The following is a 144179-nucleotide window of genomic DNA, read 5'->3' on the forward strand; positions in this document are numbered from 1 at the left end:
TAAATCAGACATAGCTCTTCATTTCCTTCCAGGGGCTGAAGCATACAAGTGCAATTCCCTAAGTTTCTCAAAATAAAGACTTGCATTTATATAGCCCCTTTCATGGCCAACAGGCATTTAGCCAATTAAGGGCAACATGGTGGCACAGCGGTTAGCACTGCTGCCTCACAGCACCAGGATGCCGGCCTTTGTTGACTGTGTGGAGTTTCCACATTCTCTCCGTGTCTGTTTGGGTTTCCTCCGCTGCTCTGGTTTCCTCGTACAGTCGAAAACTGTGCAGGTTAGGTGGATTGGCCATGCTAAATTACCCCTCAGTGTCCAAAGGTTAGTTGGTGTTCTGGAGATGCAACGGGGCGTGGGCCTAGGTAGGATGCTCTTTTGGAGGATCAGTGCAGACTCGACGGGCCAAATGGCATCCTTCTGTTCTGTAAGGATTTTATGACAAGTGACTTTGCTCTGTGGTCAACGTTGTAATTTAGGAGACACAGTGGCCTTCTAATGGTTTCAATGTCCACAATTCACATGTATCTAGAATTTAATTGCAAATAAGTCAAATTCACATGTTCAGATATTTAAAAAATAACATTTTCACACACCTCTGTTCGTAGAAACATCATTTACTGGCACATCCTGTCACGAGAGATTTCAAGCAGAGCTCCTCGGGTAGAAATCAATCAGTTCCATTCTCAGATGCTTGCTCAGTTGAGGGGACATCAACATTGAATGTTGACAAAGAAACACCTACATTTATGTAGCGCCTATCCTGACCAATGAGCATCTCAAAGTGCTTTAAATTCAATGAGGTTATTTGTAAAGCAATGTAGTATCGACGACAGTACACAGAAAGGTGACACAAACAGCACGTGATTATGATCAAGTCATTAGTCCTGCTGCTCCTCAAAATGGTGCAGTGGTGCCTTTCATGCCCACTCGAGAGGATAGGTGAACCTCAGTTTAATATCTCATCCGAAAGAAATGCTTTGTGAGGGCGGCACAGTGGTTAGTACTGCCGCCTCACAGCTACAGGGTCCAGGGTTCAAATCCGGCCTCGGGTGACTATCTGTGTGGAGTTTGAACTTTCTCCCTGTGTCAGCTTGGGTTTCCTCCAGGTGCTCCCGTTTCCTCCCACAGTCCAAAGATGTGCAGGTTAGGTGGACTGGCCATGCTAAATTGTCCCTTAGTGTCCAAAAGGTTAGGTGGGGGTTACTGGGTTATGGGGGTCGGTTGGAGGTGTAGGCTTAAGTGGGGTGCTTGTTCCAAGGGCCGGTGCAGACTCGATGGGCCGAATGACCTCCAGTATTCATGGCAACACAATCAAAACACAAGAAGCAGAGGTGACTGTTAAACAATACAGCCACTCACCAATAAAGCATCTCCAAGGTCTTGTGTGACCTACGTTGCTCAACAAGGCTTACTTCTGCCACAGAAGTAGAAAATACTGGACAACCTCAGCAGGTCTGACAGCATCTGTGGCGAGAGAATGGAGCTCCGTTCTTTCTCCACAGATGCTGACAGACCTGCTGTGATTGTCCAGTATTTTCTGTTTTTGTTTCAGATCCTAGCATCCGCAATCATTTTGTCTTAGTTCTGCCACATTGTTTCACGAGAACTGCATCGCACAACCGAGCGCCGTTTCAGGTAGCATCTGACAATATACCGGAACCAGGAAACGATGGATAAATTAGGAGAGGGAATTTGCTGCTGGGCCTTACCAGGGCAGATGGCATTTCCCAAGTGGCAACTCAGTGAAGTTAATTGGCTGGAGTCTTCAAGGCAGGGCCACGCCGCTCTGTATAATCAAAACTGACTGTGTCAGGACGGCAGGAAGGATGTGTGATGTACCAGATCTCAGCTCGCCGCTGACACCAGTCATGATGCACATGTAGAGTCTACATCTGGGTGCATGTCACGTCCTGGAAGAATAAAAATTCAAGTGATTCAAAACGCAATTATGCTTCAGAGCAAACTAAAAATGCAGTGAGAGGAATACAAGTGTCCAAATTCTACATGCTGGATAGGTTTATACAGTTCTCACTATCCTGAAGGAAGAAAACATCGGAGACGCTATCCTTTGTATTTTTGACACTTACTTGCCCTACATACTAAGTTAGCCACATCTACAATACTGAGAGAAACTGGTATCTCTAAAGTTCCAAAGTGCTCACTCATTAATTCCCTGATGAACATTAACAATTTGCGCCACAACTCTGTGTTAATAATAAATAAATATTTTGCTGACTAGAAGACTGGTTTAATTTAAAGCGAGTGAACTAATTTCACACTTGAACACTTATTGCCACATTGTCACGTCTGATATAAAAGGCCTGCTTTGCCTCAAATAATTTTGCAAGAGCTGAGCATCTTATTTCATTTAATCTTTCTCAAATTCCATTTTTTTTCACACCAAGAAGGATTTACGTTTCTTACCTGTTCATTTCATTTATCTTTCTGCTCACTTCTCCCTACATTGAGGTCGATTCCACCAGATACCCCTCCTCTGCTACCTCCTACAAGTGGTCATTCTTCATGGCTGAGCCCCGGGCATTGTGCAGAAAGGCTTTATAACCTGGGAGTAGCACAAAGGGGTTAATTGTTCCCTCCTGTTTGAGACTGGGACAGAATCAATGGGCATTTCACCGCATAATGATTATGTAGGCACATTACTTAATCTTGGCAAAGCTCCCAATGTTATCTCAATGGAGACCACTGAATTCAGCACAGATTAAGGATCAGGACCATCCCTCCTTAGTTGTGTTGGATAAGTTACACACTGGGAGCTCAAATGGTCCGATTATCTGACCAGATAATCAGATTAGATAATTTTGATCAGATCAATGGCCGGGTCACAGACCATTTGTACCATCAAGCCAATTCCTTGTATGAGGCCATGAAATTGTATTTTCCTATGCATGGCATCTTGAGGGACATGGAATAAAGGAAGACTTTTCAAAAGGAGAAAGCTCCAGATTTATTTTTATGATCAGCTACGTGCAATTCAAAATCACCTCAGACAAATTGTGCCTTGGTAGTATAGGGTTTGAGACATTCTGCTGAAGCTTGCACTCATCGGCACAATCGCAGCAATACCAATGTCAGGGGAAACATCAACTTTATACTGCATGATTGGTTGGCAACTGGGGCTTTGACTGGTAGCGGTGTTGCCATGCATAATGCACCAATTGATAAATTTAGAGTACCCAATTAATTTTTTCCAATTAAGGGTCAATTTATCGAGGCCAATCCACCTACCCTGCACATCTTTGGGTTGTGGGGGCGAAACCCACGCAAACACGGGGAGAATGTGCAAACTCCACACGGACAATGACCCAGAGCCGGGATTGAACCTGGGACCCCGGCGCCACCATGCTGCCCTGGTGACTGATAGTTAACTGCCAAATATTGCTTGAAATTTAAACCAGGCTGCTTGATTTTTTTATTGGTCAAGGCATGAGGAATGAAATAGTGAATGGCTCTCAATTATTCTGTTTAGCTGAACTAGGCACAATGTGTGTACATGTTCTTTATGTCTGCAAAGACCTGGGCACTGTGTATTAATACATGCAGCTTCCAGTACAGACAAATATGCCACACTGTGAACTTGACTGACAATCTTGACTTTGGTTTCGCACACCAAGAATTATTTAGCAAATATCCAAACCCGGAATTAGACCTAACATTGGCCACTTTGTTTTGTATTTTGCAAGCATGGGAAAATGGGTATGGTCTGTACTTTGCCCGCTGCAAACAGCGGAAGGGACATGCTGTTTGAAACAACCTACCAGTCTTTGGGATGTACTGGCTGACATACCTCGCACACCACTGGCACTGAAATTCATATACCAAATGACTCATTTGTGTGATAGGCAGAACGTCTTTCTGACTTGATAGCAGCATCCTGTTCATAGCAAGTAGCACAATTGTTGCTACTGCATGTAAATGTAAAGCCGCCATAGTCCCAGATGACCATAGGTTGCTTTCCTCTTTGAGGGGGAGAGCTGACTGGCGTTGATTTAACCTGAGGATCACCACACCTCAGGTGAGGGGCAAGGTAGAGAAGGTGGGCTTTCGTGAATAACCTCAGCCGGTACGGGAATTGAACTCACACTGTTGGCCTCTCTCTGCATTACGAGCCAGCTGTCCAGTTGACTGAGCTAAACCAGTCCCCAAAAGTGGTACCCAGACAGGGACTATTGCATAGCAGCATGAAACAGCTGGCTTCACCTGTTGCTCAAATTGTTTGCCATCAAGCCAAAAGATGCCTATCACACAAATGAGTAATTTGGTATATGCATTTTAGTGCCTGTGTGAAGCGAGACATAGGTTCTAAAGACTGGCAGATCATATGAAACAGCATGCCCCAGTCACTGATCACAATGGGCAAGGTGCTGACTACACCCAAACAGCCCGTACTTGCAAAACACATAATGCAGTGACCAATATTAGATGTGATTCAATGGTTGAGCACTGTTGGCTAAATAATCCTCAGTGTGTGAAGGATTACGCTGACAACCGAGTTAGGACTGTCATTTGGGCTTGCAGCATGACGTATTTGTGAGTACTGGAAGGCACATATATTAATACATGGGGCCCTGATCTTTGCAAAAAGCAAGAGGATATACACACATTGCACCTGTTTTAGCTAAACAAAACAAATGACAGCCATTAGTTGGTTCATTCCTCAGGACAATGCCTTGGCCAAACAGTCAACCTGCCTGGTTGAAATTTCAAACAATACTCGGCAGTTAACTGTCAGTCACCATCAACTTGTGCATTCTCTATGGCAGAGCCTACTTGCCAACCAATCTCCACCCTCTTCGCATACAGCACCAGGTTGTTGCTTCCCCTGAACAATCCATTTTTGTCACATCAATTATTCACTTTCTCTGTTATTTGCCTACATTATAGCAGCGACTATACTTAAAATAACTGCATTGCTGTGAAGTGCTTTGCAAGTATAATGTGTGAAAATGTGAACTTGTTTACTTTGGCAGGAAGAATAGAAAATCAGTAAATGATTTAAATGGGGAGAGATTGCAGAACTCAGTGGCACAGAGTGATCAAGTGACCTGGTACATGACTCACATTCAGTTAGTAAGCAGTTGCAGCAAGTGATTAGGAGGCAAATGGAATGTTGGTGTTTATTGCAAAAGGGAATGGAATTAAAAGTAGCAAAGTTTTACTGCAGCTTTACAGGGCCTTGGTAAGACAACATCTGGAGCATTGTGTACTGTTTTGATGTTCTTATTTTAAAAAAATATAGGCTGGAATTCTCCAGTCATTGGGATTCTCTGTTCCCGCTGGCAGCGCAACTCCGCCGGCGAGATTCCCGGTGGCATGGGGTGGCTTCAATGGGAAATCCCATTGATAAACGACGGGAGTAGAGAATCTCGCCGCCATGTGAATGGCGCATCACCGAGAAACACGTGGCTGGGGGAACAGAGAATCCCATCCATTATTGCTTCAGGAGCCATTCAGAGAAGATTAACTAGCTTATTCCTTGGATGAAGGGATTGAGCAGTTTGGGCCGATACTAATTGACATTTAGAAGAATGTGAGGTGGTCTTATTGAAACATATAAGATCCTGACGGGGTCTGACAGGGTGGATACCCAGAGGATGTTTCGACTTTCAGAATAAGGGGCAAAATTCTCCCGAAACGGCGCGATGTCCGCCGACTGGCGCCCAAAACGGTGCCAATCAGACGGGCATCGCGCCGCCCCAAAGGTGCGGAATGCTTCGCATCTTTGGGGGCCGAGCCCCAACATTGAGGGGCTAGGCCGACGCCGGAGGAATTTCCGCCCCGCCAGCTGGCGGAAACTGCCTTTGTTGCCCTGCCAGCTGGCGCGGAAATGACATGTTGGGGCGGCGCATGCGCGGGAGCGTCAGCGGCCGCTGACAGTTTCCCGCGCATGCGCAGTGGAGGGAGTCTCTTCTGCCTCCGCCATGGTGGACACCGTGGCGGAGGCGGAAGGGAAAGAGTGCCCCCACGGCACAGGCCCGCCCGCGATCGGTGGGCCCCAATCGCGGGCCAGGCCACCGTGGGGCACCCCCCCCTGGGCCAGATCGCCCCGCGCCCCCCCCCCCAGGACCCCGGAGCCCGCCCACGCCGCCTTGTTCCGCCGTTCAAAAGGTGGTTTAATCCACGCCGGCGGGACAGCCAATTTATCGGCGGGACTTCGGCCCATCCGGGGCGGAGAATCGAGCGGGGGGGGGCCCGCCAACCGGCGCGGCCCGATTCCCGCCCCCGCCAAATATCCGATGCCGGAGACTTCGGCAACCGGCGGGGGCGGGATTCACGGCGGCCAACGGCCATTCTCCGACCCACTGGGGGGTCGGAGAATGACGCCCAAGGTATCTACCTTTTAAGGCAGAGATGAGGAGAAACGTTTCTCAGAAAGGGTCACTGAACATAGAACATACAGTGCAGAAGGAGGCCATTCGGCCCATCGCGTCTGCACCGACCCACTTAAGCCCTCACTTACACCCTATCCCCGTAACCCAATAAGCCCTCCAAACCTTTTTGGCCACTAAGGGCAATTTATCATGGCCAATCCACCTAACCTGCACGTCTTTGGACTGTGGGAGGAAACCGGAGCACTCGGAGGAAACCAACGCAGACACGGGGAGAATGTGGAACACTCTTCCCTAGAAAGCAGTGGAGGTTGGGTCCTTATTCAAGGCAGAGTTAGATAGATGTGTGATAGGCAAGGGAGTCAAGGTTCACGTGGGGCAGACAAGAAAGTGGAGTGAGACTACAACCAGATGAGTCATGATCTTGTTGAACAATGCAGCAGGCATGAAGGGCAAAATGGCTCCCTCCTGCTCCTATGTTCCTATATCCTGAGAATACTATATAAACCCAACATTGTTCTCAATCTACATTGTTTAATTCAGATTATTGGATCCATCTCCATTTGCTCATGCATAAAGGATTGTTTTAATCTAAAGTTAGAACATGCACAGCCCAGCTTAGAATTCTTTGTCAATGTCATGACAACCTTAATGAACAACCGGGCAAGCAAAACTGCCTGATTGTGTGAAAAATTCTCGACTGTATTTTGCAGTTTCAAAATAGAGTTTCAGTGCATTATTTGCCAAATTAATACAACAAATGCATGTTTTACCAAAGACCTCGCATTGTTACACATTGGAATGCATTATCTATACTAAGTGGGATGGAGCTGCTTAAAAGTCTTGCAAGCTTCGCTCTGTGACTGTGCTTTATAACAATGAATTAGCGATGACCTTGGAGTAGATTGTTAAAGCATTTGGAGTTTGCACTTGTTTCCTGATAATAAAGCTGAAGCTGTGGCCAACCTTACATGCATTTTCCATAGTTCAGCAGATAGCGAGAATACGCTAACTATTTTCAATTCCCCAGCAGCCTCGTGACAATTCCCACTTGGCCATCAAGTGCTGCTGTAAGGGATATTGCCTGCATGAAACAATTTATATTTCTGTCTCTGTTGTCATTACTTTGGGGACATTTATGTCCGCAAGGTTCCCTTGGGGTACAGTGGCCGAGTCAGCACGTGCTATTAATGGGGGCATGTCCTGACTTTTATGAGTTGGCAACTGGCCTGAGCCTCTCTCGCTATCCTTGAAGCTCATTGTGTGCCCTTCAGGTACATGTGCTTACCTAGTTTAGCTTCTGTTTCATGAACATTTTCCCAGTGTTGAAGAAGTGCTCAAGTCACCAGAAGTGCCTGGTTCAGCACCGTTTGTAGACAAAGGAATTGACTTCAAGAGTTGTTCTCAATATCTGGAGGGGCTAATAAAACATGGTGCCGGGTTCTTCCAGGCATTGTGCAGCTAAGTCGTACAAAGCACAAGGTGCTGGGTTCGTGTCCTGGCCTATATTGAGCTAGTTGGGTTTGGAAATTGTGATGTTGAAATTGGCTGGGTTTTTTGGTCACCTGTCATAATTGGCCGGATTCTCCGTTCCTGAGACTAAGTGTTGACTCCGTGGCAGGATTAGTGGACTTCTGCGACAGCAAAACAGGTGCCGCACCTGGACAAATTCACCGACCGTCAAGGGGCTAGCACCGGCACCACATGGAACCGATTCTAATGAAAAACGTGCCTGATTCGCTGGATTTGGGATTGGCACTCAGGAGCCTGACAAGCTGCAGCCACATTTACGCACTTCACTCCTAACACACACCTCCCAACCAACAGATGGCAGCAAGAAACGCAGCACCAAGACTAACGGATGCCAAATTCAAAACTGATGTGTTGGGTGTTCTGGATCACAAACAGGTCACCAACACTGGAAGTGGTGCAACTCTATTTTAATGTAAGGTTAACTATATTAACATACTTGTACTGTGGGTAAATGCAATACCAGCTTTAACTGTTGACCTTTGCCTTGTCCTAACCAGGTGATGCACTCAGCACATGGTGAATGTCTGTGTGGCAGGCTGTGAGCTCTGTGCCCCGAGCTGGCTGCTACTAGATGAGCGGGAACTCTCCTGTCCCCTGTCTTTATAGTGCGTGTGCTCTCACTGTTGATTGGCTGCGGTGTTGTGTATGCTGATTGGTCCCACTGCATGTCCATCAGTGTGTGTGTGTGTGTGTGCCTGCACGATAATACACTGGTGTATATTATGACAAAAACCTTGCTCAATGCTGTGAGGAGAGGGGGGATGGGGGTGACCCTGTACCCAGAGATGGGAAGGAGGCTGCCAGCAGCCGCCATTCACCGGGCCTGGATGCAGGTGGCAGATTGTCAGCGCCGTGGGCACCTCTGCGAGGACCGTCCAGCAGTGCAGATAAAACTGCTGGACCTCCTCAGAGTGGCCAGGGTAAGTAGGCAGCACTGTGCCTCTAGCACCAACCCCCCTCCCACATTCCCGTAAAGCCCACTCCCCACACAGAGGGTGGCTGAAACACCTACCGTGCACCACATGCCGGCACCCACATCGACCGCCATGGTCGGATGCCTTGGCCACTGAAGCCACCCAATATATTTCAATTTGTAAAACTGTGAGGAAAGGATACCTCACTCCAGAAGTGTATCCACTCACAAATACGGTTATGGTGTATTGAAACAAACTTTATTACCACCACAGTATTAAACTATCTTAACGTCATAAAATAAATAGCTTACAGTGAAACAATTCTTAACAGAAAACCCTATTTTTTACAAACTGTATCTGCTTTACCTCCAAATAAACAAAGCACATTGCAGGTCAAAAGGCACTTACGAATAAAGTTAGCAAACAAAGAATACTTGCTGTATAGATAAAAGCAAATTACTGCGGATGCTGGAATCTGAAACCAAAAGGGAAAATGCTGGAAAATCTCAGCAGGTCTGGCAGCATCTGTAAGGAGAGAAAGGGTCTCATGTTTTGAGTCCAAATGACCTTTTGTCAATGCTAAAAGAAATGGTATGGGGGAGATATTTATACAGTAGGGTGAGGGAATGAAAGATGAGTCATAGCCACACATAGCCGCCGGACCTGCAGCCCCTCAATGTCGTGGAGCAGCGGGCACTGGATCTGGACAATGGACCCAGAGAGAGAGGGCAGTTGCCGAGGCAGAGGTTGGCATCAGGCACCCAAGGGGCCCTCCTTTCCTATGCGCCGGCTCCTGTAGCCCTGCGCCATTTGGTGTCGGGGCTGGCGCGGGGAAGAAGGCCACTGCGCATGTGCTAGTTGGCGCCAGCCCAACTGTGCATGCGCGGACCCCGTGGTGCCAGGTTCAGGCCGGGATCAGCAACTGGAGCGCCGTCCTAGCCCCCTGTGGGCCACAGAATGGGGCCCGGAACGGGCACCGACACCGGAGTAAAACACTCCCGATTTTACTCCGGCATCGGCACTTAGCCGCCCGCTCGGAGAATTCCGTCCAACATATCTCCTCTCTCTCCCTCAGCAGCCATGGCACCTGTTTCCCAATTTTTAAAACCACAAGTGACTCTTGTTGTTGGCAATTCCTCCTGGCAGAGGTGGAGCATTGCAGAGGCCCTGGAGAATACCGGGTCAGACTCGTTGTGATTGCCAACAGCGTTTACTGTACGTGTGGAATAGAATGCAATGATGCCACTGTTGAGGCACCGGAGCACAGAATTCCGTCGGGTGCCTGCTATCGCCCCCGTTTCTCTGGCCAACTGCGCTTCGTGATTCCGGCTTAGTTGAATGGAGAACCCCGCCAGACCAGTTTTCTGGCACGGCGTATCCCTGCTAGTAGCGGGACCCCTCTTTCTGGCTAGCGGGCAAAGGAGTTTCCCAATGTGGCCACCCCATTGCCATCGGGAAATCTGGGGGCATGAGTGCGCTGCCGGCAAAGGGGAGGATCCCACCGACGGAGAATCCCGCTCAATTTGTCTAATCATCCAGTCCCCTGACATCATAACAAAAACTTAGTTGCCACTCCTTTTAAAAGCAAGCATGCTCTGAAATAACGATGATCTCACTGTTACACCATCTTAATGGCACCTTCTGTAGCTGGGCTTTTAAAACCACTACTACACCAGATACTTGGAATACATTGGGTGGAATTCTCTGAAAATGGGGCTATGCCCCCATGCCCACGGGGAAACGCATGCTAATCACTCTGGACTTTTTTCTCAAAATTTCAGAGTGATTTTCCGTTTTGAAGGGAGGTAGCAGGGCGCTGGAGTACTCCACGCAGTTCCAGCTGCCGATACGGGGCCCTGTACTTCCGACCGTGGTTCCGCGCATGCGAGCGGCAGCCACCTTGGGTGGTGGCCCCACGCAACATTGGGGACGGACACAGCCGGCCTCCCCCCACAATATAGGCCCCCCCCCCCCAGATCGTGCCCGCCCGCCAATCGGTGGCCCCCGATCGCGCGCCGGGCCGTACTGGAGGGCCTCCCTAGCGACGGATCCCCCCACCAGGGCGCCCGTGGACTGTGTCCGCAGCCGCCACTCCGAGTGCCCGCTGCGTGTAAATATGAGTGAACCATGCCGGCGAGATCTAGGCCCGTTGCTGGCGGAGGATCGCCGCAGGGAACTCTTTCAATGGCCCCCAACGGGCGCCATGTCGACCGCACGTGACTGCCGCCGATTCTCCGGACCCCGGAGAATCACAGGAAGGTGTCGGACCAGGGGCGGGATTCTCCGACCCCCCGCCGGGTCGGAGAATCGCCGGGGGCTGGCGTGAATCCCGCCCCCGCCGGATGCCGAATTCTCCGGCACTGGATATTCGGCGGGGGCGGGAATGGCGCCGTGCCGGTTGGCGCCTCCCCCCCCCCCGGCGATTCTCCGGCCCGGATGGGCTGAAGTCCCGCTGCTGGAATGCCTGTCCCGCCGGCGTGGATTAAACCACCTCTCTTACCGGCGGGACAAGGCAGCGCAGGAGGGCTCCGGGGTCCTGGGGGGTGCGTGGGGCGATCTGACCCCGGGGGGTGCTCCCACGGTGGCCTGGCCCACGGTGGGGGCCCACCGATCCGCGGGCAAGCCTGTGCCGTGGGGGCACTTTTTTCCTTCCGCCTTCGCCATGGTGGAGACCATGGCGGAGGTGGAAGAGGCCCCCTCCACTGCGCATGCACGGGGATGCTGTGAGCAGCCTCTGACGCCCCGCGCTTACGCCGCCCGGCAATATAATTTCCGCGCCAGCTGGCGTGGCACCAAAGGCCTTTCCCGCCAGCTGGCGGGGCGGAAATCAGTCCGGCGCGGGCCTAGCCCCTCAAGGTTAGGGCTCGGCCGCTCAAGATGCGGAGCATTCCGCACCTTTGGGGTGGCGCGATGCCGGACTGATTCGCGCCGTTTCTGGCGCCGGTCGGCGGACATCGTGCCGATTGCAGAGAATTCCGCCCCTTATCGCGGGTCTGATGCCCCATTCTCCGCCACCACGTTGAGCACGATTGCGGCGCGGAGGCTGGGGGAATCCCGCCCATCATATACAGATGAAATTCCTACGTGCATCACACAATATCTTTTAATTGACAAAACTGGAGAAAAAGAAGAAAACCTGGTGCAATTATTTCATTTTCTTTAGCAAGAGATTCAGCTATGTGTGTCATGTTGTGATAAGAGCCTTGGCCACCAGAATATTTTGGATTGTTTCCTGAATTTTAATTTGAGTGATGAAGGTAGTTAAGTGAGCTTGAAGTTTCCATTAATGTGATATGAAACAGGAAAGTGATTGTGTTGTTCTGAAGTATTTCTGAAGCAGAAATTTATGAGAATAAAGGAGTGAGCCACATGGCTCCTCGAGTCTATTCGGGCTTTTAACATGATCATGACTGATCTTCAACTTCAGCTCCACTTTCCCGCCCCCTCCCAATATTCCCTGATTTCCCACGAGACTGAAAATCTGTCTTCCGCAGCCTTAAATGTATTCAATGATGCAGATTCCACAATCTTCTCGGGGAGAGAATGCCAAAGGTGCACAAGCTGCTGAGTGAAAACAAATCTCGCCTCAGTCTTAAACGATCGTCCCTTATCCTGAGTTTGTGCCCCCACCGCCATCCCCCACCCCCACCTCCATGTTCTACTTTCCGCTGCCTTCGAAAACAACCTGTCAGCATTTCCCCCTGTCAAACCTCGACAGAATTATATCAGTGCAGTAACACAGAAACCACTTTTTTCAACTTGAGGAGCCTCTGTCAAGGTTGGAGACATCAGCAAGGTTGAATAATACAAGAGAGAGCACGAGGCAAATTTATTAGTTTATTGATGATGGAGGGCTGAATTTTACAAGCCCTCGGACGGTGAGAGCGGCGGTCAGGAAGAGGGTAATAAAATAGTGGGGGTGGGTGGGGCATGGGGCTGAGACGGGATAGCTTTCCAATTCTGTCCCACTGCCGGGGACATTTCCTTGTGTGAACGTGGTGGCATCCAGCAGAGCCCTGTCAACCGGATGGGTTGGCAGGGGGGCCACATGTTCCTGTGTTGTACTGGCTGATTGCGGTGATGCCTGGGGCACAGTTGGTCACATGGTGATCACCTCTTTAAATCACTTCAGATCATGAGATTCAACCCATTAGTGGGTTAATTGATTCTGACATCCCTGAGTTCCAACATGCTGTTTAAGCACTGCATGGTTGAACATATAACTGACAACCTTCATGATAAAGTGATAAACAGATTTAGATTGAGTTGATTCTACCTTGTTACTTTGTTATGGAGGTTGGCTGACTTGTTCACAAAATACATTACCACCCACGTTTAAAGTATATTCTTGGACAGCTTTTAGTTCCAATGAAAAATGCTATCAGTGTAAGTATCAGCTTGGCATACTTGGCTGCACCCTCGCCTCTAAGTTAAATGGTTACCCGCTTGAACACATCCCCTTGGCTGACGAGGCAGGCATTACTGATTAAAGGAATGCTAAATTAATGCAAGTTATTACCAACTAGCCAGTGGAGGGACTGTGAGTCTTCTGTAAAGCTGAGTGGGAAAAGAAAATGGAATTGAGAGCAATGGTTCATTTGCAAGTCCTCACCACAGAGGAGTTCAGACAGAACAATAGTGAATGTGGCATAAACAGATGAAGGCTGAAGGAGAGGCAGGTATATTTAGAGATTCAGACCTGTGTGTTCTTCACTTGCAGTCATTGATTCATCGATGCAAGGCTTGTTGATCAGAAGACTAGGTGTGAGATAGAGAAGGAGAAATAGCTCACCAGTTGAATAAGGTCAGTACTGTAAGAGTCCTTCCTGTTTATTTCCTTTATTCCCATTTTCTTTTCTTTTATTATTTTTGGGCCAAGTGGCCTCCTTCTGCACTGTAGGAATTCCATGATTCTATATTATATAAGGTCAGTATATAGTATATAAACGATGGTATATAACGCCAGTATATTAGGAATGTGCCTTTAAGCAGAGGACATGAATTGAAAAAGCCTGCTTGTCAGGACAGTGTGTTCCTGGGTTTTGTATTTTGGAGAGAAGAAACAGACTCGTCGGCGCTGAGTAAGCAGCAGCTTTGGAGGGAGTCATTTCCATTGGTTGGCTGACAAGCTGCGGGTTGGCCAGAGGCAGTATTCTGCCTGACAACAGTCAATGGTTGGTACCAGTGTGATGCTTTCTAAAAGAGTTTGCAGAAGTGTTTAAACCTTGGAAGTGAACGGGACAGCCCCTCTCTCTCTCTCCCTCGCAGTTTAAGAAAATAACTATTTTATTGTTCTAAAACCAGTGAATGCCTACCGCAACTTTGCTGTAAACTTGAAATAAACCTGAATCTGCAGAGAAAATAGATAACCTTGCAGGAGAAAAAGCATCTCAAGGCTAAAAGGAAGAAGTACCGGAATGAAAGTTTGAACTCTAGAACGGCGTTAACTAGAAGCCATCCAGGTGGAAGCATCAAAGATCCTTTATCAAAGAACAAAGAACAAAGAACAAAGAAATGTACAGCACAGGAACAGGCCCTTCGGCCCTCCAAGCCCGTGCCGACCATACTGCCCGACTAAACTACAATCTTCTACACTTCCTGGGTCCGTATCCTTCTATTCCCATCCTATTCATATATTTGTCAAGATGCCCCTTAAATGTCCCTATCGTCCCTGCCTCCACTACCTCCTCCGGTAGTGAGTTCCAGGCACCCACTACCCTCTGCGTAAAAAACTTGCCTCGTACATCTACTCTAAACTTTGCCCCTCTCACCTTAAACCTATGCCCCCTAGTAATTGACCCCTCTACCCTGGGGAAAAGCCTCTGACTATCCACTCTGTCTATGCCCCTCATAATTTTGTATACCTCTATCAGGTCGCCCCTCAACCTCCTTCGTTTTATTTTTGTTAATATTTCTGTACCTCAAAGTCACTCTTTCCCCCTGTGTTGTTTTCTTGTGTGTGTGTAGAGAAGGGCATAGTTAGAAAGCGTGGGTGGGGGGGGGGGGGGGGGGGGGGTTGTTGGGGAAGGCATGTCAGATACTTAGTTACATTTTCTGCCAGTTTCATTATGTAATAAAAGATTATTTGTGTTACATTTACAAACCCGGTGACTACAGTTTACTGGGCTCAGCCAAGGACCTGAGGTATTTAAAATAAAACATCTAATTTCACCTGTGTTGCGACTTCCGGTCCATTAGTGTTGGAATTGATATACTATACTATATATGTCCAACAGGTTTGTTTCGATGTCACTAACGTTCGGAGCGCTGCTCCTTTCTCAGGTGAATGAGCAAGGAGCAGCGCTCCGAAAGCTAGTGACATCGAAACAAACCTGTTGGACTTTAACCTGGTGTTGTAAGACTTCTTACTGTGCTCACCCAGTCCAACGCCGGCATCTCCACATCATACTATATAAGGTCAGGGCATAGCATATGTACTATAATATAGGGTGACAAAGTGGCACAGTGGTTAGCATTGCCGTCTCTCAGTGGCAGGAACCCAGGTACAATTGCAAGTGACTCTCTGTGTGGAATTTGCAGGTATTTCCCGTGACTCCCCATGTCTGCATGTGTTTTCTCTGGGTGCTCCACTTTCTTCTCACAGTGCAAAGCTGCTTAAGTAAATTGGCCACGCTAAAATTTCCCTTCAGTGTCAAAAAATGTGCAGGTTAGGTGGGGTTACAGGGATAAGGTTGGGCAGTGGGAATAGGTAGGGTGCTCTTTCAGAAGGCCGGTGCAGAGTCGATGGGCCAAATGGCCTCCTTTTGCACTGTAGGAATTCCATGATTCTATATTATCTATAGTATATAAACTATGGTATATAACGCCAGTATATAGTATATAAGGAGAAATAGCTAACTAGCTGAATAAGGTCAGAATATACCTTGTCAGGAAAACAGGAGTGAATATAAATACTGACCATGGAGAATAAAAGCAGGCGAGTGTTCAGAACACCAGGGAGAAGAAAAGAATGAATCAGGGATTTGTGACAAATAGGATTTGTTGTGTTATGTACTCTGGAATAACACAGGCTGCAACTGGATGCAGCTTTAACCAAAAGATACTCCAGACCTTGAAGTTAGTTCAATCTGATTTATTGAACCAGTAGCACAGTTAGCACAGTTCTCTATCAGTTCGACTCTCTGCTAACCTAAGTGTGGTTACTCTGTCTGACTGAACCAGACTAGCTCTTAGCCACGTGCTGGAGGTGTGATACTGTAAATACACCCTGACTCACTCTGTAGATGTTCATCAGTGGAAAGAGGCGGAGTGTGAGTGCCTCGTGCCTTTTATAGTGAGATACCACTCCTGAGTGTCCTGCCTGCTCATTGGTCATGTCCTGTTCTCTGTGTTCATTAGCTGCCTGTCTGTGCCTGTCTGTATATCATTATCTGCATGTCTGCATATCATGACAGGTTTTAGGTTTGCACCAAAGTGGTGAAAATGGACAGAAATAGACGATGGCACAACATTTAGCACTACCGCCTCATAGTGGCAGGGACTCGGGTTCAATTCCGGCCTTGGGTAATTGTGTGAAGTTTGCCCTTTCTCACCATGCTTCCACCGGATGCTCCGGTTTCCCTCTCACAGTTCAAGGATGTGCAGGGTTAGGTGGAGTGGCCATGATAAATTGTCCCTCAAAGTCCAAGGATCTGTATTTGCTACGGTCCTGGGGATAGGGCGGGGGTGTGGGCCTAGGTGGGTGCTCTTTCAAAGGGCCGGTGCAGACTCGATGGGCTGAATGTCCTCCTTCTGCACTGCAGGAATTCAATGGAAAAATAAGGATGAAATGAGGAGTAACAGAATCAAAATAAAGGCGAGGAGAAAAATGGTGAATACAAGAGGGCTGGATTCTCTGTTTGGGAGACTAAGTCCCCACGCCTGCAGGAAAACTGCCACAAAACAGCCACTGATTCCACATTTTGCTGGGGGCTAGCAGGGAGGCAGCCTACCTCTCAAATCTCCAGCTGCCACTACGGCCCTAAACATTTCCGGGTCCGTGGCCGCGCACTTCATGGCGGACTCAGCCCGCGGACCACGACCGCAATAGTGCCCCCTTCGGCCACTCGTGCGCACTGGACCACCCGCCCACAGTGCCCCCAGCCCCGAATGAAGCCCCCCTGCCCGCGGATTGACCCCCCCGACTGTGGCGGTGCCGGACTGAGTTTGTAGCCGCCACGCAAGGTTCCTGGAACGGTGTGAGCACACGTAACCCACGCCTTCGGGAACTCGCGCAGTCGGGGACGGTGCATCACGGGGCTGGCCTCAGGCAATGGCCTGAGGCCGTGGATACTTGGCGCGGCGTATCCTAGAGTACGCCTCTTTTCAGGGGGCGGAGAATACGAAGACCGGCACCACCACGATATTGCCGTCAAAATGGATACTCTGCCCAGTCGCCAAACGCGAATTCGCCGTCGAGGACCGGAGAAGCCAGCCCAGGGTATTTGGTTGTGATGTCCAGTTTAACTTCCAACAATTCATTGATCTGAGAATCTATCCGAAGCATTCTTGAATAAAATAATCCCACCATGGAACAAGTTTCCAAAGGGGATAGTCACAGCCCCTTCACTTGAAATCTTCAAGACCCATCTTCAGATTATTTCCACTGAAAATTTTTTATCATCAGGACTACCAACAGGCCATATTTGGTTTAGCTCGCTCTGCCCATAGAAATGTTGGTGGACTAAAGATATTAGAGAGTAAAAGAAAGAGATGCAAAAAGCAGGTAAATAATTTAGACATGCTCCTGACACCAAGACAGCTCTGAGTAGCAGTTAGGAAAGAACGATTACCACCAGATGGAGGGCAAGTTGTGGCTCTTTTAAAGTAGATTTGGAAGGGAGAGCAATTAACCTTCAACTGTGGAGGAGCAGGATGTGGCGGAGGAAGAAGAAAAACATGAAACAGGTCAGTAAATAAAGGCTTTTGCAGTGAAAACATCCAAAATACAAAACGTAAGAATTAACACATGAAATGAAAATTAACACAAGCAATTCACACCAGACCTGAAAGCTAGAAACTTGCAGAGTTAAAGTCCTGAAATTGGAAAGCAGAAAGAGTGGAAGGCAATGGTCATTGGGATCTAGAACTATTGGCGCGATTCAGCGGAGTTGAAACAAAATCCGCTCTCATACGAATTTGACGGGGTGCTTCTAGATGGCTGCAGTGTTGAGAAACACCCGACTACTCAAGCTGCACTTTGCCATTTGTTTGAGCTTTAGGGAATTCCTCTCTGCCGAGGCCGCACTTAGAGTGATTTCTTGCTGGCGAGCTGATCTCGTCAGTGGGAACGTCTTTCCACAGATCGCGGGGCCATTTTGATTGGCAACCCAGATCTATACACCTATCCAGGCCCCTCCCCGCTTTATCAAACCCCACCTCGCCTACCTTCTCTACGCCCCTGGAACCTCCCTCCTCCCTCCTGCCACCCCCCTCCAAATGGCAATGCTCCCTGGGCCCAATCCCTGGCAGTGCCAACCTGGTCCCTGAGCGCCTTGGTACTGCTAGCCTGGCACCCTAGCAGTGCCCCTGGAACTCTGTCCGTGCAACATGGTGACACTGCCAGGGTGCCAGGCTTGCAGTGCAAAGCTTCCTGGGTGGCAGTGGGAGTGCCAGAATACCACCCTGCCCTAACCTTGACCACCAAGGGGTCCCTAAAGGCCTGGGAACCCCCCCACCCCAAGATGTTGTTACTCCCGGCCCACGTTTATGTGGACTAGTAAGAAACGGTGCCTTGGCGAGGCCTGCCAGGCATGGTTGTTTTTCAGATCTGCATCTCGCCCAGCAAGGGCAAGATTTAGATTGCATCGGGGGTAGCGATTCGGGTGACACGTGTACGGCCCGGCACGGAGTTGATTTGAGGCACTCATGCAAACCCTCGGACTCACCCCAGAAGGGCATTCATTCTGCAAATATGTGGATTGTTCTGGAACCCATAAGATAGAGATTTGTAAGCACCCAGAATAATTTGGAATCCAAACTTTTGAAACAATATTTCAAAGCAAGTGGAGAAAGAGATATTATTAAAAGATGTGATTAGTACCAAGGGAGAAATCACCCGGGTCAACAATTGGGAAGGTGCCTCCCTCCCTCTCTCTCCTTTCTCCCTCAAGATATTCCGCAAACCCTACCATAGGCCACAGCTTTTGGTCACTTGCCCTGATATTTCCTCATTTACAACAGTTCAAAACTTGCCTAATAACATACCTGTAGTGCCCTCAGATGTTTTACTCCATGGTGCTATATAAATGAAAATTGTTGTTGCTCTACCAGGAATCCTTGTAACGTAGATGGGTCGAGGCGACAAAAGTTAAGTTCGATCATTATGAGTGGCAATTGCTTGACTGCAGAATAAGCAAGAACAAGCAATTAAGCTAAATCATTCGCCTCGACCCATCTACGTTACAAGGATTCCTGGGAGAGCAACAACTATTTTCATTTATATAGCACCTTTAATGGAGTAAAACATCTGAGGGCACTAAATCATTCTGCATCGGCAAATCGTATTTGAATACAATGGAGCACGCCATCTTGTTCAATGAGTTGCCGACTGACAGGTTACTGAACCCCTCTGATGGAGTGTGGATTGTGAAGTAAACATGCAACTTTTAGAATCTGGGAGTGTGGGAATGTCTCCCAGCAATACAAATTGGACTTCGTTGACCAGAAATATCCGATCCACAAAATGAGGAATGAACTCTGAATTGTTTCCTGAAATTCGAGGACGAACTTTCCTTTCCTGCCTGCGGTTGGCTTCAAGGTGAGTGGCACCGGAACATTTGGGGAGAAGACAAAAATCGGATTCCCATAGGTGGGAAAGGTGATTTGAATTTCCCCCTCACCACTTTCATGGTGCGCTGATGGCCAATCCGGTTTACCACTGATCTATGACGGGAGCGCCATTTGCCAGGATTACCATGTCGTGAATGCCCATTGTTACTCACCGGAATCACGTAGACCCTCCCATCATGTCAATGGGAAATTAGAATCACGTTTGGATATAAGTGTTGCGCAGCTGGGGGGCCCTCATATTTCGCTCATGACTTTGAGGTGAGTGCAAAGTTCAAAGCCTACGTGAAACAGCACCACTCTGGATTCTCACCAATGTCATTGAGATACTACACCAGTGAGAGGCGCAGGGTTGCACTGCTCACTTCACTCCTCCATTCTATGGGAGAGTGTCTTCTCTAGTTTTCAGGCAGGGCCGCAGACGAGACAGCCAAGCATTTGGCGGCACAGCAGCACAGCGCCAGAGGCCCAGGTTCAACTCTGGCCTTGGGTCACTGTTTGTGTGCAGTTTGTATATTCTCCCCGTGTCTGCGTGTGTTTCCTCCTGGTGTTCCGGTTTCCTCCCACTGTCCAAAGATGTGCGAGTTAAGTGGATTGGCCATGATAAATTGCCCCCTAGTGTCCAGGGATGTGCATTTAAGGTTATGGGGTTACGGGGATGGGGGAATGGGCATGGGTAAAGTGCTGATTCGAAGGGTTGGTGCAGACTCAATGGGCCGAATGGCCTCCTTCTGCACTGTAAGGATTCTACAATTCTATGATTGCGACACAGGGGAGTGGGGAAAGAAGACAGAGACATGCGGAATAATGGACAATGGTGTGGTTGGGTGTGGGAGGGGTGGGCAGAGTGTGGGATGGGAGGAAGCTGGAGACATGGAGTAAAATAGTCTTGAGGGAGTGGATGAGGAGATGATGGTAGGCAGAGGGGAGACCCAGTGTTAGGAAGCTGCAGCCCGACATGAAAGACTGGAATGCAGACCACAGAACGTTGGTGGGATGGGAACCAAACTGTATGAATGGGCGGGCCTGGCGCATAGACTCCACAATATGAGATGGGTTAAGTTCATGAGGCGCATGAGGATGGGTTGCAAGGAGACGTGTGGAGGTGGGGGGAGGGGAATGGTTTGCACAGCTACCTGGCAAGGGCAGAGATTTTGTGTTGTCCACGGTAAAGCAGGAATGGGTGAACTCATGGAAAGACGGTCATAGCACTGGTCTGGGGCCAAGCTGATAGGTTGAAGGCAGTCCTGGGACTGAGTGTACCTCATAGTCAAGGTGACAGGTTGAAGCATTTCTGGGGGCTTTGCGCAGCATATTCTACAGGATTGTATGCACATCATAATCCTATTCCATTGAAGGGAAAGGGCCATTGGGATAAGGCAGAGCTTGGAATGCAGTGCATGGTCTTACTGCCATTGGCCATGGTCTTGTCTGGTTTGGTACTGGGCTCCAGATCGGATGATAAAGGTTAGGGGAAGCATCTGCAGCCTTTAAACGGGGAACACATAATACAAAGGGGGTATTGCAAACTCTCCTGGGGGAGAGGGCCTCCTGTTTGTGTGATCATGCACACAACCACAAGATGGGAGGGGTGAGGTCCACATTGGGCATTGGGTCATTACCAATTATGGGTTCAGGTGGGAGGGCTGGAATGTCGACCACAATGACCCTGGGATCCAGGATTACTGGGGAGAGGCTGGAGGGTAGCGGGAAGGAGCTCCACCTGCACACCGCCGGGTTGCAGGAAGTTCGGCGGGACCTGAATAGTCACAGTAGGTGGATCAAAACTGGTCTCAAAATAAAAAATAATGTCATTTTTCAAGCTCGAGGTTGTTGCACAGTTCGAAATCCAAACTGGAAAAAGAACCTGGGCATTAGAGGTGTGAGTCAGTGTGGGGGAAACATAGGGCTGGGCCCAGGAGACCCTTCAGGAGGTACCCTCAAATTGTCCGGAGTTTCAACAATGAACTATGCTCAGATCTCATAGAAAAGAGGAAGATTTCTTTGAGAAGGTTTCATTAGGAGCCAGTGCTTTTTGCTGTTCTTTGACAAGTTACTGCAGGGGTCTTTGACTTCATATTACAGCCAGTCCATTTGAGCTGTAACAGAGGTATGTGAGAATGGAAATAAAGGAAGCACAGCTGCTGCATAATATGCCAGATCATCAGTGAAAATCTCTAATGTGCTTTATCCAATTGGCATGGATCACAGGTCAAAGGCATCCTATCAATGCTGAAGTGCACGTTAAGGCTGATCGGCACAACAGATCAAACATTGCAAGCGTGCCTTTGGTAAGGTTTCACTTCTCATCAATGTGTCCAAATCTCTCCCACGTTCGGTGGCATTGGGATTTAAAGTATCAGGGTTGACATCATGGTCACCTCAATATGTGAGTTGTGCCTTCAGCTGCGAGGCTGCATCATCAAAAAGCCAGTAGTGCAGGCACAAGCTCTGGGGCTTGACACTGGCCTTCTGTCTGCAAGTGGGAGGTTTACTATATTTTCCCAGTACCCATTAATCTCTTGCGTCGATCAGTCCGAAGGGAGAAGGAGGATTAAAGAGTTGAGGCTGCACTCTGTGCTGCCTTTTTGATGGCATTGATTCAATTGAGGAGGAGGAGAAGGGCCTGGCCTAGCCTACTGTTGATAAGAGGCCTGACCACAGGTCCGTGGGCCAGGAGAGCCCTAGCAAGTCTCAGAGGATAAGAGGGTTAGACCCATTCCACAGAGGTGACTCACACAGCTAAGGATCGGCCGAAGAAGACTTTCCTGTCTGGAGATGAGTGACAGACACTGCCGCGCACATCTGTGCTTGTCAAGAGTGGATCACATCTGCTCCATTCCATGGGAGGATCTAACACCCCAAGGGCTGGGAGGACATCCCCTGCCACTGCCCCTGATGCTCAATTTGTTTGCCTGCAGATCATTCGATGGATCCACAGTCCTCAACGCATAACTGTATCAAGGAGGTGTCAGGTGCCCTCAACTGCAATGTTCCTCATTCTGTGAAGTTGACACTCGATTAAAGTAGCCAGGCTGCTAGATTTCTGGAGTTTACGCTATCTCAGGCTACCCTAGAGTACAGGGTGCATTCGATTGCACATATGTGGCTTTGAGAGCTCATTGGCCCCAGCCTCTGATCTTCATCAACAGGAAATGGTTCCACTCCCTAAACATTGGTGTGTGATTATCAAAAACACATCATGCATGTTTGTGTAATGATATGTATATTGACTGGGATGTAAAGAGTTAACAAGTTAATGATAATGCTTCTCACCACTAGAGGGAACCACAGAACCATCATATAAATATCATGTGACTAGGGGGTTCTGGGATTAGAAAATGATGAGATGATTAGGAGTTAAGAGTAGGGAGAGAGCTGGAAGAGTGTCGGGCATAGAGAGCAGTTGTATACTTGAGAGTTCTGTAAGTTAGAGATAACATAGTTTTATACAATAATCTTCTACTTTAGAAATGTGAATGAATCTTAGTTTGTAGTGTAATATATTCATGGTTTTGTTCATTAACAAAGCTTTGTGTTCTTTATTCAATACTACTCATCCGAGCCATCCAGATAAAGCAGAATAGAGAATACAACACCGGGTATGCTGGGAGTTCCCATGACTGAGTCACTCGCAGGTGCTTTACATATTCAAAGGGCCTCAGAGAATACATAGGTGGCTGCTTGGGGAGAAGGACAACCTGCTTAAAGAATGGCTCATGTTCTCATGCATTGAACTCTGAGTCACGTGAAGGAGAGATACAAAGCGACGCTAAAAACCACACAATCTATCACCAAGCTGGCCATTGGCATTCTAAAGGTGCACTTGCGATGTTTGGATTGCTCAGGTGGGTCTCTGAAGTACTCTCCACAGAGGGTTTCACGCAACGTCATGGTCTGTTGCACCCTTCTCAACGTAGCTCTTCAAAAAGGGGGATTCATTGCCAGAGGGAGACTTGAAGGAGGTTAAGAACTCCTCGGACGACAAGACGCAGGAAAATCAGGGACCTGAGGAGGGAGATGATGGTTTGCTTCCATGTAGGCCGAGTGGTCACGTGATAATGTGATGACCCTGGCAATCAAGACGTCATGTGACGGAGCATGGGAGTTCTCCCCGGAGTGTGGACAGAATACAAGCATGGAGTAGCTGCTCAGATAGTTAATGAAGTATTGTTTGTTACAAATCATTAGTTGCCAGTCTTTCAGAACCCAGAACTTCTACAGATGCCATCTGAAGAAGCATGACATTGAAAACATGTCTGTGCTGCACTATTAGCCACACAAATTCCAGGATGATTAAGGGGCAGGCAATGGGACACAGCCGCATTACTTCTGTCCCTTAGTGTGACGTCAGTGCATAGAAAGACCTTTCCAATCAGTTTCAGTGAGAGCATGTTTAGTAGTCAGACTTGTACCTTCATCCCTCATGATTCACTCAGCCCTCATTCTTTGGAAAGCTCGGCTGCAAACCCTGCATGTTTGTGATCTGCAAAGTGACCATTACCCCAAGATACGATGTAGTCGCCATCACCTTTAGACAAACATTTTGCGGACATTTAGGTACAAGCATGGTTGGAGAGACCATCATGGCTGCATGTTTTGTGCTTTGACAGTACCAATGAAGACAACCTTCTCACGAGGAGAGACATTAACAGCTACTCCTCCAAGGCTAGTAAGGAATCCTAATGAAGTCTTGTGAAGACTGTAGTTATTAATTCATTTTTCAGACACTTTCAGTAAAACGTTTGACACATCTCGCTGCCATAACACAAGCATACAGAAAATATCTTGAGTCAGCTACACATCACATGAGTGAGAGGCTCACAAAGGCACCAAGCACTGCGTGGGAATATGGCTCACCCTCATAATAAGAGGGCACTGGAGTAAATCATGAGACATGAAGATGAAGGTTCATTCTCGAGGTGGGCTTCCTGGCACAGAGGACTCCATTGATGAGGGCCTCCAAGGAGCAATTCCTTATCTTTGGGGAAGACTTCTTATTTGATGCAGCCATCTGGAGACACCTTCTTCACAAAGCTGGGCTGAAGTATGTTCAGGTTGTGTTTAGATATGGCAGTCGGGCCTATGACCTCACAAAGTGATGGCGTGGCACGCAAATCGGTTCCCGACCCAACCCCCCCCTCATGTAACTTGGAGAGATACTCATCTGTTCATAATTAATTAGCTTCCAAGCATAACATTGGATGCAATTTGATGTCATGCCACCCAGCGGGAAACACGCCGCGGAACCCGCCAGCCACAGCACTTAGTTACAAAAGTGGAAAATTCCTCCCAAAACACCACGATTTCAAACTCAAAGTCAAAACATTCTTCATCCCCTCTTATCATCATTTCTATTTTCATGAGTCCATGAAAACTGAGAGTACTTGTTCACACTTTGCAAATGATGACATGGAAGTGTTCTGCAGTTTGCAATCCAGCCCGGTGTTTGGTTAGGTAGGAATCAGACTCGAGTTATGTTGCACTCTGCAAGCAAATCCAGTGTTAAATAAAAGATTGGTCTAGTTTCCTACTTCAGCACCTTGCTTCAGAAGCAATAAACATAGAAACGTAGAAAAATAGGAGCAGGAGGAGGCCACTCGGTCCTTCGAGCCTACTCCTCCATTCATTATGATTATGGCTGATCATCCAACTCAATAGACTAATCCTGCTTTCCCCCCATATCCTTTTATCCCCTTTGCTCCAAGTGCTATATCTAACTGTTTCTTGAAAACATAGTCGGGATTCTCCGCATGTACAGTAAACCCCGTATCATTAGTGGGCCTGACTGGGTATTCTCTGGGACCTCCGCGATTCTCCGCCTCCACGAGTGGATGTTCCCAGTGGCGAGGCTCACTTGTGCTTTTAAAAATCACTGTGGTGCTGAGGGAGTGGGAGGGGGTACTGAAAGTGTCCAACATCGCCATAGTTTGCTGACAGTTGTGCCATTGGCCGGGGGACTTCTGCCAGGGGGTTAGCCAGGACATGGGCTGTGGGATCGGGGTGATCAGGCGCGGGCCACCATTATCACAGTCTGAAAAGCAGCCATGCAGCTGCGCACGCTACTGACTGCCCAATGTGAACCTAGGGCCATGTCTTGTATGGGTGTCAGCCCAGGCCACCCCCTTAGGTGCCCTCTGGTCCCAGCCGACCCATCAGCAGAATGGGCGTGCTCCAGCCCAACCAGTGCCCAGCTTGTTGGCTGGGATGGTGTGTGTGGGGAGCAATAGTCAGCCTCGTGAGTGTTAATCATGGATCCGCTGAAACCTGCACCGTTTCTCATTGGAATTAATTGTATTCCACGCGGCGCCGGTGCTAGCCCCTCAACGGTTGCTGAATCGGTCCAGGTACCAGTTTTGCTGTCGTGGCAGTCCATGACTCCTGCTCTGGCATTAACACTCAGAAATGGAGAATCCAGCCCACAATGTTTTGGCCTGAACTACTTCCAATGGTAATGAAGTCCACAGGCTCACCACTCTCTGGGTGGAGAAATTTCTCCTCATTCTGTCCTAAATGGTCTACCTCGTATACTCAAACTGTGACCCCTGGTTCTGGACACCCCCTCCATCAGGAGCATCCTTCTTGCATCTGCCCTGTTTAGTCCTGTTAGAATTTTATAGGTTTCTACGAGGTCCCCCCTCATACTTCTGAACTCCAGCAAATACAATCGGTAAGCTCACACTGGTTCCCGCTCACCACGACAGTTGGAAATATTTCCATTAAATCGCCCTCTAAGTGTCATTTGTGGCGGGCTTTGCAGAGAGCTTCTCCGCAGCTCTGATGGTGAGCTCCCCATCGCTATCAAACCACACTTAGTCACCTTTTGTGGAACCTGGGGAGTTTCTTCCCAGTCAAGTCCAGAATTAGAATTATTTTCATCACTGGAGAGCTGACCTCGCTAAACAGGCCGGCTCCTCAGAGATTGGACTGCCATTTTGAAATAGTGTCTCGCTCTCTGTGAGCTTGAGCATCCCGCACACACACCATCCATGAGCATTGTAACCCCCCACACACATGGACACAACGCCCCCCCTGAAGGAGGGGTTCAGCGATGATACCTCTTAAAACTGAATCGTTAGCATGCCACTAGAGTAGTCTTACATAAGTTATTTTATTGAAGATTGAGATGAATTATAGGACTGAGTAATCATTATTAACCATTAAACATGTATTTTTAGGACATAGCAGTAATCAGTAATCAAATGGGATTTAGGATAGCTAACTTGACCAAAAGGACATGACTTCTGACATCTTGTGTTTGTGAAACAATCCAGGGTGCTGGTTCTGTTGTTCTGTTTCTCACAACCAGTCAGCGCAAGCTGCTGTCAGGATGGGGATCAATCAGGCGCTGCTTGCGATTCTATTGGATAAGTTTAAAAGTAGCAGCTTCAGGGATTGGATCGCGTCCAATTGGGGTGGGCTATTGATTTTTGAACGTTGTATAAGCACTGTGTTCGTGTCTTTGTTCGGCAGAACAGGTCTTGGCTGATATCCAGTCTGTTCTCCGTGTGCACGTAACAAGCTTGATTAAATAGCCATCTTTGTCCAGGTTGTCGTGTTTGTTCCTCTCGGTACTGAGCTGAGCCACAGGGAATAACCCCACATGGTAGCTGACTCAAAACACAGGTCTTGAAACCGCTCCTACATCACCCCCCACCCTGACAAATGATGACACTTCATTATGGGGTCGTTGAGGTCAACCACTTTTCAGGCCTTCCAACGTCCATTTACCCCCCTTCCAGGACCCCAACCGTTCACCCCCCCCCAACCTTCCAGGTGTCCCTTCATACCCGCACTGCACACCCACACCCTTCAGATCCCCCCTCCACCCTCTTTTCTTGGGTATGACCCCCCGCAGGTCCTGACCCTTGGCAGTGTCATCTTGGCACCCTGGCACTGCCAACCTGGTACCCTGACAGTGCTCACTCTGGCTTTGCAGTGTCACCCGGACACCTTGGCAGTGCCAAGGTGATGGAGCCAAGGTGCCAGCCTGGCAGTACCATGGTGCCCGTTATCAAGGTGGAGGGCCAGTGCGCCATGCTTCCCTGTTCCTGATCACCCAGCTGCCTCCGATGGACAGGGAGACCCCCCCGGGTGCCATTCCACCTGATCTATGTTTGTGTGGACCGGTCTTGAATCACGCCCGGCTGGGATCTCCCTGGGAAGGCCGATAGATGCCGGGAGCCCGATAGATCCCAGGTCAGCATGTCTAAGCGTGTTTTAAACCCACTTAGAGGTGCGAGGCCTGTTCCCGCCCATTATGGGCAGGATCCTGATTACGATCCCTCACGCGATCTGGGTAAATCAGGCGAGGTGCACTGGCTGTCGGGGAGCCCAAAGGCAGCGTCTCCCAGCATCTACCAGCCTTGCCACTCTCCCGTTCGAGTGCAACATGGCCAGTAGATTGTGCCCTCTGTATCAGTGTCTGCACAGGCTCGTAAACCTGCTTCCAATTCTCCGTAATTTAATGAAGCGCATCAAACAATGACTGCCGACATTGTTCTGCTGTTAAATTGCCACAACGGACTAATTGAGGGTTTACAGAAATTCCATGAGAGGATTACTCTGCCACTAACCTGGCACCATCTCAGTTTAATGTCTCATTATGGGATTACACTAACCTAGCATTTTAAGCAATATATTAAGTGCTTGCATAGCCCTGTTGTAATGGCTTGGCAAGAACATAATTGTTCAGCCCTCCTTAATTCAGAGTGCCAACATGAACTGGGGAGCTCTAGAAGCAGGTACTTAACTCAAATATTTGGATATTCTTCAGCTTGCAGTTCGATAATTCAATTCGCAAGGCTTCTTAACTCACCAAGTTGTGTGGCATTATAGCAACCTATTAAAGGCATTCCTGTGCTGATCATGAAGCAAATACTTTAATACTTAACACTTTTTAAAATCAAATTCTGTTCTCAAACTGATAGAAAGTTGTCTGCTTCTTTCAATCTCTGTCTTAGAGGTTTTGCAGAATATACAGGATACAGCAAATCGGAATATATTGTGAAAGGTCACTGGTCAGGAAAAGATCATTGGATATCTGGGGCGTCATTCTCCGACCCCCCAGCGGGTCGGAGAATGGCCGTTGGCCGCCGTGAATCCCGCCCTCGCCGAAGTCTCCGGTACCGGAGATTGGGCGGGGGCGGGAATCGGGCCGCGCCGGTTGGCGGGAACCCCCGCTCAATTCTCCGGCCCGGATGGGCCGAAGTCCCGCCCAGAAATTGCCTGTCCCGCCGGCGTAAATTAAAGTTGGTATTTACCAGCGGGACCAGGTGGCGTGGGTGGGCTCCGGGGTCCTGGGGGGGGCGCGGGGCAACCTGACCCCGGGGGGTGCCCCCACGGTGGCCTGGCCCGCGATCAGGGCCCACCGATCCGCGGGCGTCCCTGTGCCGTGGGGGCACTCTTTCCCTTCCGCCTTCGCCACGGTCTCCACCATGGCGGAGACGGAAGTGACTCTCCCCACTGCGCATGCACGGGAAACTGTCAGCGGCCGCGCCAGCTGGCGGGGCAACAAACGCCATTTCCGCCTTCTGGCGGGGAGGAAATCCCTCCGGCGTCGGCCTAGCCCCTCAATGTTGGGGCTCGGCCGCCAAAGATGCGGAGCATTCCGCACCTTTGGGGCGGCACGATGCCCGTCTGATTGACGCCGTTTTGGGCGCCAGTCGGCGGACATCGCGCCGTTGGGGGAGAATTTCGCCCCTGATATCATAACTGAAACATCGAAGCAGAGAAACATGGTGATGTACTGTCAATTACCACGAGACGAGAATGGTGAAACAATCGAGGCTTTATTGCACAAGATGTTGTGCCTCCTGCAGCTGGAACCAGAATGGGAGCAGCGCAGGAGAGCAGACACTTTTATACACCGCCTGCTGGGAGGAGCCAGCAGGCTGGGATTTACTGTGGCACCTGTAATACAGAGGCAGTACCGTAATACACGGAGTGTGTTACCAGTGGTGTTTACCACATTCAACCCCTGTTTAAAAAAAGTTGGGCGGGGGGGTGAAGAAAACATTACAGATTGAGTCTGTCGGGTGTTCTGACCCTCCGCTGCGATTGCCTCAGTCCTGGTGGTGATGTGGGCGCCGACCTGATCACCTGCGACTCCGGGAGCGTGTTGACCTCTCCTTCGTCACCCCTTAGTGGGTCCAGTGGGAGGACGGATTCTGCTGGGGTGGGGGCTGCGGTGAGGTTCGCTGGTGGGAGGGTGGGTGGCGCAGGGGTAAACGAGGCAACCGGGAGGGCGGTGTGGTATCAGGTCGGGGGTTGTGGGTGGGGACCCAGCGGGCGCCAGGTCCCGGAGGGAGACTGTGTCCTGTCGCCCGTCGGGGTGTGCCACGTAGGCGTACTGTGGGTTTGCATGGAGGAGGTGGACTTTCTCGACCAAGGGGTCCGATTTATGGCTCCGCACATGCTTCCGGAGGAGGACGGGCCCAGGAACTGTCAGCCATGTTCGGAGCGAGACCCCGGAGGTGGACTTCCTCGGGAAGGCAAACACACATTCGTGAGGGGTCTCATTAGTAGCGTTGCACAGGAGTGACCGGGTGAAGTGGCGCGCGTCGGGGAGGACCTCCTGCCAGCGGGAGGACGGGAGATTTCTAGACTGAAGGGGCATCCCGTTATCCCTCTCCATCTGCCCCTTTCCCCGGGGGGGTGTAGCTGGTCGTCCTGCTCGAGGCGATGCCCTTGCTGTGCAGGAACTGACGCAGCTGATCAATCATGAAGGAGGATCCCCGATCGCTGTGGATGTAGGTGGGGAAACCGAACAGGGTGAAGATGCTGTGCAGGGCCTTGATGACCGTGGCACAAGTCATGTCGGGGCATGGGATGGCGAAAGGGAACCAAGTGTACTCATCAATTGCGTTGAGGAAGTACATGTTGTAGTCAGTGGAGGGGAGGGGCCTTTTGAAGTCAATGCTGAGGCGCTCAAAGGGGTGGGAGGCCTTCACCAGGTGCACATGCGGTCGGGTCGGGCCCTAGGACTCCATTTTCCACTACGTAGCCAAGGATGGCTAAGCAGTTGGTGCGGAACACGCATTTCTCCTTATTGTAGGTGAGGTTAAGGAGTTTGGCGGTATGGAGGAATTTTCGGAGGTTTGCGTCATGGTCCTGCTGGTCGTGGCCGCAGATGGTGACATTATCTAGGTACGGGAAGGTGGCCCGCAGCCCGTACTGGTCAACCATTCGGTCCATCTCTTGCTGGAAGACCGAGATCCCATTGGTGACGCCGAAGAGAACTCTAAGGAAATGATAGAGGCGGCCATCTGCTTTGAACGCAGTGTATTGGCAGTCCTCCAGGTGGATGGGGAGCTGGTGGTAGGCGTACTTCAAGTCTACTGTGGAGAAGACTCGATACTGCGCAATCTGATTGACCATGTCAGATATGCGTGGGAAGGGGTACGCGTCGAGCTGCGTGTACCAGTTGATGATCTGACTGTAGTCAATAACCATCCTGTGCTTCTCCCCAGTCTTCACTACCACCACTTGAGCTCTCCAGGGGCTGTTGCTGGCCTCACTGATCCCCTCCTGCAGAAGCCGTTGGACCTCCGACTTGATGAAGGTCCTGTCCTGGGCACTGTACCACCTGCTCCTAGTGGCGACGGGCTTACAGTCCGGAGTGAGGGTTGCAAAAAGTGACGGTGGATCGGCCTGATGGGTCGTGAGGCCGCAGACGGTGAGGGGGGCAGGGGTCCGTCGAATTTCAAAGTAAGGCTTTGGAGGTGGCATTGAAAATCAAGACCTAGTAACAGGGCCGCGCAGAGATGGGGGAGGACGTAGAGCCTGAAGTTGCTGTACTCTACGCCCTGAATGGACCAGGTCGTGACACAGTACCCCCGGATTTGCACGGAATGGGATCAGGAGGAAAGGGAGATTTTCTGGGTGTACCGGGAGGGAGCAGCGCCTTACTGTAGCAGGGTGGATGAAACTCTCTGTGCTCCTGGAGTCAAAGAGGCAGGTCGTCTCTTGCCCGTTGATCTTTACCATCGTTGTAGCGGTCACGAGGTTGCGGGGCAGAAACTGATCAAGGATGATGGAGGCGAGCTGCGGAAGATGTTAGGAGGTCCGGGCTGATTAGTAGGGGTGGAGGTATCTGAGGGTAGCAAACGGCCAGATGAGCAGGGGTCCTGAGGCGCGGTCCAAAATGGCGCCGAAGATGGCGGCGCCCACGGGGTGCACATGGTGGGCGGCATCAAAGATGGCGGCACCCATGGGCAGCATGTGTCCTGTGGTGGAGAAGATTGCGGCACCCCTGGATCGCACGTGAGGGGTGTAGCAATGCTGGGCCTGGAAACAGTGGCGACTGACCGGGCCTGGCAAACGGAAATGTTCTTCCCGCACCCGTTGCAGTTTGCGCTCCGCGCCGGGCAGCGCTGCCTGGGATGCTTGCTCTGGCCACAAAAATAACACTTGGGCCCTCCGGAGTTGGCTGGCTGCCACGCGGCACAGGCTTGCGGTGTACTCAAGTCGGCAGCTGGTGGGGCCCACGATGCCCACGAGGGTGCCGCGCGGTCGGGAGTGTAGGCTTCCAGATTACGGGAGGCCACGTCTAGGGAATTAGCAAGCTGCACAGTCCCTGCAAGATCGAGCGTACCCCCTTCCAATAGACGCTGGCAAACATACGTAGACTTAATGCCCGTGACATAAGCGTCTCTGATTAGTAGTTCGGTGTGTTGGACTGCTGAAACTGCATGGTGGTCATAGTTCCTACCGAAAATCTGTTGAGCCCACAAGAAATCGTCCAGAGTCTCCCCCGGGAGTTGCCGTCTCGTGGCCAGTAGGTGCCTCGTATACACTTGATTCACTGGCTTAGTGTAGTGTCCCTTTAGTAGCGTCATCAATTGGGTTTACAATTGGGGGAAGGGTAAATACGATGTTGTCAGACAAGAATTGAAGTGCATAAGTTGGGAACATAGGCTGGCAGGGAAGGACACAAGTGAAATGTTGAACTTGTTCAAGGAACAGGTGCTACGTGTCCTTGATATGTATGTCCCTGTCAGGCAGGGAAGAGATGGTCGAGTGAGGGAACCATGGTTGACAAGAGAGGTTGAATGTCTTGTTAAGAGGAAAAAGGTGACTTATGTAAGGCTGAGGAAACAAGGTTCAGACAGGGCATTGGAGGGATACAAGATAGCCAGGAGGGAACTGAAGAAAGGGATTAGGAGAGCTAAGAGAGGGCATGAACAATCTTTGGCGGGTAGGATCAAGGAAAACCCCAAGGCCTTTTACGCATATGTGAGAAATATGAGAATGACTAGAGTGAGGGTAGGTCCGATCAAGGACAGTAGCGGGAGATTGTGTATTGAGTCTGAAGAGATAGGAGAGGTCTTGAACGAGTACTTTTCTTCTGTATTTACAAATGAGAGGGGCGATATTGTTGGAGAGGACAGTGTGAAACAGATTGGTAAGCTCGAGGAAATACTTGTTAGGAAGGAAGATGTGTTGGGCATTTTGAAAAACTTGAGGATAGACAAGTCCCCCGGGCCTGACGGGATATATCCAAGGATTCTATGGGAAGCAAGAGATGAAATTGCAGAGCCGTTGGCAATGATCTTTTCGTCCTCACTGTCAACGGGGTGGTACCAGGGGATTGGAGAGTGGCGAATGTCGTGCCCCTGTTCAAAAAAGGGAATAGGCATAACCCTGGGAATTACAGGCCAGTTAGTCTTACTTCGGTGGTAGGCAAAGTAATGGAAAGGGTACTGAAGGATAGGATTTCTGAGCATCTGGAAAGACACTGCTTGATTAGGGATAGTCAGCACGGATTTGTGAGGGGTAGGTCTTGCCTTACAAATCTTATTGAATTCTTTGAGGAGGTGACCAAGCATGTGGATGAAGGTAAAGCAGTGGATGTAGTGTACATGGATTTTAGTAAGGCATTTGATAAAGTTCCCCATGGTAGGCTTATGCAGAAAGTAAGGAGGCATGGGATAGTGGGAAATTTGGCCAGTTGGATAACGAACTGGCTAACCGATAGAAGTCAGAGAGTGGTGGTGGATGGCAAATATTCAGCCTGGATCCCAGTTACCAGTGGCGTACCGCAGGGATCAGTTCTGGGTCCTCTGCTGTTTGTGATTTTCATTAATGACTTGGATGAGGGAGTTGAAGGGTGGGTCAGTAAATTTGCAGACGATACGAAGATTGGTGGAGTTGTGGATAGTAAGGAGGGCTGTTGTCGGCTGCAAAGAGAAATAGATAGGATGCAGAGCTGGGCTGAGAAGTGGCAGATGGAGTTTAACCCTGAAAAGTGTGAGGTTGTCCATTTTGGAAGGACAAATATGAATGCGGAATACAGGATTAACGGTAGAGTTCTTGGCAATGTGGAAGAGCAGAGAGATCTTGGGGTCTATGTTCATACATCTTTGAAAGTTGCCACTCAAGTGGATAGAGCTGTGAAGAAGGCCTATGGTGAGCTCGTGTTCATTAACAGAGGGATTGAATTTAAGAGCCGTGAGGTGATGATGCAGCTGTACAAAACTTTGGTAAGGCCACATTTGGAGTACTGTGTACAGTTCTGGTCGCCTCATTTTAGGAAGGATGTGGAAGCTTTGGAAAAGGTGCAAAGAAGATTTACCAGGATGTTGCCTGGAATGGAGAGTAGGTCTTACGAGGAAAGGTTGAGGGTGCTAGGCCTTTTCTCATTAGAACGGAGAAGGATGAGGGGTGACTTGATAGAGGTTTATAAGATGATCAGGGGAATAGATAGAGTAGACAGTCAGAGAGTTTTTCCCCGGGTGGAACAAACCATTACAAGGGGACATAAATTTAAGGTGAAAGGTGGAAGATATAGGAGGGATATCAGAGGTCGGTTCTTTACCCAGAGAGTAGTGGGGGCATGGAATGCACTGCCTGTGGAAGTAGTTGAGTCGGAAACATTAGGGACCTTCAAGCAGCTATTGGATAGGTACATGGATTATGGTAAAATGATATAGTGTAGATTTATTTGTTCTCAAGGGCAGCACGGTAGCATTGTGGATAGCACAATTGCTTCACAGCTCCAGGGTCCCAGGGTCGATTCCGGCTTGGGTCACTGTCTGTGCGGAGTCTGCACGTCCTCCCCGTGTCTGCGTGGGTTTCCTCCGGGTGCTCCGGTTTCCTCCCACAGTCCAAAGATGTGCGGGTTAGGTGAATTGGCCAATGATAAATTGCCCTTAATGTCCAAATTGCCATTGGTGTTGGGTGGAGGTGTTGAGTTTGGGTAGGGTGCTCTTTCCAAGAGCCGGTGCAGACTCAAAGGGCCGAATGGCCTCCTTCTGCACTGTAAATTCAATGATAATCTATGATTAATCTAGGACAAAGGTTCGGCACAACATCGTGGGCCGAAGGGCCTGTTCTGTGCTGTATTTCCTATGTTCTATGTTCTATCACTTCTGTGTAGGTGGGCGCATCCCAGATGAGGGGAAAAACTTGAGGGCTCACCCGTGAGTAGAGGATGTGGAGCTTCTGTGGGTCTGAGAGTTCTTCAGTGGCTGCTCTGAGGTAGCCTTGAAAGCAGACTAGCCAGTGCTCGAAGGTGGACGTGGTGTTGGCCGCGTAAGGGCTCAACTCCAGGCGATCACGTTTGATTAAGATTTTCATCTTTTAAAATCTTGTGCAATAAATTGATGTGCCGTCAATTACCACGAGACGAGAATGGTGAAACAATCAAGGCTTTATTGCACAAGATGTTGTGCCTCCTGCAGCTGGAACCAGAATGGGAGCAGCGCAGGAGAGCATACACTTTTATACGTCGCCGGCTGGGAGGAGCCAGCAGGCTGGGATTTACTGTGGTACCTGTAATACAGTGGCAGTACCATAATACATGCAATGTGTTACCAGTGGTGTTTACCACACATGAAAAATATGAGCAGGAGGAGGTCTTTCAGCCCTTGGGATCTGCTCTGCCATTCAATATGGCTGATACTCTATTTCAATGCCACACTCCCTCTCTCTTCCCGTAACCCTTGATGCCTTCAGTACCTGGAAATCTATCTATTTTCTTCTGAAATATATAGTCAGTGACTTGTGTGGTAGTCTCATAAATTTAAGAAATGCAAGGATTAATTAAATGTCTTAGAACAGCCATTAGAGGGAGCTAGAGTTACAAGTATATAAGACATTAATGCTAAGCATTGTGGGAGGAGAGAAGTGAAGGAGTTAGCTGGAGACAGACTGAAGGAAAGATAGTGTGAGTAAGAGCAGATCATAGTTTATAATAGTACCAAGATTTGTTGTAGCTGAGTGTAGATTACATGTTAATAATCAACTGTGTATTATTTAGGAATAAGTGTCGAATCCAAATTCGTAGTGTTAATAAATTTGTAGCTTTGTTCAATTTAAAGCTATTTTGTGGTCTTTGTGAACACTACCCCAACCATCCTGAGTTTAGCAACACATGGTACCAGAAGTTTATTTCTACAAGTAAGAAGCAGTTAGATTAGACAAGTTGACATAAAGAAGATTGAAGAAAACAATCAAGATGTGAAACGGATCTGAAAATCACAGAAGACCAATCGTAAGGTGGAGTCTCAAGAAGCCTGATTACTTCAAGTCAAACGGTAAACTATGTCAAAACTGGACATTCTTTAACCAACAGTCCATGTGGGAAAATGCTTCCGATCAGAGAAAAATAGCACTCATATTAAATTTGGCTGGAACATAAGCGTTAGATCTTGATAATTCCTTCGAATTTACTGCTCATGAGGATAAAACTAAAGATAACATAATGCTACAGAAGTTCGATGTACACTTCAAGAAGCAGGTGAATGAGACCTATGAACGCTACATGTTCAGAAAAAGGCTGCAGTTAAGAGAGGAGTCGGTAGATTCTTTCATAACAGCTTTAAAATTAAGAGCGCAGTGCTGTAACTTTTCCTCTGCTTCTGATTCAATGCTGCGTGATCAAGTTGTATTTTGGATAAATGACATAGATGGACTAGACATTCTGTATATTGGCCTGGAATCAACAGAAATGTTGATCAATATGTACAGGAATGCACAATCTGCCAAATGCAGCGGCCTGTGCAGTGCAGAGAAAGTACGGAAGAAACTGAACTCATTACCAATCCATGGATAAAAGTGGGTATGGATTTATTCTACTTCAAATGTTGTGACTATCTAGTGGTCATAGATTATTATTCCAACTATCCCGAGGTGATGACGCTGAATGATTTGACAGCCAGATCTGTCATAAGTGCAGCAAAATCCATTTTTGCACACCATGGGATACCTTTAAACGTTGTCTCTGACAATGGTACTTGTTTCTCAAGCTGGGAGTGGACGTAGTTTGCAGAGAAGTACAACTTCAATCACATCACATCAAGCCCTTGCTACCCTCAATCAAATGGGGCAGCACGGTCGCACAAGTGGCTAGCACAGTTATTTCACAGCTCAAGGGTCGCAGGTTCGATTCCCGGCTTGGGTCACTGTCTGTGTGGAGTCTGCACGTTCTCCCCGTGTCTGCGTCTGTTTCCTCCGGGTGCTCCGGTTTCCTCCCACAGTCCAAAGACGAGCAGGTTAGGTGGGTTGGCCATGATAAATTGCCCAGAGTGACCAAAAAGTTAAGGAGTGGTTATTGGGTTACGGGGATAGGGTGGAAGTGAGGGCTTAAGTGGGTCGGTGCAGACTCGATGGGCCGAATGGCCTCCTTCTGCACTGTATGTTCTATGTTCTATGTAAATGTCAAAGCAGAGAAGGGTGTAGAAATAATCAAAAAATTGTTCCATAAAGCAATCGATGACAATAAAAATCTATCATTGGCGTTGTTGACGTACAGAGCAGCACCACTGTCATCTGGATTATGATCTGCTCAGATGCTCAGGAGAAGAATTCGCACCACATTACCTGAGATAACTATTCCAGATAGGGATCATCAAGAGATACACTACCATTTTAGATCAAGAACACAGAAGCAAAAAGAAGACTATGACAATCAAACAAAACCTCTACCTAAATTAAAAGAAGGAGACTTTGTGCGTATTCAAAATCCTGATGGTGGATGGCAACACATAGCTAAAGTTCTAAGATCAGCCGCACCAAGAACGTACTTAGTTCAGACTGAACAAGGTTCTATGTTCAGACGAAACAGAAGAGAACTGTTGCGCATCAAACATCATGTTAAACCTCAATTTCAAAGTGTTATCGATCAAGATAACATCTTCAAGGACATTGACTTTCCCAATTCTTACTTAACACCAACACAGCAAAAGATATGGGAGATCAATTGCAAACTTTGAAGACACTGTTGAGAAGATCAACAAGAAAGAGGAGATCACCACACAGTTTAAGTTTGTAATGACTGTAATAATTATTCATTAATCATCAACAAAGTGATGTAACAGTTATTTGCAAATGAATGTACAAAGTGACAAATTTAGGATTAATACTAGCATTGGAAAGGGTGCAGAGGAAATTTACCAGGATGTTGCCTGGTATGGAGGGAAGATCTTATGAGGAAAGGCTGAGGGACTTGAGGCTGTTTTCGTTAGAAAGAAGAAGATTAAGAGGTGACTTAATTGAGGCATACAAGATGATCAGAGGATTAGATAGGGTGGACAGTGAGAGCCTTTTTCCTTGGATGGTGATGTCTAGCATGAGGGAACATCGCTTTACATTGAGGGGAGATAGATATAGGACAGATGTCAGAGGTAGGTTCTTTACTCAGAGAGTAGTAAGGGCGTGGAATGCCCTGCCTGCAACAGTAGTGGACTCGCCAACATTAAGGGCATTTAAATGGTCATTGGATAAACATATGGGTGATAAGGGAATAGTGTAGATGGGCTTTTGAGTGGTTTCACAGGTCGGCGCAACATTGAGGGCTGAAGGGCCTGTACTGCGCTGTAATGTTCTATAGCTAATGTAATGTTCAAAGAAAAATATCACAAAGTTTCTAACAATGTCCAGAATTTGAAATGTTTCAGTGAGGTCCCCTAACGCTGCGTAAATATTCTAGCAGGCGAGTTTCATTCTATTTTGAAGCATGTATTTAAAAAAAGATTTTTTACACATTACAATGCAGGTACACCGATAATGGCAGCACCAATATAAATGTGCATTTTCTTGGTATTTGTGTCTCCTTCAGCATGCTCCCATGATTGAGGCATTTGCATAAATGAGGCTTTGCCTCTTCACGGGACCTTCATTCAAGACGATCCCATTGGACGGTGGAACTGGCTCAGGGAGGGACAACATGGCATACTCCTTTTTTAAAAAATTTAGAGTCCCCAATACTTTTTTTTCCAATTAAGGAGCAATGTAGTGTGGCCAATCCACCTACCCTGCATATCTTTGGGTTGTGGGGTGAGACCCACACAGACAGTGGGAGAATGCGCAAACTCCGCACCGACAGTGACCCGGGGCTGGGATTGAACTCGGGTCCTTGGCACCGTGAGGCAGCAGCGCTAACCACTGCGCCACCTCTACTTGGCATATTCCTGATCTGAGGGAATGCAACTCTAATTATCCTTTTCAGCTCATCAGTTCAATTTCAGAGTTCAGAGAGGCTCGCCACAAAGCTCCCAATGATCACAGCCTGCCTTGCCTCTGTACTTTGAAGCTGTACTTTATCTATAACTGCTCTCATATAACTTCTGACCAGAAGGCTAAGGATTCAGTCACTGGCAGTACATTATATAATTGTACACCATGGGCGCAATTTATGTGAAACTACTGGAGTGGGCATGATGACAGTGAGGGGGTGGGGAGGTGGTGTAGTACACACATTGGATTCTCAGCATTAGAGGAACCCAATTAAGTTGGGGGTGGGAAGAGCCTGATGCAGAAATCCCAGTTGTCGTGTTAAGCACATTGAGATAACATGGGCTGCAACTGGATGCAGCTTTAACTGAAAGATACTCCAGACCTTGAAGTTAGTTCAATCTGATGTATTGAACCTGTCACACAGTTAGCACAGTTCTCTGTGAGTTCGACTCTCTGCTAACCTAAGTGTGATTACTCTGTCTGACTGAACCGGACTAGCTCTTAGCCACGTGCTGGAGGTGTTATGTGATATATACACCCTGACTCACTCTGTAGTTATCCGCAGTGGAAAGAGGCAGAGTGTGAGCGCCTTGTGCGTTTTATGGTGGGAAACCACCCCCAAGTGTTCTGCCTGCTGATTGGTTATGTCCTGTTCTCTGTGTTCATTAGCTGCTTGTCTGTATCTCATTATGTGCATGTCTGCATATCATGACACCAGTCACTGAGAGCGAGATGTCAATTTGACTCACTAATTGGTGATTGGCACCAATTTCACAATGATATGCACAGCTATTTACATGTTCACAATTTTTTACAGTCTGTCACAAGTTCAGTCTTTCTGGCTTGTGCCTTATCTTTGGAGACCTTCTCAGTGGCTGCTGAACTTGCAAAGGTTCTTCATGTTCTTTAGTATTTATTGCCTGAGTTTGATGTTCTTCGTCTATTGATGTATCATCCTCTTGTTGTGTTTGTTCCGTATGCTCTTCGGGGATTTTGGGATGGTTGCATGCTTCTAGTGGTTGCATCACCAACGGTTGCTGTACTTTGAGCAACACTCTTTTATTCCTTCTCAAGACAGCACCTTCATCCATAATAATGAGATACGAGTTTGGACCTGCTTGTCTCTGTACCTTTGCCTGTTTGGACCGTCCATTTTCTTTGGAGTCTTCTACTCTCACCGTATCCTCTGGCTGCAGAGGTTGAAGTCTTTTGACAGACCTATCAGAGAACCCTTTCTGCCTCCCTTCTGAAAGGTCACTTGTCTTGTTAATGAATGGTTCATGGGCTCTTGAGGAAAACGAGGTAGAGTCATTCGAAGTTCCCTGTTCATCAGAATTTAAGCAGGTGAGAGGCCATTGACCAATGGTGCCGAATGATAGCTGAGGAGCACAAGATATGTATCATCATGACAGTCCAATGCTTTCTTTAGGATCTGCTTGACGATATGAACTCCCTTTTCAGCCTTGCCATTCAACTGAGGGTAATGCGGACTGGAAGTAACATGTTAGAAATCATACTGCCACGCAAATTCTTCCATTCATAGCAGTCGAAACAAGGACCATTATCACTCGTGACCATCTTCGGAATGCCATGTCACGTAAAAATTTCTCTGACATTCTTAATAACACATCTTGCTGTAGAATTCAACAACTGCTATCTCTGGGTAGTTAGAGAAATAGTCTATGACCAGAAGGTACTCCTTTCCATTTAAATGGAAAAGATCCATGCTGACCTTCCACCATGGAGTTGTGACTGTCTTGCCCATCTGCATTGGTTCCTTGCTCCGTCTGCGCTGAAATCTTTGGCATGTTTGACAGTTATCCACCATCAGCTCAATGTCCCGGTTGATCCCAGGCCAATAGACTGCCTCCCTGGCTCTCCTCTTGCACTTTTCCATCCCCAAGTGCCTTCATGCAGCTTCATGAGGATTATTGACCGTAGCATCTGTGCATCACAATCCGTTGATTCCGCAGCAAAAATCCCATTCATGTCACTTAATTCAGCTTAATATTGTAGAAACTTGAACAAGATCACTTGGGCCATCCTTCATAAGAACAAAGAACAAGAACAAAGAACAAAGAAAATTACAGCACAGGACCAGGCCCTTCGGCCCTCCCAGCCTGCGCCGATCCAGATCCTTTACCGATTTTCCAAGGATCTACTTCCCTCTGTTCCCCGCCCATTCATATATCTGTCTAGATGTATCTTGAATGATGCTATCGTGCCCGCTTCTACCACCTCCGCTGGCAAAGCGTTCCAGGCACCCATCACCCTCTGCGTAAAAAACTTTCCACGCACATCTCCCTTAAACTTTCCCCCTCTCACCTTGAAATCATAACCCCTTGTACTTGACACCCCCACTCTTGGAACGAGCTTGTTGCTATCCACCCAGTCCATACCTCTCATAATTCTGTAGACCTCAATCAGGTCCCCCCTCAACCTCTGTCTTTCCAACGAAAACAATCCTAATCTACTCAACCTTTCTTCATAGCTAGCACCCTCCTAACCAGGCACCATCCTGGTGAACTTCCTCTGCACCCTCTCTAAAGCACCTATATAACTGTAACACGACCTGCCGACTCTTGTACTCAATACCCCGTCCGATGAAGGCAAGCATGCTGTATGCCTTCTTGACCACTCTATCGACCTGCTTTGCCACCTTCAGGGTACAATGGACCTGAACTCCCAGATCTTTCTGTACATCAATTTTCCCCAGGACTCTTCCATTGACCGTATAGTCCGCTTTTGAATTAGATCTTCCAAAATGCATCACCTCGCATTTGCCTGGATTGAACTCCATCTGCCATTTCTCTGCCCAACTCTCCAATCTATCGATATTTTGCTGTATTCTCTGACAGTCCTCCTCGTTATCTGCAACTCCACCAATCTTAGTATCATCTGCAAACTTGCTAATCAGACCACCTACACCTTCGTCCAGATCATTTATGTATATCACAAACAACAGTGGTCCGGACACGGATCCCTGTGGAACACCACTAGTCACCTTTCTCCATTTTGAAACACTCCCTTCCACCACTACTCTCTGTCTCCTGTTGCCCAGCCAGTTCTTTATCCATCTAGCTAGTACACCCTGAACCCCATACAACTTCACTTTTTCCATCAACCTGCCATGGGAATCTTTATCAAACGCCTTACTGAAGTCCATGTATATGACATCTACAGTCCTTCCCTCATCAATTAAAGTTGTCACTTCCTCAAAGAATTCTATTAGGTTTGTAAGACATGACCTTCCCTGCACAAAACCATGCTGCCTTTCAATGATAAGTCTATTTTCTTCCAAATGTGAACAGATCCTATCCCTCAGTATCTTCTCCAACAATTTGCCTACCACTGATGTCAAGCTCACAGGTCTATAATTCCCTGGATTATCCCTGCTACCCTTCTTAAACAAAGGGACAACATTAGCAATTCTCCAGTCCTCCAGGACCTCACCCATGCTCAAGGATGCTGCAAAGTTATCTGTTAAGGCCCCAACTATTTTGTCCCTCGCTTCCCTCAGTAACCTGGGATAGATCCCATCTGGACCTGGGGACTTGTCCACCTTAATGCCTTTTAGAATACCCAAAACTTCCCCCTTCCTTATGTCGACTTGACCTAGAGTATTTAAACATCCATCCCTAGCCTCAACATCCGTCATGTCCCTCTCCTTGGTGAATACCGATGCAAAGTACTCATTAAGAATCTCACCCATTTCCTCTGACTCCACGCATAAATTCCCTCTTTTGTCTTTGAGTGGGCCGATCCTGTCTCTAGTTACCCTCTTGCTCCTTACATACGAATAAAAGGCTTTGGGATTTTCCTTAACCCTGTTAGCCAAAGATATTTCATGACCCCTTTTTGCCCTCTTTATTGTGCGTTTGAGATTTGTCCTACTTTCCCGATATTCCTCCAAACCTTCATCAGTTTTAAGTCGCCTAGATCTTATGTATGCTTCCTTTTTCATCTTCGCTAGTCTCACAATTCCACCCGTCATCCATGGTTCCCTAATCTTGCCATTTCTATCCCTCATTTTCACAGGGACATGTCTGTCCTGCACTCTAATCAACCTTTCCTTAAAAGACTCCCACATTTCAAATGTGGATTTACCCTTAAACAGCTGTTCCCAACCCACATTCCCTAGCTCCTGCCGAATTTTGTTATACTTGGCCTTTCCCCAATTTAGCACTCTTCCTTTAGGACCACTCTCGTCTTGGTCCATGAGTATTCTAAAACTTACGGAATTGTGATCGCTATTCCCAAAGTAATCACCGACTGAAACTTCAACCACCTGGCCAGGATCATTCCCCAATACCAGGTCCAGTCTGGCCCCTTCCCGAGTTGGACTATTTACATACTGCTCTAAAAAACTCTCCTGGATGCGCCTTACAAATTCTGCTCCATCTACGCCTCCAACAGTACATGAGTCCCATTCAATGTTGGGGAAGTTAAAATCTCCCATCTTGACCTCATTTTCTGCAAGATAGTGTCCTTGGCAGTTTTTTCTTTAATTATTTTTGACTTTGTTGTCAGAGACTGGCAGAGACTCTGTCACAATGTTTACGTGGACCTGTACGTCCTCATCCAGCTGGGGTGGTTCCTCATTGCCGATAGCTCTGGAAAGTGTGTCAGCCACAATAAGATGTTTACCTGGAGTATACACCAACTCAAAGTCGTACCGCTGCAACTTTATGATCATTCGCTGCAGTCTCGGCAACATTGCATTCAGATTTTTTTTTATGATGCCGGCCAGTGGCCTGTGGTCATACACATAATTATGGAACTCCGTTAGCCCATCTTTCTCGATTTGTGCGTATCTTCGTTCAGTGTCAGACATCGCCCTTGGTGCAATCGCCACTCGCAACCAGTCTCCTTCCAGATCCTGCTGGAGTCGGACCAACCCCAAACCATCTTGTGATGCATCAGTTGAGATTTTTATATTTTTGGCTGGGTCAATAAACTTGAGAACTGACGCCATGGTGAGCGAAACCTGTAATGCCTGCCAATCTTGTTCATGGTTGCTGGACCACTGGAGTATTACATCCTTCTTCATGGACTCCTTCTGATTTGCTGTTTTGGCTGTCCAGTTGGGAACGAACTTGCCCCAAAAATGTATCATGTCTCGCATTCCTAAAATGCCTTTTTTATCCATAGGGTGTGGCATGTGCAGAATTGCCCTCACCTTGATCGGGCTGAACACCTTGTGCAGACAGCTTGTCTCCCAGGAAGGTGATACTGTGCACCCCGACTTGACATTTCACCCTGTTCAACTTCAGACCGTTTTTCTTGATACTTTTTAAGACCCTGGGAAGTCGTTTATCATGCTCTTCCCGGGTCGATCCCGAAATAATGATGTCATCCACATACACACGGACCCCCGGATTTCCCGCAACTATGTGCTCCATGACACGATGAAAGATCTTTGAAGCCGAGATGGCATTCTTAAAAAGCAATATCTCCCAAAGGGTGTGTTGAATGTGCACATTCTGGGGCTTTCTTTATCTAGTTTCAGTTGCCAGAAGCCTTGTGACGCGTCCAATTTTCTGAAACAGGTTGTTCCTGCCATTTCACATGTTATCTCCTTCCTTTTTGGTATGGGGTAGTGTTCCCTTTTAATATTGAGATTCAAAGGGCGGCACATTGGCCCAGTGGTTAGCACGGATGCCTATGGCACCGACAACCTAGTTTCGATCCCGGCTCTGGGCCACTGTCCATGTGGAGTTTGCGTAATCTCCCTGTGTCTGAGTGGGTTTCACCCCCACAACCCAAAGATGTGCAGGTTATGTGGATTGGCCACACTACATTGCCCCTTAATTGGGAAAAAAAATAACTGGGTACTCTAAATTATTAAAAGGAAACAAAACAAAATAATAATAATAATATTGCCGTTTGCCACATCGTGGATATAAAATGGAGGATCAGATTGGCCACTCAAAATGGCGTCCCGCACTGGGAGCACGTTTCTTATTCAGCTGCGTCACCACACTAATGGCATCTGCCGCCCCTTCAGCCTTTGTGCCAAAATGCCAGAGGTTCAGCGTGCTGAGCTGATTTGCTGCAAGCTCACTCGCGTGACATATTTGAATCGCACTTTTAAGCTGCAGATCTGTTTCCTACAGAAGCCGCTAGCGCACATTATCATTGGAGATTCTGAAAACTATCTGCTCGCGTAACATTGACGGTTGGAGTATGCTGAGGTTGCATGACTGCGTCTTCAATAGCAAGTCAATGAGGAAGCTATCGAATGCCTCATCCTGCGTTCTGGGTGCGCGTACGGAATATATCGCGCTCAAAGGTTTCATTTTCTTTAGGGGAACAATGGCAATCGAGTTGGCTAAGGACGTTTGCTGTCAGCCTCATTTTCAAGACAAAGGCGTTAAAAATTTGCATGGGGACCTGCTACAGTGAGCAGCAACGCGATACGCCTCTCAGCGAGCTGTGCCTGCAGACCAAGGACTGCAACATAGAGTTTAAATTGCTGCTTAAACGCCCTACAGTTCTTATCTATGTTACCTCTAATCCGAAGCTGTTGAGATGCCTTGATGCCTTCCATCCCAGACTTCGAAGTTTAATCGCACGTTGAGCACCAGATGCCAGTAGCTAACAAGGTTAGTAGCAAAGATGTGCTTTCTTCCTTATCCTTCAAAGTTATCTTTAGTGGTTCAGATTTTTTTCGTACAGAATCTTCGAGTTCTTCGTAAGTCATCAATCCTGGTACCAGGGGCTGGTTTAGCACAGCGGGCTAAACAGCTGGCTTGCAAAGCAGAACAAGGCCAGCAGCGCGGGTTCAATTCCCGTACCAGCCTCCCCGAACAGGTCCCGGAATGTGGCGACTAGGGGCTTTTCACAGTAACTTCATTTGAAGCCTTCTTGTGACAATAAGCGATTTTCATTTCATTTAATTTCATGTCATGTTCTGTAGACTGGCCGAAGTGAATGATGAACTACAGAACAACCAGTTTAAATAATTTATTATGGAACTGCGTAATAAGATAACTAGGATAAATAAAATCATAAACTACAAACACTAATTAACTATTGTAGAGCTACTGCAAAATACATCTATCCTCCAGCACGACCTACTCCAAATTCCCCAGTCTACAGGGTCATGTGGTGGGTTTACACTGCCATCTAGTGTTTGGACGTCATGCAGAGTATTGGAGGTCATGCAGAGTAACTTGCTTTATGCATATCATCACAGTGTGAAGTTTGCACATTCTCCCTGTGTCTGTGTGGGTTTCCTCCGCGTGCTCCGGTTTCGTCTCACAGTCCACAGATGTGCAGGTTAAATGGATTGGCCATGCTACATTGCTCCTTAGTGTCCAGGGATGCATAGCTTAGGTTAAGGGGTTATTGGGATAGAGCAGGGAAGTGGGCTTGGGTGGAATGCTCTTTCAGGGGGTTGCTGTAGACTCGATTGGCCAAATGGCCTCCTTCTGCACTGTAGGTATTCTATTCTATTCTACTCCGATCCCTACCGAAGGTTCCGACATTGGGACAGGTGGGGTTCTGCTGAAGGCTTAATCCCCTGCCTCTTTTTTTCTTTATTCTTTCATGGAATGTGAATGTCACTGTATTAGGCAGTACTTGTTGCCCATCCCTAATTGCCCTTGAACTGAACATTTCAGAGGGTAGTGAATGATAATTCACGGGAAGGCGGTGGCATAGTGATATTGTCACTGGTCTAACAATCTGGAGTACCAGGGTAATTCCCTGGAGACCTGAGTATAAATTCTGTCGCGGCATTTGGTGAAATTTGAATTGAATTTTAAAAATCTGCAATTAAAAGATGACCATGAAGCCATTGTCGATTGTTGTAAAAATCCATCGGGTTCACTAATGTCCTTCAGGGAAGGAAATCTGCCATCCTTTCGGGGTCTGGCCTACATGTGACTCCAGAGCCTCAACAATGTGGCTGACTCTTAACTGCCTCAAGGACGGGCAATAAGGCACTTAGGGATGGACAATAAACATAGCCACTTACGCCCACATCCCATGAACAAATCAAAAAACATCTATCACATTGCTGATAGATGTAGTCACATGTAGGCTAGGCTATGTAAGTAGTGAATTTCCTTCCCCTGAAGGACATTAGAGACCCAGATGGGTTTTTATGACAACCAATGATAACTTGATGGTCACCATTAGTGAGACAGGTAAATATTAGGACCAGACAATTAAAGAAAAAAAAAAGAAGTTTTCTTCAGAAAGGAATGAAAATAATGTGGAATGAGAAAGTCAACAGACTAATTGCCATAAGTGTGAAAAGCTTCATCAGGATGTACGGTAACGCAGTGGGTTGTATCTCTGCCTCTGTACCAGAAGCTCCAGTTCATATAATCATAGAATTCCTGCAGTGCAGAAGGAGCACATTCAGCCCATCGAGTCTGCACCGATCCTTTGAATGAGATCTCTACCAATGTCCACCCCGCCCTATCCCCATAACCTAACCTGCACATCCCTGGACCCTGAGGTGGCAATTTATCATGGCCAATCCACCTAACCTGCACATCTTTGGACTGTGGGAGGAAACCGGGGCCCAGGAGAATCCCATATGACATGGAGAGAACGTACAAACGTGACCCAGACAGTCAGCCAAGATTGGAATCGAATCCGGGTCCCTGGCATTGTTAGGCAGCAGTGCTAACCACTGTGCCGCCGTTCTGCCCCGCCAAGTGCCCGAGTGCCCCAGGAGTAATGGTCAAGAACGGTGCATGCATGATGCGACAGAACAGGTTGAATGTATCAAAATCCTTCCAAGCACGCCAACGGCTGGCGGTAAGAGAGAAACCGCTGGTCAGCCATGCTTGACGCGGAGTGGCATCCCTCAAGCTTTAAGCGACCTGTTCATAGAACATAGAACATACAGTGCAGAAGGAGGCCATTTAGCCCATCGAGTCTGCACTGACCCACTTAAGCCCTCACTTCCACCCTATCCCTGTAACCAATAACCCCTCCTAACCTTTTGGTCAGTGAGGGCAATTTATTATGGCCAATCCACCTAACCTGCACGTCTTTGGACTGTGGGAGGAAACCGGAGCATCCAGAGGAAACCCACGCAGACATAGGGAGAACGTGCAGACTCCGCACAGACAGTGACCCAGCGGGGAATTGAACCTGGGACCCTGGTGCTATCCACTTGTGCTACCATGGTGTTCCAGGAATTACTAGCTATGGAACAGACAAAAATCTGCTTTAGTGCACCATCCGGTGAGGGAAGAGAATTGGAGTAAGATGCTTCAAATTGTATTCACAAGTTTCACTGTACAGTCAGTTCAGCCTTTAAATTTTTTTCTTTCTCCATCTCAGATCCTTTATTTTCTGTAAAGTGGGTTTTGGAAATGCAAATTCTTTTGCCCCATTTAACATGAAAGTAACATACGCATTGTCCCAAAGCCCCAATTAGGCAAATAAAAAGGAAAAAAATATATATTTCTCCCTGTAGTTGCTTACAAGGAAAATGAACCATGTCTGATTAACAGCAGGGGAAGGGAAATAGAGTCTTACTGCACCAACAGTTCTGATCCTGCCAAACAAATTCTATGAACTGATAATTTTTCTGCGAAGTTATAGAAGCAGAAATGTTCCAGTAAAGATATGGAAATAACAAGCTACTGCCTTTGTAAAGACATAAGCATGAGTAATTGTGAATAAGGGATTTTATTTTCATTTGATTGACATCACGGTTCCACAAGTGAATCATTATCAATGCACTTGTCAGTGTATCTGTGACGCTATTAATTCGGGTATTTGACTGTGATTGTAAAAATTGGAGTGCAGTTTGGCGACAAATATCACAGTTTCCTTCCTCTTGGACTTCTTGATTAACCTGAAGAAATGTTGAAAACCGAGGACTGCATTGATTGTGACCCATAGCTATCCAGAGGTTGTAAGCGGTGCTATTTATTATTTACAAAAGCTGCCGCGAAAGGTAATGTTTTTTCCTCCCCAAAAATAAGGTTAGCGTAAAATGCCAACAAGCTGGTTAAATTATTAATGATGTAGAGACACAGGATTGTTGTCCATTTAATCTTCCCACTCAGTCCCATGAGCTTTTCACAATCATAACTTATCATACCAGGCTGAATTCGGCAGAAATCACGGGTCTCCTTTGTACTCATAGATGCAAGACTGGACCGACAGGACTGTATCCTTGATGACAGATCCAGTGCTTGGTAGGTTGAGAGAATTGGGCAAGTGAGACCCATCAAAACAAGTTACGTTCCATCGGTTTTCCCTTCAGGACAGTCCTTTCTTGCTTCTGGATCATGTGCCTCGAGGAATTGTGTTGGTGCTTCTGCTGAGCACCTGTGGAAGGTGTTTGAACAGTAAACATACCTGACCAGATAGTTCAACCACAGCATCATGAAGTGGGACGAACGTCGGAAATTTTTACATGTATTGTATTGTGTGTCTGTGGCAATAATGGTATTAAAAGAACTTAGGTAAGGCTTCCAGATTATATTGTAGCCACCGAAATTGGCCAACTCCCGATTTAAAATGGCGAACGGCAAAGGCTGATGGGAAAGTCAGCCAACATAGACAGAAACCAGCAGCTGCAGGTTTGCTGTGTATTTACCTCTGCAAAGGCCAGAGAACATCGATACCAGCGACCATCTTCATAACAAAGTAGCAGCCATCTGCATACTGATGAGCAATCCCCGGGAACAATAAGTAACATTTTGGACACACAAAGCAAAGCCAGACTCCTCGGCGCCAGCAGGAGCCATCACAAAGGAGGTGAACGAGCACCTCAAGACCGCCCATCGATCAGGGAACCGCTCCAGTATTGGAGAATACGAACCAAGCGATTGGGACAAAGTCCAATCACTTGGGACCAGGTACAGGGTCCGCCCTGAAAGGCGGGAAGTCCTTGGGGACTATAAGAGTTAAGCCCCAAGTTCAAATCGGTCTCTCTTCAGCTCTCTTCAGCTCTCTTCAGCTCTCTTCACCTCTGCGTCCTGGCCGGGTCACGCAGCAACACGAACCAACATTGACCGTGACCGGTGCAGTGACCGCCGACAGAAGTAAGTCTTAATTCAATGCTCGCTACGAGATAGGCGCTCCTAGCTACCAATCTTTACCAACTTCGAATCCCGCAGACTCAGAAACCGAACGAAAGGCCATTTGTTCTCCTGACCTAGTGGGCCATTCCAAAGTTAAGTATAGGCCTGTTAGTTATAGAAGTAGCTGAGACGTAGAATTTGTGCATGAGCAGCGAATACCATGTATAATAAATGTGCTTTGATTTGAATCGTACTAATCGGTGGACTGGGTTATTGATCATTACTCGGACTTGAACCACGTGGCGGTATCATAAAGATACCTGGCGACTCGAGAGCAAAGGTAATAAAACAGAGCAATTGAACCAAAGGAGAAAGTTAGCAACATTATTTGGCGACTCTGGTGGGACCCGATCTAGAAGTGGCATAACCACTCCGGGAGAACCCAAGAATTTGAATTAGAGATCCAATTGGAAACAGAAAACCACAAGTGTTCAAGCAGTTCTGATCAATACTCATAATTCGGAAGTGTGTGTATGCATGCGTAACTAACAGGGCGATAAGGTAAAACTGATAGATTTTTTTGTTGCAACAAAACTGTCGGGAGTTTGTATTTCGGAAAGTAGCGAAAGCAGTACCCGTATTTACAGCACGCCTTAATACCCCTGTCCAAATTTGAAGAGCAGCATTCGGATAGGAAAGATGGCAATGCAGGCAATGCAACGCCTCATGAACCCAGAGGAATTTGCGGTCGCAGCGACCAGCAGCAGCAGAGTGGGACAATGTCCCATTTTGGAGGAATAAATCAGGAAATATCTCAAAGGGAAAGGATGGCCCCTTTGGAATGAATTCTGTGACAATGAGGAATCAGGTCCCGGGAGTATAGGACATACTTGGTGGGAGAACCTGAGCGAGATCCAGAAAAAGAGCTTAGGGAAAGCTCGCAAGCCGATGGCAATCGTGTCCTGCTTGGCACAATTGCGAGGCACAGAGGAGGTCATTAGGACGCTCCAGAAAGAAGTAAAGGGCATACATCGAATGAGTAAGGTCGATGTAAGCGAGGTAGAGCGAGAGAATTTAGAATTGAGGAAGAAATTGGCAGCAAAAGATGGAGAGGTGGAGGATGCAAAAAGGGCTCACCAGTCTTGTCTGGCGCACATAAGCAGTTTCCAGTCTAAATATGAAAAGGCCTATCACAACATGCAACGTGCAGTCCTGGTACGTGAAGAAACAGAAAAGCAGGTAGAAGCACTGCAGAGGCAGTGCAGCAACCTAAAGGCAGCATGAAGAGCACTCCATGCTGCCACCACAGAGCAAAGACAAAGCACGCTAGATCACGCAAAGTGCCGGAAGCAGATTGCAGAGCTGCAATCGCTGCTTTCAGTTCAGAAAGGCTTCCAGGAAACCTTTGGAGCGAAATTAGATCAGGAAGACGGCCCTGATTGGGAAGAATTAAATGAAACAGTGCAGAGATATGTTCAGGGAACATGTGCGCAGGGAAAGCCACAAAAGAGGAAAGCGCCCCAACCCCCCACAGAGCAGATAGTTCAGGCTCCAATGAACCCAGTCACCACCCACCGCACAGCCACATCGGACGATGCGAAATTTCTATACTCCACCTCCTTAACAGTGACCCAATTACGGGACACGTGCGATAAGATCACACCGTTCCTCCCCACCTCAGACCCCCACCATTTCTTTGCCACGGTAAAGCATCAGGCGACCATGTACGGCCTGGACGAGCAAGAGCATGTAAAGCTCACAGTTATAAGTTTAGATCCTTCTGTAGCAGCAGCCCTTCCCGACCCACAGAATGTAGGAGGAGGCACCCTTGCAGAAATGCCTACCGCGATCCTGGATGCGATCGGGTATAACCGGGGTGACCCCGTAGATGGCCTCAACAAATGCAGACAAAAGAAAGCCGAGCACCCCACAGCGTTTGCTGGACGCCTGTGGATCCACTTTGTAGCAGTCTTTGGAGACTTAGACCGTGCCCATTTGTCCCCAGACAACATGGCCAAATGGACCCACACCCTTATCTCCCATGCCACAGAAACAGGACAGAAAGCTTGCGTGAGTTATGATCCCTCAGAGGAGGCTCATAATGAGAAGTGGGTAGTGAAAAGATTGTCCCGCGCTTGGGAGCAATCTATATAAAGCAAACCCGCAGTCAAGAATCCCGAGGAAAAGCAGGCCGCCGCAGATATACAGGCAGTTACAACCCACCAGAACCCCGCATGGGTGAATGAAGGAAAGAACAGCCCCCCACCCAAATCACAAAAGTGTTTACAACTGTGGACAGTTGGGACACTTCGCAAGAGAGTGCAATGCCCCTAGAAAGCCACAGAGATCCCAGCAGACGGGCACTCTGAGTAAGAAGAACACAGAGCCCAGTCATAGTGTTAGGGCCCGTTCAGATCAGACGGACCTGACCGGAATGGACTGACGGTGTTCGGGCTCCCCCAGTTGGGTCTGCGACACCCTTTGGGATAGGTCCGGACGACCGGTAGTTACAGCGAAAATTCGGGGACAGCCCATCGAGTTTCTATGGGACACAGGAGGGTCCCGCACCACAATAAATTCCTCCACCATGTTCCAAAAAGACACGTGGCCCACTACAGCCACCATCACCCTCAGCGGCTTTACAGGCCACTCACAGCAGGGACACATCACAGCCCCTGTGCCCATTCAAATCGGTAACATCACCACCAAGCATCCCGTAGTCTTAGTCGATCTGCCCCACACAGCAGAACACATTTTGGGAATCGATTTTATGAAATCCTACAACTTATCATTTGATCCAGTCAACCAGTGTGTCTGGAAAATGGCAAAATCCGCAAGAGCCCCCGCAACGGTCAACATTGGAGAATACGCGAACAAAATTAGCGCAGTAGGCGAATTTTGGTTCAACCCGACCACGCTTAGTTCGGACAAGCAGGTTAGGGCAGTTCTGCAAAAGAACAGGGCAGCATTCGCGACCCACAAGCACGACTGTGGACGGGTGACTGGCTCCATACAAATCACAGGACTTGACCCTAGACCCCAAAAACAGTATGGATTTCCCCAAGAGGCAGAGGGAGAAATCTCAAAGGTAATAGACAGCTTATTAGAGCAGGGCGTACTTAGATCAGTAGCCTCCACTAATAATGCCCCGATTTGGCCAGTGAGAAAGCCCGATGGATCATGGCGACTGACCATCGATTACCGGGAACTCAACAAAATCACCCCCGCAGCAGCCCCCACAGTGGCAACAAGTCCCGAGACCATGCTCAAGCAGGGACTCAATTCCCGATTCTTTACGGTTTTGGATGTCAGTAATGGATTCTGGTCCATTCCAGTGGCAAAGGCGTGCCAGTACAAAAGTGCCTTCACCTTTAAAAATCAGCAGTACACGTGGACATGCCTGCCACAAGGATTCCACAACTCCCCCTCCATTTTCCACCGACAGCTGGCAAATGGTTTAGCCAAATTCTCTCGCCCCGGATGTCTGGTTCAGTACGTAGACGACCTACTACTGCAGACAGACACCAAGGAAGAGCACATTGAGCTTCTGTCCGAACTCCTGGAACTCTTACACTCAATTGGTTGTAAAGTCAACCCCAAAAAGGCCCAGATTTTGGAAGATAAGGTGATATATTTGGGAACAATTATCACACATGGTAAACGCGAGATCGAGCATAAAAGGATTGACTCAATTGCTAAATTGCCCCTTCCCCAGAATGTTTCAGCCCTCCGGTCGTTTTTAGGACTGGTTGGCTACTGCCGAAACCACATTGACGGTTTTGCCAGCAAGGCAGCGCCCCTCTCAGACCTCCTAAAGAAAGGAGCCCCCTGGGAATGGCTTCCGCAGCATACGGATGCTGTGGATGCGTTGAAGCAATCACTCATAGCAGCCCCCGCACTACAAGTTCCAGACCCGCTTTCCCCTTACGCCATAGAGGTAGCGACCACAGACCGCACCCTTTCGGCCGTGCTCCTCCAGGAACGGCACGACCAGCTAAAGCCCGTAGATGCTGTGGAGCAGGGATTTTCAGCCTGTGAGAGGCACCTGCTCGCAGTATTTTGGGCAGTTCAGTATTTTTCGGATATTACCGGACTGAACCCCATCACAATTCTCACCGAACACACCCCCACCCAACTTTTACTGGATGGACAACTCAAGGACGGTACAGTAAGCCAGATTAGAGCAGCTAGATGGACCCTTCTCTTGCAGGGAGGGGACATCACTGTTAAAAGGACAAAGACGCACATCTATTTAGCCGACAACGTACAGTACCCCGGAACCCCCCATGAATGTGAAATTATCTCTCCACACCACAACACAGGCCCCTTTATCGCTAAAACACCCCCCAGAAAGATAGGTAGTTCAACCCAGAGCCCCCAGCACACAGACGCGTGTGAGCCCATAAGGATATATGTGGATGGATCTTCCACAGTATTGGATGGGAAGCGCATAACAGGCTGCGGTATATATGTTGAGGACGCGCAGGGTCGCGTTTTTGAGGAAATATCGTTAAAACTTCCAGGCCACTTAGGCGCACAGGCAGCAGAGCTTGCGGCCATCGCATATATTGTGGAACACCCAGATTCCTTCCCCAGCCCAGCAGACATATACTCGGACAGCCTCTATGTCTGCAACAGCCTCACGGAATTCCTGCCCCTGTTAGAAAGCAAGAGGGTTTGTTTCCGCAGATGGGAAACCCCTCCCCTCAGCCCCATTGCTCCGTCACATTTTAGAGAGAGCACAGAACAGGACCTTTGGGATAGTCAAAGTTCGTAGTCACCATCATTCCTCCCCCCCTGGACATGTGAAAGCCGACACACTGGCTAAGGCAAGTTCCAGGCATGGATATTTTTGGACACCCCCCGAAAGTGCACCAGTGAGTGCAGTTCAGGTCTCGCAGACAAAGATCGAGGATCTAGTGGAGTCCCAGAAGCAGGACAACAATCTCAGGGAGATTTTAAAAGGAAAATATCCAGCACCCTACGAGAGATTTAAAAATGCTCTGACCACACATGACGGTGTGGTGTTAAAAGACACCCTTTATGTGGTTCCTGAACAGGACAGGAATCAACTGATTTGTTTATTCCATGACGGCCATTGACATCAGGGAATCGATCCCACTACAGCCCACCTCAAGCAGCTTTGTTGGTGGCCGAATTTAAAGGACGATGTTAATCACTACATCGAGAATTGTCTTATCTGCGCCCAGAATAATCCGGACAGATATTCCAAAAAGGCTGAGCTTAGCCACACCTGGCCAGGACCCACACCCAGCGAATCCGACTACGATCCGAGTGATCCCTTCATGATCACTTTCCTAAACAAACTGCACCACCGACCACCGACCTATCATGACGACCCGGATTCCGTCCCCACACAACTAGACACCACCTATTGGCACAGAGACAACTCATACAGACTCGTCCGAAACGACGAGAGCGACCCCAAATCACACCATGCAGCCCTATCAACCTTAATACATTCAAGAGTTTGGCACCCGGGAGAAGATGACGATCTTGAGTCTGACTCCCAAAATGAGAACCCCTTTGCGACCCTGTTCGCAACCGATAACTGAGGTGTCCAGATGATGTTTTAAAGGAACCGCTTGGGAGAAACGGTGTCCTTTCTGATGGAAGCTGCAGCATGTTTTGTGTTGTTTGTTAGTTTGTTAAATGTTGTTTGTCAGACTGCAACATTTTTTTTTCTCACGGCCCCATGCCTTTTCGGCCGAAACCTCTGAGGACTTTCCCACAGGGACTTGCTATTGGCCAGACGATAGTTCAGCGGAACTAGTTTGTCTGCAGAGACTTGTTATGGTACCAGACGCCCGTTCGTAACTGCTCTTCTAGTTCAAGGAAGGAACCACGACAGCAGCCCCCCACGATGACTACATTTCTTGCCCGTTCTTGTCGGTTGCTCAAGCAGTGGAGAAACGGCTTGGGACCCGCCCTGCCTGGGAACGCCCCCCTCTGGTCAACTACGCTCGGGTAGGAGAGACACGGCATTGGTAGCCGTCCTACCTGTGGACTCCATCCAACTCTTATCCGTCGCGGCTCGTACGCACCTCATTTTGGAAATTTTAGTTCAAAATGTTTTGTTTTGTTTCAGGTAACCCTTAGGCTGCCAACCACATGCTATTTACATCCTGAAACATTTGGATGGTAAATTGCACAGTCTGCTAGACGACTCGCACTGGTTCATTAGTTGGAAGTGTGTCTTGTCCTAAAATTCAGTTTTGAAAAAAAAAATGAGGGAGTCACACATAGTGACCAATTATAAAGCGAGTAATTGGCACTAAAGGACAGACAGACTATCGTACGAGATGTTAAACCAAGATAGTTACAGACACTATGCTTGTTTCCACAGAACTCCAGAAGCTGCAGGGCCAGAGAATAGAAGAAAGAAAAGAGAAGAGCCATGAGGACGTCCTTCACATGGGTCATCATCATGCTAATGGACATTTGGTTGCGAGTGAACGCAAACCCCATGACCTCAAGCCCCCTAGCCGTTAATGTTTCACTTACCCACAGTACCCAGAGCCCAGTCACCAGCGACACCACACCATCTTGGTGTGCCAGGTTTATAACCTGGTACTCTCTGTCATATGTAATAGAAACCTTACTAGTATTGGCGATACTCTGCTGCATCGTGCAGACTATGCGTCTAAGGAAATGGAGAAGGAGAGCCTACCGTGCTCGAACCCCGATATATAGGACCAGTTTCCCTATTTTCGGATACGACCAGACCCCCGACCCCCGCGATCTATAATAAAGAGCATTCATTTGCGGTTTTATTGTAAATAAAGAAATGTAAAGAAATGTTCATGAGCAATTGTACGATCCTGAGCTTGACTGCCAAGCCAGGAAAAATGTGTATAAACTGCTATGATTTTGTTTGTCTGGTTGCGGAAGTTAGAATAATGAAATGTTTAAGTGAGTGCAGTGTATTAAGAATAGTTAGAGGTTCCCATTTTATTGTTTTGTAATGCATGTCCCTGTTTGATATAGCGCTCCTTAGAATTGTCAGTTAAAAAATGTTTTTGCACAGTTATGGTCAGTGTAGAGACCATAAAAGAAGTGGCCCCCAGGTCAGGGAATGGAAAGCAACATAGTTATGTGATCCTTCACGCTTCGCGTTAGGATCACAAGGAGGGTGTGTAGCCACCTAAATTGGCCAACTCCCGATTTAAAATAGCGAATGGCAAAGGCTGATGGGAAAGTCAGCCAACATAGACAGAAACCAGCAGCTGCAGGTTTGCTGTGTATTTACCTCTGCAAAGGCCAGAGAACATCGATACCTGCGGCTATCAGCATAACAAAGTAGCAGCCATCTATATACTGATGAGCAATCCCCGGGAACAATAAGTAACATTTTGGACACACAAAGCAATGCCAGACTCCTCGGCACCAGCAGGAGCCAACACAAAGGAGGTGAACGAGCACCTCAAGACCGCCCATCGATCAGGGAACCGCTCCAGTATTGGAGAAATCAAACCAAGCGATTGGGACAAAGTCCAATCACTTGGGATCAGGTACAGGATCCGCCCCAAAAGGCGGGAAGCCCCTGGGGACTATAAGCGTTCAGCCCCAAGTTCAAATCGGTCTCTCTTCAGCTCTCTTCAGCTCTCTTCACCTCTGCGTCCTGCCAGGGACACCCAGCAACACGAACCAACATTGACCGTGACCGGTGCAGTGACCCCCGACAGAAGTAAGTCTTAATTCAATGCTCGCTATGAGATAGGCGCTCCTAGCTACCAATCTTTACCAACTTCGAATCCTGCAGACTCAGAACCCGAACGAAAGGCCATTTGTTCCCCTGACCTGGTGGGCCAGTCTGAAGTTAAGTATAGGCCTGTTAGTTATAGAAGTAGCTTAGACGTAGAATTTGTGCATGAGTAGCGATTACTGTGTATAATAAATGTGCTTTGATTTGAATCTTACTAATCGGTGGACTGGGTTATTGATCATTACTGGGGCTTGAACCTCGTGGTATCATAAAAATACCTGGCGACTCGAGAGCAAAGGTAATAAAACAGAGCAATTGAACCAAGGAGAAAGTTAGCAATATTATGTGTGCTAAAGCTGTGATTAAGGGATCGAGAGCTAGGCAGGCTGTGATGTCACTCATGGGAGGGCCTGGGTCTGCTTTTAGTTTCATTTTCAGCCCTACCCTGCATCTGCTGTTTTTAGTTTCATTTTCAGCCCTGCCCTGTTGTTTTCAGTTTCAGTTTCAGAGTTCTACTTTGGATTCTGAGGAAAGGAGGTGTGTTTCTCAGACTGACTCCTGAAAGCTTCTCTCAAAAGGCCTTTGTGAATAAATATGTAAGGCACAGTGTTAACTTTATTAATAAGTGCTATTTGACCGGTGCACGTGTGGATTTTGCTTAATTGCAATTTTAGAAGTAGGTGGGAAAGTAAGCTGAAAGACCTTTCTTTTTTTAAGAACTATTTAACTGTTATTTGAAAATCTGTTTTTTTCCTTGCATGTTAATGGTGTTAATACTGTGTTAACAATACAGTTTGTTTTAATATAAAAGATCCCTGGTTGAGAGTGGAATCTCTTCTGGAGCGAAGTATCCTTCCCTCACAGTTTACAAATTGAAAAATTGTTGGGATCTGGTCTGGTTTCCTAATATAATTTGGGGTCTCGTCCGCGTACCACAACAAAAACAAGGCAATGAAGTTTGAACCCATCACTCAAAGGAAGAAAGGGAATTATTTTGATTCATTCAGTGAATTAACTTGACTGCAGTTTCATTAAAGCTCCTCTTGGTAGAATTATACATCCAGTTTCTGGGCGACACGTCCACTAACCAAATTAGACATCAGCTCGTTTTGGTTCTCAGTGGACACTATGGGTCTCTGTAGCCACATACCGTAGACTAATGTTGAGGCAAGCAGCATCAGAATTGTATTCTGCTACAAACTATAGCTTCATGGCCTGCTGTAGCACTCACTCCTTGATTACCATCAAGCCAAGAGACCAACCTTGGTTCAATGAGTAGGATAGGTGAGCATGCCAGGAGCATCAGCAGGCATTCCTAAGAATGAGGTGCCAAGCTGGTAAAGTTGGAAAACAGAATCACAGAATTAGCATTCTATAAATAGAGCCAAGTCATCTCACAATCAATGGGTCAGAACAAGTTTTTGATGCCCCATCGCCAGTGCTCGCAGCCTTCACTGACTGCCGTGTGAGTACTACTGAGGCAATGCAACGGGAACAGGAAGGATGCAATGAGGCCGCCATCAGTGTGATGGGAGTGGCTGCCACCCTCAGCACCATCAGTACCATAAGCTGCTCATTAAATGACAGGTCTCTGCCAGTGGAAGACGCCAGCCTTGCCATTTTATTCATTGAAGGCAGGGCTTGAGCTCTTACACCGTTCTGACCTCCCGTCCTGCAACCAACTCCTCTGCGTTGCCAAGGTGTTAACACAGCTTTGGACCAGTAGGATGCGGAGAAATCTGCAATGCTGGGGTGAGATTGCAGTTGATTGATGAATTATCCACTGCTTCCAGGCGGGTTGCCAACATCGGTCTCTGGGAAATGCTACGGGAGATGGGAACAAGTGAGCCAAGCGGTTGGATGCATTTATCTTGAATTCAGCCTGCCCTCCCCTCACCTCCCAAAGGCCTGGTAAAATTCCTCCCAATCACTCTCAAAAACCTCAATTCCCCTTCTTGATATAAACCTCACCCCTGTCGAAGGCGCCATGGCCAATTGCCAGAATAAACTGGACTTGGAAAGTATCAAATATAATTTTGGTCTTCATTCAGAATTTGAGCTCTCCAGATCTTTGTGTACTGCTGTGCCCTAATCCAGAGTGTTTTGTGTACGATATGATATTCGTAACGATTTCCTGTATAATGAACAATAAAAGCTCCTTTTGGTTTACGAACAACAAATAGGTTCACTTAAGAGGAACAGATGGAAGCTCATTGATGTTAACGTACATTTGTCAAGTTGGCTTTTCCTGTTGGTCACAGCAACTTTATTGAAAACCCAACAGCTAAGCAACAAAATGTGGAAGCACCGGTGTATATCATTTGGTTCTATTATATTTCCTGCTGTAAAGCAAATTCTGTACACGTGCAAAGCAATGTGAACATTCACGGTGTTAAACAAATTAAAGAGCATTGCCTTTGCTGTTTCATGTTACCCAGAGGAACTATCTGTGTGCCTGTGATTGGAAAATTTACTCTGCAGGTATGACTAAAGTTTATTGCAACAATTTACGAATCAGTCGGTAGAAACCGGATAAAGGTCGCTTCCCTTTAGGCCGATGAACAGGATCTCTTCACTAAACCTTTGTACCCTTTTGCAAATGCATGCCTTGGAAAATTCAGCAATTTTCACAGTCATAATTGCTTGAGTATTCTGCAGGATGAATAAACTTAAAAAGAGCAAAACGATGACTCAGTATTCCAACAGATCTTCAGAAGGTCACAAATTACAATTAGTTTTCAATAGTTCTGTTGTATTTCCTTATTGTGAAATATGAAGTAGCCCAAACCCTCCTTTCCTGCCTCATTAAACTTGGAACTGCTATAGAGTGAAGGAACTGAGTGATCCAGCAGAGTGCTTCAAAATCCCAGGAACCTGGCTGTCATGATATGCAGACATGCACATAATGAGATACAAACAGGCAGCTAATGGATACAGAGAACAGGACATAACCAATCAGCAGGCAGAACACTTGCGGGTGGTTTCCCACTATAAAAGGCACGAGGCACTCACACTCCGCCTCTTTCCATTGGTGACATCTGCAGTGTGAGTCAGGGTGTACATATCATATAACTCCTGCAGCACGTGGCTAAGAGCTAGTCTGGTCCAATCAGACAGATTAATCACACTAGGTTAGCAGAGAGTCAAACTCACAGAGGATTGAGCTAACTGTGTGACAGTTCAATAAATCATATTGAACTAACCTCAAGGTGTGGAGTATCTCTCAGGTAAAGCTGCATCAAGTTGCAGCCCGTGTTATCTTACTGTGCTTAACACGACATGATACCAGGAGACTGCAATCCCTAGGTGATTTACCTCAATCTGTTCCGTGCCGACCAGCAAATGTATCCCGGCACCATGGAGAAGATCCAGGCTCCTCAACAGCTGCGGACCTCCGGCAATCTCAGTGCCAACTGGCGGACTTTCAAGCAAAGGTTTATGCCGTACATTGAAACTTCAGACCTTGAGGGTGCGTCTGAAACAAGGAAGGTCGTGCTTCTTCTCTCAACTGCGGGTATCAAGCCATCCAACTCTTCAACTCACTGAACTTCACCGAAGGCCAGGACAAGACAAAGTTTCAGACCGTCCTGGACAAGTTTGATAGTCATTGTGAAGTGGACATCAATGAAATCTTCGAGAGCTATATGTTCAAACAACGCCTCCAAGGTAAAGATGAAACTTTCAACTCCTTCTTAACTAACCTCCATCTACTAGTGCTGTCCTGCAACTTTGGTGTTATTGCTGACTCCATGATCAGGGACCAGATCATTTTCAAAGTTTACTCTGATCCTCTGAGAGAGCAGCTTTTAAAAATAAAGAATATGACCCTGCGAGTCGCGATTGAAACATGTACAGTGCATGAGCACGCCAAAAACTGGTATTCCCAATACAAATCGGTTGAAAAGGAGAAACTTACCTCCCACGAGGCAGAGAGTGTGCTGGCCAGTGCCGGGATGCAGCGCCTCAGCCTTGATGAAAGCAGCCATTTTGCGCGCTCTTCCTGGAGCCCCACGCATGCCGATGCGACTGGGCCGATGAAGCAGCCGAACACCTCTCTGCGCAGGTGCGAATGTCTGCCGACCGCACTGTGCATGTGCGACAACGCACGTAGAGTAATGACATCATGACGTGCCCGAACTGCGTCACCACCCACTTAAAGAAACACTGCCCCGCAAGAGGCAGGCGATGTTTAAATTGCGGAAAGCCTGGACACTATACAGCCCTGTGCAGGTCTGCACCACCAGTCAAGGGCCAGCGCTCCCAATTCTAACGCAGACGCGTTCGGAGTGTACAGCAAGGTTTACAGGATTCTGATCCTGGCAGTACAACGGATCCAGAGGACGGCTGCCTGGAGTCCCCCTATCATGTGGGCATCATTACCACACGTGAACATGCCTCACCGAAATCAACACGGAGCCTGCCCATCCTCACTGTGGATTCTGCGGACGAATGGCGTGTGGTGCTGCAAGTTAGTCAATGCTCGATCCAGTTCAAGCTGGACACAGGTGCTTCTGCCAATCTCCTTTCACAGGCAGATTTCAACCGCATCACAAAAGCCACCCAAGCTCCTTCCAGCAGCCTGCCAGCTCCTGGACTTTAACGGCAATGCCATCACAGCACTGGGATCCTGCCATCTGCTTGTCTCCAACAAGGGCATTCACACAAGGCTACAGTTTGGGATCGTCAAGCCAGACAGGGCTTCCCTGCTCGGCGCACATGCATGCAAGCAGCTACACCTTGTGCAGTGGATCTATACAATGACCTCCCACAACGGGGATCTTCAAGACGGCATTGACGACATCCGCGCTCAGTATCCGGATGTGTTTGACGGGCTGGGCACTCTGCCATATCGGTACAAGATCCTGCTACGGCCTGATGCCACGCCTGTGGTCCACGCACCACGCTGGGTCCCGGCTCCACTGACGGAGCGCCTGAAGGCGCAGCTCAAGGCTCTTCAGGACCAGGGCATCATCTCTAAAGTTACAGAACTGACTGGGTCAGCTCGATGGTATGAAAAAGCCTTCGGGGGAGCTGCGCATGTGTATTGATCCCAAGGATCTCAACCAGAATATAATGCGGGAACACCACCCCATCCCGAAGCGGGAAGAACTCACAAGTGAGATGGCACATGCACGGTTTTTCACAAAGTTAGATGCGTCACAGGGATTCTGGCAAATCCAGCTGGATGAGTTCAGCAGAAGGCTCTGCACCTTCAACACACCTTTTGACAGGTACTGCTACAATCGTATGCCGTTTGGCATTGTCTTGGCTTCAGAGATCTTCCATAGAATCATGGAGCAGATGATAGAGGGCATTGAAGGTGTTCGTATGTATGTGGACAACGTTATCATATGGTCCACAACCCCCGAAGAGCACATCTCTCGTCTCCAGCAGGTATTACGCCGTGTCCATGCCAATGGCCTCAAGCTGAACAGGGCCAAGTGTTGCTTTGGCATGTCGACACTTAAATTCTTAGGTAACCTGATCTCTCAGCAGGGTGTGCGCCCGGACGCAGACAAAGTCAAGTCCATCGAAGCCATGAAGACCGCTGAAGACAAGAAGGTGGTGCTGCGCTTCCTGGGCATGGTAAACTTCTTGGGCAAGTTTATCCCCAAACCTGGCCTCACACACCACAGCCCTGACACCTGGTGAAAAAGTCTACTGCCTTTGAGTGGCAGGCAGCTCAACAAGCAGAGTGGTTGGTGCTGGAAGCCAGGTTCACCACTGCACCTGTATTGGCATTTTTTGACCTTGACAGGGAAACAAAAGTCTCGACAGATGCGAGCCAGGACGGCATCGGCGTGGTGTTGCTCCAGCACGATGACACCTCATCCTGGGCACCAGTTGCCTACGCATCACGGGCAATGACACCCACCGAGCAGCGGCATGCCCAAATTAAAAAGGAATGCCTGGGCCTGCTTACTGGATTCTCAAGTTCCACGATTATGTCTACAGTTCACTGTCGAGACAGACCACAGGCCTCTGGTCCACATTATCCACAAGGACCTGAACGACATGTTGCCCCGGCTGCAGCGCATCCTCCTCAGACTCCAGAGGTATGACTTTGAACTCGGCAAGGAGCTCATTATTGCGGATGCCTTGTCCCGCTCCATAACCTTGCCTAGTGAACCGCCAGCATTCGTCCAACTGATCGAATCACAGGTGCAGCTGTGGACCAGCAACCTCCCAGCGTCGGATGAAAAGGTGATTCGCATTCGCGAGGAGACGGCCAAAGACCCTCTTCTGCAGCGTGTCATGGGCCACCTCGCCGATGGCTGGCAAAAAGGGCAAAGCCCTCAATTCTTCAATGTGAAGGATGACCTGACGGTAGTTAATGGCATCCTCCTCAAGCTGGACCGCATTGTCATTCCACTCAGTCTCCAGAGCTCCTGCAACTCCATGAGGGACATCTGGGTGTCGAGAAGTGCAGGCGCAGAGCCAGGCAAGCTGTCTACTGGCCTGGGATTAGTCAGAACATCTCAAATATGGTCCTCAAATGTCCGACCTGTCAACGCTTCCAGCCAGCACAGGGCAAGGAGACGCTTCAGCAGAACAAAATTGTGACCTCCCCATGGTCCAAGGTGGGCATCGGCCTCTTTCATGCCAATGGTCGTGATTATGTGTTAATCATTGATTATTTTTCTAACTACCCAGAAGTTGTGAAGCTCTCGGACCTCACACCCAAGATCATCATCAAGGCATGTAAAGAGACGTTCTCCAGGCATGGTATTCCACTCACTGTCATGAGTGACAATGGTCATTGCTTCAACAGCCAAGAGTGGTCAAGATCTGCCCAGTCATATCAGTTTAACCACGTCACTTCCAGCTCACATTACCTGCAGTCCAACGGGAAGGTTGAGAAAGGGGTGCACATAGTGAAGCAGTTAATCTGCAAGGCCGCGGATTCTGCTTCTGACGTCAACCTTGCGCTGCTCGCATACAGGGCAACCCCTCTGTCTTCCGGCATGTCACCGGCTCAACTCCTGATGAACAGGGACCTGCGGAGGACTCTTCCAGCCATACACTTGCCTGACCTGGATCACCTCCAGGTGCTGCAGAAGGTGCAGAGACTCAGGGACTGGCAAAAGCAGGGCTGTGATGCTCATGCCACCAATTTGCCTGTGCTATCCCCGGCGGATGCTGTTCGGATCAAACTACCTGATGGAGGCTGGTCAACTACAGCTGTTGTTCGACAGGCTGCTCCCCGATCATATGTTGTGCGTATGGCTGATGGCTCTGTTGTGCGGCGCAACAGACGGGCACTGCGTACAGTTGCCCGCCCACACTCTTCATTGTTTCCATCTGTTATTGTGCCACCTCCTGATACCTCGACCCACGAGGCCACCAGTCAGGCTTCAATCCCGTCTCTCAAGGCGCTGCCGTCCCCACCACCACCTCTCGGGCGGTTGACCAGGATCAGATGCAAGCCTCAGAGGCTGGATTTATGAACACTTGTTTTGTTTGCTATGTTCTGTTTTCGCACCTTAGACACCTGTTTTCACATGTACATATGTTCCCATCTGCTACTGTATGTAAATAAGTTAGTTTTTCAGCCTACACATGTAAATACTTTCACATAGGCCATCGAAAAACATTTCAAAAGGGAGATGTCATGATATGCAGACATGCACATAATGAGATACAAACAGGCAGCTAATGGATACAGAGAACAGGACATAACCAATCAGCAGGCAGAACACTTGCGGGTGGTTTCCCACTATAAAAGGCACGAGGCACTCACACTCCGCCTCTTTCCATTGGTGAACATCTACAGAGTGAGTCAGGGTGTACATATCATATAACTCCTACAGCACATGGCTAAGAGCTAGTCTGGTTCAGTCGGACAGATTAATCACACTAGGTTAGCAGAGAGTTGAACTCACAGAGGATTGAGCGAACTGTGTGGCAGGTTCAATAAATCATATTGAACTAACTTCAAGGTGTGGCGTATCTCTCAGGTAAAGCTGCATCAAGTTGCAGCCCGTGTTATTTACTGTGCTGAACACGACACTGGTTCCAGCTCATACTCCGAGGAAAGCTTAGTTTCCAATGAATCTGCATGGAAGAAGGTTACTCTTGCCCAATATTGGATCCTGAACCATATTGTTGGGACAGAGAAGAGACTTTTACTCTTTGGCTGTGATTCAATCACCCCATTGCGCCTGGCGCAGAGACGGGTGCAACGAGAGCAGTCGGCCATCTTCTTCAACTACAAGTGACGGAGGAGAAAATCAGTACCAATAGGAATGGAAAGGAATGGAAAGGATCATGGGACTTTGTGAAGGAAAATTATTGGGAAGTTGGAAGTCAGATGTGACTTGGTGCATTGAACCTAGGTGTAATGGAAGCTACAAATAATTGAAAAGGATATTCGAAGGACGGCAAGTGCCTGCTGAGGTAACCTTTGAGGAAAATCAAACACAAATTTGTCAACTTTTAGGTTAACATCGTGGAATGCACCATCATTTTGTACAATGGAAGGGGAGAAACATATGGTAGGGGTGGTATCTAATTTTAGATGTGTTGCTTTTGTTCTGATTGGAAAGTTCTTTTGGCATTAAGATAAAAATTGGGTTATTTTACTACTGAGTATTATCTTCCAAAAAATAAAACTAATTTAAATGTTCACAGGATTCTATATTCATTCTGACTATTCATATAAATGACTTCCAAGCTGTAAAGAAAATAATTGATTCCCAGATGACAGAAAGAGAAGTTTCTCATAAAATTGAGCAAAAGCCACTTCTGTTACCTAAGGCAGTAAACACAATGGCCCTTTTCATTGTAAGGTACAAAATACTGGATAATGGACCAAATAAAGGGGGAAATGTTTCTTCTTGGGGCAGAGTTTTGGAAGGGAGGCAATTCCTCTCACCACTCCCTATTTATTTCCTTCTGTTGGGGTTCAGCGTAGATGGTTGATTTTCAAATGTTAAGATCATGGTACAAACGAGTTCTGCAACGTTAATAGGAGGTTTACAAACCGCTACAGCAAAGACAGGTCCCCGAAAGTGGACAAGTTGTCTCTGCATCAAGCGATCTGTTGAGGGATCGTAAAAGGGAGGAGGAACTCTTCTGATCACAGGAGATGTCCCACCTAAGGTTTTGAACCGGGCTTCATTAACTCATTTGGAATAACTAAAGGCAAAGACAGCCTTTGCAAGTCCCTCTCTCTCCGCAAGGGAAAAGTGAGAGCCATTACTGTTTTTTCCCTTGTTGTTAGCTCACCATGACAATCCTGGGAAGAGATGGTAACAGAGTCAAAGTGAAGGAAAGCTTGTTGGGCCTGTAGATCCTGCCCCCTTACACAATACCCTATTTACATGAAGCTAGCAGAAAGGGCCCTGGCCAACGCAAGCAAGAGTAATCCTGGTCAGGATGCTAAGGCATTGGGTCGGCCTCACTGCCCTCACTGCATCATTATCACCAGGATGTGATTCAAAATCATGTAGGATCATGGGTGAAAAATATTCTACTCACCCCACCTGGCCACCCACCCTACCCCACTACACAGCAGCAAATGCTAAAAGTCAAAACCTTCCGATTCTGATGTGCTCCACAATTCCTGACAGAATGAATCTTAAATTCAACAGTTGAAGTACCTTCAGACTTTCACCTCGATATGCTCTCCAACCGCCTCAACACAGCCCTGCCTCACATCCCAACATGACTGAAGTCATATTGGCCATAAGTTATAATGTAAGGGAGTATAATTGCTGTTTTTTTCTCCATATCGTTTTGATCAGGATACGGGTCAGCTTTCTCAAATTATTGGTCAGTGCTTGCTGTTCATTTCCAGGTTAAGCCTGTGTAGGGAGTTGACGCTCAGGAGCATGATTTATCACTGAAGGTCAAATTAATCCTTTTGACCTTGCTTTGTCTTCAATGGTGCAATATTTCATTTGATACTGAAAGGTCATTGTAGGGGTAAAAATCATTACAGGGTTGAGATGGTGGGACTGGAATCTGTGACTGTTTGAGCTTTTCCTCAGTTTGCACTGGTTAACTGCTCGATATAATTTTTGTTAGTATTCATTTTTCGGGATGTGTCCTTCGTTGGCTAGGCCAGCATTTATTGCCTATCCCTAATTGCCCTTGAGAAGGTGGTGGTGAGCTGCCTTTTTGGGCCACTGCAGTGGTATAGGTACACCCATTGTGCTATTAGGGAGGGAGTTACAGGACTTTGACCCAGCGACTGTGAAGAAACGGTGACATATTTCCAAGGCAGGATACTTTCGGGTACCCGTCTTTGCTGCAGCAGTTTGTAAACCTCCTATTAATGTTGCAGAACTCGTTTGGACCATGATCCTAACCTTTAAGAATCACGCATCTACGCTGAACCCCAACAGAAGGAAATAAATAGTGAGTGGTGAGAGGAATTGCCTCCCTTCCAAAACTCTGCCCCAAGAAGAAACATTTCCCCCTTTATTTGGTCCATTATCCAGTATTTTGTACCTTATAATGAAAAGGGCCATTGTGTTTACTGTCTTAGGGAACAGAATTTTACTAAATTTGCTCAATTTTATGAGAAACTTCTCTTTCTGTCATCTGGGAATCAATTATTTTCTTTACAGCTTGGAAGTCATTTATATGAATAGTCAGAATGAATATAGAATCCTGTGAACATTTAAATTAGTTTTATTTTGTGGAAGATAATACTCAGTAGCAAAATAACCCAATTTTTATCTTAATGCCAAAGGAACTTTCTAATCAGAGCAAAAGCAACACATCTAAAATTAATTACCACCCCTACCAAATGTTTCTCCCTTTCCAAGTGGTGGTGTTCCCTGTAGCTGCTGCCCTTGTCCTTCTAGATGGTAGTAGTCATGGTTTTGGAAGGTACTGCCTAAGGAGCCTTGATGAGTTCTTGCAGTGCATCTTGCAGATGGTACATACTGTTGCTACTATGCATCGGTGATGGAGGGTGTGAATGTTATGGAAGGGGTCCCAATCAAGCAGGCTACTTTGTCCTGGATGGTGTTGAGCTTCTTTTTTTTAATATAAATTTAGAGTACCCAATTAATTGTTTCCAATTAAGGGACAATTTTGCGTAGCCAATCCACCTAGCCTGCACATCTTTGGTTTTGGGGGCAAAACGCCGCAAACACAGGGAGACTGTGTAAACTCCACATGGACAGTGACCCAGAGCCGGGATCGAATCTGAGACCTTGGCACCGTGAGGCAGCAGTGCTAACCACTGCACCACCATGCTGCCCTGGCATTGAGCTAATTGAGTGCTTTTGGAGCTGCACTCATCTAGACAAGTGGGGAGTATACCATCACAGTCCTGACTTGTGCCTTGTAGATGGCGGACAGGCTTTGGGGAATCAAGAGGTGAGTTACTCCTCATAGGATTCCAAACATCTGACTTGCTCTAGTGGTCCAGTTCAGTTTCTGGTCAATGGTAATCCCCAGGATGTTGATATTGGGAGATTCAGTGATGTTTAATGCCATTGAATGTCAAGGGATGATGGTTTGGTTCCCTTTTTTCAGAGATGGTCATTGTCTGGCACTTATGTGTCACAAATGGTCCTTGAAGTCGTAACGAAGAGTGCATCCTCATCCTGAAAAACATACTTATTTTATCTGTATCACTTTAAGAGCCTAGATATTTCTTGGAAATCCCATGTTGGTAACTGCAGAAACAGAAAAATAGAAACGTTAGGGCAGCACATTGGCACAATGGTTAGCATTGATGCCTCACGGTGCCGAGGTCCCAGGTTCGATCCCGGCTCTGGATCACTGTCCGTGTGGCATTTGTACATTCTCCCCGTGTTTGCGTGGGTTTCACCCCCACAACCCAAAGATGTGCAGAGTAGGTCAATTGGCCACAGCAAATTGCTCCTTAATTGGAAAAAATGAATTGGGTACTCTAAATTTTTTTTTAAATAGAAACGTTATAGAACGTTGGATCAGAGGAATAGGAGGAGGCCATTTTGTCCATCAATCCTGTTCCACCATTCAACTAGACCATGTCTGATCATGTACCTCTATTTTCCCGCAATGTCTCCATAAACCCTTAATATCTCTACCAAGAAGCAGGCCATTTGGCTCATCATATTTGTGGCATCCAAGAATGAACGATTCAGCCTGCTTCCCTTAACAGCTCTTTGTCCATTGTCCGGCAGGTTGACAGCACATCAGTTGCACATCCTAGTTTATTTTAAATGGGATATGCATTTCTGCCTTGACCACCCTTTCAGGCAAGGTGTTTCAGGCCCCCACCTCCCTCTTGTGAAATTAAATCTGTCCTCCATCCAAAGAAAATAATCCCAGCCTCTGCAATCTCTCGCCATAGCTAAAACTCTCCACACCTGGCAACTTCCTGGTACATCTGTTCGGTCTACTGTCTAGCGTGTTCTCATCCTTCCGTTAACATGGTGACCAGAGCTGTGCGGTGCACTCTAGCTGTGTTCTACCTGGTATTTTCACAATTCTAGTGTAATCTCCTTGCTCCTGTACTCGATGCCTTGGCTGGCAAAGGAAATGATCTTTCTTTAGTAACTCAGAGGAATCTGGCGGTAAATGAACAGAATTTTATTTAACTATTTACAAAGTTCTGCTCAAGGCAGCATATTACCCCCAGTACAGTGCTTGCTGGGAGAACAAACCACACCAGGCCGTGATTTGGGCTGGCTTTTGTCTCAGCATGATAGCACAGTGGTAAGCACTGTAGCTTCACAGCGCCATGGCCCGAGGTTCAATTCCCGCTTGGATCACTGTCTGTCCTTGTGTCTGCATGGGTTTTTTCTGGGTGCTCTGGTTTCCTCCCACAAGTCCTGATAGATGTGCCTGTCAGTTCTAACGAAAGCAGCTTAACGTTCCCCCCTTATTGCTTTCTCTATTCGCCATGCACTGAACTAATAGCCAGGAGTTAAACCCAGAGAATGCTTGACATATAGAACCATGTATTACTAAGGCCATTCTGTGGCTGCCAACAAGTTAAGATGCGGTTTGGCCGACATACAAAATGGATAAAGCAACAGCAATTTTGCACAAAGCGTGTGCTGGAACACTGCAGACACGGGAAATTGGGCAGCACGGTAGCATTGTGGTTAGCACTGTTGCTTCACCGCATCAGGGTTCCAGGGTCGATTCCCGCTTGAGTCATTGTCTGTGCGGAGTCTGCACGTTCTCCTTGTGTCTGCAAGGGTTCCTTCCGGGTGCTCCTGTTTCCTCCCACAAGTCCCGAAGGATTTGGACATTCTGAATTCTCCCTCAGAGTACCAGAACAGGCGCCAGTGTCTGGCGACTAGCGGATTTTCACAGTAACTTCATTGCAGTGTTAATGTAAGCCTACTTGTGACACTAATAAAAATTCATCTTCTTATTATTATAATGAGCCCAGGTGGATAGGCTCCGCCCCCTATCTGGAAAGTTGTATGCCTCGAGTCCCACGGGGAGATTAATGATGGTTACCCCTTGGTCTTTGTGGGTGTTATGACACTTTCTTAACTACCATACCTATCCACCTTGCTATCATCAGGGATTTGTGAACATGCACTCCAAGGCCCCTCTGTTCCTTCACAATTCTCAGTGTCCTACCGTTTATTGTTATTCCAATGTCTTGTTTCCGCTTTCAAATACATTACCTCTCACTCTCCCGGATTGGATTCCATTGGCTACTTTTATGCCCAAATGACCAATCCATTGGTGTATTTCTGCAGTCTCCAGTTTTTTCCTCATTATTAAACATACAGCCCATGTTTGTATCATTTAAATCATTGACAAAAAAACATTGGCAGACCGTTCCAGATGCTCACCACTCTCTGTGTGAAAATATTTCCCCTCTGGTCTCTTTTGTATTTCTCCCCTCTCACCTAAAACCTATGCCCTTTAGTTCTAGACTCCATTACCTTTGGAAAAAGATGGTGACTATCTACCTTATCTATGCTCCTCATTATTTTATCGACCTCTATAAGTTCACCTCTGAACCTTCTACGCTCCAGGGAAAAAAGTCCCAGCCTATCCAGCCTCTCCTTATAACTCAGACCATCAAATTCTGGTAGCATCCTCGTAAATCTTTTCTGCATTCTTTCTAGTTTAACAATATCCTTCCTATAATAGGGTGACCAGGACTGAACACAATATTCCATATGTGGTCTTACAAATGTCTTGTACAACTTCAACAAGACGTCCCAACTCCTGTATTCAATATTCTGACCAATAAAACCCAGCTTGCTGAATGCCTTCTTCACCACCCTGTCCACCTCCAAGGAGCTATGAAAATGTACCCCTAGATTTCTTTCTTCTGTTACTCTCCCCAACTCTCTACCATTAACTGAGTAGGTCATGCCCTGATTTGATCTACCAAAGCGTATCGCCTCACATTTATCCAAATTAAACTCCATCCGCCATTCATCGGCCCACTGGCTCAATTGGTCAAGATCCTGGTGCAATATTAGATAATCTTCTTCACTATCCACTATGCCACCAATCTTGGTGTCATCTGCAAACTTACTAACCATGCCTCTGACATTCCCATCCAAATCATTAATATATATAACAAATAAAAGTGGACCCAGCACCGATCCCTGAGGCACAATGCTGGTCACAGGCCTTCAGTTTGAAAAACAACCCTCCACAACCACCCTTTAACTTTGGTCGCCAAGCCAATTTTGTATCCAATTGGCGACCATACCCTGGATTCCGTGAGATATAACTTTTTGCAACAACCTACCATGCGGTACCTTGTCAAAGGCCTTGCTGAAGTCCATGTAGACAACGTCAACTGCATTTTCCTCATCTACCTTCTTGGTTATCCCTTCAAAAAACTCAATCAAATTTGTGAGACACGACTTTCCCCTTACAAAGCCATGCTGACTTTCCCTAATTAGCCCTTGCCTGTCTAAATGCCTGTGGACCCTGTCCCTCAGAATAATTTCTAACAATTTACCCACTACAGAAGTAAGGCTAACCGGTCTGTAGTTCCTAGGCTTATCCCTACAGCCCTTCTTAAACAAGGGAACAACATTTGCTACCCTCCAATCTTCTCCTGTGGCTGTTGATGATTCAAATATCTCAGCTAGGGAGCTGACAATTTCCTCTCTAGCCTCCCACAACGTCCTAGGTACATTTAATAAGGTCCCAGGGATTTATCTATCTTGATGCGCTTTAATACCTCCAGCACCTCCATCTCTGTAATATGTACACTCCTTAATTCATCACTTTTTATTTCCCTAACATTTGTGCCTTTCTCAACAGTAAATACTGATGAGAAATATTCATTTAGGACCACTTCCAGCCCTTGTTTATCTTTAAGATAGTCACCCTTTTACCCTTTATGTATCTGTAAAAGCTCTTTGGATTTTCCTTTACCTTATCTGCCAAGACAATCTCATCTCCTCTTTTTGCCCTCCTGATTTCTCTCTTAACTCTATTCTGACAAGCCCTATACTCTTCAAGGGATCCACTTGATCCCATCTGCCTATGCATGTCATATGCCTCCTTCTTCCTTTTGACCATGGCCTCAATATCCCGAGTCATCCAGGATTCTCTCCTTCTTCCAGGCTTACCCTTCACTCAAGGAGGAATGTGCTCTCCCTGAACCCAAGTTAACACCTTTTTGAAAGACTCCCACTTACCAGCTGTCCCCTTGCCTGCAAATAGGCACCCCCAATCAACTTTTGAAATTGGCCTTGTCCACATTTAGAAATTTAACTTTTGGGCCAGAGCTATCATTCGCCATAGCTATCTTAAAACTAATGGACTTATATCCGGGTTCGAATCCTGGCCCTGGGTCACTGTCCGTGTGGAGTTTGCACATTCTCCCCATGTCTGCGTGGGTTTCACCCCCACAACCCAAAGATGTGCAGGCTAGGTGGATTGGCCACACTAACTTGCCCCTTAATTGGAAAAAATCTAATTGGGTACTCTAATTTTTTTTTTTTAAATAATGGAATTATGGTCACTGGTCCCAAAGTGATCCCTCACTTGAGGGATCTTGAGGTCAAGATTTCCCCCTCTCTGGTCAGGCCCTCTATGAATTGAATGAGGAATTCTTCCTGAATACACTCGACACATTTTTCTCCATTCAAACCCCTAGTGCTATGGCTGCCCCAGTTAATGCTGGGAAAGTTGAAGTCCCCAACTATTAACACCCTATTTTTGGCAGCTATTTGTAATCTCTTTACATATTTGCGGGTCAATACCCGCTGACTGTTTGGGGACCTATAGTACAGTCCTATCAAAGTGATCTCACCCTTCTTATTTTTCAGTTCCACCCATATGGACTCAGTGGGCGAACCCTCAGATATATCCCCTCTCTATACTGCCGTGATACTGTCCCTAATCAAAAATGCAATTTCTCCTCCTCCTCTCTTAACTCCTGTGCTATCTTTCCTAAAGCATTGAGCTTGAAGCTTCCCTGAATATTAAGCTGCCAGTCCTGCCCTCCTTTAGTCGTGTTTCAGTAATAGCTATAATATCCCAATCCCATGTAATTATCCATGCCCTGAATTCATCTGCCTTGCCTGTTAGGCCTCTTGCATTGAAATAAATGCAGTTCAATCTGTTTCTCTGCCTTCCACTCTTCTCTTCACTTACTTTTGTTTCTATCCTCTCTTTACTACCTTCCGACTTCTTGCAGTGGGTCCCACCCCCCTACCACATTAGTTTAAACTCTCCCCAACAGCGCTAGGAAACAACTCTCCTAGGACATTAGTTCCTGCCCAGGTGTAGACCGTCCGATTTGTAATGGTCCCACCTCTCCCATAACCGGTTCCAATGTCCCTGCACTGCCTTTCTACTCTTCCTCTGTCTGATGGTCACCCATTTCCTATCTCCCTCAGTACGCTTTATCTGTCATGTGACCAACCCGCTAAATGTGCTATCCACGACTTCCTCAGCATCGTGGATGCTCCAAAGTGAGTCCATCCACAGCTCCAGAGCTGTCAAGCTGTTTTACAGGAGCTGCAACTGGACCTACTTCTTGCACGCGAAGGAGCCAGGGACAGTGGACATGTCCCTGAACTCCCACATCGCACAAGAGGTGCATGACACTGGTCTAGGATCTCCTGCCATGTCTTAAACCTTAGGTTAACTTATACAATGCCAATGCAAAACAAACATAGATCTGCTACTTGAGTTCCATGTGAATGAGTGACATCAAAAGATTGTTGCTTTCAGCAACTTACAATCAAAGCCGCCTGAGCAATTCTGTCTAATCTTTCAATATTTTCTGTTCACTAGCCCATTCCCTGAAGCATTGATCTGTGCGAGTCAGAGATTAAGGACTTGCAAGGAGCGAGGATATGCATCTCCACACAAAATATTTAGAGTAAAATTTGCAGGGGAACAGCTCTGAAGGTGTGAAGTTGCTGAAGAGGACTACTGGATGATGGAGATATTGGCATTCCACCTGATCCCATGGGCTCCCAGTGTGCACGTCAAGCATTGCCCCTATTATTTTACTGGTGCACTGCAGGTACACTGATATTCCATAGTTGGATAAAGAAATACACCTTGCCGTGCCTCACAAAAGGAAGAAGCTCATTACGTCGGACATCAAAGGGGCATTTAATCATCCACCTTTCATTACTGACTGATTCTGCAGCTGTAAGTGGAGCAACTTCTTATCGATCAATATTTCAATTCAGATTTGAGCACTTTTCCCTCAAGTTGAATCAAAGTACAGAAGTCATTGTCAAAATGAAGCATTTTGCTTCTGCTGTTTGATACTGAGCTTGCAGAAGAACATAAATTAATTGCAGCTGGAGCAACTGCATTGCAAATTATAAAGGTGAAACAGTGGCAGCTTTCAAAGTGAAGTGGTACATTTGTCATGCAAACGACTTGCTGTATTTGTGAAATAAATGGCCCTTTGAACATAATAGCATCCAATGTTTGTTTCAGGAAAGTTATCTCCAAAATAAATTGAGTTCATGCTTTGCCCCATTTTGATGTTTAATGTTTTACACACACACACACTCACGCACACATACACACAATCTCACACACACACTCACGCACACATGCACACAATCTCACACACACTCACACACACACACTCACGCACACACACACAATCTCACACACACGCCCACACTCTCTCACACACACACTCACTCTCACACACACTCTCACACACTCTCACACACACACACTCTTACACACTCTCACACACATACTCACACACACACTCTCACACACACTCTCACTCACTCTCACACACACACTCACTCTCGCACACACACTCTCACACACGCACTCTCACACACACACTCACTCACTCTCACACACACACTCACTCTCGCACACACACTCTCACACACACACTCTTACACACTCTCACACACACACTCACACACACACTCACACACACGCCCACACACACGCCCACACACACACTCTTACACACTCTCACACACACACTCACACACACACTCTCACACACACACACTCACTCTCACACACACACTCACTCTTGCACACACACTCTCACACACGCACTCTCACACACACACTCACTCACTCTCTCACACACACTCACTCTCGCACACACACTCTCACACACACACTCTTACACACTCTCACACACACACTCACACACACACTCTCACACACATGCCCACACTCTCTCACACACACACTCACTCTCACACACACTCTCACACACTCTCACACACACACTCTTACACACTCTCACACACTCTCACACACACACACTCTCACACACACGCCCACACTCTCACACACACACTCATTCTCGCACACACACTCTCACACACGCACTCTCACACACACACTCACACACACACTCACGCACACACTCTCACACACACACTCACTCTCACACACTCACTCACTCACTCTCGCACACACACTCACTCACTCTCACACTCACACACACGCACACACTCTCACACACACACACTCTCTCATACACTCACACCACACGCTCACACACACACTCACTCACCCTCACACACACACTCACTCTCACATACACACTCTCACACACACACACCCACACTCTCACACACACAATCTCACACACACTCTCACACACACACACTCTCACACACACACACTCACATACACACACTCTCACACACACTCACACACTCTCTCTCAAACACACACTGAAAAGAGGACTCTGCTTCTATAATTAGTTTCCCTGGGAGTTTTTCATCCTCATTATCCATGGACACACTGGATTGGAATGTGGCGGCAGGTAGAAACATAGAACATAGAAACTAGGAGCAGGAAGTGGCCATACAGCCCTTCAAGCCTGCTCCGGCATTGATTATGATTATGGCTGACCATCCAACTCAATACCTGTTCCTTCCTTCCCCCCTATCCATTGGTCCCCTTCACCCCATAGCTGACTATATCTAAATGCTTCTTAAAAACATACAGAATTTCACAGGCTGGCCACTCTCTGGGTGAAGAAATTTCTCCTCATCTCAGCGCTAAATGGTCTACCCCGTATCCTCAGACTTTGACCTCTGGTTCTGGATACCCCCACCATCAGGAAAATCCTTCTTGCATCTATCTTGTCTAGTGCTAGTCCTGATGGAATTTTGTAGGTTTCAATGAGATCCCCCCTTCATTTTTCTGGACTCCAGCGAATACAATCCGAGTCGACTCAATCTCTCCTCATACATCAGTCTTCTCAGGAATTAGTCTGGTAAACCTTCTCTATACTCCCTCTACAGCAAGAATATCTTCCTCAGATAAGGAGGTTAAAACTGTATGCAATATTCCAGGTGTGGTCTCACCAAGGCTCTGCATAATTGCTCCTGTAGTCAAATCCTCTTGCTCTGAAGGGCAACATACCATTTGCCTTCTTTACCGCCTGCTGCACCTGCATGTTTAAGGTGTTAGAAACATGACAGCCTAGCAAGCTCTGCTAACCTCACTGCCAATCTTAATGAACTGCTGGGAGCTTTAGACAAGGTTGGAAGTCAGGAATTGTAATGTGTGCTGTGTAGAGTCTCCTCGGCTTGATAACAAGGCCCAGGAGTCTCAGAGAAGGCCAAAATTCTGAAGGAAAATATCATTTGGCACATCCTCAACACAGGGTATGTAACCTTGTTGGTAAGTCCCAGGAGCGGCAAGTGATTGTCATTGACATCAAGGCAGCATTCAACCGTGTATGGCATAAAAGAACCCCAGCAAAATTGAAGTCAAAGGAATTATGGAGAAAACTCTCCAGTGGTTGGAATCATACCCAGCACAAAGGAAGGTTGCTGTGGTTATTGGAAGCTGATCACCTCATTTTCAGAACATCGCTGTACAGGCTCTTCAGGGCAGTGGCCTAGGCCCAACCATCTTCATCAAAGACCTTCACACTATCATCAGGTCAGAAGTGGAGATGCAAAAGTATGGTTGCAATGTGTTCTGTGCCATTCGTGGCGCCTGAGACACTGAAGCAATTTGTGCCAATATGCAGAAAGACCTGGACAACATTCAAGCTTAGGGCTAATAAATGGCAGGAAATCCTGGGACCAGACAAGTAATAGGCAATGACTATTTTCAACATGTGAGAGTCTAACCATCTCCCCTTGACATTCAACAGAATTATTGTTGCAGGATTCCTGCTTAACAACATTCTGGGGGGGGGGTTACCATCGGCCAGAAACTGAGCTGGACTTACCATATAAATACCGTGGCTACAAGAACAAGTCACATGTTGAGTATTCGGCCGTGAGTAACTCGCCTCCTGACTCCCCAAAGCCTCTCCACCATCTACAAGGCACAAGATATGGTGTCAGAAGCTCAGTTCTGAGTTAACATTGTCGACACTCGCCTGCAACCTGAGATCGTCCGGTTATTTTACCCCCTAAAAATGAATGGATTTGGGGTGGCTGGGAGTTTTAAAAAATTACAAACCCAACCCCAGCCCACTTCCAATTTTATTGGAGATGGGGGCGCGGTGTGGAGGGTGGCAGGGGGAGCGATCAATCCACCTTCAGGTGTCAGTTCAATCAGTGGGATCTTTACAGAAGGCCGTGTGCCAACATTTTAACAGGAGGTTTATTTCTAATTGATGTTGGTCCAGGTTAGTGGAACTCAGGAAAGTCACTGGGGAAAAGAATGCAAGAGGGGATGGACTAATAAATGTGAGTGCCTATCAGAACAACCTGTAGAACAAGAGAAGCTAAAATGTTTCTTCCAGCCCTATCCTCTTTGCACACTCCATTAAGCTGTCTAGCTGGTGCTGGGAAACCTACAGAAAAGAATGTGAAACAAAATTAACAGCAAAGTGCCTCAGAAACAATTCTTCCCACACTGGTCTCATCAGAAGCACAGAACTGTTATGGTGCGGAAGGAGGCCATTCAACCCAGCCTGTCTGCACGACTCTCCAAGCGAGCATCATGACTTGTTTGTTATCGTTTGCTTGTTATTTACAGCACAGAAGGATGCCATTCGGTCCATCGTGACTGCACCGGCTCCCAAAAGAGCCGCCCAGCTAGTGCCGTACCCCAGCCTATCTCCGTAGCCCTCTCATTTCATCACTTTCAAATATGTATCCAGCTTTCTTTTGAAACTTCTTATGGAATCCACCTCAACCACTTTCCCAGGCAGTGCATTCCAAACCCCAACAACTCTCTGAGTAAAGAGCTTTCTCCTCATCTCGCACCGAGCTCGCTTGCTGACCATCTTGAAATTGTGACCTCTACTCACTGACATACCAACTATGGAAACAGAATATCCTTCTTTACCCTGTCAGAATTGTTCAGAATTTTGAATACCTTAATACGGTCACCTCTTAATGTTCTCTGCTCCAAGGAGAACAAAAGGGCTGGTTTAGCACATGGCTGAATCGCTGGCTTTGAAAGCAGACCAAGGCAGGCCAGCAGCACGGTTCAATTCCTGTACCAGCCTCCCTGAACAGGTGCCGGAATGTGGCGACTAGGGGCTTTTCACAGTAACTTCATTTGAATCCTACTTGTGACAATAAGCTATTTTCATTTCATTTTTCAACTGTGTTTCTCCAATCTTTCATTGTATCTAAAATTCCTCTTGCCGGGTATCATTCTGGTAAATCTTCTCTGCACTCACTCCAGGGCTTCAACATCCTTCCTTAAATAAGGTGCCCAGAACTGGACACAATACTCCATTCTCTTGTCTTTTCCCCGTACCCCGACGCATCGTTTCCATTCAAATCAATAATCTAATACCCCCTTGAATGCCTCGATTGAACCTGCCTCCACCACACTTGCAGGCAGCGCATCCCAGACCCGAGTCACACATTGTGGGAAAAGGTATTTTCCCTTCTCGTCCTGGTCTCTCCAAGACCACTGATTTATATTGGAACAAATGATTGTTGAAGGGGATGGAATCAATGGTAAGGATATAGAGTGTTTCACAAAGACTGAAGACAAATAACTAAAGGACATTGTGGCTCATCTAGGACTGAATATCAAACACACAGGCTGACAACATAAAGGGGAAACCAAGCGAGCATTGGAAAGGTCAGCTCAGTATGGTAAGAACACATTTTCGTTCTGACACCATTCCTTTTGATGATTCTGCCGAAAGAGCAGCAGTTTATGTAAAAAAAGATGATTCCAGTCTTTGCCCAGTATCCCTCATAATGAAGAATTAAATAGGTATTACAACATGAAAAATGCTGTTTGTCCCATAATTACTTATTCTCCACGCTGACAGTCGTCCCCATCCTCCATGTCCACACTATTCACATATTTCTTGATTCAATTCTCCTTCAATTATTTATCTTCAATGTAAAAATAAAACCCTGCTCTTTTCAGACTTATTGGCCTGTTTCTGTTAAGGAAGGGAGTAACCCTCCATTTGAAAACAGGCAACGGGACAAAGGATTCATTTCCACTATGTTAAGCGGTGGTATTTCGATATTGCAAAGCTTAATCTTTTGAAAGAAAAGCAAGTACTTGAAACCGTTTAAACTTGAAGAGGATGATGGGAATGCTGCTGTGCTGCTACTGGTGAGTGTGTGGTGCGTTGGCACGTAGTCTGATGCCAAGGCCACATACTGTTTCAAATCCAAAGAGATTTCCTCTGTCAACATGCATTAGAAGTGACTTTGTATTATGGGAGCACGTGTTGAGCTGTCACGGGCGATACCCGCCATTGTCAACTGAAGTGATTGCTTACAACATCGCAGGGAGTGGCCTATGGTTTCCAGATTCACTCTCCTCGTGTGTGAGGTAAATTCTGTCATAATATGCACCCATGCACATCATGAGGCAAAAACAGGCAGTGACAGACACCCAGGTGAGCCAATCAACATACAGGATAGAACACAACCAATCACCAGACAGAACACCAGAGGGGGGCTTCCAACTATAAAACACATGAGGCATCAGCACTCCGTCTCTTTCCACTGGTGACAACTGTAGTGACAGTCAGGGTGTATATATCAGTCAGCACCTTCTACACGTAGATCAGAGCTAGCCTGGTCTAGTTAGTTAGAGTGAGTATACTTAGAGTAGTAGAGAGTCAACCCACAGCCAGCTGTGTGCATTGTCATAGAAGTTCAATAAATCGTATTGAACCAACGCTTACGTTTGGTGTATGCTTTACAGTTTATCTGCATCGTGTTGCAGTCCGTGTTACCCCAGGGTGAATAACACAACATGATACCAGGAGTGCTACTTCATCTAAGTAATTTACCTTCAAGAATTCAGTGACGACCAGCAAGTGCCTTCCAGCGGCATGGAGAAGATCCAGGTCCCCCCAAAGCTCCGGATCTCAGGAAACCTTGGCGCCAACTGGCGGGTCGTCAAGCAGAAATTCAGTTTATACATTGAGGCCTCAGGCCTCGAGAATGTTTCCGATGCCAGAAAAATCGCGCTGCTCCTAATGACTGCGGGGGACCAGGCCATCCAAATCTTCAATTCGCTCACTTTTGCCGACGGCGAGGACAAGACCAAGTTCCAGACCGTGTTAGCCAAATTCGACAGTCACTGTGAAGTCGAAACGAATGAGAGCTTTGAGCGCTATTTCTTCCAGCAACGCCTTCAGGGTAAGAATGAGCCTTTCCAATCCTTTCTTACTCATCTCCTCATTTTAGCGCAATCCTGCAACTACGGTGACACCGCTGATTCCCTCATCAGGGATCAGATCGTGTTTGGGGTCCACTCCGACGCCCTGCGGGAGCAGCTCCTAAAAATAAAAAATATGACCCTGCCAGTAGCCATTGAGATGTGCAAAAGTCCATGAACATGCGAAAGTTCGCTACTCCCACCTTAAATGGGCAGAACAGGACCAACTTGCCTTCCACGAGGCAGAGAGTGTACAGGCCATCGCCCGAATGCAGCGCCTTAGCATCGATGAAGGCGGCCATTTTGCACGCTTTTCCCGGGGTCCCACGCATGCGCACCACGGACGGGAGAATGAAGCAGCCGAAGACTACACTGTGCAGGTGCGAGCGGCGGCTGACCGCACTGCGCATGAGCGACAATGCACGGAGTGTTACGACGTCATCGGAGTGTTATGACGTTATGACTTAAAGCGGCAATGCCCTGCAAGAGGCAGGCGATGTTTAAATTGTGGGAAGCCTGGCCATTGTACAGCCTTGTGCAGATCTGCACCTCCGATCGTGGGCCAGCGATCCCAGTTCCAACGCAAACGCGTTTGAAGTGTGCAGAAAGGGTTGCTGGATTCTAAACCTGATACCACCACGGATCCAGAGGACGACTGCCTGGAGTCCCCATATCGTATGGGCATCATTACCACATATGACAAGGCCTCCTCACATTCAGCAACGCGCCTGCCCATCCTCAATGTGGATTCTGCGGACGAATGGCATGCAGTCATACAAGTTAACCAATGCAGCATCTGGTTCAAGCTGGACACTGGTGCTTAAGCCAATCTCATATCTCAAGCGGATCTTGCTCGCATCCAAAGGCAGCCAAAAACGTTTCCGCCGGCCTGCCAGCTGCTTGATTATAAGAGCAATGCCATCACTGCGTTAGGGTCCTGTCACCTGCATGTCTCCAATAAGGCCATCAAAGCCATATTGCGGTTTGAAATCGTCAAGCCTGACAAGGCTTCCCTGCTTGGTGCCCATACATGCAAGCTACTCAATCTCGTCCAGCGCGTACATACCATGTCCTCTGCCAACATGAATCTTCAGGCTGACATTGACGAAAGCCTATCACAATACCCGGATGTGTTCACTGGGATGAGCACGCTGCCCTACCGCTACAAAACCTTACTCAGGCCTGATGCCACGCCTGTGATGCATGCACCACGCCGGGTGCCGGTTCCTCTGAAGGACCGTTTAAAGGCGTAGCTGCAGGAGCTCAAAGACCAGGGTATAGTCTATAAAGTGACGGAACTGACTGACTGGGTCAGCTCGATGGTCTGTGTGAAGAAGCCCTCTGGAGAACTGCGCATATGTATCGATCCCAAGGATCTAAACCGAAACTTAACGCGGGAACACTACCCGATCCCGAAGCGAGAGGAGCTGACAAGTGAGATGGCACATGCCAAATTCTTTACAAAGCTAGATGCATTGCGTGGCTTCTGGCAGACACAACTGGACGGGTCCAGCAGGAAGCTCTGCACGTTTAATACGCCTTTCGGAAGGTACTGTTACAACCGCATGCCATTTGGTTTTGTTTCAGCCTCTGAAATCTTTCACAGGATCATGGAACAGATGCTGGAGGGCATTGAAGGTGTGCGGGTTTACGTTGATGATGTCATTATATGGTCCACGACTCCAGAGGAACACATATCTCATCTACAAGTCTTTAGATGCATACATGCCAACGGCCTCAAGTTGAACAAGACCAAATGCTCCTTTGGCATGTCATCAATCAAGTTTTTGGGTGATCAAATATCCCAGCAGGGCGTGCAACCGGACTCGGACAAAGTCAAGGTCATCAACACAATGAAGACCCCGGAAGACAAAAAGGCGGTACTCCGCTTCCTTGGTATGGTTAACTTTTTGGGAAAGTTCATTGCCAACCTCGCATCACACACCACGGCTCTCAGGTATCTGGTGAAGAAGTCCACCACCTTCCAGTGGCTACCCACACATCAAGCAGAGTGGCTTGAGTTAAAGGCAAAGCTCACAACTGCTCCGGTACTAGCGTTTTCTGACCCAGAGTGGGAGACTAAAATCGCCACGGACGCCAGTCAGGACGGCATTTGTGCGGTGCTCCTCCAGAAGGATGACTCCTCGACCTGGGCTCCAGTGGCCTATGCGTCAAGGGCCATGACTTCCACTGAGCAAAGATATGCTCAGATAGAGAAAGAATGCCTGGGCCTCCTCACCGGTATTGTAAAGTTCCATGATTACGTCTACGGTCTACCAACCTTCACAGTAGAGACTGACCACAGACCCCTAGTCCATATCATTCACAAGGACTTGAATGACATGACGCCCAGGCTTCAGCGCATTCTCCTTCGACTCCACAGGTATGATTTCGAACTGGTTTACACACCTAGAAAGGAGCTAATCATTGCGGATGCCCTGTCTCGCGCTATCACCTCGTCCTGTGAACAGGTTGACTTCATCCGCCAAATTGAGGCACAGGTGCAACTGTGTGTCAGCAACCTCCCGGCCTCAGATGAACGACTCGTCAACATTCGAGAAGAGACCGCCAAGGACCTCTTCTGAAGCTGGTCATTCATCACCTTACACATGGTTGGCAGAAAGGGCAATGCCCCCAGTTCTTTAATGTCAAGGATGACCTAACAGTTGTCGAAGGGATCCTCCTCAAGTTAGATCGCATTGTTATTCCTCGCAGCCTCCAGAGCTTAGTGCTCAAACAGATCCACGAGGGACACCTCGGTGTCTAGAAATGCAGGCGCAGGGCCCGGCAGGCTGTCTTTTGGTCTGGCATCAACAAGGACATATCCAACATGGTCCTCAATTGTGCGATCTGCCAGCGTTTCCAGCCTGCTCAGCCCAAAGAAACGCTCCAGCAACACAAGATCGTGACCTCTCCGTGGTCTAAGGTAGGAATGAACCTTTTTCGTGCCAATGGGCGTGACTACGTCCTTATAATTGACTACCTCTCGAGTTACCCCGAAGTGGTGAAACTGTCCGACCTAACATCAAAGACTGTCATCAAGGCCTGCAAGGATACATTTGCCAGGCATGGTATTCTGCTCACGGTCATGAGTGACAACGGTCCCTGCTTCTACAGCCAAGAGTGGTCCAACTTCGCGAAGCTATACCAGTTCAAGCACATCGCCTCGAGCCCGCATTACCCGCAATCTAACGGGAAGGTCGAAAAAGGGGTCCATATCGTGAAGCAACTGCTCTGCAAGGCTGCGGACTCAGCTTCTGACTTTAACCTTGCACTCCTGGCATACAGGGCACCGGTATGTATCCGGCACAACTCCTTATGAATCGTGACCTGCAGATGACTGTTCCAGTCATTCATTTACCTGACCTGGATCACCTCCCAGTGCTGCAAAAGGTCCAGCAACTCAGAAACCGGCAAAAGCTGGCATACGATGCTAATGCTACTGATTTTTCATAGATTTCATAGAATTTACAGTGCAGAAGGAGGCCATTCGGCCCATCGGGTCTGCACCGGCTCTTGGAAAGAGCACCCTATCCCCATAACTCAGCAACCCCACCCAACATTATGGGCAATTTAGCATAGCCAATCCACCTAACCTGCACATCTTTGGACTGTGGGAGGAAACCGGAGCACCCGGAGGAAACCCACGCAGACATGGGGAGGATGTGCAGACTCCGCACAGACAGTGACCCAAGCCGGAATCGAACCTGGGACCCTGGAGCTGTGAAGCAATTGTGCTATCCACAATGCTACCGTGCTGCCCACCACATTTGCCTGTGCTCTCTCCGGAAGATGCTGTTCGCATCAAGTTACCTGATAGAGGCTGGTCAGCTCCAGCTGTTGTTGTTCGACAGGCTGCTTCCAGGTCGTTCGTGGTTTGCGTGGCTGATGGCTCCATTGTCAGGCGCAACAGAAGGGCACTACGCAAACTTGCCTGCCCACCACCGGATCTCACGTTCCCAGCTGTCGTTATGCCTTATCCGGACACCTCGCTCCACGAGGCCATCAATCTGGCTGCATTCCCGCCTGCCAAGGCTCCATTGTCCCCACCTCCACCTCTCAGGTGATCGACAAGGATCCGATGCCAGCCCCAGCGATTGGACTTATAAATATTTACTTTGTATATATTGTTCTGTATCTGCACGCTAGACACCTTACATGTACATATGCATTCACTCGCCATTTGCTGTAAATAGTTATATCTGAAAATATGTTGTATATGCTCTAAGCAACCAATAAAAAAATTTTAATAAGGGGGGATGTCATAATATGCACCCATGCACATCATGAGGTAAAACAGGCAGTGACAAACACCCATGTGAGCCAATCAACATATAGGATAGAACACAACCAATCACCAGACAGAACACCAGAGGGGGGCTTCCAACTATAAAACACACGAGGCATCAGCACTCCGCCTCTTTCCCCTGGTGACAACTGCAGTGACAGTCAGGGTGTGTATATCAGTCAGCACCTTCTACATGTGGATCAGCGCTAGCCTGGTCTCGTTAGTTAGAGTTAGTATACTTAGAGTAGTAAAGAGTCAACAGAGATTGTTAGAGAAGTTCAATAAATCGTATTGAACCAACGCCCACGTTTGGTGTATGCTTTACAGCTTATCTGCATCGTGTTGCAGTCCGTGTTGCCACAGGGTGAATAGCACAACAAATTCAACCATATTTTCTCATCTGGCAGCGCCCCGTGGTACCAACTCTTTTGTATGAAAGTGGGATTTAATTTGTGCAGAGCCTTGACAAATCACCAGTATCTTCTGTTCTGCAGATGGCTGCGCTGTGGCTTGTAAAAGTACATGACAGTATTTAAATGAATGCATACTCACTGCCCACTGGGCAATCTCATGCCGGGATTATTAAGTCTTTGATGATGTTTTGCCTCCATGTGTTTGATCACATGGCTCTACAGATCACATATATGCTGTGATACAATCCCCTGGTTCCAAACCTCTCTTAACCAGTCAGCAAACAGAAGATAGGCTTTCTCTTGGAGTAGGCCGAGAGTCAACCAGCAGCTCAGAGCTGATTCTCCGGAGATGGGCTGAGTTCTCGGAAAAGGCAGCACAGATCATGGTGAAACAAATGGCATCTTCACATCAACTGGTCTGTGATGCACGATCAATTGCACAAAGACTAAAGTTGGGGACAACTGTGGCTTTATTACAGTCAGATGTGTGGCCTCCTGCTGCAGCTGGCGAAATGGCAGGGCACTGGAGGTCATACATATTTATACAGTTCTCCGTGGGCGGAGCCAGCTGGCAGGAGCTACCGGCGAAGCTGTAGTGCAGGTCATACCTTACATCTCCTATTACAGTGGTTCACCACATTCACCCCCTGTTAAAAATGAGTCCAGCGGGGGTGACGTAAAACTATATACAATTAGTGCAATTATGTACAGTGGTAGGGAAAGAAAAGTCCATGTTGACGGTCCGGAGTTCGTCAAAGGTTCAACCGGTCCGGTGCTTTGGTGCTTCGTTGGGAGCGGCGTAACGGTGGCGGCGAAGTCGGTGCTGGCGGTGGTGGAGGTGGCACTGAAGGCGGTGGAGGCGTTGCTGATGCTGGCCAGTCATCGAGGAACTCCGGGAGCGTGCCGAAGTCCTCTTCGTCCTCTTGTGCGGAAAAGGGGGGGGTGGTCTGGTAGGGTCAATATTGACGACGCGGTGGGAGGTGTGGGGGGGGGGGGCTGTTGGGGTGGAACCTGACGGTGCCAGGTCCCTGAGTGAGACAGTATCTTGTCGGCCGTCGGGCAACTCAACGTGGGCATATTGAGGGTTGGCGTGGAGCAGGTGAACCCTGCCCACCATGGGGTGCGCCTTGTGGAGTTGGACGTGCCTACGGAGAAGGACCGGTCCTGGAGCAGCGAGCCAAGTCGGCAGCGACACCCCGGATGTGGACTTCCTGGGGAAGATAAAAACACGTTCATGGGGTGTGTTATTAGTGGCGGTGCACAATAGTGACCGGATGGAGTGCAGAGCGTCAGGGAGGACCTCCTGCCAGCAAGAGGCTGGGAGGTTCCTGGACCGTAGGGCCAGCTGGACGGCCCTCCAAACCGTCCCTTTCTCCCGTTCTACTTGCCCGTTTCCCTGGGGGTTGTAGCTGGTCGTCCTGCTGGAGGCTAAATCCCTGCTGAGCTGGAACTGACGCAGCTCATCACTCATGAATGAGGATCCCCTGCCACTGTGGATGTAGGTGGCGAAACCGAACAGAGCGAAGATGATGCTGAGGGCCTTGATGACGGTGGCAGACGTCATATCGGGGCATGGGATGGCGAAGGGGAATCTGGAGTACTCATCGACCACACTGAGAATGTACGTGTTACGGTCAGTGGAGGGGAGGGGCCCTTTGAAATCCACGCTGAGGCGCTCAAAGGGGTGGGAAGCCTTCACCAGGCGCGCACGGTCCGGCCGGTAGAAGTGCGGCTTGCACTCCACACAGACCTGGCAGTCCCTGGTGACTGTCGTTACTTCCTCGACGGAATAGGGCAGATTGCGAGCTTTGACCAGATGGTACAATCGAGTGACCCCCCAGGTGACAAAGGCTGTCGTGTAGGGCCCGGAGTTGGTCCACTTGTGCGCTGGCACATGTACCTCGGGAGAGGACGTCTGGGGGCTCGTTGAGTTTGCCGGGGCGATACAAGATCTCGTATAGGTGGAGAGCTCGATTCTCCACCGCAAGATTTTATCATTTCTAATCTTGCCCCGCTGTGTGTTCTTGAACATGAAGGCTACCGACCGTTGGTCCGTAAGGAGAGTGAATCTCTTACCGGCCAGGTAATGCCTCCAATGCCGCACCGCTTCAACGATAGCTTGGGCCTCCTTCTCGACGGATGAGTGTCGAATTTCAGAGGCATGAAGGGTGCGGGAAAAGAATGCCACGGGGCCTGCCTGCCTGGTTTAGAGTGGCGGCAAGGGCGACGTCTGAAGCGTCGCTTTCTGCTTGGAAAGCAGTGACTCGTCCACTGCGCGCATCCCGGCCTTGCCGATGTCTGCTCTGATGCGGGCGAAAGCATGTTGTGCCTCGGCCGCAAGAGGGAATTGGGTGGACTGGATGAGTGGGCGGGCCTTGTCCGCATAGTTTGGGACCCACTGAGCGTAGGAGGAAAAGAACCCTAGGCAGCGTTTGAGGGCCTTGGGGCAGTGGGGAGGGGAAGTTCCATGAGGGGGTGGATGCGCTCGGGGTCGGGCCCGAGAAGTCCGTTTTGGACTATATAGCCGAGAATGGCTAACCGGGTTGTGCTGAACACACACTTCTCTTTGTTGAGAAGAGTGGCAGTGCGGAGGACTTTATCGAGGTTGGCATCGTGGTCCTGCTGGTCATGGCCGCAGATGATGACATTATCTAAGTACGGAAAGGTGGCCCGTAAAACGAAAACGTACTGGTCGACCATTCGGTCCATCTCTCTTTGGAAGACTGAGACCCCATTTGTGACACCGAAAGGGACCCTAAGGAAGTGGTAGAGGCGACCGACTGCCTCGAAGGCAGTGTCTGGCCAGTCCGACTTCCGTATGGGGAGCTGGTGGTAGGCGGATTTCAGGTCAATTGTTGAGAAGACCCGGTACTGCGCAATCTGATTGACCATATCAGATATGCGTGGGAGGGGGTACGCGTCGAGCTGCGTGTACCGATTGATGGTCTGCTGTAGTCCACGACCATCCTGTGTTTCTCCCCAGTTTTAACCACTACCACTTGGGCTCTCTAGGGGCTGTTGCCGGCCTCGATAATACCCTCCTTAAGTAGCCGCTGGACTTCGGACGTAATGCAGGTCTTGCCCTGGGTGCTGTACCATCTGCTCCTAGTGGCAACGGGCTTGCACTCCACAGTTAGATTGGCAAAAGGGGAGGGGGGATCGACCTTGAGGGTCGCGATGCCGCAAGCGGTAAGGGGGGGTAAGGGCCCGCTGAATTTGAGGGTGAGGCTCTGGAGGTTGCACTGGAAGTCCAGGCCCAACATGAGTGCAGCGCAGAGATTAGGAGATAGAGGCGGAAGTTACTAAATTCTACGCCCTGGACCGTGAGGGTGACTGTACAAAAGCATCGGATCAGGATGGAGTGGGATCCGGAGGCTAGGGAGATCCTTTGATTGGCAGGGTGGACCGCGAGGGAGCAGCGCCTTACCGTATCGGGGTGAACGAAGCTTTCAGTGCTCCATGAGTCCAGCAGGCACGAGGTCGCGTGGCCGTTGATTTTAACCGTCGTCTACGCGGTGGCCAGGTTGTGCGGGCGAGATTGGTCCAGCATCATAGAAATGAGCTGCGGGTAGCCATCGGATGCTTCGGGTGGCGAGCGTGTGCGGTTCCGATGTCGGGATGTCCAGAGACCCTGTGGGGGACAAGATGGCGGCGCCCATGGTGCGCTCATTACGGGGTCGGGACAAGATGGCGGCACCAATTGGTCGCATATGGACCCGGGAGGAGAAGGTGGTGGCTCCCATTGTGCGTCTGGCGTGGGGGAGGGGGCGATAGCGGGCACGATCGCAGCGACTGTGCGGGCCTGGCACACAGCCACGAAGTGGCCCTTTTTACTGCAGGCTTTACAAACGGCAGTGCGGGCCGGGCAGTGTTGGTGGGGATGCTTCTGCTGACCGCAGAAGTAGCAGCGGGGTCCCCCGGGGTGTGCGGGTCGGCGTGCGGTGCAAGCGTATTGCGAAGGCAGGGCCCCGGCTGAGGAGGTCGTCAGCGGGGTCCAGGAGAGGTAGGAAGGGGTAGAAGGGTGGGCAGCGCGGCGGGAGAGGTACGATTGTACATTACAGGATGCGGCCGTCATGGAGAGCGCCAAAGTTTTTGTCTCCGCCAGTTCGAGCGCGGCCTTCCAGCAATCGTTCTCGGATGTGGTCCGACGCAATCCCCGTCACGAAGGCAGCGCGCATGAGGAGATTCGAGTGTTCGGCGGCCGTGACGGCCTGACGGTCACAGTCCCGGACGAGTGGAATTAGGGCCCGCCAGAAGTCTTCGATGGACTCACCAGGTAGTTGCGAGCGGGTGGCAAGTACATGCCTGGCGAAGAGCGTGTTCGTCTTCTGCGTGTAGTGTTCTTTGAGGAGTTTCATTGCTTTTGTGTAATTCGTGGCGTCTTGGATCAACGGGAACACACTGGAGCTCAGTCTAGAGTGCAGGACATTTATCTTCTGAGCCTCCGTTGGCGCGGGGTCCGCCGCGTTGATGTGGGCCTCGAAACATGCTAGCCAGTCAGTAAAATCTTTCCTGGCGTCGGGCGAGTGCGGATCCTGCTGCAGGCGATCGGGCTTAATTTTGATATCCATTCTGTGGAAAATCTGACTGTAATAAATTGATGTACGATTAATTGCACAAAGACTAAAGTTGGGTACAACTGTGGCTTTATTACAGTCAGATGTGTGGCCTCCTGCTGCAGCTGGCAAAATGCTAGGGCGCTGGAGGTCATACATATTTATACAGTTCTCCGTGGGCGGAGCCAGCCGGCAGGAGCTACCGGCGAACCTATAGTGCAGGTCCTACCTTACATCTCCTATTACAGTGGTTCACCACAGTCTGTGACTAATTCAGAGGCTGGTACTGCAGCCCAATTTAACCCTTTGTCGGCCTCATCGCTGAATTATTAGAGCGTTACCTAGTCTTACATCGTCTAACAGCACAGAAATAGAACAATTGGTCCAACAGGTCTAAGACATTTTTTAAGCTCTGCTCGAGCCTCCTCCTACCCGACTTTATTTAACCCCATAAACATATCGCTCTCTTCCTTTCGTCCTCATGCATTTATCTAGTTCCTCCTAAATGCACCTATTGCATCCATGCTGGTTGCCTCAGATGGCAGGGGTGAAACCGTGATCAAGACGGTGGTTCACCCAGGACGAGGCTAGCCCATTGCACTTCGGGTGTGTTGATTCCTGATACCCCCAAATGCAGGTTACTCAATTGCAAAATTTGTAGTGAGTTCCGCATTCCAACCACTCTTGGTAAACATTTTTTCCCTGATTTCCCTATTGGGTTAATTAGTGACGTTTTTATATTAACATCCCTCGTCATGGTCTGTCCCTAAAGTGGAACATTTCCTTCATGCCTACCCTACTAAACCATTTCATAATCTTAAAGATCTCTCCCAAGGCTTCTCTTTTATAGAGAAAAGAATTCCAGCCCTTGTGGTCTTGCTTGGTAGCTGTAACCTCTCAACGTCTCCTCCACAACAGTACAAATCTGACCCTATTTCCAGTTCTCTCCAGCTTTGACAAAGAATATTCCAGACTCGAAATGTTAGCTCCCTTCTCCCTTGTCCAGTATTTCCTGTTTTTGTCTCATATACCAGCTTATTCACTTTTATCATTTTCCCCACCTTCTTCAGTACCTCGATGTCCTTTTTATATTGTGGAGAAAAGAAGGGTTCACTCCAAGTCTGGTCAGTGAAAGATTAACATGCTCTGTAAAATGTGTCATGTTCCTATCAAATCAAACATGATCGCTTTTTGGCAGGTTCAGACAGCAAACATTCATGAGCCACCCAGAGGTTCTTACTTCAAGCAGGGCTGTCCAGAATCCGGTTCTTTTTAAAAAATAAATTTAGAGTACCCAATTCATTTTTTCCAATTAAGGGGCAATTTAACGTGGCCGATCCACCTACGCTGCACATCTTTGGGTTGCGGAGCTGAAACCTACGCAAACACGGGGAGAATGTGCAAACTCCACACGGACAATGACCCAGAGCCGGGATCAAACCAGGGACCTCGGCGCCGTGAGGCAGCAGTGCTAACCACTGCGCCACGCTGCTGCCCCAGAATCCTATTCTTGCTCCTCCTCACCAGTGTAGCATTCCAGGAGACACAAAGATAGTGGTAACTCAAATTAATTTTACACAAAAGTAAAGCCCGATCCACGGCGTACAACACTGGTGTCCCAGCCCCGGACCAATAGGAACTCCCAGTCCAAGCCTGGGACAGTATTTAAAAGGCTCGATAAAGAGTCCCAGCTGAGTGGGCCTCAGACCGTCACCATGGGAACTTGTACTCAACGAGCCCACAGGGAGGACAATGAGCGATTCAGGAAGATTTCCTGCCATCTTTTAGCCCCAAGCTTGAATGTTGTCAGGAAGATCTAATTTTCAGTGGTTGGTGAGTGTTATGTTTTTGGACGATTTGCTCTTCCTTGCAGTGGAAACAAAGGAGGAAAACGATTAAGTAACCATAGGTTACTTAACCAGCCTGTCAGACTTTATTGGAGAGGTGCTGCTCGCTCACAGTGAAAGAGAGGGAAAATCTTCCAAGTGCCTTTGATAATGTCACCACGTAATCACGGGACACACTCCACAGAGAGACATTGGTTTACATTGCATAACATTCAGTATTCATCGAGCTGAAGTCAGGTGAGTCAGTGGTAGGGACAGAACAGTTAGCTTCAGTGGCCCTGCCTGAGGGTTGAAAACTTCCTCCCGAGTACCTGTTCCAGGTTGTTATCCAGTGATTCTGGCTGGAAAATGAATGGAATATCCGATCTTCAAGTAGAAATGGCAACTAGGATCTCAGCCGTAGCCATTTGAGAAAGTTATTGGACAGTAAGATATTTACAGAATGGCACAACACCAGGAGACCAACCTTTAGAAGACAGGAGACGTGAAGGAGAGCTTACTGGTTAAGAATGATTCAAGAATAGCGGCAACTTTGCCTGCATTTGTCAGTGAGAATGAATTCTGGCTTCTAACTGGCGTAGCCACAAAGTCAGTGCTCCATTGAGGGCATCTTGAAACCCATCGTACAAGGAAGGCTCAGCTTCTGTCACTGACTTCCTACAGAAACTCAGCACCCATGGACCAGTTGAACCAGGAACATTCCTCATCACAATGGACGTCTCGGCACTCTGCACCAGCATCCCCCATGACGACGGCATTGCTGCAACAGCCTCAGTACTCAACACCGACAACTGCCAATCTCCAGACGCAATTCTGCAACTCATCTGCTTCATTCTGGATCACAACGTCTTCACCTTCGACAACAAGTTCTTCATCCAGACGCACGGAACAGCCATGGGACCAAATTCGCACCCCAATACGCCAACATCTTCATGCACAAGTTTGAACAAGACCTACTCACCACACAGGATCTTCAACCGACATTATACGCCAGATACATCGATGACTTTTTCCTTTAGACACACGGCGAAGAATCACTGAAACAACGACACAATGACATCAGTAAGTTCCACTCCACCATCAGACGCACCATGGACTACTCTCCAGAATCGGTTGCATTCTTGGACACTCATCTCCATCAAGGACGGTCACCTCAGCACTTCGCTTTACCGCAAGCTCACGGATAACCTCACAATGCTCCACTTCTCCAGTTTCCACCCTAAACACATTAAAGAAGCCATCCCCTATGGACAAGCCCTCTATATACACAGGATTTGCTCAGATGAGGAGGAGCGTAACAGACATCTACAGATGCTGAAAGATGCCCTCGTACGAACGGTATATTGCGCTCAACTCATTGATGGACAGGTCCAATGCGCCATAGCAAGAAAACGCACCAACCTCCTCAGAAGACAAACACGGGACACAACCGACAGAGTGCCCTTCATCGTCCAGTACTTCCCCGGAGTGGAGAAACTACGACATCTTCTTCGCAGCCTTCAACACGTCATCGATGAAGATGGACATCTTGCCAAGGTCATCCCCACACCCCCACTCTTGCCTTCAAACAACTGCGCAACCTCAAACAGACCATCGTTTGCAGAAAACTACCCAGCCTTCAGAACAGCGACCATGACACCACACAACCCTGCCATGGCAATCTCTGCAAGACGTGCCAGATCATCAACATGGGTACCACTATTACACGTGAGAACACCACCCATAAGGTACTTGGTACACACTTATGCGACTCGGCCAATGTTGTCTACCTCATATGCTGCAGGAAAGGATGTCCTGAAGTGTGGTACATTGGCGAAACCATGCAGACGCTGCGACAACGAATGAACGGACATCGCGCAACAATCGCCAGGCAGGAATGTTCCCGTCTAGTCGGGGAACACTTCAGCAGTCAAGGGCATCAGCCTCTGATCTTCGGGTAAGCGTTCTCCAAGGCGGCCTTCAGGACGCGCGACAACGCAGAATCGCAGAGTAGAAACTTCTGGCCAAGTTCCGCACACATGAGTGCGGCCTCAACCGGGAGCTGGGATTCATGTCGCGTTACATTCACCCCCCCCCCACCATCTGACCTGGGCTTGCGAAATCCTACCAACTGTCCTGGCTTGAGACAATTCACACCTCTTTAACCTGGGATTATCCCTCTCTCTAGTTGCTCCGCCTGGACCTGTAAAAACTTAATTACCTGCAAAGACTCGCATTCAAAGTATCGTCTTGCATCTTTGACTTTGTCTATATATATATGTTTCTGGAACTTACCTCTTCATTCACCTGAGGAAGGAGCAGTGCTCCTAAAGCTAGTGATTTGAAACAGACCTGTTGGACTTTAACCTGGTGTTGTAAGACATCTTACTGTGCGCACCCCAGTCCAACACCGGAATCTCCACTTCATGCTTTCAGAGAATCATAGAATAATGGAATTTACAGTGCAGAAGGAGGCCATTCGGCCCATTGAGTCTGCACCGGCCCCTTGGAATGGGCACTCTACCCAATTCCATGCCTCCACCCTATCTCCGTAATCCAGTAACAACGCCCTTTTGGACACTAAGGGTCAATTTAGCATGGCCAATCCACCTAACCTGCACAGCTTTGGACTGTGGGAGGAAACCGGAGCACCCGAAGGAAACCCACGCAGATACAAGGAGAAAGTGCAAACTCCACACAGAGAGGCACCCGAGCCCTGAATTGAACCTGGGAGCTTGGAGCTGTGAAGCAACAGTGCTAGCCACTTGCTCGATACCTTGCTGTTCCTTCATGCTCAGTTGATTCTCGCAACTCTGGCTGGAAGTTCATCATGCAGAAGAGATACAGGTGAAGTTGGGCAGCATGGTGGTGCAGTGGGTTAGCCCTGTTGCCTCACGGTGCCGAGGTCCCACGTTCAATCCCAGCTCTGGGTCACTGGCCATGTGGAGTTTGCACATTCTCCCCGTGTCTGCTTGGGTTTCGCCCCCACAACCCAAAGATGTGCAGCTTAGGTGGATTGGCCACGCTAAATTGCACCTTAATTGGAAAAAAAATTAATTGGGCACTCTAGATTTTTTTAAAAAGAGATACAGGTGAAGTTGAAATCATAAAATTGGCAGCACAGTAGCTAGCATTGCTTCCTCACAGCACCAGGGACCCAGGTTCGAATCCAGCCTCGGGTGACTGTCTGTGTGGAGTTTTCACATTCCCCCTGTGTCTGCGTGGGTTTCCTCCGGGTGCTCCAGTTTCCTCCCATCGACCAAAAATGTGCAGGTTAGGTGGATTGGCCGTACTAAATTGTCCCTTAGTGTCCAAAGAGGTGCAGGCTAACTGGGGTTTCGAGGATAGGATGGGGGATTGGCCTACATAGGGTGCTCTCTCAGGGGGTCAGTACAGACTCGCTGGGTTGACTGGCCTCCTTCTACAATGTATAGGTTCTATGGTTCAAGGTACAAACTTGAATTTATAAGTAAAAGATGAAACAACAAGTGTGACTTTTACATGAATCATTAGTTTATTGTTTGTTTCAGGCATAGACTTTTTACAGCTTTCGCCAAGCTGTTGGACGTTGTTAGGAGCTGTTTCCTTGCCCAGTCTCAACTGTTTAATTGTGACCCCCCCCCACCCGATTTGAAAAGACGGCACGAAGCTGCAATGCATTCTTCTGTCTGTGGAACGCTGCCTGAGGTGAGGTGCGGTGCCCCAATATGAGGGTACCATGTGCAGAATCCCTCGAGTGGCGAAGAGTCAACGACACACTTAGAGACTGTGAGTACTTGGTGGCAGTGTCACTGCCATAACAGTTCATCTGTTACATGCCAAAGGGGTGAGGCTTGTAGATTTCTCAGTTGAATCCTCAAAAATCACTAGTTGCCACCTCTTGCCACCATGTTGCATTCTACTGCCTTTGCTTATCCCAAATGTGCCAATCAATCACATGACAAGGGCTGGTAAAACAATAATGTGAGTTTTTTATTTGAGGAAGAAATACAGACAATAACTGGAAGGCAATGCAGACCTGGATCTGGATATTGACATGGGGATTATACCGGTTCTGTGCGGAGTCTGCACGTCATCCCTGTGTCTGCATGGGTTTCGTCCGGATTCTCCGGTTTCCTCCCACAAGTCCCGAAAGATGTGCTGTTAGGTGAATTAGATATTCTAAATTCTCCCTCTGTGTATCTGAACAGGCACCGGAGTGTGGTGACTAGGGGATTTTCACAGTAACTTCATTGCAGTGTTAATGTAAGCCGACTTGTGACAATAGTAAAGATTATTATTGTATACATCACATCCTGTCTTGCGGTGGGTGATGATAGACATCAGTTTAAGATATGCATCCCCAAAGGTACATGTGCATCACATCACAGCAATATTAAGAATGGACTTGCAATCATGGAAGAGAAGAGTTAGATGCTGCGAGATTCTTTTTAAAATACATTTAGAGTACCCAATGCATTTTTTCCAATTAAGGGTCAATTTAGCGTGGCCAATCCACCCAGCCTGCACATCTTTGGGTTGTGGGGTTGAACCCCACGCAAACACAGGGAGAATGTGCAAACTCCACACAGACAGTGACCCAGAGCCGGGATCGAACCTGGGACCTCGGAGCCATGAGGCAGCAGTGCTAACGACTGTGCGGTTTATTGACATTTTGGAACAGGTATGCTAAGATAGCCTAGACCTACCACATACCAGTGTAAAGCAAATAAACCCTCAAATTAAACTTTTTACCACAGAGGAGAATTTTAATAAAGGTCATCATTGCATCCTCCATTTGTGCATGACACCCTAAAAGAGAGAAATTCAAAATATTACTCTGATAATCTTTCCTGCTGTTCCCCGCCCCCCCATGGAAACTAATTGAAACTTTCATGGAGATGAACACTGTATTGTATTCATAACTTACGAGGATTCGGCGTGTAGAGAGATGCATCAGTGGCTGGACTTGGATGATTAATGTACTGGGCTTGTTGTTTTGCTTATCATGACAAATACATTATGGCAGAGATATCTCCTGCGCTGCTGGACTGCTACTGAGAAGCTCTGTAACACATGACAGCTCTTCAAAGCATTTATCACACAGGTCAGTGCTCTCAATTTTTATTTTCCTTGAACTCTCCCAGAGAGGCTGTGCAGAACACAATGCCACTGTCTAACATGTAATTATACTTCCCATTGGCCTTCAGTTGGTACCTATCATACTGAGTTCTCTCAGACTCTTGCAGAAAAATAATGTTCCCGTTGCACAACAGATTTGTCGACCAGGTAAAGACAAGTAAGCTAAGAGGTTCTGAGATCCTTCGCTTGTAAACTCAAATTGAATAGAACAGCATTGGAAATGTTTGCAATCCAGAGGATGCAGTGCAAGGTTTTGTTCAGCAGGCTATGCTCATCCTTATGCCGAAAGCTGTCCTGATGGTTATCCGGATAAACGTCTTAACAACTGAGGTACGCGACATCACAGAACAAGAACCTCCCTCGCGTTATCTCCACTCTGGTGTAGATTTACTCCTTCGAGCTAGGCAGTTGAGGAAGGATGTCAAGAAGCACTTCTTCACAACTGAGAAATCTCACCACAAATATCTGTCACAGCCAGGGATCAACTGAAAACGACATAACTGGAGAGTGATAGGTTTCTTTTATTAGGTAAGGGTATCAAGAGATATGGAAACAAGACGGGTTGACCGAGATACAGATGAGCTGCGATCTAAATGAATACGGGAATAGGTTTGAGGGGCTGAATGGTACTCCAATTTCAATTATCCTCCCAGCGTGGGATATTACAGAAAAATAAAAATAGATCGGCATCCACTTCCAAACCAGTTATTCCTGCTGAAAAATGGTTAGGGGATTAGGCTCAAGTCTCCCTCACAGTTGATCTCACTGCCAACATTTACGACAGGAATTAATCACAGCTCGCATTATAGATTGCTATAAGTATGGATAATTGTCCCAAGGTGCTTTGCAGCAATGATTACCACATAGAATTTGACGCTGAGCCAAATATTGAGATGCGAGGACAGGTGGTCAACAGGTTGGTCAACAAGAAGTGTCTTAACGGAGGAGAGAGATAGCGAAGTAGAATTTTAGTCAGGGAATTCCATGGTCAGGGCCTAGGTAGTTGAAGGCAAGGCCACCAACATTGGTGATGAAAATTGGGAATGCATTAGAGGCTGCAATTGGAGAAGAGGAGATACATGGGAGGGCTCTAGACCGCATACATGGGAGACAGCTAGTCTCACTCTGATGTGCGGATTTCCGAGGTACCAGAGGCTTTGGGATTCAACCCCTTCGCCTCAGAGACCTTGGGCGAGTGCCGTTCAGCACTGACCTCCACAAACGGGGACCAGGTGATACGGCACTCATGGGGGGATCGGAGGCCCCCAGATGCATGCCCTTGGGCAGGGTACCAGCTTGGCACTGCCAAGGTGCCCAGGTGGAACTGTCTAATGGAATGGGCAGTGCCATGTTGCAAGGTTGGCACTTCCAAGGTGCCACAATGTCACTTTTTGTGTGTGCGTGATCGGGCCGGGGTTTCCCGGCATGGTTGAGGTGGTGGGGGACCCTCCCGTATTGCGTTTGGGCTGGGGGAGGTTGGGTATTGTTTTGGGGGCCTCGGAGATCGGGACGGCGTTTAGAAAAGGGGTCCTGATCTCTCGCTACAATGGGGAGTTACGGCGAACGGAGCTCCCCGCTGTACAAAACGGAGCTAGAGGCGGCCTCGGCTGCGTGGTTCCTGTTCAAGCCCCTTATTCAACGCGGATACCATTGAATAGCCATCTGTAACTCGGCACTGCGAGCCTCAGGAAACACGTGGGTAAACGAGCTCGCTCGGGGACTTTGTTCCCTTTTGGGAGAATCGTGCCCTCTAAAACAGAGACGTTAGTCAGGATTCTCCGGAAACTGCGCGATGGTCCACCGCCGGCGTCAAAAGTGTTACAAACCACTCCGGCGTCGGGCCGACCGGACTGCGTGAGTCGGCGCATGTCCGGAACCGCCAGCGTATTCTGGCGCATGCGCAGGGGGGTTTCTTCTCCACGTCGGCCATGGAGGAGCCCTACAGGGGCCGACGCGGAAGGAAGGAGTGCCCCATGCCACAGGGCCGCCCGCAGATCAGTGGACCGCGATCGCGGGCCAGGCCACCCTGGCCCCCCCCCCAGTCTGATCCCCGCCGCGCCCCCCCCCCCCCCCACACCCCCAGGGCCGCTCCAGCCAACTTACCTGCCAGGTCCCGCCATGTGGGACCATGTCCAGTCCACGCCGGCGGGACTGGCCAGAAACCGACGGCCGCTCGGCCAATCGGGGACCGGAGAATTGCCGGGACCGGCGTGGCATAAACCACGCCCCCGCCCGAAAAACAGCACTGAAGAATACGGCAGCGAGCATCGGGGCAGCGGGGCGGGATTCGTGCCGCTCCTCGGGATTCTCCGACCCGGCAGGGGGTCGGAGAATCCCGTCCATTGTTGGAATGGGAGATGTGGGTGGGAATGGGTGAATGGAACCTGATACAACAAAAGATGTTGGGAGCAGAATTTTGGGTGGGGTCAAGTTTATAAAGAGTGGAAGATGGAAGGCCAATCTGTAGCTTGGTGGAACAATCGAGCCCCAAAATAACAAAGGCATGGGCCCGGGTTTCAGCAGCAAATGAGCTGAGGTAGGACAGAGTAGGGAACTGGTGGAAGTAACTAGTTTTGGTGATGATGTGGTACGTGTTCAGAAGCTCATCTTGGGATCACCAAAGAGGCAAATGATCTGGTCCATTCAGCCTCCCACAGCAAGGAATATATTTGGTAACTTGGATTGATCACCTTGGAGAGGTACCGGGGACAGCTGTCACCAGAGGATCTGTCCCTCAGTGTGTTGGTATCGTGGGGAGAAACAAAAAAGGAACTCCATTTCAAGTCATATTAGTCTTCAATTGTGGGTTTGTATGACTAGGGGACTAAAACAAACAAGGGATCCAATTCCTATTTAGTTGGCAATTTGACCATTTTTTCTTTGTCCAACTGAGGCTTGAGAGTATATGAGGGGTGATGTGTTGGGTGTTCTGGATCACATACAGGTCACCAACACTTGAAGTAGTGCAACACTATTTTATTAAAAGGTTAACTATTTAAACATACTTGAACTGTGGGTAAATACGATACTAGCTTTAACTAAAGACCTTTGCCTTGTCCTAACCAGTTGATGCACTCAGCACATGGTGAATGTCTGTGTTGCAAGCTGTGAGCTCTGTGCTCCTAGCTAGCTGCTACTCGAATGAGCGGGAACTCTGATGCCCCCTGTCTTTATAGTGCGTGTGCTCTCACTGGTGATTGGCTGCGGTGTTGTGTATGTTGATTGGTCCCACTGTGTGTCCATCAGTGTGTGTCTGCACCATGATATACTGGTGTATATTATGACATCCCCCCTTTGATATAAAAAAATGTGCCTGCGTGACAATAAATAGTGTGTGGTGAATGTTCCTGACTACATGTGTGCAAAATATTTACAGGACTATGTACATAAAAGTAAGCTATTTACATGGGAAGGTGCTTGGTGCAGAAAAAACAGCGTGTCACAAGAATAACGAGATGAACACTAGAAACAAACCACTTGAACGATTAAACGGAAGAACAGAACAGACCAGAGAGTCCATTAGTGCACAAAGTTCACAAATTAAGTCTCTGAGGTGGGCGATGAATTCTGGTTGACCGCCTCAAGGGTGGGTCAGGAGCCACCAGCTGAGGAGCGGGCTGCACTGCGTCAGAGTGAGGAGGATGCAGAGTAACCGGAATCTCCGCATAGTCCAGGTCAGGGACAACAGGAGGGCGTGGCACTGGCGGAGGATCACGTAGCGAGCGTGGAAGGAGACGAAGGGCATGTTGATTACGGCGCAGAATGGAACCATCCGGTTGACGAACCAGGAACGAGCGGGGAGCCACCTGCCGAAGAACCACAGCGGTTGCAGACCAGCCACAATCCGGAAGATGGATGCGGACATTGTCATCTGGAGCCAGAGCAGGGAGATCAGCTGCACGGGAGTCATGAGCCGCCTTGTGCTGTGCACGAGACAGCTGCATTCGTTGAAGGACCGGAACGTGGTTGAGGTCTGGGACGGGAATGGACGGCACCGTCGTCCTCAGGGTGCGACCCATGAGCAGCTGGGCTGGCGACAGGCCAGTGGACAGTGGGGCCGAGCGATAGGCCAGCAGGGCGAGGTAGAAGTCGGATCCCACATCGGCAGCCTTGCAGAGGAGCCGTTTGACTATGTGGACGCCCTTCTCTGCTTTGTCATTGGATTGGAGGTACAGGGGACTGGATGTCACATGCACAAAGTTGTACCTCCTGGCAAAGTTGGACCATTCCTGGATTGCGAAGCAGGGGCCATTGTCCAACATCATAGTGAGTGGGATCCAGTGACGAGCAAAGGCGTCCTTACAGGTACGGATGACTGCAGACGATGTGATGTCGTGCAAATGTACCACCTCCGGGTAGTTCGAAAAAGCCTACAATCAGAACATAGTCCCTGCCCAGTGCGTGGAACAGCTCGATGCCAAGGGGTTGGACCAAGGGGACGTGACCAACTCATGGGGCTATAGGGTCTCACGTGGCTGGGCCGGCTGGAACCGCTGAAAGTGGGGCAGTTGAGCACTGTGTTGGCGATGTCCTCATTGATGCCGAGCCAGTACACAGTCTCTCGGGCCCTCCGTCGGCACTTTTCCACGCCAAGATGGCCCTCGTGTAGCTGTTCAAAGATGAGCTGGCGCATGCTGTGCGGGATAACAATGCGGTCCAGCTTCAGGAGGACACAATCGACTACCGCCAGATCGTCTCTGATGTTGTAGAACTGCGGGCATTGTCCCTTGAGCCACCCGTCTGTTAGATGGCGCATGACATGCTGTAGCAGGGGGTCAGCCGCAGTCTCGCGGCGAACTTGGACGAGGCGTTCATCCATGGCCTGTAGATTGGAGGCCACGGAGGCCACATGGGCGTCAACCTGGCAGACGAATCCCGCTGGGTCACATGGGGTGTTGACTGCCCTGGACTGAGCGTCGGCTATGTTCAGGACTTTGCCCGGGGTGTATATGAGCTGGAAGTCGTATCGCCGGAGTTTGAGCAGAATGCGCTGGAGGCGAGGCGTCATGTCGTTCAAGTCTTTTTGTATTATGTTGACCAGCGGGCGATGGTCGGTCTCGACGGTGAATTGGGGAAGGCTGTACACATAATCATGAAACTTGACGACTCCGGTCAAAAATCCCAGGCACTCCTTTTCTATCTGCGCGTAGCGCTGTTCCGTGGGGGTCATGGAGCGTGACGCATATGCAACGGGGACCCATAATGAGGCCTCATCACGTTGCAGGAGCACTACCCCAATGCCAGATTGGCTGGCATCGGTCGAAATTTTTGTCTCTTTCGCAGGATCAAAAATGGCCAATACCGGGGCCGTGGTAAGTTTGGTTTTAAGTTCTCTCCATTCGCGCTCGTGGGCAGGAAGCCATTGGAAGTCTGTTGTCTTCCTGACCAGGTTCCTGAGAGCTTTGGTATGAGAGGCGAGGTTAGGGATGAACTTTCCTAGGAAGTTGACCATGCCCAGAAATCGGAGGACCACCTTCTTGCCCTCTGGCTTTTTCATGGCTGTGATGGCAGCCACCTTGTCCGCATCCGGCCACTAGGAACTTGAGTTCCGTCTAGCCGAAGGAGCATTTGGTTCTTGAGGTACCCTCAATAACGAAGCTTAGAGATTAAACTGTAAAGAAGGCTTTATTAGACTAAGAACTATGTTAGAGCTGAGACATGTGCTGACTGCTGCACAGCCCATGAGGCAGCCCTTTATATATGCTCACAGATGGGCGGAGACAGGGGCGGAGTCTCCAGGGTTCCAAGCCCGGTCTTAAAGGGGACATCACCTTACATGATGATAAGGCAGTAACCATTCATCACACTCACCCCCTGTTTAAAAAGAGTCCGGCGGGGGGTGAAGTGCCATCACAGGTCCATCCGTCTCGGTGGCCGATCGCCCTCATCGACCTCCTCAGTTCAGGCGGTGGTGTGCCGGGCACGGACGTCCCGGTTGAGGGCACATCCGGGAGCACAGCGGTCGGAGCTTCGGTCCGGGCCGGGGCAGGGGGACTAGGCAGGGCCGGGGGTAGCGGTGCCGGCGCCTTGGGGTGTGAAAAGGGGGGCCGGGTCCTGCAGGGGAATGGTGCAGGAAGGGGCGTCTGTGGTGGGGGATCCAGCGGGTGCCAGATCCCGGAGGGAAACCGTATCTTGCCTGCCGTCGGGGTATTCAACGTAGGCGTAACTGGGGTTGGCGTGGAGCAGCCGGACCCTTTCGACCGGGGGGTCCGTTTTATGGCTCCTCGCGTGCCTCCGGAGAAGAACAGGTCCCGGAGCCATCAGCCAAGGTGGAAGCGAGGCTCCGGAGGTAGACTTCCTGGGGAAGACAAACAATCGGTTGTGAGGGGTCTCATTCGTGGCCGTGCAGAGGAGTGACCTGATGGAGTGTAGGGCATCGGGTAGGCCCTCCTGCCAGCGGGTGGTTGGGAGACTTCTCGACCGTAGGGCCAGAAGGACAGCCTTCTACACTGTCGCGTTCTCCCTCTCCACCTGCCCGTTTCCCCGCGGGTTATAACTGGTCGTTCTGCTCGAGGCGATGTCTTTGCTGAGCAGATACTGACGCAGTTCATCACTCATGAATGATGTACCCTGGTCGCTGTGGATATAAGCGGGGAAACTGAACAGGGTGGAGATGCTGTGCAGTGCCTTAATCACAGTGGCTGAGGTCATGTCGGGGTAGGGAATGGCGAATGGGAAATGGGAGAACTCATCGATCATGGTGAGGAAATAGGCATAATGATTGGTGGACGGGAGGGGCCCCTTGAAGTCCACGCTCAGTCGCTCAAAGGGACCCGAGGCCTTCACGAGCCGAACCTTGTCTGGCCGATAGAAGTGCGGTTTGCACTCCGCACAGACTTGGCAGGCCCTGACCATGGCCTTGACCTCCTTGGTTGAGTAAGGTAGGTTGCGGGACTTGATAAAATGGACGAGCCGGGTAACCCCCGGGTGGCAGAGGTCATTGTGGATGGCTTGCAGGCGGTCCTCCTGCGCGTTGGCGCATGTGCCGCGGGACAGGGCATCTGGCGGCTCGTTGAGCTCCCCTGGACGATACTTGATATCGTACGTGTAGGTGGAGAGTTCGATCCTCCACCTCAAAATTTTATCGTTTTTTATTTTGCCCCGTTGCGTGTTATCGAACATATAGGCGACTGACCGTTGGTCGGTGACGAGGGTAAACCTCCTACCGGCGAGGTAGTGTCTCCAGCGCCGCACAGCCTCCACAATGTCTTGTGCCTCCTTTTCGACTGCAGAGTGTCGAACCTCGGAGGCGGTGAGGGTTCGGGAGAAGAACGCTACTGGTCTGCCTTCCTGATTGAGGGCAGCAGCCATGGCGATGTATGATGCATCGCTCTCTACCTGGAAAGGGATGGTTTCGTCCACCGCGTGCATAGCGGCCTTGATGATGTCGGCCTTGATGCGGTTGAAGGCCAATTGAGCCTCAGCCGAGAGGGGAAAAATGGTGGTCTTTAGGAGTGGGCGGGCTTTGTCCGTGTACTTGGGGACCCACTGGGCGTAATAAGAGAAAAGCCCCAAGCACCGTTTGAAGGCCTTGAGGCTGCGGGGGAAAGGGAGTTCCTTAAGGAGGCGCATGCGGTCAGGGTCGGGACCTAGGACCCCGTCTTCCACGACATAGCTGAGGATGGCCAGCCGGGTGATGTGGAAAACACATTTGCCCTCGTTATAGGTCAGGTTAAGGGCTCGGGCGGTCTGGAGGAACTTTTTGAGGTTAGCGTCATGGTCCTGCTGGTCATGGCCGCAGATGGTGACATTGTCCAAGTACGGGTATGTAGCCCGCAAACCGTACTGGTTCACCATTTGGTCCATCGCCCTTTGAAAGACGGAGACCCCATTTGTGACACCTAAGGGGACCCTGAGGAAGTGGAAGAGCCGGCCGGCTGCTTCGAAGGCAGTATAGGGGCGGTCTTTTGGTCGGATGGGGAGCTGGTGGTAGGCGGATTTGAGTTTGACCGTGGAAAAGACTCGGTATTGGCGATCCGATTTACCATTTCCGCGATGCGAGGAAGGGGGTACGCATCAAGGTGCGTGAATCGATTTATGGTCTGGCTATAATCCACGACCATCCGTTTCTTCTCCCCGGACCGGACTACCACCACTTGCGCTCTCCAAGGGCTGTTGCCAGCCTCGATGACCCCCTCTCCCAGTAAACGCTGGACCTCTGCCATATCTTGGGCATTGTAGCGCCGGCTCCTGGTGGCGACGGGCTTTCAGTCGGGAGTGAGGATCGCAAATAACGAGGGGGGTGCAACTTTCAGTGTCGCAAGGCAGCATACCGTGAGGGGGGGGGCAAGGGTCCGCCGAACTTCAGTGTCAGGCTTCGGTGGCTGCATTGGAAATCCAGTCCGAGCAGCAGGGGGGCACAGAGGTGAGGGAGGATATAAAATTTTAAACGGGTATATTTGGCGCCCTGGATTGAGAGATCCACAATACAGTACCCCTTGATTTGTACAGAGTGTGACCCGGATGCGAGGGCTAACAAGATGGCCGCTCCCATGATTCACACGAGGCTGATGACGCGTCAGAAGGGGGCGTGTCGGGTCGGTGCGCAGCAGCATTGCGAGGCCTGCGGGCCTGAGAGCCTGATTTTCGGGCCGGCTGTTCTTTGGTTTTCTGGCCCCTGGGTCTGGCCAGGCAGACCCTTGAAAAATGCCCTTTCTTCCCGCAGTCGTTGCAGATCGCGGAGCGGGCTGGGCAGCGTGGGCGTGGGTGCTGGCCCTGCCCGCAGAAGTAGCACGGTGTGCCCCATGGTGAGCACGTTGCCGCGTGGCGCAGGCCTGTAATACGGCTGAGTCTGAGGAAGTCCGGGGGGGGGGGGGGCTCGCAGAGTCCGCGGGGTACGTACCCAAGTTATGTTGGGCCACCTCCAGCGAGAAGGCGAGCGTTAGCGTGTCCTGGAGGTCATTTGCCCCGTTTTAGAGCAGCCGCTGCCGGATGTAGGTCAAGCGGATGCCGGACACTAAAGCGTCTCTGATGTGCAGGTTCATATGGACTTCCCCTGTCACATCCTGATGGTCACAGACCCTGGCAAGCACGGTGAGTTTCTCAACAAACTCGTCTAGCGATTCCCCCGAGCGCTGCCTGCAGGTAGAGAGCAGATGCCGGGCGTGCACCTCATTGATGGGTTTGACAAACCGCTTGCAGAGTAACTCAACTGCCTCATCATAAGTCGTCACCTTTTCGAGGGTGGCGGAGATTCTGTGACTCACCCGGGCGTGGAGTAGACGCAGCTTGCGTGGCCCCAGGATGGGAATCTCTGTGGAGTCCAGGTAGGCCTCGAAGCACTGCAGCCAGTATTTTAAAATTTCCTTCGCCTCCGGTGTTCCTGCTTCTAGATTGAGCTTCTCTGGTTTTAGGTCTGCGTCCATCCTGAATCTAGTTTAGTCTAATAAATTGAGGTACTCTCAATAACGAAGTTTAGAGATTAAACTGTAAAGAAGGCGTTACTAGACTAAGAACTATGTTAGAGCTGAGACAAGTGCTGACTGCTACACAGCCCATGAGGCAGCCCTTTATATATGGCTCACAGATGGGCGGAGCCAGAGGCGGAGTCCCCAGGGTTCCAAGCCTGGTCTTAAAGGGGACATCACCTTACATGATAATAAGGCAGTTTGCACTGAGTGCTGAATTTGGTGCTTTTTGAGTGCGATAGTGAGAGTTTGGTGACCGAGGGAGTTAGGTGAGGAGGGAGTAAGGTGCTCCTTTCATTTTGTTTCCTACATTTCCGCAAAGAGTGCGAAGAGAGCCAGGAGTTTACAGGAAGTGTAGCTGACTGGGAGCAGAGTCGGAGGGCGGAGATCTAGTTAGTCCACACAGCAGCTATATTCTGTAAGGTAAGAGGGGATGGAGGCTAGGCCCGTTACATGCTCCTTCTGTAGGATGTGGGTGGTGAGGGATACCACCGGTGTCCCCACTGACTATACCTGCGGGAAGTGCACCCAACCTCAGCTCCTCAAAGACCGTGTTAGGGAACTGGAGCTGAAGCTGGATGAACTTCGGATCATCCGGGAGGCAGAGGGGGTGATTGAGAAGAGTTACAGGGAGGTAACCACACCCAAGGTACAGGACAAGAATAGCTGGGTTACAGTCAGGGGGAAAAAAACAAACAGGCAGACAGTGCAGGGATCCCTCGTGGCCGTTCCCCTTCAAAACAAGTATACCGTTTTGGATGCTGTTGGGGGGGATGACCTACCGGGGAAGGCCCTAGCGGTCAGGTCTCTGGCACGGAGTCTGGCTCTGGGGCTCAGAAGGGAAGGGGGGAGAATAGAAAAGCAATAGTTGTAGGAGATTCAATGGTTAGGGGAATAGATAGGAGATTCTGTGGTCGCGAGCGAGACTCCCGGAAGGTATGTTGCCTCCCGGGTGCCAGGGCCAGGGATGTCTCGGATCGTGTCTTCAGGATCCTTAAGGGGGAGGGGGAGCAGCCGGAAGTCGTGGTGCACATTGGTACCAACGACATAGGTAGGAAAAGGGGTGTGGAGGTAATAAACAAGTTTAGGGAGTTAGGCTGGAAGTTGAAAGCCAGGACAGACAGAGTTGTCATCTCTGGTTTGTTGCTGGTGCCACGTGATAGCGAGGCTTGGAATAGGGAGAGAGTGCAGTTGAACACGTGGCTGCAGGAATGGTGTAGGAGGGAGGGCTTCAGGTATTTGGATAATTGGAGCGCATTCTGGGGAAGGTGGGACCTGTACAAGCAGGACGGGTTGCATCTGAACCAGAGGGGCACCAATATCCTGGGAGGGAGGTTTGCTAGTACTCTTCGGGAGGGTTTAAACTAATTTGGCAGGGGAATGGGAACCGGATTTGTAGTCCAGCAACTAAGGTAGCCGATATTCAGGACGCCAAAGCGTGTAATGAGGCAGTGGGGAAGGGAACACTGACAAAGGAGAGTATTTGCAGGCACGGAGATGGGTTGAAGTGTGTATACTTCAACGCAAGAAGCATCAGGAATAAGGTGGGTGAACTTAAGGCATGGATCGGTACTTGGGACTACGATGTGGTGGCCATCACGGAAACTTGGATAGAAGAGGGGCAGAAATGGTTGTTGGAGGTCCCTGGTTATAGATGTTTCAATAAGATTAGGGAGGGTGGTAAAAGAGGTGGGGGGGGGGGTGGTATTATTAATTAGAGATAGTATAACAGCTGCAGAAAGGCAGTTCGAGGAGTATCACCCTATTGAGGTAGTATGGGTTGAAGTCAGGAATAGGAAAGGAGCAGTCACCTTGTTAGGAGTTTTCTATAGGCACCCCAGTAGTAGCAGAGATGTGGAGGAACAGATTGGGAAACAGATTTTGGAAAGGTGCAGAAGTCACAGGGTAGTAGTCATGGGTGACTTTAACTTCCCAAATATTGAGTGGAAACTCTTTAGATCAAATTGTTTGGATGGGGTGGTGTTTGTGCAGTGTGTCCAGGAAGCTTTTCTAACACAGTATGTAGATTGTCCGACCAGAGGAGGGGCAATATTGGATTTAGTACTTGGTAATAAACCAGGGCAAGTGATAGATTTGTTAGTGGGGGAGCATTTTGGAGATAGTGACCACAATTCTGTGACTTTCACTTTAGTAATGGAGAGGGATAGGTACGTGCAACAGGGCAAGGTTTACAATTGGGGGAAGGGTAAATACGATGTTGTCAGACAAGAATTGAAGTGCATAAGTTGGGAACATAGGCTGGCAGGGAAGGACACAAGTGAAATGTGGAACTTGTTCAAGGAACAGGTGCTACGTGTCCTTGATATGTATGTCTCTGTCAGGCAGGGAAGAGATGGTCGAGTGAGGGAACCATGGTTGACAAGAGAGGTTGAATGGCTTGTTAAGAGGGAAAAGGTGACTTATGTAAGGCTGAGGAAACAAGGTTCAGACAGGGCATTGGAGGGATACAAGATAGCCAGAAGGGAACTGAAGAAAGGGATTAGGAGAGCTAAGAGAGGGCATGAACAATCTTTGGCGGGTAGGATCAAGGAAAACCCCAAGGCCTTTTACACATATGTGAGAAATATGAGAATGACTAGAGCAAGGGTAGGTCCAATCAAGGACAGTAGCGGGAGATTGTGTATTGAGTCTGAAGAGATAGGAGAGGTCTTGAATGAGTACTTTTCTTCTGTATTTACAAATGAGAGGGGCGATATTGTTGGAGAGGACAGTGTGAAACAGATTGGTAAGCTCGAGGAAATACTTGTTAGGAAGGAAGATGTGTTGGGCATTTTGAAAAACTTGAGGATAGACAAGTCCCCCGGGCCTGACGGGATATATCCAAGGATTCTATGGGAAGCAAGAGATGAAATTGCAGAGCCGTTGGCAATTATCTTTTCATCCTCACTGTCAACAGTGGTGGTACCAGGGGATTGGAGAGTGGCGAATGTCGTGCCCCTGTTCAAAAAAGGAACAAGGGATAACCCTGGGAATTACAGGCCAGTTAGTCTTACTTCGGTGGTAGGCAAAGTAATGGAAAGGGTACTGAAGGATAGGATTTCTGAGCATCTGGAAAGACACTGCTTGATTAGGGATAGTCAGCACGGATTTGTGAGGGGTAGGTCTTGCCTAACAAATCTTATTGAATTCTTTGAGGAGGTGGCCAAGCATGTGGATGAAGGTAAAGCAGTGGATGTAGTGTACATGGATTTTAGTAAGGCATTTGATAAAGTTCCCCATGGTCGGCTTATGCAGAAAGTAAGGAGGCATGGGATAGTGGGAAATTTGGCCAGTTGGATAACAAACTGGCTAACCGATAGAAGTCAGAGAATGGTGGTGGATGGCAAATATTCAGCCTGGATCCCAGTTACCAGTGGCGTACCGCAGGGATCAGTTCTGGGTCCTCTGCTGTTTGTGATTTTCATTCATGACTTGGATGAGGGAGTTGAAGGGTGGGTCAGTAAATTTGCAGACGATACAAAGATTGGTGGAGTTGTGGATAGTAAGGAGGGCTGTTGTCGGCTGCAAAGAGACATAGATAGGATGCAGAGCTGGGCTGAGAAGTGGCAGATGGAGTTTAACCCTGAAAAGTGTGAGGTTGTCCATTTTGGAAGGACAAATATGAATGCGGAATACAGGGTTAACGGTAGAGTTCTTGGCAATGTGGAGGAGCAGAGAGATCTTGGGGTCTATGTTCATACATCTTTGAAAGTTGCCACTCAAGTGGATAGAGCTGTGAAGAAGGCCTATGGTGTGCTCGCGTTCATTAACAGAGGGATTGAATTTAAGAGCCGTGAGGTGATGATGCAGCTGTACAAAACTTTGGTAAGGCCACATTTGGAGTACTGTGTACAGTTCTGGTCGCCTCATTTTAGGAAGGATGTGGAAGCTCTGGAAAAGGTGCAAAGAAGATTTACCAGGATGTTGCCTGGAATGGAGAGTAGGTCTTACGAGGAAAGGTTGAGGGTGCTAGGCCTTTTCTCATTAGAGCGGAGAAGGATGAGGGACGACTTGATAGAGGTTTATAAGATGATCAGGGGAATAGATAGAGTAGACAGTCAGAGACATTTTCCCCGGGTGGAACACACCATTACAAGGGGACATAAATTTAAGGTGAAAGGTGGAAGATATAGGAGGGATATCAGAGGTAGGTTCTTTACCCAGAGAGTAGTGGGGGCATGGAATGCACTGCCTGTGGAAGTAGTTGAGTCGGAAACATTAGGGACCTTCAAGCAGCTATTGGATAGGTACATGGATTACGGTAAAATGATAGTGTAGATTTATTTGTTCTTAAGGGCAGCACGGTAGCATTGTGGATAGCACAATTGCTTCACAGCTCCATGGTCCCAGGTTCGATTCCGGCTTGGGTCATTGTCTGTGCGGAGTCTGCACGTCCTCCCCGTGTCTGCGTGGGTTTCCTCCGGGTGCTCCGGTTTCCTCCCACAGTCCAAAGATGTGCGGGTTAGGTGAATTGGCCAATGATAAATTGCCCTTAATGTCCAAATTGCCCTTGGTGTTGGGTGGAGGTGTTGAGTTTGGGTAGGGTTCGCTTTCCAAGAGCTGGTGCGGACTCGAGGGGCCGAATGGCCTCCTCCTGCACTGTAAATTCAATGATAATCTATGATTAATCTAGGACAAAGGTTCGGCACAACATCGTGGGCCGAAGGGCCTGTTCTGTGCTGTATTTTCTATGTTCTATGTTCTATGTTTAGTCGTTCATCACAGCTCTGTTGAGGCGTAGGCCCTGCTCCCGTATGCGTTTGAACACGTGCTGGAGACGACTGATATGCTCCTGCAGGGTGGTGGACCAAATGATTATGTCGTCGACATAGACGCGAACGCCTTCAATGCCTTCCATCATTTGTTCCATGATCCTGTGGAACACTTCTGACGCCGATATGATCCCAAACGGCATCATCAATATCTGCCAAAAGGAGTGTTAAAGGTACACAGTTTCCTGCTGGATCTGTCTAGTTGAATTTGCCAGAATCCTTTTGAGGCGTCAAGTTTGGTGAAGAGTTTGGCGCGAGCTATCTCGCATGTGATCTCTCCGCGCTTGGGGATTGGGTAATGCTCCCTCATTATGTTGCGATTCAGATCCTTTGGATCAATGCAGATTCTGAGCTCGCCGGAAGGCTTTTTTACGTACACCATGGAACTGACCCAGTCGGTTCGTTCTGTAACTCTGGAGATCACTCCTTGGTCTTGGCGGTCCTGCAGCTGCTGCTTGAGGCGGTCATTGAGGGGTGCTGGGACTCTGCGAGGTGCATGCACCACAGGCGTGGCGTTTTGTTTGAGTAGGATCTTGTAAGTATATGGGAGTGTGCGCATGCCTTCGAAGACGTTGCGGTGCTGGTCGATGATGGCGTTGAGTTGCGCCCTGAAGTCAGCATCTTGGAAGGCAGACGCGTCGAGGAGAGAGAGAGTGAACTCTTTGAACGAGGTTTAGCAGCTTGCACGCCTGCGCGCCAAGCAGAGAGTCCCTTGAGGAGCCCACGATCTCGAAAGGAAGGATGACTTGTGCGTCACTTCGAGTTGGCATGAGCCGGTAGCAGGAATGATGTTGCCATTGTAGTCCAATAGCTGGCAGGCCGATGGAAGAATGGTTGATTTGACACGAAGGCTTTGGAATGCTGACCACACCATGAAATTGGCGGAGGCACCAGTGTCCAGGCGGAATTGTATTTGGGACCGGTTGACCGTCGGGGTGGCACACCACTCATCGTCTGGATCGATGCTGTATACCGACAGCGGCTGGTGTCTTTGCTTCGGGGACAGCCTGTTTTTCGTTACGACACCGACTCGAAAAGGCGCCTTCGGGTCCTCGGTGTCACTGCTGTGCGGGAGGTCGGAATCGGACTCGGTGACCGTGGGTTGAATTGCCCGAACATTCCTGCGAGGCTGGCTGAGGCGATATAAATTGGAAAGCTGAGCTGCTCGACAGCAGGCAGCATAGTGGCTAGGTCTTCCACATCGTAGGCATTGTCGAGATTATGCGGGGCATTGCCGCTTTAAATGGGCGGAGCCACAGTTGCCGCACGTGGTGATGTCAGCACGTTCGCTGAGCCACTGCGCATGCGCGGTGCGGTCATGCATGGTGCGCGCCTGCGAATTACGTTCCTCCACGCCGCCGTCCCCTCGTTTGGTCCGTACAAGCGCGGGAGTCCGCGAAAAGCACGCAAAATGGCCGCCCTCATCCAGGCTGAGGTCCTGGAGGTTCTCAATCACTTGGACCCGTTCCGTCTCGTGGGGACCTTGCCGCGCCATTTCAGACGCTTGTAAAAGTGAGTACCGACTGGTGGCATTTTCATGTAGGACACAGGTCTCGATGGCGGTCGCTAGGGTGCGTTGCTTTACTTTGAGGAGCTGCTGACATAGGGGATCCGACTGAACACCGAAAACGATCTGGTCGCGTATCATGGAGTCGGAGGTGGGCCCGTAGCTGCAAGATTGCGCAAGGATGCGGAGGTACGTTAGAAAGGATTGGAAAGGTTCGTCCTTACCCCGCAAACGCTGCTGGAACATATGGCGTTCAAAACTTTCAATCACGTCTACGCTGCAGTGAATGTCAAATTTGAGGAGAACCGTCTTAAACTTCGTCTTGTCTTCGTCATTTGCAAAGGTGAGTGAGTTGAAAATGTGGATGGCATGGTCCACAGCCGTGGAGAGGAGAAGAGCAATCTTTCTGGTGTATGAGGCGCCCTCCCTGTCCGTGGCTTCGAGGAAGAGCTGGAAGCGCTGTTTGAAAATCTTCCAGTTGGCCCCGAGGTTGAGGGCGATGCGGAGCGGCGGCGGTGGGCTGATGTTGTCCATGTTGCAGGATGACAGAATGCTGGCGGAAGAGGCAGATCACTTGCAGGTAGGTCTAAGAAGTGCTGGTATGCAACCACGCCTGGTATCATGATGTATTGGGAGTTCTGGATCACATACAGGTCACCAACACTTGAAGTAGTGCAACACTATTTTATTGAAAGGTTAACTATTTAAACATACTTGAACTGTGGGTAAATACAATACTAGCTTTAACTAAAGACCTTTGCCTTGTCCTAACCAGTTGATGCACTCAGCACATGGTGAATGTCTGTGTTGCAGGCTGTGAGCTCTGTGCTCCTAGCTAGCTGCTACTCAAATGAGCGGGAACTCTGATGCCCCCTGTCTTTATAGTGCGTGTGCTCTCACTGGTGATTGGCTGTGGTGTTGTGTATGTTGATTGGTCTCACTGTGTGGCCATCAGTGTGTGTCTGCACCATGATATACTGGTGTATATTATGACAAGGGGAGAGATAATGTTAAGCATACCCTTCTGTTAAGAAACTGGTTTGCCACCATTTTATATTCTCTACAAGGAAACCAAAATTCGTGCCTTGCAAAATGGAGACAAAGCTCATGACCTCATTGGAGGAAAGGGTGGTGGTGATGGGGGAGGTGCGGTTGTTACCTGCCTGTCATTTTTAAATAAAATTAAATGTAGATGTAAAAAATCATCCACTGGAGTTTTTTAAAAAATTATTTCATGGAATGTGGGCATCTCTGGCTGGTCCAGAATTTAATGCTGATCTGTAATTTCCCTTGGGGGGTGTGGGGGGGAGGGGGGCAGTTAAGAATCAACCACATTGCTGTGGATCTGGAGTCACATGTCGGCCTGACCAGGCAAGGGTGGCAGATTTCCTTCCCAAAAAGACATTAGTGAACCAGATGGGTTTTTACAACAATGGTCCACATTAAACTTCTAGATCCAAATTTTTACTGAGTTCAATTTTCACCATCTGCAGTTGTGGGATTTGAACCCAGGCCCCCTGAGCATTGCGCTGGGTTACCCTGAATTACTGGACCAGTAATAATACCACTTGCACTATTGTCTCCCTAATATGAGGTATAATGAGGTTAACAATATGGATCTTTAAGTTCTGCCATTTATGTCGTCAATATATTGGATATGTATTTAAAAGTAATAGTGATCATGCTACCTGGCGATCCAAGCTACAAAACTATAGGGCTGGATTCTCCAATCGCCGACCGCGTTCGGTGACCAGCCGGAGAATCCATTTTTACGGAGAATCGGGGGCGGCGGCGTCTTTCTGATGCTCCCCCCTCAAAAACAGCGTACTTGAGGAGTATGCTGTACACCGTTAGGACGGCCACAGGACCTCACCTGAGGCCTTCCCCCGATGCTCCGCCTACGGGCGTGGGGTGCGTGTCCTCTCACATTTCGGGGACCTTGCGTGGCCGCCACAGTTGTGGGGAGCCGTTCCATTGGCAGGGGGGCGCTTCGATGGGGGCTGGGCGGACTGATGGCGGGTGGTCTGGGGTGAGTAATTATTAAAGATAACGACTAGAGTGAGAGTGTGAGCGTCCAGCTCACTCGCAGTCTCAGGGTGCTCACTCACTCACTGCGGTGGTATGTATTAGGGGTAATACGGTACACCACGTGTCGACAGGCTATTGGTGGAGGGATGCCAGGTCCTGATAGGATCTGCCACCTACTGGACTCCACCCAGAAATGCCGGTATAAGAACCCAGCTTTTCCCTCCATTTCCCTCAGCAGTTGCATTCTGTAAGCACGCTGCTGGGGATAAAGTTCTGCTTAATAAAGCCTTCAATTGACATTACCTCAACCTGCCTCGCGTCATATTGACGGTGCTACACTCACTCACTCATGCTCACCCACTGTGTGAATGGCTGTGAGTGTCTGTCGGTGTATGGGTGTGAGACTGAGTGATAACCCTGACACTGGGACTGAACCAGACACGCACTCTCTTTCGCACATACTCTCTCACACAGACATACATTCACTCAATCTCTCACACACCTGGGGAAGTATGCTCATTAGACAGCTAACCCAGAGATGGTTTAGCTCACTTGGCTAGACAGTGGGTTTGTGATGCAGAGCAAGGCCAGCAGGGCGATGGGTTATTCATGAAGGCCCCGCCTTTCAACCTTGTTCCTCGCCTGAGGTGAAAATGAAATGAAAATTGCTTATTGTCACAAGTCGGCTTCAAATGAAGTTACTGTGAAAAGCCCCTAGTCGCCACATTCCGGCACCTGTTCGGGGAGGCTGGTACGGGAATTGAACCCACGCTGCTGGCCTGCCTTGGTCTGCTTTAAAAGCCAGCTATTTAGCTCTGTGCTGGTGCGGTGATCCTCAGGTAATATCACCACCAGTCAGCTCTCCCCCTCAAAGGGGAAAGCAGCCTTTGGTAATTTGGGACTATGGTGACTTTACCTTACCTTACAACTAATCTGGAGACCCAGGGTAATGGTCTGGGGACACGGGTTCGAATCCCACCATGGCAGATGCCGAAATTTGAATCCATTAAAAATCTGGAATTAAAAGTCCAATGATAACCATGAATTGATTGTCATTGAAACGCATCTGATTCAGTAATGCCCTTTATGGATGGAAATAATCCTTCCCTTGGCCTGGCCTGGAAAGAAATGTGGTTGACTCTTAAATGACTCCTGAAGCCCTTCAGTTCCAGGGTTATTCGAGAATGGACAATAAATGCTAGCCCAGCTAAGGATGCCCACATCCCATAAATTAATTATAAAAAAGCACATGTTCACTGTGTCTCACCCACACCACCGAATTCCTCTGGTGGTCTTACCTACCACCACCCCTACCACATACACCCCCCACACCCCCTCCCGCCTGACCCCCATAATAGTCCCTTCCATCGCTCACACAATCTCTTTCCCAACAGGCAGGCTTTCCTCTCCCTCCCCCCACCTCCAGATGGCGATCTCTCTTCCAACTCCCTCCCCCACCAAAAGCCTCTCTTCCTCCCCCAGTAGACTCACACTTACGGTGTTCTGGCCACTTGGCTGAACAAATACACTCACCTTAACACTATCAGTGGCAAATGTGTGAGAGAAATGGCCTGTGATTAGTGGAGCAGCTCCTTGCAGAACCTTTCACTTGTACAGACTGTGCTTTGAATACTGGCTCCGTGGGCTGGATTGAGAGGCATTGTGGCCTGTGGGCCGCTGGCTGTTCCAGCAGGGTAATTTTAATGCTAAAGGGTTTCATAGAATTTACAGTGCAGAAGGAGGCCATTCGGCCCATCGAGTGTGCACCGGCTCTTGGAAAGAGCACCCCACTTAAGCCCATGCTTCCACCCTATTCCCGTACCCCAGTAACCCCACCACTTTCGTCAGGAACGTTGAAGCTTTCCCAGGGGAAACTGAAATTAGAAGTCCTTAGTATTCTGAAAGGATATAAACATCAAACGAGATGGGTGGATGAGCATGGTCAGATTACATCATGCTTCACTGCTTGTACTGTTGCATTGATTTTTTTCCCTCGCTACAACCCCTGCCACAGAATCAGAACTCTCTCAGGCCGCAAACAGGATAATTGCTTTGGTATATCATTTTTTTTAAAATCTGGCTTTAGTTTGGTTCGCTGCACCTTTCAATGAGTTTTCATCCTTGTGTTAGAAGATTACTTGATGCATGCGTGACACATCAGGAGAGTTGTCACATCATGAACCAAAAGAAAGACTTTTTACTATCATTTTACTATCTCCTATTGGGATAGTGCTACTTATTTTAAATGGATTTCTGCAGCAGATAATCCAGCCAGGATACATAAGCATGTTAGACATGGTCTTCCATGCCTAGTTGCACCAGGAAATTACAAAACCATGCTGCCGTTTGGTGACATCATCCAAAATCAGATCATCAGCCACATATAACTATCTTGAAAAAGCCTCTCCACACTATCTTGAAAAAGCCCGCTGAATCTTAGTTCCCTCGTCATAGCTGATTTGTATTCTGGGTGGTTTGAACTTGACTACCTGCCAAACATGATGAATAACACAGTCCTCATCAAGCTCAAGAGACACTTCACCTCACACAGCATCCCTGAGAGACTAATGACAGACAATACTCATCAATTCATCTCCATGGAGTGTCAGAACATTGCACACACATGGGCAATTGAGCACATCACAAGAAACACGCAACATCCACAGTCAAATGGTCTGATGGAATGGGCGGTTCACCCAGCCAAGTATCTTCTGGACAAATGTGTACGGGATCACACAGACTATGTACTGCACCCCTCAGCCTGCACAATGTACCACGATAGGGGTTTCCCTAGTCAGTACAATGATTCCTTTCAGAGGACACAGGCTGCCCATTCCTACCACTAAGATTCTGCTGCACCTGAAATCCGCTTACCACCAGCTCCCCATCCGTAAATCGGACCGTCCATACACCGCCTTCGAGGCAGACGGCCGGCTATATCACTTCCTTAGGGTCACCTTCGGCGTCACCAATGGGGTTTCGGTCTTCCAAAGGGAGATGGACCGAACGGTCGACCGGTACGGCTTGCGGGCCATGTTTCCATATCTAGACAATGTGACCATCTGCGGCCATGATCAGCAGGACCACGACACCAACCTCGCTAAATTTCTCCGCACCGCCACTCTCCTCAACCTCACGTATAACAAGGAGAAGTGTGTGTTCCGTACAAACCGTTTAGCCATCGTCGGCTACGTAGTCCAGAACGGAGTTCTGGGGCCCGATCCCGACCGCATGCACCCCCTCATGGAGCTCCCCCTCCCCCACTGCGCCAAGGCCCTCAAACGCTGCCTGGAGTTCTTCTCGTATTACGCACAGTGGGTCCCAAACTATGCGGACAAGGCCTGCCCACTCATACAGTCCACTCATTTCCCCCTGACGGCCAAGGCCCAACAGGCCTTCGCTCGGATCAGAGCTGATATTGCCAAAGCTGGAATGCATGCTGCAGACAAAACACTTCCTTTCCAAGTAGAAAGCGACGCATCGGATGTCGCCTTGCCGCCACCCTCAGCCAGGCAGGCTCGTGGCATTCTTTTCTCACACCCTCCATGCCTCCGAAATTCGGCACTCATCCGTCGAAAAGGAGGCCCAGGCTATCGTTGAGGCTGTGTGACATTGGAGGCATTACCTGGCCGGCAGGAGATTCACTCTCCTCACTGACCAACGTTCGGTAGCCTTCATGTTCAACAACACACAGCGGCGCAAGATCAAAAATGATAAAATCTTGCAGTGGAGAATCGAGCTCTCCACCTATAATTACGAGATTATGTATCGCCCTGGCTGTACTACTACTGGGCGGCGAATGTGGAGAAGGTGCGGAGCTGGGTCAGAGGGGATGATTCTCATTGGGTAAGAATGGAGGAGAGTTTGTGCAGGGGGTCGGGGCTGAAGGTGCTAGCAACAGCGCCGCTCCCGATAGCTCCGGGGAAATATTCAGGGAGTCTGGTAATAATAGCTTCATTGAAAATTTGGAGGCAGTTTCGCCAACACTTCGGGTTGGGTTTAGGGTCAAGGGAAATGCCGATTCAGGAGAACCACAGATTTGAGCCAGGGATGTGGGATGAAAGTTTTCAAAAATGGGAAGAGAAGGGGATTAAGACGCTAAAGCATTTGTTTCTTTGGGGTCGGTTTGCAGGATTGAGGGAGCTGGAAGCGAAGTATGGGCTAGAGCAGGGAGAAGGGTTTAGGTACATGCAGGTTCGGGATTTTGCCAGGAAGGAGATACAGAGCTTCCCAGAAGAACCGGCCTCCACATTGCTGGAGGAGGTGTTGACGACAAGGGGACTGGAGAAGAGGGCAGTGTCAGCCGTGTACGGAGCTATTTTGAAAGAGGATAAGGCACCACTGGAAGGGTTCAAAGCAAAGTGGGAGGAAGAGCTGGGAGAGGTTATAGAGGAGGGGGTCTGGTGTGAGGTGCTCCGGAGAGTGAATGCTTCCACCTCATGTGCGAGGTTGGGGTTGTTACAGCTGAAGGTGGTATATAGAGCGCACCTCACGAGGGCGAGGATGAGCCGATTTTTTTAAGGAGTACAGGATGTGTGTGAGCGTTGCGGGGAGGGGCCCGCTAATCACGTTCATATGTTTTGGTCCTGTCCAAAGCTAGGGGAGTACTGGAAGGAGGTGTTTAGGGTAATTTCCAAGGTGGTGCTTGTGAAACTGGACCCGGGTGCCCAGGAGGCCATATTCGGGGTGTCGGACCAGCCAGGGTTGGAAACGGGTGCGGAGGCAGATATCATAGCCTGATATCATAGATATCATAGTTGATCGCCCGAAGACGGATCCTGCTGGGATGGAGAGCAGCCTCTCCACCCAGTGCCCTGGCGTGGCGGGGGGGCCCGTTGGAATACTTGACCCTTGAGAAGGTTAAGTTCGAACTGAGGGGAAGCTCGGAGGGGTTCTACAAGTCATGGGCACTATTTATTATTCACTTTCAAGAACTGGATAACATCAAACATTAGTTGGGGGGTGGGTGGGGGGGAGGGGGGCTGTGTAGATTAAGGGTGACTCTGGGTAATCCCTGATTCCTTTTTGTCATTTGTTTATGTAAACATGCGGGCTGATGTTTGGGGGTTGGTGGGCGGATGGGATTGTTGTTATTATGGGGATTGACATATTTTGCTGATTATTGTTTATTGTTGATGGGTGTAAATGCGGGAGAAAATGTGAAAAAGGAGGAGAATAAAACTATATATTTTTTTAAAAAGTATCGCCCTGGCAAACTCAACGAGCCACCAGACGCCCTATCCCGAGGTAGATGTGCCAGCGCACAGGTAGACCGACTCCGGACCCTGCACGACAGCCTTTGTCACCCAGGGGTCACTCGGTTGTACCATTTCATTAAGGCACAAAATTTGCCCTACTCCGTCGAGGAAGTGAGGACGATCACCAAGGTCTGCCAGGTCTGTGCGGAGTGCAAGCCGCACTTCTCCCGGCCGGACCACGCGCACCTGGTGAACGCCTCCCACCCCTTTGAACGCCTCAGCGTGGGTTTGAAAGGCCCCCTCCCCTCCTCCGATCAACACACATATTTCCTCAGTGTGATCGATGAATACTCCCGGTTTCCCTTTGCCATCCCATGCCCCGACATGACGTCTGCCACCGTCATTAAAGCCATTAATTCTATCTTCACTCAGTTCGGCTTCCCCGCCTACATCCACAGTGACAGGGGATCCTCATTCATGAGTGATGAGCTATGTCAGTTCCTGCTCAGCAGGGGTATCGCCTCCAGCAGAACGATGAGCTACAACCCCCGGGGAAACGGACAGGTAGAAAGGGAGAATGGGACGGTATGGAGGGCCGTCCAGCTGGCCCTACGGTCCAGAAATCTCCCGGCCTCCCGCTGGCAAGAGGTCCTCCCTGATGCACTACATTCCATTCGCTCATTACTCTGCACTGCTACTAACAGTACACCGCATGAACATCTTTTTGCCTTCCCCAGGAAGTCCACATCCGTGGTATCGATCCCAACTTGGCTCACAGCTCCGGGAACCGTGCTTCTCCGTAAACATGTGCGGCTCCACAAGGCGGATCCGTTGGTGGAAAGAGTGCACCTGCTCCACGCAAACCCACAGTACGCCTATGTGGCGTTCCGCGATGGCCGCCGGGATACCATATCCTTCAGGGACCAGGCACCAGCAGGTTCCACCCCCACACCACCCCGGCGCAACCCTCCCCTCCCCCGCCGCCCCCATCACCCCCCCTAGGACCGTCCATCCTCCTCCTGCCCACCCCCGTAGATGAAGAGGATTTTGGCATGCTCCCAGAGTCAACTTCGACCACGACAGCACAAAACATCGCAGGCTCCACTTCGTCGATCCCAAAGGACCATCAAGGCGCCCGACCGGCTGAACCTCTGACCGGCCCGCCGGATGACCAGAGACATTTTTTTATACTGCTCTGTAAATATTAAAGATTGCTAATTGTATATAGTTATCCACCACCCCCGCTGGACTCAATTTTAACAGGGGGTGAATGTGGGAAACCACCGTGTTCTGATATTAGGGGTTGTACGGTAGAACCTGCACTACAGGTTCACCTGGGCCCCTGCATGCTAGCTCCGCCCAGGAGCCGGGTTATAAATATGCATGGCCTCCAGCTCGCAGCCATTTCGTCAGCTGCTGTGGGAGGCCACACATCTGATACTAATAAAGCCTCAGTTTGGATTCAACTTCATCTCCAGTCAAATTCACTGTGTATGTAAACAGATATGCATTGTTAACTTGTTTAATTTTCTATGCGCACACTGTGACATCTCATATCATCGGGTGTCCCAACTAAAACATCTCATATCACCGGGTATCCCAACTAAATGTAGACCGAGTGGTCACTTGATAATACAACAACAAATGAGGTATCATGACCAGAGCATGGGAGTTATCGCCGGGAGCATGGGAGTTATCGCCGGGAGCATGGGAGTTATCCCCAGGAACGTGGGCAGAGCACAAGGGTTGAAGTCGCTGCTAAGTTAGTGAATAAACGACTCTTTGTTGAAATTCCTTGCTGTCAGTGATTCAGGCACCCGCAACATTTACACTTCTGCATGACCTCAGTTTGGCCTCTGCCAGGGTCACTCAGCTCCTGACCTCATTACAGCCTTGGTTCAAACATTGACAAAAGAGCCAAACTCCAGTGGTGAGGTGTGAGTGTCTGCCCTTGACACCAAGGCAGCATTTTACCCAGTGTGGCATCAAGGAGCCCTTGCAAAACTGGCGTCAATGCGAATCGCGGAAAATTCTCTGCTAGTTGGAGTCATACCTCACACAAAGGAAGATGGTTGTGGTGGTTGGAGGTCATTCATCTCAGTTCCATCACTGCAGGAGTTCCTCAGGGTAGTGTCCTAGGCCCAACCATCTTGAGCTGCTTAATCAATAACCTTCCTTCCATCATAAGGTCAGAGTGCGGATGTTTACGGATGACTACACAATATTCAGCACCGTTCACGACTGCTCAGATAATGAAGCAGTTCATGTCCAAATGCAGCAAGACCTGGATAATATCCAGGCTTGGATTGACAAGTGGTAAATAAGTGCCAGGCAATGACCATCTCCCACAAGAGAGAATCTAACAATCACACCTTGATATTCAATGACATTGCTATCTCTGTACCCACCACTGTAAACATCCTGGGGATTACCACTGTCCAGAAACTGAACTGGACTAGTCATACAAATACTGTGGTTACAAGTGCAGGTCAGAGTCTAGGAATCCTGTGGTGACTAACTCACATCCTTACTCCCCAAAGCTTTTTCATCATCTTGAAGACACAAGTAAGGAGTGTAGTGGAATACTTTCCACTTGCCTGGATGAGTACAGCTTCAACAACACTCAAAAAGCCTGGCACCTTCTCGTCAAAGCAACCCACTTGATTGCTACCCCTTCCACAAACATTCAGTCCCTCCACCACCGACACACAGTGACAGCTGTGTGTACCATCTGCAAGATGCACTGCTGGAACTCCCAAAGGCACTTACGCAGTAACTTCCAAACCCATGACTGCTACCATCTGGAAGGGCAAGATCAGCAGACACCTGGAAACACCATCAGCTGGAAGTTCCCCTCCAAGCCACTTACCACCCTCACTAGAAAATATATTGCCATTCCTTCCCTGTCGCTAGGGCAGATTTCTGTCACTCCATCCCTAACAGTGCTGCGAGTGTACCTACAACACAAGGACTGCAACATTTCAAGACGGCAGCTTACCACCACCTTCTAAAGGGAAATTATGGATGGGCAATGAATGCTTTCCCAACCAGCAATGTCCATATCCTATCAATGAATAAAAAAAGAACCTCGCCCTCCCGATCTCCGTGATCTTGTCCAGCCCTATAACTAACCTTCTGAAATCTTGTGCTCCTCTAGGTCTGGTGCACTCCTGTTTTTAATTGCTCCACCACCGGCGTGCCTGCCTTCAGGGTAAGCCGTAACCTGGATTGCATCCCAAGACCGCCATCACTATCTATCGCTTCTCCATTCAAGGGGCTACTTAAAACCCACTCGTTGACCAAGCTCCCAGTCATCTGTCCTAATGTCTCCTTATGTGGCTCGTGCCATATTTTGTTTGACACTGCTCCTGTGAAGGCCTTTTGGAAGGTTTAAGCACATTCAAGTTGCTTTATAAATAGAAACTGTTGTTGTGCATTGTGCAGATACGTTTTGATTGAAAATCAAGTGGAAAGTCTGGATCGAAATGTCGCTTTGTTCTGAAATTAGTTTAGAAGCTTCTCAGCAAATGCTGAAAGTCCCTTCAGGGGTGCAACCATTTAGTTTGATCACAATGACATAGATCTAGCTATCCTTTAAACTTGCTGCCTTGCTGAGTGTCAGGTCCTGTCTGTGTATGAAATCTTTGGGATGATTGATTGCTTTATTTAATAGCGAAAGATACATTAAAAAAAATTCTTGCCTCTCAGCAGAGATATCTAATTTGCTGCTTCCTCCTGCTATATTGCAACACAGCATCAAGCATGTGAAGTCGCTGCACACTTAATGTGTAAAATTTTATTATGGGAAGTTTAGCAAAGGGTTTTATTTTTATTACATGGTGCATCGAAGGAATTGTACAATGAATGTTCTGCAATCAGCTCAAATCCACTAGGTTAATGGTTGGCTACAGTTTACTTATTACTGTCGGTGAGCTTGATTCTTGGTGGATACAAGTTGAAGTTTGATTGTGTGGTTATTCTTCTATTATTCAAAGACAACGAACATACAAACATACAACTTAGGAGTGTACAAAAGCCCAGGAGGCCTGGGAAGGTGAATTCAAACTGCAATTTATGTTAAGCCAACACGGCATACAGCACACAGATCCCAACCGGACTGCCGATCATGCTGGCCCCAATCTGGGTCGGCTTTAAGAGGTGACTTCTACGAGGCCCAATCTGATGGGCCTCCTCCCATTAACGGGGGAGATCGTACTCCACGGGCTCCATGGGGAGGTCAACCTGGCAGTCCCCGTGGATCTCGTGAGGATTATTACAGAGCAAGAAAAGGCCACTCGGCCCCTCGAGTCTGCTCCGCCGTTCAATAAGATCACGTCTGATCTGACTGTAACCTCAACACATTCCTGCCTACTCTCCGATAACCTTTCAACCCCCCAGCTGATCAAGAAACTGTCTAGCTTTGCATTAAAAACATTCAAAGTCTCTGCTTCCAGTGCCTTTTGAGGAAGAGAGTTCGAAAGATTCACAACCCTTTGAGAAGATAAAAATCTCCTCATCTCTGTCTTAAACAGGTGACCCCACATTGTAAAATAGTGACCCTCATTCTAGATTCTCCCACATGAAGAAGCAACCTTTCAACACACACCCTGCCAAGACCCCTCATGATCTTTATATGTTTCAATCCAATCAGCTCTTACTTTTATAAACTCCAGTGGATACAATTCAAGTCTGTCCAATCTTTCCTCATAAGACATTCCTACCATTCTGGATGTTAGTCCAGTTAACATGAGTACAGCCTTAACCGGGACCTTGGATTCATGTCTCATTACATTCAGTCCCCATCATCTGGCCTGGGCTTGTGAAATCCTACCAACTGTCCTGGCTTGAGACGATTCAGACCTCTTTAACCTATGATTATCCCTCTCTCCAGTCGCACCGTCTGGACCTGTAAAGACTTAATTACCTGCAAAGTGTTGCATTCAAAGTATCATCTTGCATCATTGACGTTGTCTATATATGTGTTTGTGGAACCCACCTCTTCATTCACCTGATGAAGGAGCTGCGCTCTGAAAGCAAGTGATTCAAAATAAACCTGTTGGACTTTAATCTGGTATTGTAAGACTTTTTACCATTCCAATTTTGAGTAATGGTATTACACTCACTAATTTCAAATCAAATGGAACCTTTCCTGAATTTAGGGAATTTTGGAAAATTAAAAACAATGCATCAACTATTTGACTAGGCATTTCTTTTAAGACCCTAGGATGACGTCCATCAGGACCTTACGACTTATCAACCCACAGCGACAACAATTTTCTCAATGCCACTTCTCTTGTGATTGTAACTTTCCTAAGTTGCTCTCTTCCTTCTATTTCCTGCTTTACTTCATCATCTGAGCCCATACGAGGGCCACAACCACCTCCCCCCCCCCCCTCCCCCACCCCCAAAGAAAATTACTGCCTGATCACGCCTCCTCTGGCAGACTCCCCCATCCACCCCCTCCCTTCTCTCTACAGGGTCCCCTGTAGTAGGGGGACTCTCCACAGGGACTCCTGTACTAGGGTGATCCCCCCCCCATGGACCCCTGTAATATGGGGACCCCCACAGGGACCCCTGTGAGAGGGGGGCACCCCACTGGGATCCCTGTAATAGTGGGACTCCCCACAGGGACCCCTGAAATAGGGAGACCCCCCCAAGGCACCTCCGCATTCCAAGCACTAAGTGCATACCAATGACTCAAGTGTGCGATTTCACTGCACTTACCTTTCTTTGATGTGGTAAATGTTTACAAACATTGGGATTTCACCACTTAAGCCATTGAGGTGTGAAAGGATATGAATGGATCAAAGCTGCAGCTGGGTTTTACAAGCTGTCAATCACAGACCACTACTCGAATGCTATGAATGGCCTGCAGTTAATGGATCTGTGGGAACCAGACGCAGGCATAGGTGCTTTCATTCAAGGACATGTGGAGCGGCAAGTTAGGTATTATAGCTATAATGCTTCCCACTTTCCAGTTAACTCCAATCTCTAATCAGCCAATAGCAGATTTCATGTAGCTCCTATTTCTAATTTTCTGTGACTACATGGCAGTGGGCAGCACGGTAGCATAGTGGTTAGCACAATTCCTTCACAGCTCCAGGGTCCCAGGTTCGATTTCCGGCTTGGGTCACTGTCTGTGCAGAGTCTGCACGTTCTCCCCGTGTGTGAGTGCGTTTCCTCCGGGTGCTCCGGTTTCCTCCCACAGTCCAAAGATGTGCAGGTTAGGTGGATTGGCCATGCTAAATTGCCCTTCGTGTCCAAAATTGCCCTTAGTGTTGGATGGGGTTACTGGGTTATGCGGATAGGGTGGCGGTGTGGGCTTGGGTAGGGTGCTCTTTCAAAGAGCCGGTGCAGACTCGATGGGCCGAATGGCCTCCTTCTGCTCTGTAAATTCTATGAAATTCTATGAAATTAACTTGTCGCCCAGACACAAAGGGAATCTTCCTTTTCTTATGATGTTTTGGACTCCAGGGTGCTGTCCAGTTCCGTCCAGGTCTCCGGCAGCTGGATGCCCACTCTAATTTCCATTCCCAGTTCTGTAGCCACCGTCAGTGGATTCAGATTGCCCTACTCATGACCTTGGCTCCTCCACTCTGCAGCACACGAGTCCTGGCTACTTCTACTTCTGCTCCTTGCTGTTGATTTCTCTCCCTCTCTCCTCTCATGGTTCCTAGTTCCACATCTTCTTCAGCCCAGGCTTCACGATTGTCTTTTTAAAACATTTTTCCACTACCAAGGTTCAACTGACTTAGCTCATTACATCCCTTTTCGGACACAGGGCGTAACATCGGACCAGGGTCCCAGGTATGATTCCCGGCTTGGGTCACTGTCTGTGCGGAGTCTGCACGTTCTCCCCGTGTTTGCATGGGTTTCCTCTGGGTGCTCCATTTCCTCCCACAGTCCAAAGATGTGCAGGTTAGGTGGATTGGCTATGTTAAATTGCCCTTAGTGTCCAAAAAAGGATAGGTGGGGTTATGGAGATAGGGTGGAGCTGTTGGGATGGGGTGGAGGTGTGGGCTTGGGTGGGGTGCTCTTTCCAAGGGCCTGTGCAGACTTGATGGGCCGAATGGCCTCCTTGCGCAATGTAGATTCTATGATTTGCAATTCTTCAATCCTTTGACGCCACACCTGTATTTAAGGGGGACTGGAGAATGACGGTCACACCTCTGCAATTTCCACCATTACTTCCCTCAATATCCTTCAATTCACCCCGTCTGCTCCTGGTGACTTGCCTACTATAGCCAACCTATCTCCTATCTTCTCTTTATCCAATTTTTATCCTATCCAGTACCTGAAGTACCTCTGACTAAGTATGCATGTTATTCCAGTGGACAAGTGCCAATATCAAAGATGGTTGTATTAACTCTGAGAAATGTTACATTGTTAGACATGTAAGATCACACTTCAATTCATCGGAGCAAGGGTTCTCTTAGGGGAGGGGTCATTGCTCGTGAGCTCAAGTGAACCTCTGCCTTCATCTTGTTCTTTTCTTTTTGGTTTATTTCTTTTTTTTCTAGCATGATCTGACCTTGTTTCTTTCCTTGTCCCTTTCTTTCATCTCTTCATGTTGAATCCTGATGGTTTTATGTGTCCAATCAAGCCTATTTTGGACACAAACCTTGTTGCTTTACTCTGCCCATGGCAAACCTTTTTGGCTGTTGATGTTGAATCTGAAAGTCCTTTGTTGTTTAATCCCCCTCCACTCTATCACAGGCCTTCTCATTTGTTTTTCCTGACACCGCATTCCCCCGCCGCCCCCCCCCCCCCCCCCCCCCCCCCCCAGGCCCTTCACTGTCTTAAAACTCTTAACATTTCTATCTCTCTTCAGTTCTGTTGAAAGGCCATCAACCTACAGACGTCAACGCTGTTTCTCTCTCCAGAGATGCTGCCTGACCTGCAGAGTCTTTCCAGCACTTCTGTTTTAATTTCAGATAGCCGGCATCTGCAGTATTTTGCTTTCACCCCTCCGGAGACGGGTTGTTAAAATGAAACGGGAACCAGGTTCTACTCTCACCTTTTGTAATCCAAAGTGGGAGAACTGATAATTATTCAGATTCAGCTTGGGAAATTAATCCTCCGATTCCAAATGTGCCATTCCAGATTTAGCGAGAGAGAAAGAGAGAGAGGAATCACTCTCAAATCTAGCGATGTCAGCCACCATGAACCCCTCTGAGTAAAGGTGGACATCCAAGCGCTGACAACACAGATTGTCTTCGAGTTTTGAGAGAGGAGTCAGTGCGAAGTAATTGACTTGAATGGTCCCTTTTACAATGAGGGAATGTCTGGAAAGCGCTGGTTGAAATAGAATATGTGCTTCGGATTTTATTGCAAAAGAGAATAAAGGTTGGTCTATTAAGTTAACCAGTGGACATTCCTTACTTCGGAGCCACAGCTAGGAAGAATTCTGGATCCAACCCATCGGACAACTCTATCTGCGCTCGGGTACTATTGATTAAGTGTCCTTACATGTGTTAGTCAGAACCTAGCCGTGTTTGTAACCCTGCTCCAACTTTCATAAATAATGGAGAATTTTTCTGTGGTGGAGTCTCACTCTTCAGTTCTCAGGACAAGAGATCGATATTTTGCAGGCCCAGTTGGTGCAGGACGTAATTAATGGTTACATTTTAGATATGGATGCAGTGCATTCCTTTTGAACATGTCCCCTGGAAACCCAAGGTTTATAATATATATATATATATATTAAAAAAAACAAGGTTTGATCTTATCTCCCTCTCAGGGCAAGTTCATTGATCCCACATTCTATGGGGAACTGTGCAGAGAGAGAACATGTGTTTGAAATAGGGAATCGACTTTCTGATCTGTGAGGGGTGAGATTGGCATCCCACTCGGAATATGTCACTGGTGAATGACAAAGATGAGAATGTGCCGTCACTACCCTGTCCGGCTTACGTTTGATTCTAGTCGACACTGTATGATTGAGCTTTATTGCCTCTCCGCTGTACAAACAATTGCTTCCAGAGGTTTAAACAGAAGACATATTTTCTGGACAATTTGAGATCGACAGTAAATGTGTCCTTTCCGCATTGTTCCCGCCCAGGGAATGAATATTAAATAATATGAAAAGGACAAACAGATACTTTGATAAATTCTGGAAGGAAGGAATGCAATTTGGACTGACAAAATTAATCCTTTCATGGCCTCATCAATGGCTCCATTAATAAATGCATTGCAAATGAGGCAATCGTGTCAGAAAGACCCAGATCACTCCTCTGTCTAATTTGAGGCAGTTCATATCGCATCATATAGTGCTGAAATTATCCACAGGTCCCCCGGACAAGGGTGAAGAAACTCCGTCCACAATGCTTACTATTGCTGATGGAAACCCATTCCCCCCTCACCACCCCGCTGCCCCCGCCATTCCCCTCCACCACCCATCTTGCCCGAACTGGAAAATGCAGGCTTGTGGTCACTGAGTGAGTGGCGTATACAAGCCTCGATGTGATATCGTTCCACCATTGCAATCCCACTCCCAAAGCTTGAAAGCTTGCCGACATGACCCTTTTCCACCATTTCCTTCATGAAAGCTTTGGGCAAAGAGTTAGGTTGCAATTTTCTGATCCTGCCATGGTAGAGCCAGCTGTGGGCGATGCAGTCGGCCAGTCGAAAGTCCATTGACGATCGGAGGGCCAGAAGATCTTGCTTTTAGTTTTATATCTTCTGTTAGTCATGAATTTCAGTCAACAGTTATTTAGAACAAAAAATTAGGCAATAATAATCTTTATTAGTGTCACAAGTAGGCTGACATTAACTGTCAGTTGTTGTTGGTGCGTGAGGTTTTTCTCTGTGACTGCGATGAAGTTACTGTGAAAATCCCCGAGTTGCCACACTGCGGCACCTGTTCGGGTACACGGAGGGAGAAGTCAGAATGTCCCATTCACCTAACAAGCACGTTTTTTGAGATTTGCGGGGAGAAACCGGATCACCCTGAGGAAACCCACGCAGACACGGGGGGAACGTGCAGACTCCGCACAGACAGTGACCCAAGGAGGAATCGAACCCGGGACCCTGGTGCTGTGAAGCAACAGTGCTAACCACGGTGTTACCGTGCTGCCCATAGCCTTTGATGTTTTTTTACGTAGATCAAACATTTTCTTTTGCTTTTTTAAAACACTTTAGTGTACCCAATTCATTTTTTCCAATTAAGGGGCAATTTAGCATGGCCAATCCACCTACCCTGCACATCTTTGGGTTGTGGGGGCGAAACCCATGCAAACACGGGGAGAATGTCCAAACTCCACACGGACAGTGACCCAGTGCCGGGATCAAACCTGGGACCTCGGCTCCATGAGGCTGCAGTGCTAACCCACTGTGCCACCGTGCTGCCCATCCGTAGATTAAACATAATAATTCATTGGATAATTTGTCTCAGTCACAGAGAAAAACCTCACGCACCAACAACAACTTGCATTTACGTGGCACCTTTAGTGTCAAAATGTCCCAAAGAAGAGCATTGATAAAGTTTGACAGGTGACCAAAAGTGTGGTCAAAGGCAAGTTTGAAGGAGCAACTTAAAGGCGAAGAGAGAGCTGGAGAGGCTGAGATGTTTAGCGAGAGAATTCAAGAACTTAGCAACAAGGCAGCTAAAAGCATGGTCATCAATGGTGGGGCAAGTCCAAAGATGTGCAGGTTAGGTGGATTGGCCATGCTAAATTGCCCTCAGTGTCCAAAATTGCCCTTAGTGTTGGTTGAGTGGGGTTACTGGGTTATGGGGATAGGGTGGTGTGGGCTTGGGTAGGGTGCTCTTTCCAAGAGCCGGTGCAGACTCGATGGGCCGAATGGCCTCCTTCTGCACTGTAAAATTCTATAAGTCAGGTCAGAATTGGAGAGACACAGAGATCTCAAAGAGGTGTGGAGCTGAAGGGGATTACAGAGATAAGGATCAGTGAGGCCATGGACGGATCTGAAAACAAGAAGAGAATTGTATTTGAGAATTAACACTCCCTGGTTCACCACAGAGTAGTCTCTCAGGCCGCACTCCCCCCCCCCAACCCCCCACCTCCCCATTTCAGTCATCTGAAATTTTCAAAGCAGAATTCTGTGAGGCAGCTGTGAATGCTTTGAATGCAAGAGAGATTGACAGCATTCATTTTCTTGGCACGTAGCTCGACGACTCAGTGGTATTGGCAAGTGTTGGCTTATTTTGTTATTAATTGAAGACAGCCGATACTGGTCAAAGTCAAGCCGTGTGATCATAGCACTTGCTCTGCTAGGTTCGCCTCCTGTGGAATAACATAACTTTATGATTTGAATTAAGCTTTGTGTCACCTAGGCCATGGCTTTCCATTCCTCTTCACAGCAGGCGTCATGGACGGCAGGAGCGGAAAATATCACGAGAGTGAGAAAATCAGTTTTGCGACATTGTGAAAGTGATGCGACCATCAGTTTACACGAAACAGAGAGTGGATGTAAACTGTGGCTTTAATCGACTAGAACAGTGCCTGCCTGCGACTGGTCTGCTAGTGAGAGCCGCCTACAGGGCTACTGCTCTTTATACCTCCCCTCAAGGGATGGAGCTAGGGGTAGAGCCCACAAGGGCACCAACATGATACATTCCAGGTAATATCGTACATAGGTGGAGCCCCATGGGCAACAGCGTGATACAGCGACATACATGGTGAATGGTTAATGCAATACGTTCACCACAGAAAGCAGTTTGTGATAGTAGCGTCAAGACTCCAATGGCTCCGCAAAATGTTGGGAACGTGTTTGGCATACATTTTAATATCATGAATATTCATTAAAAATGCTGATGGGTGGAATCACCCCCCCCCCCCCCACCCCCACGCTGGATCAATTGAGAACTTTGGTGTGGTATATAAGTGACACGACAGCATGCACTGCACTTGGGAGTTCAAGCTTTGTTCACCTATCTCGCTTCACGCAGTGTTCATGGCACCCTGGATTTAGCGCAAGGCCTTGCTGTCAACACCACATCGTTTTCAGTGTGGTTATAGGGCAAAGGTCTGCCTAACACACCAGCAGTAAGGTGGAGGTGGCACTGAATCTGCTGCAGGATAAGGATCGGGAACAGAGTAAGCGGATGGAGTCATGACAAGAGGCTCCAGAGTGAGGCCCGTACTGAGGAAGGTAGGGCTCACGTGCATGATTGGGGTCGGGGAGGATGCGGGGAAGGGTGAGGGGGTGTCTCCTGTGTCTGAATGAGGAGGGAGATTCTAACAGAAGCTGAGACTAGGGGCCAGAGTAGGAAGCTGGCAAACTAAAAGAGAGATTCACATTGCCTTATCTTGTCAAGACTGTCCTTGTCCCAGCTCAGGAAGGGAGGGCATGGCAGTCCAGTCGCCATTGTACTCAGAATGTTGTTCGCAGGGCATGGACTTGACATCAAGCACATCGTCCCGGGGTGATCTGAAGCATGCTAATTGACTGCAGATGGCATACTCAGCCTGGGGAAGCATCTGAAGCTAATAGATCGTGAAAAGGTAGTGTGAGGGCATTCGAAGTTCTAATGGTGGGAGGGGCTGGTGGTGTGAGGGTTTATACATCTCACTATGCCAGAGGCCTCAAGGTGGGAAGGGGTAAAGTCCACATGTACATCCGCGATCACAGTGAGGATTAGAGTGGGAGGTTTGAGAAGCCATGGAGCAAAGGACATCTCAACATTGTGCTCCACCAGGACATTGGCAGAGCTTTTCCCATTCACACAGGGAGGGACCACACCCCCAGCCTGGCACTGAGCCCTCGGCGCCAACATCTTACAACATGACGCGATTGAACCGCAAAGAATGTAAATTAAGAAACAATCAGCTGATGAGTTTTCCAAGGTCCACTTGGATGATTGGCACGTTGCACGAGGGGAGGGGCCAAGTAATGGGCCAGTCACCAGATATGAGTATTCCCAAATGAGGAGAGTTGCAGAGCTGAGACAAATTATGAGTCTTTCATTTACAATGCGGGAAATCGGGAAAGGTACCTTGACCTTGCATTAATTGCTGCGTCGCAGTTCTGAAATTCCCCAAAGCAAGAATGAAGTCAGGAGCATTGGGCAACTGGGCAGGTCTGAGGTGCTGGTTACAATCTTTCCACTGGCAGGTTCACACATGGGAAGCCTGTGGTAAACCACTGTAGTAGATTATATGTGTATTGTGGTAAACTGCTACTGTATTACATGTAATGTGGTAATCCACTGCCTGATGGCTCCACCTCCCCTCGGGCTTGGTATAAAGGTGGCTAGTCTCCACCTCTGCCCCAGTTCGGGATCAGAGGCCAGGAGGCTTTCTGTTTAGCTTATTAAAGCCTCAGTTACGTTCACTACTCGTCTTGTGTTAATTGATGGCACATCAAAGCCTCAACCTCACCCTCCCTCCCCAATTAATCTCAGCTCCTGACTAAACATTTAAGGACAAAGAGCTTAGATTGCTCACCTAAAGGGGATGGGGAAGGGGAACCTTGAAACACACTCTGCACTGGGCAGGATTTAAGGGGTAAATATTAGTTCCACTCGAACCAAGTCCTTCAACCCACAGTCACTCATTCGTCATGGAAAGAAATCAGACCATTGGAGGCTCATGCTGACTTATAACTGTTCTCATTGCTGCTGTGGAGAGGAGACCATCAGGAAGATGGCGGCTGGATCTACTGCAGCCTGGAACATCGCACACAGGCAGGACAGAAGGAGGAGAAGATGATGATGGCAGTGCAGGGCTCGCTGAAGGGAGGAGCTTCACCCTCATGAACAAGGGGCAGTAGGGCCCCCTACACATGGAGAGGATGAGGCTCCCAGAAATATTGTGCGCAGGTGCCTCGCAAGAATGAGGGTGTATAGGACATGCATGTCTTCCCTGGGTGAGAGACAGTGTCACCGAGTCTCCGTGCGTCCAAGATCTAACAGCTCACATCATAAGACCATAAGACATAGGAGCAGCATTAGGCCACTCGGCCCATCGAGTCTGTTCCGCCATTCAATTATGGCTGACATTTTTCTCATCCCCATTCTCCTGCCTTCTCCCCAGAACCCCTGATCCCCTTATTGTCACCTTCTCCAGGAATTGGAGCCATGAGGGGCATTGAGTATAAGAATTGGCAAGTCATGTTGCAGCTGTATAGAACCTTAGTTAGGCCACACTTGGAGTATAGTGTTCAATTCTGGTCGCCACACTACCAGAAGGATGTGGAGGCTTTAGAGAGGGTGCAGAAGAGATTTACCAGAATGTTGCCTGGTATGGAGGGCATAAGCTATGAGGAGCGATTGAATAAACTCGGTTTGTTCTCACTGGAACGAAGGAGGTTGAGGGGCAACCTGATAGAGGTATACAAAATTATGAGGGGCATAGACAGAGTGGATAGTCAGAGGCTTTTCCCCAGGGTAGAGGGGTCAATTACTAGGGGGCATAGGTTTAAGGTGAGAGGGGCAAGGTTTAGAGTAGATGTACGAGGCAAGTTTTTTACGCAGAGGGTAGTGGGTGCCTGGAACTCGCTACCGGAGGAGGTAGTGGAAGCAGGGACGATAGGGACATTTAAGGGGCATCTTGACAAATATATGAATAGGATGGGAATAGAAGGATACGGACCCAGGAAGTGTAGAAGATTGTAGTTTAGTCGGGCAGTATGGTCGGCACGGGCTTGGAGGGCCGAAGGGCCTGTTCCTGTGCTGTACATTTCTTTGTTCTTTGTTCTTTGTTGAGATGTGAGAGGACATCCATTGCCAATGGCTCCCAAAGTACCCGCTAGCCGCCCTGAACTCCTACAACTGTGGCTCTTTCGAGTACTCATCTGGGGACCTCTGTGGGGATCTCTCAGGCTTCCACGCATAAGTGCACCTTGGAGGTAACAGATACCCTTTCTGTCAAGGCCTACAATTACGTACACTTCATGAGAAAGCAGGCAAGCTAGGACACCGGAGCACTGGGCTTTGCAGCAATTTCTCGTTTCCCACAGGTCTATGGTGGTATCAAACACACTCCTGTGAATATAAGATCTCCCTGACAGCAGGCAATGTATCAATATAAAGGTTCCAACTCACTGAATTTGCAGTAGGTATGTGAACACAAATAAATCCTGCAGGCTTACACGAGGTATCCTGGAAGTGTCCACCATTCCTACTTCCTAAGTAAATCACAGATCCCAGTTTTCTTTGAAGGACAACACAGTACTCAGGGTGGGCTCCTTGGGGATAAAGGGATCCACCCACAAAGAATGTGGCTGACGACCCTCATGTGGTGATCACAAGCTGCATCTGTGAGAAGATTGAATGCCACTCATGCTGCTACTCGACTATTGATGGGACACACAATAGGAATGTTAAATATATGATTCCACTACTTGGATGGGTCACTGCAGTACTCCGCCAGAGGGTCACATGGACCATCGTGGTTTGCTGTGCACTTCAAAATCTGGAAATGTAAAGTGGGGAGGAGCTGCCAGAGGCCGGCATGGGAGAGCTGCACATCTCCTCCAACAACGAGGACACGAAGGGGTGAGGGTGATGAGGTTGAGGAAGCTGAGGCTGCAGGGGGAGAGGCCATAGTATGGGCCAGACAAGGCAGGCATGCATGTGAGTTCTTTATAGCTACCAGGAGGATGATAAGTAGTCGTGAGTATTCCCTTGGAACAGTGCTCTCCCTCTTGGGCCCAGGTGAACACTAGCATTACGATTTCTCTCACTTTATCCACTTCAATCTGAGGGGGCTCTTCACCCAAAAGTGATTAAGTGTATTTTTGAGTGAATTTGGCGGGTGTTTTTTGTCAGCTTTTTGGGTGAGATCCAGACATGGATTCACCCACTCTTAGTCACTGGGGGGGGGGGGGGGATTTTTTGGCCGCGCCCGTCCGGCGACTGGAAATTCCCGCTCGAGGTTAGCAGACCTTTACATGATCCCCGTCCTGTTCATGGCGAGTTTGCAGTGGGCGTGGCCGAAAGATCCAGCCCATTACTTGGGGGCTTGGGGAGTTTCTCACCTTCTGGCCCACACTTTGAAATGTTTTCAGCGTGGGGAGTTGAACTCACTGGAGAGACCGGCTCCTCAGAGGTCAGGGAGCCATTTTCAAAGGGTGCCCAGATGTCACAGTGAGCTGTAGGGTGCCCCACATTCCCCCCCCCCCCCCCACCCCCTGCAAATATCGGCATTATTCCCTCCCCCACAAATGAGCACACCCTGCTATGGGGTCGCTGAGGGCCCCCTCTTTCAGGCCCCCTCCCTTTCAGCTCCCCCTTTCTGGATTTCCCCCATCACCTCCCCCAGCATTTATGCTGCCTCTTCATACCCCCCTTCGCCCCTCTTTTATTGGCATGGCCTTCTTAGGCACTGACCCTTGGCACTGCCAGCCCGGCACTCACACACTGCTAGGATGCCACGAGGAGTGTAAGGGCACTGCCCTGGACCAAACCACCCGGCATGGGGTGGAGAAACAGCCTCCGAGACCCCCACCCCGACCCCCCGAGTGGCCATCATGGCTGGTACTAATTGGTGCCCACTTAGGGCCTCTCCGGTGCTGCTGGTGACTCCCAGCACCGAATGGCTCATTTAAACATGATTATCTGAATCATGGTCCAGATCACGCCGGGTGCTGCCGGTCGGGTGAAAGATGTATTCATAAAATGCTTGGAGAGAAGCTTTCAGAAGTCAGTCTGAGAAACACAACTCCTTTCCTCAGAATGCAGAGCAGAACTCTCAAAATGAAAGTAGAAACAACAGACACAGGGCAGGGGTGAAAAACAATACTAAAAACAGGCCCAGACCCTCCCATGAGTGACATTACAGCCTGCCTTGCTGTTAATCACAGCTCTAGCAGGCATATTGGTACTTTAACCTGTTACTTTAATAACATTACTGCAACAGATGTACAATATATCTCAAAGGTTCCTACATTCCTCACAGTTCACACAACATTAAATCCCTACATTGTGAATAGAGAATGATGGCCTCAAAACGGATAACGGGAAGACACTGTCCAGCATGTAGGTGTGAGCACCAGGACCATAATGTGGCTGAGAGGGACATAGCCTGAGCACATTGAGGTGGCAGAGTACTCTCACATATCAGTGAGCCTAACACATGTGCACTCGGAAAGTCTGAAAACCGCTTCACAAATGGGCCGGGTTTCTGGTGCGGCAGGCCATCAGGATTCTCCGTTTCGCCGGCTGGTCAATGGGGTTTCCCATTGTGGGGCAGCCCACGCCGTTCGGGAACCCCTGAGGCTGCCGGAAAAACAAAGAATCCCGACGGCGAAGAATTCAGCCCATGAACTCTGAGGAAAGACTTGGAGCCTGAAAAACAGGCCGGCTGACAAAGACTACATGGCGCTCCAGGATACATGACCCTGTGTCCCTTTAATCATCTCTACTTCTACATTAGACCGTGACCATTCTTGAAAGCAGGTGGACTGAGAGTACATCTCAGCCTCAATTGTACGCAGCCAAGAAATACCATCAACTGACCCTGCAATGCGTGTGATCCAAGTTCTGCCAGTGGGGAGGCAGTGGCGTAGTGGTATTGTCACTGGACTAGTAATCCAGAGACCCAGGGTAATGCTCTGGGGACCCGGGTTTGAATCCCACCCATGCAGTCGCTGGGAGAAAGTGCAAATTCCACACAGTCACCCGAGGTCAGAATCGAGCCCAGGTCTCTGGCATTGTGAGGCAGCAGTGGTAACCACTGTGCTACCCCACATATCCAATGGACAAATCCAATGGAATTAACCTTTACAGCAGCATTGATCAATTAGCTATGAACAGCAACTGTGGGCGATAAGGTGGGGCGATGCCTGGATTGGGTATAAAAAAGGTTTCATGACCTATTTTCATTGTGCACACCAAGTAAAGGGACCTTGTATTGTGTTTTCATGCAGATAGGGATAGAATTCATGTTGGTGTGAGTGTGAGAATGAAGAGTGTAACACTAGACCAAAGGACAGAGGTGTGCACCCTGGATATTGCCTCCTGAGGCAGACGTCCTGTCGGTGAGAGTGGTTGAAGTCCCTTTCCGCTTCATCTGGACTGGCCATGCATTTGGGGCAGCACGGTAACACATGGGCCGTACTGTTGCTTCACAGCTCCAGGGTCCCAGCTTCGATTCCCGGCTTGGGTCAGTGTGTGGAGTCTGCACGTTCTCCCCGTGCCTGTGTGGGTTTCCTCCGGGTGCCCCAGTTTTCCCCCCACAAGTTCCGAAAGACGTGCTGTCACGTGAATTGGACATTCTAAATTCTCCCTCTGTGACCCCGAACAGGTGCCGGAATGTGGCAACTCGGGGCTTTTCACAGTAACTTCATTGCAGTGTTAATGTAAGCCTACTTGTGACAATAAAGATTATTAATTTAATTAAATTGAAGTTGCGGTGCGGGCCACTCCGGCTCCAAGGAGTCGTGAACCACTCCAACGTTGGGCCGCCCCAAAGGTGCGGAATCCTCCGCACCTTCAGGGGCTATGCCGGTGGCGTGAGTGTTGGCACCGCGCCAGACAGCGTGGAAGGGCTTGGCACCACGCCAACCGGCGGCGAAGGGCCTTCACCGGCCGGTGCAAGTTGGTGCATGCGCAGGAGCGCCAGCGTGTGCTGGCGTCATCCCAGCGCGTGCGCAGGGGGGGTTCTTCTCCGCACTGGCCATGGCGGACTGTTACACCAGCCGGCGCGGAGAAATAGAGTGCCCCCACGGCACAGGCCCGCCCGCGGATCGGTGGGCCCCGATCGCGGGCCAGGCCAGCGTGGGGGCACCCCCCGGGGCCAGATCCCCCCGTGCCCCCCGAGGACTCTGAAGGTCGCCCATGGATCCAGGTCCCGCCGGAAAGGACCTGTTGTGATTTACGCCGGCGGGACCCGCCAAAAACAGGCGGCCACTCGGCCCATTGCGGGCCGGAGATCGCCGCGGGGGCCGCTGCTTGCAGCCGCCGACCGGCGCGCCGCGATTCCTACCCCCGCCAAAACCCCAGCGCCGGAGAATTCGGCAGCCAGCGGGAGCGGGATTCATTCCCCCCCACCCCCCCCTCGGCGATTCCCCGACCCAGCGGGGGGGTCGGAAAAATCCCGCCCCAGAAGTCTGAATTATTGGGAAAACTCTACACTGGTTGGAGCATTACCTGGCAGAAAGGAAGATGGTTGTAGTTGTTGGAGGTCAATCATCCCTCCTCGAGGGCATCACTGCTGGAGCTCTTCAGGGTAATGTCCTGGACCCATACATCTTCAGATGCTTCATCAATGACATTCCTTTTATCATAAGGTCAGAAGTAGGGATGTTCACTGATGGTTGCACAATATTCAGCACCACTTGGAATCTTCAGTTCATGTCCAAATGCACCAAGACATGGACAATATCCAGGCTTGAGCTTGACAAGTGGCAAGTAACATTCGGGCCAGGCAATGACCATCTCCAACAATAGTGAAAAAAAAACCCTCTTGCGGTGACACTGATGGATGCCAGCGAGTGCCTCAGCCATGGAGTGCTGCTCTCGCAGCAGTGCATGACCAATGTCCTGGATCAAGATCTCCACAGTGATCGCCACTCCACCAGCGTTGACCGCATTGCATTGGCACTATCCCCTTGGCCTGAAGGTATACACACTCCTTTGTGCCTTGCAATCTGAGTAGTGCAGCAGACATCCCTTCCCGATATTCCCAAATTTGCCTTTGTAGCTGCAGCAACTGAAGCGTGACTAAGACCAGAGGCTCCTCAGCTGACTGGGACTCAGCAGATTCCTGTCCTCCAGCAGTTCTCGGACTGCCGGTACCCTGGGGTGCCCCTACTTCCGCGTGCTGTGGATCAGACATTGTGATGTGCTCACCACGTTATGACACCGAGGCTACTCTAAAACTGGGTCCCAACATGGGGTGTGTCTCTGTCCTGGTGGAGAGCGTGGTAAAGCGGGTCAACAATTTATGGGTCTGAGGATTCCCCCTCTGTACTGTTCTTGGGGTTAGATCCAGGACATGGCCCGTGGAACCCTTTGGCTGTGTCCCAAATGTGCGAAGGGAAGAAGAGTTCATTCGTGCACGGCAGGGGCCTGAGAAACAGGAGGCATCACTCACAGCACTGTTGTCTGATGGATGTCGGAGTGCAAGATCCTCATTTAGTTGAGCAGAGTGTCAGCACTTGAACGGTCCACATCCTAACTGACCAGCTATCTCGCTCTGTTTCCAAAGTCTGTTTAGACCTTGATGCCGGACATTCCGCCGCCAGTCTGGGACCTTTCCCGTTTGTTGTGAACCAGCTTGTCCAGCATGAGGACAGATGGAGAGAATGTAAACAAGCCACCTTACCAAGCCAGATGATAATGATGCCTGGAATATGTGGGTGCAGATTGGGGCTGGGTGAGGGCACACTCCGCAGGGGAGGTTAAAGGGTATGTAGAAGAGTGAGTGGTGGTGTCCCTTGAGAGAGGCAGTGAGCCAGATATCTGTGGATGCGTGATGTGTCTCTGAGCCTGATCGTTTGCAGTTATGAGAAGACCCTGGCCATACGGAGGAGATGATTCATCCTCTTTTGGAATTGGGTGACTGCCTCCTTTGGAGGACATTGGCCCTGACCACCGGTGCCGCCTACTCCCACATTGCATTGGTGTCTTTGCTTAGTGGTCTTCACAGTGTCGAAGACAATGTGACGGGCATCCACTGCACCTAGTAGGTGCTCGAGGGAGATGTCACAAAATTCAGCCGTTGTTTTAGCTTTGATGGCCATCAGTTCACAGTGACCTCATATTGCTGGAGGTGCTCTGTACGGGGGTTCCATTTAAATATGGCGCCCGGATTACTGGAGCTCTGAGGTCACGGGTGGGGGGGGGGGGGGGGATCCGAAGCCGCCCGCCAGCCATATGACAAGAAACCATTGCCTCACATTTTTAAAACAAAGTACCATGGAAAATGCTGCCATTGGCATCAACAGGTTCAATGCCACTTGACCCGCCCATAATCAAACTTTGCCAATTTCTGGGATGCGACCGCCCTATCATTAATCAAAACACTCCCTTTTTTTAACCATGCACTTCTCAAAGACAATTAGGGGTTGGCTTGGCACTGATACCTGAATCAAGCGAATGACCAAATAAAAGCACAGAAATCTAATTGAGATGCAAACCATTCTGACATCATGTAAAGAAAAACTGATTCCAATTTCTTCTGGATTTAGCCAAGTCAGTTTATTTAAAGAGTCCACTCTGCTCTCGTCTGTAACCCAACACTCACATTCCCATCAGATCGGTACTTTTGAGCATCTTTTAATGGCCCACTTCACCGGGAGCATTATTTATTCATTTGGTTCTTGCACCCTTCTGATGTTCCTAAGACAGAAAGCCACGGTGGCAAGTGATGGGTGACTTTGCATTTGAAATGAGTACTGACATTGCTGCGAATTTGGATGAAGGATTGTAAATGCAGCTCACAGATAGATACTATTGATGGTTTGCCCTCCCCGTGGGGATGTTCTGCTTGGCTTTCACGAGAGGCTCAGTAGCATCAAAGGGTCACAGGGACAAATCCACACTCCCACCACTTCATAGAGTTTTACATAATTGCTTCTGCCTGTCACCAAGGCTCAGATCTGCCTTTTTTTCCCCTCAGAGTGACAGTGATGCACAGAAGCAACACACTGAATACACATCTAGGATACGATACCACTGACATGTTCCCTCTGCTTTTCTTTATCAAATAAAATTGATTGCCAGTGTTTAAATCACTGAGGATAGAGATTACTCTGCCTGATTCTAGGTGAAGCCTCAACCCGGGTATTACAATTTGAGAGCAGGTGGAAGAGCAGATCCATAAATGTATATTGTGAAGCAGCCCTTCGAGACAGTAAATGTTTACATTCATTATGGCTAATTGCACTTGCATCCCCTATTTCAAAGCAAGGTACAATCTGGTGCTAAGGGCAGGAAAGAATGGTATTCCTGTTTTAAATTGTGATTTTGCTCAACTCTTCTCAAGTTTCTTAAAAGGTCAAAGGTGACAGAGGACATTGTTGTCTCATACTCGATTCTGTCTGCTTGCTTGGAAAATGATGCCAATACGAAATCTTGATGTTGTCACAACGCATTTTAAAGTGGGGTCAAAACTGATTTTGAAAAGGTAACCCCCCTCCAGAATCATAACCAAGTAACACGTTTTACTGCCAAGTACTCATTTCATCTCTGTCAGATTTGGGCCCTTCCTCATGGCTAATGACAGTAACTCCTCATGAATAAGATGGGAATGAGTGCTATTTATCGTAAGATATACGACTGCATTGCTACTATCATCTTCCCTAAGACATGCAATAACCCATTAGATGTTGGTCGATGGTCTTTATTTTAAAAACCCTACATTGCAGAAGGAGGCCTTTCAGTCCATTGGGCCTGCACACTCCAAAAGAGCAGCCCAGCTCGGTCCAATCCCCTGCCCTATCCGCATAACCCCCACCTAACCTTTGGACACTGAGGGGCAGTTTAGCATGGCCGATCCACCTAACTGTTGCATCCATGGTGTTGCCTATGGTAGTGTTCAGGCACAGTGTCCAGGCATCATGGTCTGATTGGAATGCAAGGCAATAGCCCCCACATGCTACACGGCACACCTACCCACTGGAATCCACTTGGGATGTGTGAAGTGCTCATTTAATTACGATTGCAAATTCCCAATTCGCAGGAGCCTGCAGCCTAGCGGCCAGAGGCCTCCGCGATCAGTGGGAGTGATGGGTGGTCGGTGGGGCAGGCGGGCAGGGATTGGGGTTGCCCCCACAACAGGACCACAATATCCAGGGGTGGCATGGTGGGCCCCAGGCGTTGAGACACCCATATCCCCCCCCCCCAACCCAGGCTAGCCCAGGCCATGAACGGCCACTCCCACGCTCCCGACACGCCCCCCCCCCCCCTCCCTGCCCTCCCCCACCGATGGCAGCCCACTATGACCGAGGCTGGCTCCCCGGGGCTTCCCCCCCGCCCCCCCCCCTCCCTTCTCCGAGCACCAGGGCAGTAACCCCAGTGCCCTGGGCTCATTGCCTGGAAGTGAGATGGCTACTCACCTATTCGGGTCCCTGCAGCAGCCTTTCCGCCAACTTCACATATTTTAAAGGATCACTTATCGGCGCCCCCGTGACCACTTGCTGGGGAGGGCATTACATCATGCTGGGGGCGTTAAATAGGGGGTCGCTCCTGTCAATTCTATGGAGAGTGGGTTTAAGTGGTGATTACTGTTTTCTCGCCACGCCGGGATCCCGATTTCAACAACCGGGATGGGACGATTAGATTGCAAAGAGATCGGCGCCCGGCGCAGTTCTCGATTTTGGCCTCTCTCATAACCTAACAGCCTCGTCGAGCCCCCTGCTGAAGCGCAATGTGGCCATTAAATCATGCCCAAAGGTTTCAACTACCGCTGCAG

General features: G+C 48.8%; 1 long non-coding RNA gene and 1 pseudogene across 1 annotated transcript; both read left to right on the forward strand.

Moving 5' to 3' along the window:
* Nucleotides 1-13532: 13532 nt before the first annotated feature.
* On the forward strand, nucleotides 13533-75603 carry LOC140398811 (uncharacterized). The gene is made up of 2 exons (XR_011937562.1): nucleotides 13533-13601; nucleotides 74963-75603. It is a non-coding gene; the product is annotated as an uncharacterized lncRNA (long non-coding RNA).
* A 15929-nt stretch (nucleotides 75604-91532) lies between these two features.
* On the forward strand, nucleotides 91533-91687 carry LOC140399498 (U1 spliceosomal RNA; annotated as a pseudogene).
* The last annotated feature ends 52492 nt before the right edge of the window (nucleotides 91688-144179 follow it).

This window comes from Scyliorhinus torazame, chromosome 22 (genome assembly GCF_047496885.1).
Source record: "Scyliorhinus torazame isolate Kashiwa2021f chromosome 22, sScyTor2.1, whole genome shotgun sequence".
NCBI classification, from domain to species: domain Eukaryota; kingdom Metazoa; phylum Chordata; class Chondrichthyes; order Carcharhiniformes; family Scyliorhinidae; genus Scyliorhinus; species Scyliorhinus torazame.